We start from the raw sequence: 144,179 nt of genomic DNA on the forward strand, positions 1-144,179 counted from the left end.
AAGGTGGGACCCTAATCCTACAGGACTAGTGCCACCATAAGAAGAGGAGATTAGGACACAGGCATGCACAGAGGGAAGGCCATGGGAGGACACAGCAAGAAGGTGGCCATCTACACCGCAAGGAGAGAGGCCTGAGGAGGAACCAGCCCTGCCAACACCTTGATCTCGGACTTCCAGCCTCCAGAGCTGCAAGAAATGAAGGTCTGTTGTTGAAGCCGTCCGGGCCGTGGTCCAGTGTCACAGCGGCCCGAGCTGCTAATGGCCGTCCCCACCCGGATGCGAGGTCCGGAGCAGGGCTGGGAGGGGTTCAGGTGTGTGGCTCTGGCAGTGGGGGGACAAGGCTGTGGCTGAGGGGACTAAGAGGCCAGGTGCCTTCGGTGTTAGTCAGCTCAGGCCGCCGTAACGGAACGCCTCGGACGGGGCAGCTTAAACAAGGGGGTTTTACTGCGCGCGGTTCTGGAAGCTGGAAGTTTGACACCAAGGTACCAGTACAGTCAGGACCCGGTGAGGGCCCTGTCGCTGACTTGCAGACGGCCGGCTTCTGTCCTCACCTGGCTGAGAGAGGGAGCTCTGCGATCTCTTCCTCTGCTGATAAGGATTCTAATCCCATCGTGGAGGCCCCGTCCTCAGGACCTCATCGAAACCTGGCCACCTTCCAAAGGTCCCACCTCCCAATACCCATCCCACTGGGGCCGGGGCTTCAGCCTTTAAATGTTGATGGCGCACAAGCATTGAGTCCACAGCACCAAGCCAGGCGTGAATGGGAAGGAGACTGCGGAGGGTGAAGCCGTGTAGATGGCTCAGGGGTACAGGGAGGGAGCTGCTTGCATGCGGGGCAGGGGGTGCCACACGTTCCGGGGCGGGTCATCACTGACACGGCAGCCGGAGCTGGAAGGTGGTGACGTCGGCCTCAGGCAGGGCTTCCATCCAGGGAGAGAGTGAGGGAAGAGCCAGGCCCCCTGCTGAAGTGAGACCCAGGGAGAGCCAGGGAGAAGAGGCCCAAGGGCCCTCCTGCTTGTCACCGAGGATGCTGACACCCGTTTGGGGCCTTCCTCTCCCCCGGGACCCCTGCCCTCCCGGCCCCTCGGAGGTGAGGTCCCTCCACCTCTGCCTCTCCCAGCTGCGCTCCTCCGATGGCACCGGGATGTCCTTGTGGCTCTGCACGACCTCTTGCCCGTCTGCCCCGCCTCCACCAGGCCGCTGAACTCCCGGGAGATGACACCCCGTTGCTCCCATTCCCGGGCCTGCCTCTTCCACAACTCACCTCCCGCACCCAGCAGGGGCCCGTCACGGGGGTCACCCTTCCTCACCCTCCCCAGCAGAGCCTGGCGCCCCCTCCTCACCCATGTCCAGTTGGTCCCTCCTCCGGCCACCCAGACCCTCAGGCAGTAACAGAACTCGGGGTCTCCTCCATCCCCCCCAAACCATCCCCACTGGGGTAAATGCCGCGACGGCTGTGTTCGTTCACAACCATCACTCTGCTTCTCCCCCTCCCCTCCCCCAAGATCCTGGATTCCTGGGGGCAGAGGTCAGGCCTGGATCACTTTGAACCCCGGCAGTCGGGGCATCTAGCAAGCCATCTGGTACATGAGAGAGGCTTGCCAGTTAGTTTTTAGGAAATAATGAATAAATCCCTGAGAGAAGCTACAATTCATTACTTCTAGACAAGTCTGAAAACTGTACGTGAGCATTACGTTTAATACTAACATTTTAATGGTTACGTAAATAAAATATTTAATGCTTTGTGTCTGGGACACTTTCAAATTGTCCAAGAAAACTCATTTCTAAGTGAGCCTTTTCACATTTCATGGCGTCCCTACTCAATTCTTTGTTCTGTGCCAGGAGGAATATAAGAAAGGATGATCAAGACTGACTCTCCTTCCTGTTCTAGAACTTTCCAGCCGCTCCTGCAGCCCCTCCCAGCTCAGTCTGGAGGCCGAGGACCGTGGTGGCCACCTCTCCTGGGAGCACACCAGAGGCTGGGGGTGGAAGGGGCCACTGCTCAGGGGAGCCTGCCTGGACCACACGCGCCTCCCCGCAGTTCTGCAGGCAGTTGACCACGGGCTCAAGGCCATGCGGCGGAGACCTGTCCCAGCTGTGAGTCGGCCTTCCACCCACAGGTGGCCCTCTGCCCACGGGTGGCCCTCGGACAGCAAAAGTGGGGCCTCTTGTCCCAACCCTGCAAACAGCCTCACTGAGGTAGCTCTGCGTCTTGCTTGGGACATTGTGGAAGGCCTCAGGAATGGGTCAGCCCCAGAAAGAGGGAATGGGGTCTTGTGGGCAAAGCTCCTTCCCCACTTCCCTGCAGGCCAAAGCGAAGCAGCCTCCCACTGGGGCCTTCCCTGCAGGGTCACAGAGTGACCTCAGCTGAGTGCAGCACAGGGCAGCAGACCCCAGGACCCACTCCCGCCTTCTCTGCTGTCTGTCTCCCAGCCCCACAGAATGACCTTTTCCTACTCGTGCCCCTTCCTTGAGGAGCCAGCCTCCAGACCCTGGGGGCTCCTGGAAATGCCGGTTCTGGCTGAACCCGAAATAAGCCTCCGTGTCCAGAAGCTTCCCATTAACGTCGGGGGTCAGACCTCTCTCCTGCTGAGCCAGTGTCCAGCAGAGATGGATGCAGGGCACCACCTCTCTGGAGAAGAGGCAGCCCACCAGGACGCCCTTCCTGCCTGGGAAGCTTTGGGGTGAATCAGTACCGAGGGCAGCTCCCTGATCCAAAGCTCTCTGCCACCTCCTTGGTTCTGTTTGATGCAGGTCCTGCATCTTGGCAACCCAGGAGTCTAGATGACGGGGCTCTGGCCAAGAAGAGCTGTTTTTCTAAAAGAGCTTGTGACATTCTTGGCAAAGATGAAAGAGAACGGCCTTCCTGCCGCCCAGCCTGGCTGGTAACGCTCTGAAGGGCGATGGGTGCTGAAACTCACTTGCAAGGTCTCCCTCCAGCAAAGCCTTCGGATGCGCGGTTTCCCTGGGACTCATGCCTTGGCTCACAGCCCAAGATGGCAACAATACGAGGAGGTGAAACCCGACCAGATGCCAGACTCCCGCAGGGACCCCGTCACCTCCCTCCACGAATGGTGGATGCGAATATTGGCAGAGGGACTGCTGCCTCGGCCCTGGGCTGAAACCCCTGCCAGCTGAGAGCTCGGGCCCGACATCTGGTGGCACTTGGTGAAGGAATCCAGGGGGCCTCGCTTCTTCTCCCCGGGGCTGTGCATGGGGTGGTCACATCCCTCCCACCTTAGCTGAAAGGGGCTCTGGAAACCGATTTTTTTCAATGGATATAATGTTGTCTTGGATGACATGGGGTTTCCCTTGGTAAGGAAGGCAGAGGTGAACACGGGACGGGCAAACAGCAGCTCTGCCCCAAACACAGAGAAGGCCCTTCAGAAGGAAATGGGGGCCCAGTGACCCTGCTGCAGGGGTGGGGCAGTGGATCCCGGGAAGGGTGGGCAGTGGGTCAGGCCATGTCCTCAGGTCGCAAACAGAGAATAGGAGAGAAAGAGCAGTAGCTCGAGGGCCAGGAAGGGCTGTTTGCCTCCTTGGGACAGTAAGAGTGAGGGTCACACGGAGCTGGGGGAGGAGCTTGCTGGGGAAGGGGCCCCATAAGCCAGACATGCTCTTGCACAGGCATGAATTCCCCACCCAGGCACCCCGCTCGGAGGCCTCTCACTGGGGACCTTATCTAGGGCTGTGGTCTCCACTGCGACTCAACACCGCTCCATTCCTGGCCCTTCCGCCCTCCGTCCCACGGCCCCCCAGCCCTCTAGGTTTGGAGTTCTTGGCAGTGGGATGATGTTACCAGGCTGGGCTGATCTTCCTGACCCCCACGTGGTGCCATCTGTCCAGGGAGCACGTGAAACATGGGAGCCGATGCCTTCCCCTGCCCCTCACACTCCTCATGAGTCAATAACCAGACCTCGGTTGTCACTTTCAGGTTGGCACATTGATCTAACTGACCACCTGGACACCTGATTGTTCAACAATCTCTAGTTTCTAGCGTCGATCTGGGGCCCCAGCCTCCTAACAGGGGTGGAGATGCCAGGAGACCAGCTGAAGAGGAGCCAGCCTCAGAAGGCAGCACCGGGACCTCAGCTGACAGCCCTGCAGGCTGAGCCCCTGTCAAGGTCCCCCTGGAAAGGTTGGCCCCTGCCGCCAACCCCGGAGCCCGCTGCACACTTCTCCCAACAAGGATACGGGGATGCAGAAGTGTCCTCTCACTCACTGGCCACTGAGGGCCACAGGCCCAGCTCCCCGCTCCATCACCGCTGCTTTCTGACCCCGGCACAGGGCCTGGTGGACACGTTCACCAAATACTCCCCGAGGTGGGGAGGGAGGGAGGGAGGGAGTGGATGAATAATGAAAAAATGGCGCCCTAAACTCGCTGAAGAACTGAAGCCAGAACCACTTGCTGCGTGGCTCCTGTTTCCCCTCCCCAAGCACCAGGCCAGCATTCAAGTTACTCAGCAGGCAGAAGCAGGGTCTCCCTTTTACTGCTGACTTTGGAGCCCTTGGGCATCCCAGCCCCAGTGGACATGCCTCCAAGGACCACACCTGTCTCCTCACTCCTGGGTTCACGTCCTGTCCACAGAGCTGGCGTGACCCTAGTGCCTGTCTCCAGGGCCAGGCCTCAAGGGAGAGGAAGCTTCCACATCCTGTACCTTGGGGCTTGATGTCGCCCAGCCATCATGCTGGGAGGAAACCCAGGCCACATGGGCATGTCCTGGCCGACAGCCTCACTGAGGTCCCAGCTGACAACCAGCAATGGCCTCCGGACATGTATGAGGATTGTTTTGAGATGACGGCTGGATGCAATCCTGCAAGAGACCCTGGTCAGCTCCTTAAAGGAGGAGCCGGAGGAGCAATAATATGAATTTAAAAGTAATAAAATTATTGTCTTTGCTTTAAACCACTACATTTTAGGCTGATTGGAGATTCAGCAGTAAAAACTGGAAGAAATGGTCAACTAATAAGTGTTGCTAAAATTGAAATAATAGCTCCTTCCCTGCCCATCTTAGAATCAGCCTTCTGAGCTGTTATATTCCATACAAATGAGTCATAACTCTTCTTAGGAAAACTGCAGAACGCTCTTTTTATCACTTTGAATCTCTTTTGAGAAATATCACCTGCATTGTGGGCCAGATCTTTAAATTTTAAATGTCGATTTGCAACGCGGGCCCTAAAGGCTACTCATAAAAAAGGCCTCAGAGAAGCAACTCCCTTTGTTCATTAAGACAGTATTTTCTGCCTGGCTCTCTCTCTGAGCGGCATAAAACTGTTTGCTCAAGGAGCCAATATTTGAGCAGGAACAGGTTGCTTTAATAATTGATAATTAGATAACTTTAATATAGAATATAAGGTAGAATGAAACACAAGGTAAATGCATGAATAAAAGTGAATGGGGTTCCCAGCACTCCCAGCACAGCAGCAGCGGTGGTGGAGATGACGGCCCAGGCAGACAATGAACTTGCAAGCACACGGAGCCAAGGTGTTACCGTCCTCCTCTGAGCGTCTGCAGTTCTAATCTATTGAACTCGACCTTGAACCCATCCTACTTTACACCACGTTCTTTCTAGTTTTCCTGGGTGTGGTCCACTCATCCAGGCCCAGCGAGCCTCTCAGGGGTGAGGAGGCTGTCTGGGGACCCACTCAGTCATGAGAGACTGCCATTTGTTGAATTAATGCATCAAAAGCCATCTTGTCCGGAGATTGGTTCAAGATGGCAGAGTAGAAGGACATGCGCTCACTCCCTCTTGTGAGAACACCAGAATCACAACTAACAATCATCGACAGGAAGACACTGGAACTCACCAAAAAAGATACCCCACAACCAAAGACAAAGGAGAAGCCGCAATGAGATGGTGGGAGGGGCGCAATCACAATAAAATAATATCCCATAACCACTGGTTGGGTGACTCACAAACTGGAGAACAATTATACCACAGAAGTCCACCCACTGGAGTGAAGATTTTGACCCCCATGTCAGGCTTCCCAACCTGGGGGGTCCGGCAATGGGAAGTGGAATTCCCAGAGACTCAGACTTTGAAGGCTACTGGGATTTAATTGCAGGACTTCAACGGGACTGGGGGAAACAGAGACTCCACTCTTGGAGGGCACACACAAAGTAGTGTGTGCATCGGGACCCAGGGGAAGGAGCAGTGGCCCCAGGGGAGACTGAACCAGACCTACCTGCTAGTGTTGGAGGGTCTCCTGCAGAGGTGGGGGTGGCTGTGGCTCACCGCAGGGACAAGGACACTGGCAGCAGAAGTTCTGGGAAGTACTCCTTGGCGTGAGTCCTCCCAGAGTCCACCATTAGCCCCACCAAAGAGCCCGGGTAGGCTCCAGGGCTGGGTCACCTCAGGCCAAACAACCAACAGGGAGGGAACCCGGCCCCACCCATCAGCAGACAAGCAAATTAAAGTTTTACTGAGCTCTGCCCACCAGAGCAACACCCAGTTCTACCCACCACCAGTCCCTCCCAACAGGAAGCTTGCACAAGCCTCTTAGATAGCTTCATCCACCAGAGGGCAGACAGCAGAAGCAAGAAGAACTACAATCCTGCAGCCTCTGGAACGAAAACCACATTCACAGAAAGATAGACAAAATGAAAAGGCAGAGGACTATGTACCAGATGAAGGAACAAGATAAAACCCCAGAAAAACAACTAAATGAAGGGGAGATAGGCAACCTTCCAGAAAAAGAATTCAGAATAATGGTAGTGAAGATGATCCTGGACCTCGGAAAAAGAATGGAGGCAAAGATCGAGAAGATGCAAGAAATGTTTAACAAAGATCTAGAAGAATTAAAGAACAAACACCTAGAAGAATTAAAGATAAAACAGAGATGAACAGTACAATAACTGAAATGAAAAATACACTAGAAGGAATCAATAACAGAATAACTGAAGCAGAAGAACGGATAAATGACCTGGAAGACAGAATGGTAGAATTCACTGCTGTGGAACAGAATAAAGAAAAAAGAATGAAAAGAAATGAAGACAGCCTAAGAGACCTCTGGGACAACATTAAACACACCAACATTCACATAATAGGGGTCCCAGAAGGAGAAGAGAGAGAGCATGGACCCAAGAAAATATTTGAAGAGATTATAGTCGAAAACTTCCCTAACATGGGAAAGGAAATAGCCACCAAGTCCAGGAAGCGCAGAGAGTCCCACGCAGGATAAACCCATGGAGAAACATGCCGAGACACATAGTAATCACATTGACAAAACTGAAAGACAAAGAAAAATTATTAAAAGCAACAAAGGAGAAACGACAAATAACATACAAGGGAATTCCCATAAGGTTAACAGCTGATTTCTCAGCAGAAACTCTACAAGCAAGAAGAGAGTGGCATGATATATTTAAAGTGATGAAGGGAAGAACCTACAACCAAGATTACTCTACCCGGCAAGAATCTCATTCAGATTCGATGGAGAAATCAAAAGCTTTACAGACAAGCAAAAGCGAAGAGAATTCAGCACCACAAAACCATCTCTACAACAAATGCTAAAGGAACTTCTCTAAGTGGGAAACACAAGAGAAGAAAAGGATCTACAAAAACAAATCCAAAACAATTAAGAAAATGGTAATAGGAACATACATGTTGATAATTGCCTTAAATGTGGATAGATTAAATACTCCAACCAAAAGACACAGGCTTGCTGAATGGATACAAAAGCAAGACCCATATATATGCTGTCTACAAGAGACCCACTTCAGACCTAGGGACACATACAGACTGAAAGTGAGGGGACAGAAAAAGATATCCCATGCAAATGGAAATCAAAAGAAAGCTAGAGTAGCAATACTCATATCAGATAAAATAGACTTTAAAATAAAGAATGTTACAAGAGACAAGGAAGGACACTACATAATGATCAAGGGATCAATCCAAGAAGAAGATATAACAATTATAAATATATATGCACCCAACATAAGAGCACCTCAATACATAAGGCAAATGTTAATATCTGTAAGAGAGGAAATCGACAGTAACACAGTAATAGAGGGGGACTTTAACACCTTACTTACACAAATGGACAGATCATCCAGACAGAAAATTAATAAGGAAACACAAGCTTTAAATGACACTATAGACCAGATACATTTAATTGATATTTATAAGACATTCCATCTGAAAACAGCAGATAACACTTTCTTCTCAAGTGCACACGGAACATTCTCCAGGATAGATCACATCTTGGTCACAAATCAAGCCTCAGTAAATTTAAGAAAACTGAAATCATATCAAGCATTTTTTCCAACCACAATGCTATGAGATTAGAAATAAATTACAGGAAAAAATCTGTAAAAAATACAAACACATGGAGGCTAAACAATACGTTACTAAATAACCAAGAGATAACTGAAGAAATCAAAGAGGAGATCAAAAAATACCTAGAGACAAATGACAATGAAAACACGGTGATCCAAAACCTATGAGATGCAGCAAAAGCAGTTCTAAGAGAGAAGTTTATAACAATACAATCCTACCTCAAGAAATAAGAAAAATCTCAAATAAACAACCTAAACTTTCACCTAAAGGAACTAGAGAAAGAAGAACAAACAAAACCCAAAGTTAGCAGAAGGAAAGAAATCATAAAGATCAGAGCAGAAATAAATGAAACAGAAACAAAGAAAACAATAGCAAAGATCAATAAAACTAAAAGCTGGTTCTTTGAGAAGATAAACAAAATTGATAAACCTTTAGGCAGACTCATCAAAAAGAAGAGGGAGAGGACTCAAATCAATAAAATTAGAAATGAAAAAGGAGAAGTTACAACGGACACTGCAGAAATACAAAGCATTATAAGAGACTACTACAAGAAATTCTATGCCAATAAGGTGGACAAACTAGAAGAAATAGACAAATTCTTAGAAAAGTATAACCTTCCAAGACTGAATCAGGAAGAAATAGAAAATATGAACAGACCAATCACAAGTAATGAAATTGAAACTATGATTAAAAATCTTCCAACAAACAAAGGTCGAGGACCAGATGGCTTCACAGTTGAATTTTATCAAACACTTAGAGAAGAGCTAACACCTATCCTTCTCAAACTCTTCTAAAAATTTGCAGAGGAAGGAATAATCCCAGACTCATTCTACGAGGCCACAATCCCCCTGATACCAAAAACAAAGATACTACAAAAAAAGAAAATTACAGACCAATATCACTGATGAATATAGATGTAAAAATCCTCAACAAAATACTAGCAAACAGAATCCAACAACACATTAGAAGGATCATACACCATGATCAAGTGGGATTTATCCCAGGGATGCAAGGATTCTTCAATATACGCAAATCAATCAAGGTGATACACCGTATTAACAAACTGAAGAATAAAAACCATATGATCATCTCAGCAGATGCAGAAAAAGCTTCTGACAAAATTCAACAGCAATTTGCAATAAAATCTCTCCAGAAAGTGGGCATAGAGGGAACCTACCTCAACATAATAAAGGCCATATACAAAAAACCCACAGCAAACATCATTCTCAATGGTGAAAAACTGAAAGCATTTCCTCTAAGATCAGGAACAAGACAAGGATGTCCACTCTCACCAGTATTATTCAACATAGTTTTGGAAGTCCTAGCCACAGCAATCAGAGAAGAAAAAGAAATAAAAGGAATATAAATTGGAAAAGAAGAAGTAAAACTGCCACTGTTTACAGATGACATGATATTATACATAGAGAATCGTAAAGATGCCACCAGAAAACTACTAGAGATAATCAATGAATTTGGTAAAGTTGCAGGATACAAAATTAATGCACAGAAATCTCTTGCATTCCTATACACTAACAGCGACAGGTCAGAAAGAGAAATTAAGGAAACAATCCCATTCACCATTGCAACAAAAAGAATAAAATACCTAGGACTAAACCTACCTAAGGAGGTAAAAGACCTGTACTCAGAAAACTAAAAGACATTGATGAAAGAAATCAAAGATGACACAAATAGATGGAGAGATATACCATGTTCTTGGATTTGAAGAATCAATATTGTGAAGATGACTACACTACCCAAAGCAATCTACAGATTCAATGTAATCCCTATCAAATTACCAGTGTCATTTTTTACAGAACTAGAACAAAAAAGTCTTAAAATTTGTATGGAGACACAAAAGACCCCGAATAGCCAAAGCAATCTTGAGGGAGAAAAGCAGACCTGGAGGAACCAGACTCCATGACTTCAGACTATACTACAAAGCTACAGTAATCAAGACAATATGGTACTGGCACAAAAGCAGAAATACAGATCAATGGAACAGGATAGAAAGCCCAGAGATAAACCCATGCACCTATGGTCAACTAGTCTATGACAAAGGAGGCAAGGATATACAATGGAGAAACGACAGTCTCTTCAATAAGTGGTGCTGGGAAAACTGAACAGCTACATGTAAAAGAATGAAATTAGAACACTCCCTAACACCATACACAAAAATAAACTCCAAATGGATTAAAGACCTAAATGTGAGACTGTACACTACAGAACTCTTAGAGGAAGACATAGGAGGAGCACTCTTTGACATAAATCACAGCAAGATCTTTTTTGACCCACCTCCTAGAGTAATGGAAATAAAAACAAAAATAAGCAAATGGGACCTAATGAAACATAAAAGCTTTTGCACAGCAAAGGAATTATAAACAAGACAAAAAGACAACCCTCAGAGTGGGAGAAAATATTTGCAAATGAATCAATGGACAAAGGATTAATCTCCAAAATATATAAACAGCTCATGCAGCTCAATATTTAAAAAACTACCCAATTAAAAAATGGGCAGAAGACATAAATAGACATTTCTCCAAAGATACAGATGGCCAAGAGGCACATGAAAAGCTGCTCAACATCACTAATTATTAGAGAAATGCAAATTAAAACTACAATGAGGCATCACCTCACACCAGTTAGAATGGGCCTACAAGCAACAAATGCTGGAGAGGGTGTGGAGAAAAGGGAACCCTCTTGCACTGTTGGTGGGAATGTAAATTGATACAGCCACTATGGAGAACAGTATAGAGGTTCCTTAAAAAACTAAAAATAGAATTACCATATGACCCAGCAATCCCACTACTGGGCATATACCCAGAGAAAACCATAATTCAAAAAGAGTCATGTACCCCAATGTTCATTGCAGCTCTATTTACAATAGCCAGGACATGGAAGCAACCTAAGTGTCCATCAACAGATGAATGGATAAGGAAGATGTGGCACATATATACAATGGAATATTACTCAGGCATAAAAAAGAATGAAATTGTGTCATTTGTAGAGACGTGGTTGGACCTATAGTCTGTCATACATAGTGAAGTAAGTCAGAAAGAGAAAAACAAATATCATATATTAACGAATATGTGTGGAATCTAGAAAAATAGTACAGATGAACCAGTTTGCAAGGCAGAAATAAAGACACAGATGTAGAAAACAAACATATGGACACCAAAGGGGGAAAGCGATGGGGGTCGGGGTGACATATATACACTAATATGTATAAAATAGATAACTAATAAGAACCTGCTGTATAAAAAATAAATTTGAAAAAAAACATGTAAAGCGCAGGGAACACTACTCAATACTCTGTAATGACCTACATGGGAAAAGAATCTAAAAAAGAGTGGATATATGTATATGTATAACTGATTCACTTTACTGTACAGCAGAAACTAACACAACATTGTAAATCAGCTATACTCCATTAAAACTTAATTTTAAAAATAAAAGTGAATGGGATTAATAGCATCATTGTAGAAAATGCCTCTTACTGCCCAGCAGGTCAGTGTTTGCCTGACAAGAAAAATCAGTCACCTCAGACTCCTTCAAGAGGCTCAGAGAGGGCTTCCCTGGTGGCGCAGTGGTTGAGAATCTGCCTGCCAATGCAGGGGACACGGGTTCGAGCCCTGGTCTGGGAAGATCCCACATGCCGCGGAGCAACTGGGCCCGTGAGCCACAACTACTGAGCCTGCGCGTCTGGAGCCTGTGCTCCGCAACAAGAGAGGCCGCGATAGTGAGAGGCTCGCGCACCGCGATGAAGAGTGGCCCCCACTTGCCACAACTAGAGAAAGCCCTCGCACAGAAACGAAGACCCAACACAGCCAAAAATAAAATTAATTAATTAATTAATTAAAATACTTATAAAAAAAAAAAAAGAGGGTCAGAGAGTGTCAGCCAAGAGCAGGGAAGATTCAAGGGCAGTTTACTGCCTGGGAAGGAAGTTCTTTGCATGTCATCAGGGACTTGTTCAAACGGTGAGTCTTTACAGAGCACAGGCTTTGGCTTCATCTACAAGAAGCCTTGGGGACACAATGCTACTTTTTGGTGCTAGAAGGACCAAACCAAGACAGTTTCAAGGAAGTTGTTGACAGGCGCGTGATGGCTCCATGCAGACTCTACACCTGGGTTCTAGAGCAGCACGGAACAGAAGGTGCATTTGCTTGGGGTGGAGGTAATCAGGACCAACGGGAAGACTTTTGCAGCCTTACAGCCCCTTTCAATCTTTCCCAATACACCCCTGAGCCGAGAGTGTCTGTCAGTCTTGGAAGATGGATTTGGAAATTGAAGCCAAACCACAAGATTTATAAACAGTGCACTTGTTCCTGGTCTTCTTGACATGTGGTAGCTCAACTAAAGTAAGGTTTCTGTTCTCGTTTCCTCTCTTTTTTAAAAAAAAAATTGGACCTCAGAGGTGCAGAATTGGGGTCTGTGCATAATCCTAGATTCAGGTTATAATACAACCATTGGTCCATGTATGGCTGTCTTTGTTAGGTACGCATGTCTATCTGTCTGTATATGATAAACACCCTGAACTCACCAGCCAGCTCAAGCATGAGAACACTGCAGATAACTAATACCTTCATATGTGCTCTTTTCCCATCATCACTTTGCTTCTTTCCTCAGAGGCAACTACTGTCTTGAATTTGGGATTCATCATTACTTTGCTTTAAAGAAAACTATTATGACATACACATGTAGGCCTACATATTTTGTGTAGCTGTGCATTTTTAAAACTATATTAAAAGGCTCTCATACTATATGAAGTCTTCTGGGACTTGCTCTTTCATGCAACCTTATGATGCTAGGAAGCATTGTGTTTTTAATCTGGCTGTAGTTCGCTCACTATCACCCATGTATAGTAGTCTATGTGTGCGTGGACTCCGTTTATATAGGAAGCTGGGATTCTTCCAGTTTTTTCCAGTGCTATTGGAAACAGCACTGCTATGTGCATTCTTATTCGAGACTTCTTTTTTTTTTAATTTTTGAATTTTATTTTATTTATTTCTTATACAGCAGGTTCTTATTAGTTATTCATTTTATACATATTAGTGTATATATGTCAATCCCAATCTCCCAATTCATCCCACCACCACCCCCGCCGCTTTCCCCCCTTGGTGTCCATACGTTTGTTCTCTACATCTGTGTCTTGTTCGAGACTTCTTATACACGACTGTAAGCATCTCTCTTCATGGTTTCCAGGACTGGAATTGCCAGGTTGTTGGGTAGGCTAATGTTCTAATTTACAATGTTCAAAGATTGATTTCCAGAGTAGTTTTAATAACTTACGCTCCCACCAGCAATGTATAAAGTATACTCTTGATCTGCTTCCTCTCCAATACTTGGCACTGCCGGGCTTCATAATTTTGCCAGACATAGGTGTGCAATGGTATTTCATTATGTCATGGGCATGTCCCTGATTTCTAATGAAGTTTATTATAGTTTACCGGGCCCCTGTATTTCCTCTTCTCTGAAAGGCCTGTTCATATCTTTCACCCATTTTTCACATCAATTGTCTTTTTCTTATTAATTTCTAGAAGTTTGTTTTATAGTCTGTGTCAGTTACATGCGCTGCTAATACTGTCTTTATTCTAGCTTGCCAAATTCATCAGTTTCATAGTGCGGGCTTTTGGTGTATTGTTTAAGAAAGCTTTTTCTACCCCAAGGTCAGAAAAATAATCAATCACCTATATTTTCTCGTTAAAAATTTTAAAGTTTTGTTTTGATGTTCCTACGTGTAAAGTTGACCTTTGTGTCTGATGTGAGGCAGGGATTCCATTTTACTTTCTTCTGTATGGACGAAGAAAAAACACTTTTCTAGTTCCATTTACTGAACAATCTCCTTTCATCCAGCAATGTCCCATCATCACCTCAGTCGTGTATCAAGTGGTTCTGCTTGTGGGTTCCCACTGGCTGATTTCTTACCCTTAGCCCAACACCACACTGTCTTAATTGCTATAACTTCATGATAATACTTGACGTCTGCTAGGCAAATCCTCCTCCTCCTTATTTTTGTTTAGAATACACATGGCTCTTTCTCAGTCCTTTGATCTTCACTACACACGTTAGAAATCAGGTGTCAAGTTCATGAAAACCCTGTTGTGATTCTGAATGGAGCTGCCTTAAATCTAGAGATCTATTTAGAGAGAATTTGTACTTTTGAGCCGTTTTGTTTTCCTATTCACGAACATAGGATATCCAGCCATGTCTCTGGTCCTTCTTTAATGTCAAAGTCTGTACAGATTTTCTGTGTAAGGGTTTTACAAATAATTTCTTAGATTTGTTCTAAGAAACTTACAGATTTTTTTCTACTACAACGTTTTTTGCTATTCACTTTTCTTTTTTCTTTTTTTTTTTTTTTTTTTTTGGCTGCGTTGGGTCTTCGTTGCTGCGCGTGGGCCTTCTCTAGTTGCAACAAGCGGGGGCTACTCTTCGTTGCGGTGCACGGCCTTCTCAATGCGGCAGCTTCTCTCGTTGTGGAGCACAGGCTATAGGCACTCAGGCTTCAGTAGTTGTGGCGCATGGGCTCAGTAGTTGTGGCTCATGGGCTCTAGAGTGCAGGCTCAGTAGTTGTGGTGCACAGGCTCAGTTGTTCCGTGGCATGTGGGATCTTCCCGGACCAGGGATCGAACCCATGTGCCCTGCACTGGCAGGTGGATTCTTAACCACTGCGCCACCAGGGGAGTCCACTATTCACTTTTGAAAATCAATGTTTCATCTAGCCACCTTGCTGAACACCCAATTTTTCTAATAATTTATAGACTTTTGTGTTATCACTGTAGATAATCATATCTACAAATAATGATTTGTAGATATTAATATTTGCACATCTGCAAATAATGACAAGTGTTTCTCTTTTTCATCCTATGCTATTAATTCCTTTTTATATGTAATGTCAAAAAGAAGCATAGAGATATGGGAGAGCTTTGCCCTGTTGTTGATTTTAAAGTGGATGCTTCCATGTTTCATCATTAGAATGATTTTGTGTATATTTTAGGTACCCTTTATTAGGTGAAGAACATGTACTATTGCTCCTAGTTTAATAAGAAATATTTATTTTTCATCATGAATGGTTAATTTTATAAGAGGCTTTTTCAACTTCTACTGAGATGATTTTCTCTCTCAATACAATGACATTTTCAGATTTTCTAACATTAAATCTTCCTTGAACTTGTAGGCAATTCTTAGGTATTGGTTATTATCATTTTCATACACTCTGGGATTCAGTTGGCTAATATTTTGTTAGGGATACATCTTCGTAAGTGAGATGGGCCAACAATTTGGCTTTCTTATACTATCCTTGGTTTCAAGGTCATACCTCGCTTATAAAATGAGCAAAAGCCAGTTCTCTCAAATAAATTAATTTTCTGTCTCTCCTTGTTGACATTTTCAAGTTAACGGGGCCAGCTCAGTAAGCAAGATGGGAAGGAGTTCAAAAAGAGACAAGAGGGGCATTTTAACAAGTTATTAGGATATGAACAAGAACATGCTTTATAAAGACAGCCTATTTCAATGTTTCTCAACCCTGGCTGCAAAATAGGATCACCTGGAGGGCTTTTAAAAAAAATGCCTATGACAGGCACACCCAGGCCAATTAGACTAGACTTTCTGGGGTCGGGCCCAGACATTGCATTTTTTAAAAGCCCTCTTGAGTGGATCTAACCTGTAGCCAGGATTGGAAATATTGGCACATAAGAATCTGGATTTTCCTTTCCGTGAAGCAGTATCACAGATCTTCATCTTATTAATAGAGTGTTTGCTGGCATATTTCTGAGTGGTAACAATGGTGCTGATCACAGCACAAACAACAGAGACACTCATACTCGACAACTCGTGATTGAATAAACTATGGTTCTTTTATTCAATGAAATCTATGTAGCCACCCAAAGAAAGTTCTACAGAGACGTTAGTGATCTAGAGTTCATGCAGATTATAAACTAGTAGGTACTGACCATGACATTTCATAAAACATTTAGAGAGAGGAAAAATTGCATGGATAAGCAACAAATAACCTCGTTAATCACTCTGTGTTGAGAGTAGCAATTGTTTTAGCTTGCTTTTATGGGGTTTTTTTCCCCTAGCCTGTTTGAAATGCATAGGAAGTTCTTAGGCAAAAGGAAAAAGATAAATGTAAAATATAATGAGACAGTTACATAATATCTTACTTTATTTAAGACAGTTTTGTTACAAGGACAAATCCACTCATGTCAGCTCCAGCTTCCGTATGCAGCACACACACACTCAAGATGACGTCAAGCTGGCGTAGAACCAGGACCCGAAAGTTCAGGTGCAGCCTCTTCTCCGAACTCCTGTCTCTCCCTCTCTGAGAACCTGCTGCTGCTTCCGTCTCCCCGGACGTCCCGTTTGCCCAAGTCTGTAGCTTGCCGTGGAGGGCCTCGGACTGAGTCATAACCACACGATCTTTGAATCCAGTGCCATCCCTTTGGGCAAGTTGCTAAACCTCCTCAAGGCTTAGTTGGTCATTTATAAACAGAGACATAATGGGACAACCCCACATATTTCTAGCAAAGTACCTGTTGCCTTAAAAACATTCAGCCCATGTTCACTATAAAACATCAAGGGTGATCATAACTTGTTGAAGATGTGCGATTAAACCTCAGCATTGGGGCTTCCCTGGTGGCGCAGTGGCTGAGAGCCTGCCTGCCAATGCAGGGGACACGGGTTCGAGCCCTGGTCCGGGAAGATCCCACATGCCGCGGAGCAACTGGCCCCGTGAGCCACAATTACTGAGCCTGCGCGTCTGGAGCCTGTGCTCTGCAACGGGAGAGGCCGCAACAGTGAGAGGCCCGCGCACCGCGATGAAGAGTGGCCCCCGCTCGCCGCAACTAGAGAAAGCCTTCGCACAGAAACGAAGACCCAACGCAGCCATAAATAAATAAATAAATAAATAAATAAAAACACAAAGTTAAAAAAAAACCTCAGCATTGCCCAGGGGGACAGAGGGCAACAAGGACATTCTGGGGCTTGGGGGAACAACAGCATGGACCAACCTCAGCATCCAGCAGAGCCAGGAGGAGGGAGGCTGACGTGTGAAGGGGAGACGGTGCCTGGAAGGATGGGCTCCTGGCAAGTCAGATGGATGGCCTGCTCTGGAAGGACCAGGACCCAGAGCCCTTCCTGCTTCCGGAGCCTGAGGCTGGAAGGGGGGCAGCCTCCCCTGATCTTTGCCATCACCATGAGCCTGGACCTAACTGTCACGGCCAGCATGGCCCGAGGGGACAGAGAGGCTGGACACATCGACATAAACAAGGATGGGCGCCCACAGGAGAGACGAGATTTTCTCCAACTTTCTGCAGACTCTAATCCCACTAGTCTGTGCAGGCTGTTCACTGAGCGCTCGCCGGAGCCCAGGCACCAGGGCCGTGGCACTTGCTGACCTGCTAAGTTCTCTGACCCACCCAGGCCACTGCTGTGGCCTCAGATGCGGGGCGTGAGGCACAGAGGTTGGAGGCACCTATCAGCCCCCTCCCCAGGGCACAGCCCAGCCTCTCCCCTCAAGCCTGTGCTCCCCGGGATCCACAAGGGGTGTCACTACCCCCACTCCACTGCCTGCACCCCTTTCGATCTGTCCCCCTCCGAAGCCACCGCCCAGGTCTCTTCCAAATGACGGTGCTGACCTCTGAGATGCGGGGACTGCCTCAGGCCCACGTCGTCCGCACGACCGTGGAGAGCTTTCCCAACCGCCCACCTGACAGTGTGGGCCCTGCTCAGAGCCCCCCCCTTGCTCCCCATCACCAGCCACCAGGTGTCCCAGGGTCGTAGAACGTTATCCTAGGAGGTGCTCTTTGCCAAGTGCTTTGGGGGGAATGCATTTGGAGAGGGCAGCGCCCCATCTGCCCTTCCTGGGATCCACGGACACAGGAGCACGTTCAAGGCTCTGAACCGAGCCCAGAAAGAGGCAGAATTTACTGTCCTAGAGAGAGAAAGTGGAGCAAAGGTAACTGGGCAGCGGGAGGGAGGAATGGGGAGTTAGTGTTTAATGGGCACGGAGTTTCAGTGTGGGATGGCAAAAAATTTCTGGAAGTAGTGGTGATGGTAGCACAGCATTGTGAATGTACTTAATGCCACTGAACTGTATACTTAAAGATGATTAAAATGGTAAATTTTATATGATGTATATTTTACAATAAATAAACCTAAATAAACAAACAAAACCCCTAAATTTATCTCATGGTTTCCATGGCACTTGAGCACATGTCAGCTGGGTCCTCGATTTCCAGGCTGAAATCAAGCTGTCAGCCAACTGTGTCCTTATCTGGAGGCTCAGGTGAGAAATAATCACCTTCCATGGCCCTCGGGTTGGTGGTGGAACGTATTTCCTTGCAGTCGTAGGAGAAATGGGGTTCCCATTGTCCTGCTAGCTGTTAGCCGGGGATGACCCTCAGCTTCTAGAGGTCACCCTCAGCCCCTTGCCATGTGGCCTCCTCCATGGGCCCCTCAAACTTCCAACCTCTTGCTCCAGGAAGGGCTCAGTTCCTTGAAGGGCTCACCTGATTAGGCCAGGCCCCCCGGGATCATCTGCCTTTTGATTAACTCAAGGTCGACTGATGAGTAACCTGCTTACAGGCATGATATCCCATCAGAGTCACAGCTTCTGCCTGCAATCCAGGGGGCGGATTATAAAGGGCATGCCCACCAGGAGATGGGCATCTTAGGGTCATCTTAGAGTTCTGCTACCACACCTGCCCATGTATATTAGAAGTCCCACTAAATCGGATTTAACCTACAATAAACAGCTGGTTCCACTGAGGTTCTCCGCTTGGCTTGTAGAGCCTCCTGGGAAAGAAGGTTTTACTGTGAGACATAGAAGGAATGAAAAATTAGTCTTTACCCTTCTGCAGGGCCAGCCCGCTTTGAAGACCTCAGGAGCAGCATTTGCAAGACACAGGCAGCTGGAACAGTTAGTGTCAGTCGCTCCATCTCTCTGCAAAAGAGAACCCCTTGTGGTTGTCAATTAGCTGTGCTTGCTGGCTTAACAGTCTGTTGCCTGGACTTGAAGGTAAAAAAACTGGGTCAAACGAAATGATTTCAGGCCTGCGAAAGAGTTATGTCTGCTGACCATCCTGTCTGTGCTCTGGACACTGTCAGTGCTTGGAGGGGCGTGGACAATGGTCTCCAGCCAGGCTGCCCGTGAGAGCCCCTGGGGACCCTTAAGAAACGGGTGCCTGGGTCCTACCCACCCAGACTGATCACATCACGTTCTCCTGTGTATTCGCAGCTCTGCTCAGGTGGCGCTAACAGGAGGCCCAGGCAGAGAACCACTAGATTGGATAATCATTTGGGGAACAAGTCCTAATATGATAACAATTAGAAACCAAGCTGATTTCGTTGAAAGCGTATCCAGCTTATTAGAGCAAGAACTGGAGCCCTGTAGGGAGTGGGGATACAGCTTAGAAAGAACTTGGTTTCGTGCAATGGGGGAGGGATGGCTTGTTTCCAGGACATCCAGAGTCAGAGGAGGATTCACGGGGCCAGAGACGCAGCCCACTGCGCACAAGTTCAGCACGGCCCTCATGGAGCTGTGGTCTCCTGGACACGTACAGCAGCAACACGATGTGTCCCAAAAGCTTCTCAGATCCTGGCTGGTTTTGTGTGTGTGTGTGTTTAACTGGAGCACAACAGGATTCAACTCTGTGATCTTGCACTTTTTAGGTGAGATAATTGTATCATGGTGTGCTAAGAGAAGGCACATCTTTTTCTCCTGGAAATTTATGAATGAGATCATAGACTGTCTTGGATTTGCTTTAAAATCATCTAGGGCAGGTGTGTGTGTGTGTGTGTGTGTGTGTGTGTGTGTGTGTGTGTGTGTGTGCGTGCGTGTGTGTGTGCCAGGGGGCGGGGTCTGTAGACATAACAATATAAGCCCCAATGTGACTTGTCAGAGTTGAGCGATGGTTGCATAGGGAGGGTTCATTGTACCATTCTCCCCACTTCTGTGCATTTGAAATTTTCCATAATAAAAAGTTAACAAAATTAATCTGATGAACCAAGAGACAAAAGAATAACACATCAATTAAAACTTAAAAAGTTACCTTAAAAAGGAACAGCTGAGTTCAAAGCGGCACGGAGCTCTGCTGCTGCATGAGAAGATCCTCACAGCCCTGAACCTGGAAACCACGTGCATTATGACCTGACACAAACGTGAGATCCGGCGTTGGGCTGGGACCTGCCCCTGCCTTGGCCGTGGGCTCCTGACAGAGAGAGAGAGACAGCGCTCTGGCTAGGACCCCCTCCACCAAGATCTCCGGGACAGCAGGGCCAGGTCTGCATCTCTTTGCACCCTCAGAGCCTGGAACAGCCCGTGGTGCAGAGAAGTGCCTGAAAAATCGCTGGGCGTTTACAGAACCAAAATAAACCAACTGATTTCTTCTTCTCCTTCCAGGTCTGGTCAGGCCCTTGCAGAAGATGCCTCCATCTGGGGATCCCTGTTTCCCAAGGATGTAAACAATGGAGAGGGTGGAGATGTTGAGACAGAAGGGCCTTAGCAGGGGGAGCAAAGGCAAACAGCAGACATGCAAGGTCTGGACCAGGATGGGACTGGCCGTTTCTCCATGTGGCACCAAAGGAGACGAGAGGTTTCTATTCTGGATCAGGGGTGAGCCGCGTGAGAGACGCTGAAGAGCTTGCTGAGCCGTCATCCCACGGGGCAGAGGTCATGGCTATTCTCTCACCAGCCATCCTGAGCACACGTCATGGCGCTGGGCACGTAAGGGTGCACTGTGGAAGGAAGGAAGGAAGGAGGGGGAGGGAGGGAGGGAGGGAGGGTGGGAGAAGGGGATAGAGGGGAGGGGAGGGGGAGGGCAGGAGGGAGAAGCTCATTATATCAATAGGAAGTTACGGCATATTCCACACTGGAGACCTTTTAAAGGAGAAAGAAACCATTCGGGGATTTGGACTGCTGAATTGCAATACTGAAAATGCAGGGCTCAAACCAGTCCAGGAGAACTGAACCTTGAAGGGGGAGTGGAAGAAACACACAGGACTTATAAAAATAGAACTCTGGCCCACAGCCTGCAGTAACCAGCCCAGGACGCTGCCTGCAGTATTTAGTGACAATCTAGGAAGCAAAACAATAATCCCAGCCTCACGTGGACAGCACTTGATTAATAACTGATGACTTCCCTAATTTTTTTTTTTTTTTCCCCCTTCCTACTTATGAGCAGCCAGAGAAAGCGGATGTGGTCCCCTAATCAGTCACATAGGTTACCGGCCTCCAGCCCCCAGACCCACAGCCTCCATCGGGGCCACCTGAGCCATCCCTTTCCTCCACCAGGAAGTTCTCCCACTCCTAATCTCTGCCAGAATGCCTCACCACAGCCGGATCTGAGCAAACAGCCTCTGCTTTCCTCATGTGGTGGGTCTTCTTTTATTTCTACAGCCCTCACCCCCAGACCGTTTTCCTCCCGCTTCTGCCCCCGGCTGCCCGTGCTCCCTCCTGCTCCTCCTTCATTGCAGCTCTGCAGGTCACACTGTCAGTTGACCTTCTGCCCCTTACTCCTACCCCTGGGGCATCCCCTCAAGCACCTCTGCCCTCCCTCCCTCCCTGCCCTGCTCCCTCCATGGTCCTGTTCCCCTTTCTGCCTTTGCTGGTCTCTGGACTGGGGTTACTGGATAAAATACAAGATGAGAGTCAAATTTGAATTTCAGAGAAACAACAAATAAGTTTTTAGTATAAGTATATCCCAAATATTGCATGGGACATACTTATGCTTAAAAATATACAGTCATACCTCGTTTTATTGCACTCCTCAGATATTGCATTTTTTGCAAATTGAAGGTTTGTAACCCTGTGTTGAGCAAGTGTATTGGCACCATTTTTCCAACAGCATTATTTTTTAACTAAGGCATGTACATTTTTTAGACATAACTGCTACGGCACACTTAATAGACTACAGTATAATGTAAATATAAATTTATATGCACTGGGAAACCAAAACATTCCTGTGACTCACGTTATTGCCATATTCGCCTTATCATGGTGGTCTGGAACCAAACCACGATCTCTCTGAGGTCAGCTTGTACACATGTTGTTTATCTGCTAGTCAAATTTGACTGCGTGTCCCGTGTTCTTATTTTCGAAGGCTGATGACCCCACCCTGCGATTCCCCAGGTGGCCATTTACCCCCCCTTCCCCCAGCCCAGTGATGACTTGGGACAAGAAAGAATGGCCTCTGGCAGCAGGACCTCTACGCCCCCAAGATTTCAAAGAAGGCAGCAGAGACTCAGGACGCTGATGTGCACACAGGGAGGTGCAGGAGCTGCACTACCTCTGCGCTCCCCCGAAGCTGGGGAGGGGGCCCTGCCGGCTGCCTGAGTCACACAGTCACACACGTGTCATGAATGATCCTCTAATCGACACCGTGCGGTCGTGATTCCACCTATTTCAGATGGGGAAGCCGAGGTCACAGCAAGGCTGGACCTGCACTCTGGCCTCATTGTGTGGTGGGGTGCCCACCTTATCCAGGTGACCACAGGCAGCAAACACAGCTCCCCCTCTGCCCCCTGAGGCATCCAGGCTGTGAGCTGGGAAGAGGGCGAGGCGGGGGACACCCCGAGAAGAGATTCTCTGAGCCTGGAAATGCAAGAGCATCATTCAATTCACCTGCCAACGATTACCTCTGAGCCTGGAACGCACGTGCTTGTGTCTTGATTAGAGCCACACTCGGAGATGCTGGCTGTTAACTTGATAAACCTCAAGCGACATCTGTCGGGTAGAAAGGATGACCCCAGATGTTATGCCACAGCTGCCCCGTGGCCTAGTGCCCAATTTTGCATCTCTTATCAAGCTTATTCCAGCATCTCCTTTCCAGCTGACTGTACCTATCTCCGTTCCTCAAATGCTCATTAAACCAGCGTCACCTTCCTGCCGCTCCCCTCGTTGCCTTCTGAATCATCAATGAATCGTTGATCCACGGTCACTACACACTTGTCTCAGAATTGGTTTTTGAAATTTTCGAAATTATACCTGGACCCCATGACGGCACGCTTGTGCTTACTGGTTTTTTTTTTACATGCAGCAAATCAAGCCGTGCTTCCAAAAAACCATATACAGTAAAAGTCTGACGTTAAGATTAGCTACAGGCTAATATTTATCTTGTCCTCAAATACCAGCATTATTTTTAAAAGAAAAGAAAAGGCTTGCTGGGCTGTGGGGTCCATGGCAGCAGCCGGGACCTGAGAACTAGCCCTGACTGGAAGATTGTCACCCACTTTGGTTTCCACTTCGGACTGTCACCTCCAGGATGGGGGGGAGGGGCACGTGCTTTCGTATCTTGACGTCTGGTGATGGTGTTGTGTCCTTGTCTACAAAGCCCTAAGGAGCCAGAGCTACTCTGAACAGCAGTAATCATAAAAGGCCCTTCAGGTGAGCTAATTTGATGGGGCAAGCACGCAGCCCCCGGGTATGTATCTGGCGAGACCCCCTATCGAGATGGGAAAGTGAGGCAGTTATCTGATGCGACACGGATTGTGGAGGGGTCAGGAGACGAGGGCTCAGGCCCTAGCTGGACCCCGTGCGGTCCGCTCCCTCGCCCAACATCCAGGGGGTGGACAGGGGCCCTCAGTCCCAGCTGCAGGGAGAGGCGATTTCGGGCTTCCTGCTCTGGAGGAGGAGGCCTGCCAGTCTTGGGGCTCCTGTGCCTCCAGTTCTGTGACTTTGGGTGACGCCCTTCTCCATCCCGAAGGCCGTTTCCTCACCGATAAGCAAGCCGGGAGGGCTGAGTAAGCTCTGAAGTTCTGCATCTTGGTGGGTGATGATATTCCCGCCCCTGATTATGGAAGTTTGTAGTAATCATATTTTTGTTTGCATGACAACTTTTTTGGTCTTAGCGCTGACTTATTTGATGACAAGTCCTTGTTACGACAGCCAGCTCGCCACCATTTTATACCATCTCTTATCCTCATTGTTCCCTTGGGGAAATACTGCCTGCCTTCTAACTGTTTCTAGAAATGCACTCCGGCAAAACACCTGTGGTGCTTGTGCCGGGCCCTCCCAATCACGGGGTGAGAGAGCTTCTGCTACAGTCGGGGGTTCCCTGCTGCAAGTTCCCTGCTATGGCTGACCCACAGTGATGGTCCTGAAGGCGCAGAGCAATGGGGGCAGGGGGAGAAAGGCCGCAGGCACCTCTTGACGCCCTGTATGCCATGATGGGGAAGCAGGGCACTGAGGGGGTTCTCCAAAGGCCTGCAAGTACTTCTTAGAGCCACCGCGCTCTCTTCCAAAGAGATTGATCCCCGCGGGACATTCACACGTGTCTGGGAAGCTACTGAAACCTCAGCATGTATTCATCTTCAGAAGATGAATGATGCATCTTCAAAACAGAGGAGGATCTCCCTGATTCATAGTGGCTTCCAATCCTGGGACGAGGGAGGACCACACACGAGAGCCAGTGTCCGTCGTTGGTGTGAGGTTGATGGGCGTTGCTGATTCAGCTGATGCAGAGGTGATGTGGCAGTGGGTCAGCAGGGAGGGTAGGGCCCCAGCTCAGGGATTCTGATGACTCTTGCATGGCTTCCAGACACACTTTTCTTTGAGTCATTGCCGGGCTGTCTGGTGCCAGCCTGCAGCCTCAGAGGGCAGGGCCACCACCAGCTGGGCTGTGCTGGCCACAGACGAGCCTGATGCCTGAGTGGTCCAGGCAGCCCGTCCTGGGCCAGGATGTTGGAGAGGCACAGGGGTGGGGTGGCAGGCCACAGCTCCACCCACCGTGAGCTCACGAGCAGGCACCCAGCCTGAGCGCAGGGGAGGTGAGAAGGAGTCTAAATCCCCACGTGGGCATCAAACAGCTTGGGAGGTTATCCCAGGGTTTGAGGACGTGTTTTCTTAGTCCCAGATCATCTCCTTACCTGAGGCTCAGGTGAAGAAGGAGTGATCTGCTCCAGCAGGGGCACAAAAGCTTTGTCTACCTCCTACACGGCACCATGCATCACTCTGGTCACACGAAGTGGTTAACTCTTGTCTTGGTAACTCAAATGGCTTACACAGCAGAAATTTATTACTCACAGCTCTGGAGCCTGGAAGCGCAAGATCAGGTGCCAGCGAGGTCGGGTTCTGGTGAGGACTCTCTTCCTGGTTTGCAGATGCTGCTTTCTTGCTGTGTCCTCACGTGGCCGAGAGCAGAGAGATGGCAACTCTTCTGTCTCTTCTCATCAGGACACTAATGCCATCCTGGGAGCCCCACCCTCATGACCTAATCACCTCCCAAAGGCCCCACCTCCAAATACCATCACATTAGGGATTTGGGTTTCAACATGTAAATTCTGGGAGGACGTAAACATTCAGTCCAAAGCAACTGTATTACTTTTGTGTACCATTTATTTTTAACAAGTAATATATAAACACAGGACAAAATTTTAAAGTATACAAAGCATTCCCCTCTGATTCCCATTGCCCCAGATACCCGGTCTCCTCTCTGGAGACAAGCGCAGTGACAAGTTCCATGGGCATCCTCCAGAGATAGCCATATAAAAAGTGCAAAAGCTGGCAGGCCATATGGGCCATTCTGCACCTTGCTTTTCTGCACTTACTGACGTATGTTAGAGATACACATCAGTAAATATAGAGCTGCCTTATTCCTTGAGCAAGTCTTATTCCATTGTGGACATACAGCAATCTATTTCATTGATCCCTTATTAGCAGCTGGTTTCCAATCCTTTGCTCTGACCATGCCATGGTAATTAACCTGAATACACACCCTTTTCCCACTTACCAAAATATTTGTTGTATAAGTTCCTGGGAGTATAATTCCCAAGTCAAAACTTACAGGAATTTTAAATTTGACAGAGATTGTCCAACTGCCATCCAGAGGCTTAATCCGTGTGCACCCCACCAGCAATGTGCCAGGGCACCTTGCTCATAGTGTTACAGGGGAAAGACAAACTATCCCTTTGCTTAAATTTGCATCCTCTTATAAGACTGGGCATATTCCAGATGTTTACTGGCTATTAGTATCTATAGATTTTGCCTGTTTCTCTGGGTGTTGATCTTTTTCTTTTTGATTTGGAGGCACTCTATTTATTAAAGAAATTAGCCCTTCGATTTGGCATGTTTTTCAATTTATCTTTCATCTTGACTATTTTATAGGTTCTTTTTTCCATACAGGGGATTTTTATACAGTTGAATTTTTGAATCTTTTCTTTCATGTTTCTGGGTTTGGGGTCATATGTTTTAAAACCTTCCCCACCCCAAGGTTGTAAAAATCAGTTGAACTTTAGACGCCCCCTACACACACACACACACACACACACACACACTCACACTCACACACACTCACACTCACACACACACTGTATTAAATGTAAGTCTACGGCAGTCACACTGCTAAATGTCCACCCATAGAATCGCTGATCTTCTAAGCTGGAGGGAGATCAAAGGTCAACAGGTCTAGGGCTTCCCTAGCGGCACAGTGGTTAAGAATCTGCCTGCCAACGCAGGGGACATGGGTTCGAGCCCTGGTCCGGGAAGATCCCACATGCCGCGGAGCAACTAAGCCCGTGCGCCGCAACTACTGGGCCTGTGATCCAGAGCCCACGAGCCACAACTCCTGAAGCCTGCGTGCCACAACTATTGAAGCCCGCGTGCCACAACTACTGAAGCCCACGTGCCTAGAGCCCGTGCTCCTCAACAAGAGAAGCCACTGTAATGAGAAGCCCGCACACTGAAACAAAGAGTAGCCCCCGCTCATTGCAACTAGAGAAAGCCTGCATGCAGCCAAAAATAAATAAATAAATTTATTTATTAAAAAAAAAAAAAAAAAAGGTCAACAGGTCTGGCCCCCTTGTTTCAGCAGTGAGGGAACTGAGACCCGCTTGTGGTGACCATCACCACCTGCAGTCCCACTGGCAACTGGCCGTGTGGCTGTGAGCACTGGCCACAGGGAACCCACCCTCGGTCTCCCCTGGATTCTGCCCAGCCCTACCCCACGTCCAGGCCCAGTCTCTCTAGGGAACCAGGAGAAGAGCTGAGGCGTGGCTTCCTTTTATAAAATTCACAGTGTTTCTGGTTGAAATTCCATTGATATTTAAATCATGCAATGCCTTAGGCTGGGGGCTTTGGCAGGAATTTCAAGACACAGGTAGAATTCCAGGGAGCAAAGAGAAGAAATTCTTCTTCCTGCCAATCCTTTTTCTGGGGGGACAGAAAAACACGTTCCTGAAAATGCCCATCCTGACCGTGGCTTTCCCTGGAGAACGACACACCGAACAGTACAGGATGAGGAGCTCAGAAGGGGGACCACTCTGCCCATCCACGCGCAGCCCTTGGGGAGAACCCGGTGGAAGATGCCCGGGCACCTGACCAGAGGGCGGGGATGGAGGGAGAGTGGCCGCGAAAGCTCTTTTGGACACTGAGGGTTGACTGTTGCTGCTCGGTGGGACCCAGCCCACGGGTCACCTAAGAGAAGCTCCCCCACTGGGATTGGAAGTGGCTGATTTGCTTTTCTTCCTCGTCTATAAAATGAGTCATTTCTTACCCATCCCACATGGACGATTCCCTTCCCAATGGCTCTAAATCTAAGCAATTCTCTCTAACCATCTAATACATGATCTCAAATAGATGCCTGGTCTCCTGCTCCACTGTAAGTCCTGGGCGCCCAGGGCTCAGATGGGGGGCACAGCACCCCAACTCTAGTGAAGGGAGTGCAGATCCACCCCCAGAGAGAGCTGGGCTCTGTGAGCAGGTTGGGGAGCTCAGGGCTTTAGTGACTCCCCCTGGCGAGTCTGACATGCAAAGACCCACTGCCTCACCCCGCGGGTGAGCATGCCTGTGCAGCTGTAACTGGTGCATCTGCAAACCCCGGATCTCCGGGGACAAACGACGCACTGGCCCCAGGAGCTGCAGAGGCTGCCCGCACCGCACAGGCGAACGCGCTGCCGACTCTGGTCCCGCATGGCTTGGCTTTCCCAAGCTCTCAGCCAAGGGGACAGCAGGGGGCAGCTCTGAGTCAAGGGGACAGCAGGGGGCAGCAAAGGCGAAAATGCGATGGGAGGCTGGCGGGGCAGTGTGGCCCGGCGGGGGGAGGGCAGGGTTGTTCAGAGGCCGACATCCACCACTGGCCTGATCTTTATTATTCACAGATATCGGGGTGCCCGTGGCCTGTGGCTGGCCCTACTCCGCAGGAGTTAGCCCCTTATAAGAACTCGTGGAAATCACACCTGTGTGCCCCCCTAGACGAGGGCCGTGGCGTCCCCGCCAGCCCTGCGGATCCCAGGCACCGGAAGCTCACCCTCGTCCATCATCGCAGGAGCCTCGGAATGCACCCACCCACCCCTCCCCAGGCAAAGGGAACCAACATGCTCCTGGCGCATCCCTCTGTCCCCAGGAACAGCCCGAGGTATCTGGGCGCCCGGGTCCCTCCTCCAATCCAGCCCATCCACAGCGACTCAGAGCTGTCCCCTTGGCTGAGAGCCCGGGAGCCGAGCAAGCCTGGGAAAGCCAAGCCATGCGGGACCGGAGTCGGCAGCGCGTTCGCCTGTGCGGTGCGGGCAGCCTCTGCAGCTCCTGGGGCCAGTGCGTCGTTTGTCCCTGGAGATCCGGGGTTTGCAGATGCACCAGTTACAGCTGCACAGGCATGCTCACCCGCGGGGTGAGGCAGTGGGTCTTTGCATGTCAGTTACAGGAAGGACCCCCCCCGCCCCCCGCCAGGGCAGCACGTTTCACAGAAACGTGGAAGCGTTTGCCCTCCATGTATGCACCCCCGTCTGCCCCTTCCTGATGGCAAAGAGGGAGAGGAGAACAAGGGCTCAGGGACGTCTGAGACCTACCCGGCCTTCTGGTCCTGCAGCTCCAGGGGGAGCTTTTAAAATCCTGTGGCTGAAACTTGGCATCTCTCCTCTCACTCCCCCTCCTGGAGATTCTTGATACTGTGCCTGCATGGGGGGGAGGTGCTGGGAGGGCCCCAGGCTGGGAAGGGGGTCTTCTACATAGCTCCACCTGCCAAGATTCAGATGAGCTTAATTTTCTGCAGTTAATGATTTTTTAATGTTCTTAGTGTCATGTTCCAAGTGTAAAATTCATATCCATAATGCTGAATAGATATGCTTTTTAAGCTACATCCGCACAAGACTGCACGAGGAGTCTCTCCTCCCTCCGCAGGCTGCCCTTGCGAGGCAGGAGAGAAACCCCAGCTCTGCCCCTGGGTAGAGCCCTCTGAGAGCTTCCTCCCGTTTCCTCGTCCTGAAACGTGCCAGGCAACGATGCCCACCAGGCAGCGTGTCTCCACGTGGGAACGGGGCACAAGCATTCAGCAGGTGTTGGCTTAGGAGATGAATCGGAGATCACGTGGGAGTCGCCCGCCAGGTAGACGCTTCCCAAGCACCGGCTGGTTCAGGTTCGGCTCCTGGAATCTCACAATAGGCTGGTGTCCCAGGGGTGCGGGGCCTGGGGGCTTGTTTAGCCCCTTCCCTGAGTCCTGTGACCAGCTGGGCAAAGCAGACACACACACACACACACATACACACAGAGGTGACCAGAGAGCCAGTCTCACTTCTTTCCAAACCGTAAGCCTGAGGGAGGGACACAAAAGCCAGTGTCCCCTCGAGAGGCTGGCATCTGTCACGCAGGACACCTGCCGCTGGGATTTGCTCACCAACACCAGGCCCTGCGGAGAGAGGCAAACCTCCCCGTCCTGGTGGAGCTTGCTGTCTAGAGGGAGGGAAGCAGACAGAGAGTGAAGCACATAGCTGCTAGAGGGCATGTGGAAGCAAAGGTGCAAATGTGACCGCGAGGGTTTATGACAACAGGTGAGTACCTGGGCGGGGCCCCGCGGCTTCAGCTGGTGAGAGAGAGGGCTTGGGAGACATCTCAGCTCCCAGACTCTGGGTGACACCTGACACCACCGTTGTGGCTTTTATTTTGATTCCTTATGCACATCATGCTAGTGAAGACCTCTACTGGGACTGTCACCCCTAGAGGGTCACAGCCAGCCAGGCAGAGGTTAAACACCCCTACAAACACACCTGGCCACCGTTCAGCCCTGTGAGAGGATAGGGAAGAGCCTCATCTGTCCGACTCCTGGGACCCAAGTCCTAGAGCAACGGAGATCCACGGAGATCCCCGCACCTAACCCAGAGGTCACGTCAGAGGTGCCAGAAACACAGCCTCTCCTGAAATCTAACCGGAAGCACAGGGAAAGCCCACCTCCCAGGATGATGGCACTAACCTGAAGGCACCCATGTGCCCGCCACCTTCACCCCTTCAACTTTGGTCCCTTTGATGAGCGAATAATCAAAACTCCTTGATACTATCATTTCTCATTTCTTAAGTCTGCGTGGGGCTGTCTAGTGGTCACTTGCACACCTTTTTCTGCAAATTACCTGTGTCTCTCCTTTGCCTACTTTTCTCTCAAATTGTTCATCCTTTTCTTAGTGATTTGAAGAAGCTATTTACATAGCATGGAGGCGATGTGTTATCTGTTATACCTATGGCAAATATATTTTCTCTCAATGTGTCACTTTGTAAAAATCTTTGTTTATGATGTCTTTTGTCCTTATCAAATCACTGAACTATTTAAATAAAGGTTTTTTATATACCTTTCCAGTTCATTCTCTTGGATTTTCATACATAGATAATTATCTGACCTGCAGATGATGGCAGTGTTGATCCCTTCTTTCCCTCATTTCTTCTCTTGGTCTCACTGTACTGACCAGGTTGTCGATGTGGACTAACTGAGACAATAGTGAACAATATCTGTTAGTCGTTTCTGGTTTCTAATATTTTTACCGTTAAGTATGATGTTTGATACAGGATTTCTGATAAATACCCTTCATGAAGTTAAAAAAGTTCTCTTCTATTCTTAGCTTATTTTTACTTTTAAGGTAAGGAATGAGTCTTGAATTTCATTAAGTCAATATTTTAATTTTTCTCCTTTAACCACTGAATATTCCTTATGATTCCTTATGTAGCTGTATTCAATGTATACGTTCATATATAGTTTATTTTATAATGTAAATATATAATAAATAATATCTACAGTATATATAATAGAATATACAATTATATAGAGAATGTAATTCCTTATGCCCCGTGAATACATCATAGCGCATCCCTTGTTTTAATTCCCGGCTTGTCTTGTCTCACTAATGTTTTACTTAGGTCTTTTCACATCCATGGTAGTGATGTGTCAACAGCAGGCCTTCCTTCTTCGTATGTGTCCTTGACCACTTGGGGCCTCCTGGGTACGCCAACATAGAATGATGGGGGAAATGTCCTAACTTTTTCTATAAAGTGAATTTAACATAGGAAAGAGGTGTTCCCTGAAAATGTGGCAAAGCTCACCTGGAAACCCCCCTGGGCCTCGTGCCTGTTTGGGGCGAGGAGGTGGGTGCATCTCCAGCAGCCCTTTCCCTTTGTTTCTCTCCGTTTCTTGGAACAAATCTGGTGATTTCCTGTATGTTTTCATTTCACCCATGCCTTCAAGCCCATTGGCACGACGGCGGATGGGTGTGTCCTTGCACACTTACAAGTCTCTCCGGTACTGCAATTGCCTTCTCTCACTGCCTCTTTCTTCCTTGAGCGGTTTACCAGAGATGTGCCCACTTTACTGGTCTTTCCAAAAGCTTTTGAATGATCGGTCGCCCCTCATGTGTATGTGTTCTGTTTCATTGCTTTGTGTTTGCTCAGGCTTGTTAATTGATACTCAAATCCCTATATTCTACTTTGCTTGTCAATTTCTGATAGATGTTATTATTAAAATGTCTTAATATAACTGTGGATTTGTCAATTTCTTCTTCTATCGGTAATATTTTTTGCTTTTTTAGTATTTTGTTGTAAGGTGTTTTAAGGTTAAAGGCTGTTATATATTCTTGGTAGATGATTTCTTTTATAAATATAAAATATATTAAATATTCCTGTTTTTCCCATTTAATGTGCCTTACAATGAATTCTGTTTTATTTGATATTAATATCAACACACCTGATATCTGTCCTAATTTAAAATGCACATATTCCCTGACCAATAAATGTCACTGCTAGGAATTTATTCTAACCCACATGCCACGTGCAGTATTTGAAATGAAAGGTACAAGGTTATTCTTGCAGGCTTTTGGGGTAGTAACAAAGGACCGGAAACAACCCAAGTGCCTATTCACAAGGGTTTGGCTAAATGGGGGATCCTCTGCCCCCTAAGAAAGAACGAAGCTCCTGATGTACTGATATGAAATCATTTCCAAGCTGCATTATTAAATAAAAACAAACGCTAGGAGCAGAACATTCTGTATAGAAGTCATGTTTGTGTAAAAGGGAGAAAATGCCTGCATGGAATATCTCTGGAAGGATATACAGGAAATTACTGATGCTCGTGGCTGCCATGGAGGAGAAAGGGGGCCGGGCGAAGGTGGGGGGAGGCATCTTGCTGATCTGAACCTCTCAAATACTGAACGCTGTGAATGCTGGACTCTTCCAAATAATATTAAAGTAAAACACCCACACCTCCATCTTTCGTTAGTGTTTGCCTGTGTCCGTCTCGTTTCAATTGTTTGAGCTGTTTTGTGTTTCTTGTGTTTTCTTGTTATTTCTATCCTTTTTCCCCATTCTTTGCTCCCCTTAGACTGACAAAATTTTGTTACCTTTTTCCTCTAGTGGATGGGAAGTCATAATTCCTATTTTTATGTCTCTACCATGTTGACAAACACGTGTCAATTGTGTAGGGGATGCACCACGCTTGGGCACACAGCCCAGCCCTGCTTCCTTCCCTGGGCCTAGCGTTCCGATCCAAACTTCCTGCGTGCAGATCTCCAGCCCGGGGCTGTTTCCCAGGGAACCTAACTAAAACATGCATTGCTGAATCAGCCTTAGAGAACCGTCACCTCCCTCCCAAGCAGGACAGGCCCTCAGCACACCTCGACCTTCCCTCACCCACCGGAGTTGACTTGCTGATTATCACTGGGAAGCAGAGCCCTGCCCACTTCTATATTTATATGTACTTTATGTCTCTGCCTTTCCAAAGATTGCGCCACGCAAATGGTCCAACGCTAATAATGAGATCAGTTATTAAAAGGCAAATCTGAATGTTGGCGCTGGTTGCATCCCATTTAGTGCATGCTCTGGACCCTTTATACTGTTTGTACTTGTCATTGTTTAAAACTGGCTTAAATATTTACACATTTTGTTACTGGGAAATGCTATCTGTTGCAACCAAAATCCACCTGGAAAAACAAACCACAGATATTTATTTTTATTTTAAAAAGTGTAGCCATTCTCCCGACACCAATGACAATCTTATAAATAATCTAATTAGAACACAAATTTGCATAATTTCCCAGGTGCTTGGATACTTTTAATGCAAGGCCTATGTTTTCCAGGTTTTATGAGTTTCTCATCGTTACTTTAAAACTATCTTCAATACTGAAGTTTGACTTTAAGGATGGAAGGAGCTGGTGATGGAAACTGGTGCTTGAAAATCAAAGAATGGGGTCCATTACACAGTTCCGTATTTCCTGCCGAGACCAGTTCCTGAGCTGCTACCGCTGGCATGAATAACCCCCTCCCCGAGCCCATGAAAAGAAGTGACAGGAGGAGCATATGACCCAGGCGGTGCTGTGCGGTTCCCGGGCTTTCCCTCCGTGTCTGCCTGCCTTAGTCACTCCTGAGACTGAGGACCTCTGCAGCAACAGAGCCTGTGAGCAAGACCACAGTTTAAGCTGCGTGCACTTCACCCAGCTGATCTCTGTCTGCCTGATCAAAAGGTTTTATCCAAGAGGGAAAAGAAACAAGGGCTATGGACGTCCCTGGTGGTGCAGTGGATAAGAATCCGCCTGCCAGTGCAGGGGACACGGGTTCCATCCCTGATCCGGGAAGATCCCACATGCCGCGGAGCAACTAAGCCCGTGTGCCACAGCTACTGAGCCTGCGCTTTAGAGCTCACGCACCACAGCTACTGAAGCCCACATGTCACAACTACTGAAGCCCACACGCCTAGAGCCCATGCTCCGCAACAAGAGAAGCCACTGCAATGAGCAAGCCAGCGCACCACAGCAAAGAGTAGCCCCCGCTCACCACAACTAGGGAAAGCCCGCGCACAGCAACGAAGAACCAGTGCAGCCAAAAATAAAATTAAATCTTTAAAAAAAAAAAAGAAAAGAAACAAGGGCTTAGCAGTGAATGCCTTGTCCTAGCAGCCTAAAAAAATCAGCCTCCACCTTGAAACACTTGCTGTCAAGTGCTGTCCCCAGTGTGTCCCACTCTGTCACAACTTCAGCCCTATCAGGTGGGTGCCGTCCTGATGCCCATTTCACAGATGAGGAAATGGAGGCCCAGAGATGTTAAGAAACTTGCCCGGGCTCACACAGGCAGTCAATCAGTCAGTAAGTGACTATATCAGTTATCTATGGCTGCGTAACAAATCACCCCAGGATTTAGTGGCTTGAAACATGTATCGTCTCGTGGTTTCTGTGGATGAGGAATTTGGGTCTTTTCTGGGTCTCCGTCTTCAAGGTGTCTCAAGAGGCTCAGTCATCTCAAGGCTTGACTAAGGACAGACCCGCTTCCAGGCCCGCCTGCACAGCTGTTGGCAGGATTCAGTGCCATGTGAGTTGCTGCCCGAGGGCCCTCAGCTCTTTGCTCCTTCCACACAGCACTCACGTCATCAAAGTGAGTGAGCCAGGGCAGAGGTGTGCCGGGAAGAGCTAACACAGCAGGGCTGAGACCACTGTCCTCAGAAAGGCCTGAATGCAAGGCTGGCCTCTGGGAACTTGGATTTTGGGAGTGTTCCTCCCACCCTAACTGATTGGGAGGGTTTCTGTGCCTCGACTGTTTATGCAATGTCCTGAACACCTGCTTTCCTCGTGGAAGGCTGGGATTTTGAATGTGCCAGGCAGCGGGTGCCTACATGACCAGCCCCAGTACAAACCTTGGGCTCTGAGTCTCTGATGAGCTTCCTGGTGGACAGCACTTCACACGTATGTCACAACTGGCTGGATGGTTCTCCCAGCCCACTGGGAGAGGACTCTTGGTTTCCTCCCGCCTTTTTGATGGTGGGAGTGTTCCTCTGCATGGTTAGGCATCATTAATCTCACCAGTGCCCTTGCCATGGGCTTCGCAGGTCTTGCCAGTTTTCTGTTACCATAAATGATGTTGCATTGCATGATGTAGACACGTCATTTTGCTCACTTGCAAGTGCAGGAAGTGGACTTGCTGGGTCTGAGTTATGTATATTTGTCATTCTTTTTTAGGCACTTTATTTTATCATCTTCTCTAAGGTGGTATTCTAAAGCTCAAAGGAAACAGAGGATTTTAAGTGAAAAATTTGTCTCCCAGGTTGCCCCACCTGCAACCAACCCACCGCTATTTCTGGACGCGTGGGTCTCCTTCAGAGACGCCCTCTAGACAAATACGGGCGTATCTGTGTCCTGGAGAGGAAACGTTTGTTCTTCAGCCAGATCGGTCTTCTCTCCTGCAACGCCGTCTTTTCAGAGCAGAAACCCCTCACCAAAATGTTGATTAGAACTGGAGAGAAACCTTCAGTGTAAGTGTTCATGTTAAGAACATCCTTGTCAGTTTTTATTTTTGGTTTTTAAACGGTCTCATGAGGCTTAGCCATATGCCATCATCCTCTAGCTTATTTTTTAATAAAAGGGATTTTTTTTAGGAAGCTTTCTTCTCCCTGTAGCGTCTGTGCTTCTTCTTAGCTGCTTTGTCCTGTTTGCTTTGATCCCTACATTCAATGACAGAGGCTGTTTCCAGACGTCTGGGGAATCCTTGGTTGTCTACTCCTGACTACGCGAGGGCTCCAAGGCGTCTCAGCTGCACTGCTGGGGAGAATGCCACCTGAGGGTGACTCTAGGGGGCCAGCTCTGGGAACCCTGAGGCCACACCTTAGATCTTTCCCCTGGAGCTGGACAGGTTCCAGAGAAGTGTCTTCCAATAATCTCCCACGGGGAGACTGGCCGCCGCAAACATTCGGGAGCCCAGGGAAGGGCCGCCTGTGGACGGTTGCACACCGGACTGCTTCTCAGCTGTGCTCACCACTGACTTAGGGGTTCACTCTCTCGGTTCTCTTATTACTACCTCTGTTTGCTTCCCAGCTTCTGAAATTGTGTTGCTTCTGTACTGCCCTCTCTTTGTTTTTGTTTGTTAAAATATGGTTACTGTAGTTTTACTAGGGCTTGGGGGGCAGTGAAATTAGATGCCTGGATTCAATCCATGTCTCGAACCAGACAATCCCTCCTAATTATCCTCTGCTTTGAGGAAAGTTCATAAATTTACATTTGACAAAAAAGCTTAGAGGTTTAAAATAGCCTTAATTTTAAAAGAAGCAAGAAAACATACACTCACATATCACATTTGTTCCTCTGGAAGTTCACTCCTTACTGGCAATTTTGAAAAGCCGCTGAAACCATGAAAATGTGATCACTAAAAAGCAGCCGTTGCAATGCAACTGTCCCTTTAAAAGGAAGGTGTCCTGCGATAGAGGCCCCACTCACAACTGAACTGCCGGCTCTGCTCCTGTAGGTCAAGACTTTTTAAAAAATTGGAATCCTGTTAATTCAGGGAAGGAGCTGGAGGTCTCAAGAAAAAAATTTGAATTTATTTTTTCAAAAGGTAATGAAGGCTTGGTTATGTTAATAATAATAATAATAATAATAAATGTTATATACCAATTGTTGTACCCCTAATTAGGGAATCAGGGGAAATCATTTACATTTAAATTTGAATTATTTTCATTATGTTTTGGTAACTAAAGTTCCCGTATTTATCAAAACAGCCTACCTGCAGGCTGCTCATAATGTGATAAAAAAATAAACTACTGTGTTTTAAAGAAAAAACAAACATACAAAAACAAAAAAATTGGAATCCTGGCTTTGTCACTTACTCTGTGTGATGTCTGGTATTACTTATTTTTGCTTCAATTTCCTTATCTGTGAGTAGGGGTGATACCCCCCTCCATTAGGTTGCTGTATAGTGAGTCACATATCAGTTGTCAATTTACTGTCTCATGGCTCCAAGTTCATCCATCATTGCCCTCTCTGCCAAAACGGATCTGGGTCCTTGAAATAGTTCTGCCAGCTCTGTCAGTAGAGGGCACTAGAGTGACACTGCAGGAAGAAGGGGTTTTGCCTCAAGATTCTGGTGTCCTTGCTCCCCAGCTGCCCCACTGTGTGCAGCTGCCCCGTGTCCAGCTCCTGCAGGGTGCAATGGCCAGCAGCGCCCAGCGGCCAGCAGCCTTCCCCGGCACCCTAGAGGGCAGACTTCCAGCAAGTTCCACCAATGCAGAGCCATAGCAATGTCCCTGCGGTCACACCCTCCTCAACAACTCCTGGGGTGAGGAGTGATGGGTTCTTCCTGAGGTGCTCTCGCTCAGGGCTAGCTGCTCCTTCTGTCATTCCCATACCCTTCACCATTCTCTTTACTTTTTACCAGCCAAGCCCTCATTACCCCGACCCCACTACCGTAAGCCATCCTTCCTACTAAATTTCCCATTCCCACAAATTACTATGTGGTTTCTCCTGGTCACACCTGACTGATATGAGTCAGTGTAAGTAACTTAAATATCATTGGCAAAGGCCCGACATTGTCCTGTTAAATGACTGTTATTACCTAGGCCTTGGTTTGCTTACATGTTAAATTGGGATGAGATCTAAATACTCAAGGGTGTTTTATCGACTGCCTGGGCCCACAGTAACTGTGATGCAGTGTGGACAGACCTGGGTTTGAATTATGGCTCTGTCATTTAATATTGGTCGTGACAACCTAACCATGCCTATATAGACTACAGCTATACAAAATGTTTGTAAAGTACCTCAACTGAACAAACGTTAGCCATCTTTACTGCAAAGAAAACAGCAAGCGTTCTAATTTGCCTTTACAGTATCACAGTCTTAGATGAGCTAAGGTTATATAAACCAACGGTCCTCAACCTGACCACAAGTTAGGCCATATTGGGTTTAGACTCCACTCCGGTCATAAGAAATAGTCTCTCCAATAATAGGGCCAGAAATCTGCATTTTAAAGAAGCTCTGGAGAAACTTGAACAGAACTAAGAGCTCCCCCTTCCCTTTGGTTGGTGAAGTTGGCCCTGGCACAGCCGGTGGGCATTGGAAGGGCCAGAGTCTGAGGCTTTCAGCTCCAGTGAAAGAGGGGATTAGTACCTTCAAATGTTGAACAAATAGAAATAGGAAAATCAGGGCTACGCTGCTTATGTGGGGAAAAAGGGAGGATAAATAGGGAAGGGGGACTACAATAGAACCCGGTGTTGGGTTGGAATCAGAGGTATTGATGTGACATGGTTTGAAACAATGTATAAGTAACACATACAGATGTACAAATGTAAGGTGTGTGCACACACACACATTCATTTCCTAGCTCTCTCTGAGAGGGTCTGTAAGAAACAACACCTCAGTAGCCGTGAGCACACCTAATACCAGACGTTGGTTTCTACCTACCAGGTTCCACTAAAAGGATCTGGGGATCCCGGGTGGCTCCAGGACTGGACCATCATTGTACCAGAAAGAAGCATGATGGGGACATGTGGAAGGATGTTAGAACCGACTAGAAGCAGCTCCCATCAGCAAATCCTGGGACAATGACAGTAACATATACCTTACTGAATAAAACAGGAATCCTTGAGTCCACATGATATAAATGAATAAAGTAGGGGAGAGGGGAAAAGTGTTTAGTGTAGAATGCAAACTAATAATGTAGAGGAGTGATAAAACTGCAAATTACCATTTTGCAGATCTCATGGTAAAAACTGGTTCAGGAAAAAATACCAAGAAATGCTAAAGCTGGTAAAGTTTGATAACAAAGAGGTACATAGTCAAAGTATCTCCCTGCAAAATACCTGTTAAGGTTTTAAGTGAAGAAATGTGGAGGCAGTTTTACTCAAGTAAAACTTAACTAGGAAGCGACAAATCCACATCACGAGCCTCTTGATATGCTCCTGGTGCCTTTGTTTTTAGCAAAGACATGCTGAAGTATTAAGGGATAATGAAACATGTCTGCAACTAACTCAATTGGTTCAGAAGAAAAATTAGTTACACACACACAGACACAGGAATTTAGGTGAAGGGTAAATAGGAACTCTTCACACTACTGAGCTGGAAAGTATTTCAAAATCAAGAGACTTAGGAGACAAATCAACCAAACACAGTGTGTGGTCTATTTGTCCAAACCAATTTAAAAAACAAACTGAGAGTAAGCAAATGTGAACATTAACTAAGCTATTTGTGGGGTTTTTTGGTCTTTATTTCTTCCCCATCTCCCAGCAACCACTTTTCTACTGCTTTTTTCTGAGTTCAACTTTTCTTTTTTAGATTCCACACATAAACGACACCATGTCGTATTTGTCTTTCTGTCTGCCTTATTTCACTCAACACAACGCCCGAGGTCCATCTATGTTGTCATTATGGCAGGACTGCCTTCTTTTTTACAGCTGAATAATATCCCGTTGTATATATATGCGCCACATCTTCTTTACCCATTCATCTGTTGACGAACTTAGGTTTACCCGTTTCCGTACCTTGGCTATTGTAAATAACATATGACTAACATGGGGGTGCAGGTATCTCTTGGAGATAAGTTTCATCCCCTTTGGATAAATACCCGGAAGACTGCTGAATCATCTGGTAGTTCTATTTTTAATTTCTTGAAGAACCTCCAGACTGTTTTCCACTCCCACCATCAGTGTACCAGGGTTCTCTCTTCCCCATGTCCTCACCAGCCTTTCTCCTTTTAGGTAATAGTCATCCTAACAAATTGTGAGGTGACATCTCATTGTGGTTTTGATTTGCATTTCCCTGATGACTGCTGATGTCGAGCACGTCTTCATGTATCTGTGGCCATTTGTCTTCTTTGGGAAAATGCCTACTTAAGTCCTTTGCCCCTTTTTTTAATTGGATTTTTTTTGAATTCAGTTGTATGGGTTCCCTGTATTTTTAGTATTAACAGGTTAAATTTTAGTATTAACCCCTTATCAGACATATGGTTTGCAAACATTTTCTTCCATCCCATAGATCACCTTTTCATTTTGTTGGTTTCCTTTGTAGTCCCACCTGTTTATTTTTGCTTTTGTTGTCATACCCAAAAGAATCATTGCCAGGAGCCATGTCATGGAGCTTACCCCTTATGTTTTCTTCTAGGAATTTTAGAGTTTCAGTCTACATTTAAGTCTTTAATCCATTTTGAGCTGACTTTTGTATATGTATAAGATAGGGGTCCAGTTTCATGCTTTGTGCATGTGGCAATCCTCTTTTCCCAGCACTATTTATTTAAGAGACTGTCCTGTTCTCATTGTACAGTCTCAGTTCCTTTGCCAAAAATTGACCATATATGCATGAGTTTATTCCTGGGCTTTCTATTCTGATCTACATGCCTGTTTTTCTACCAATAGCATACTGTTTTGCTATAGCTTTTTAATACAGTTTGAAATCAGGAATATGATGCCTATAGCTTTATCCTTTTTCTCAAGATTGCCTTGGCTATTCAGGGTCTCTTGTAGTTCCATACAAATCTTAGGATTCTTTTTTCTGTGAAGAATGCCGTTGGAATTTTTTAGGGCTTGCATCAAATCTGTAAGATCACTTTGGGCAGTATGGACATTTCAACAATATTAATTCTTCCAATCCATGAGCATGGAGTATCTTACCATTTATTTGTGCCTTCAATTTTTTCATCCATGTCTTAATTGTTTTCGGTGTACAGAATTTCCATGTAAGTTATTTGACGTTAAGGAATTGTTACTGCTTTTGGTGTGAAGTTATTGAGGTTATTTTTTATTTTTATTTTTTAAAAGATGTTTTTGATGTGGGCCATTTTTAAAGTCTCTATTGAATTTGTTACAATGTTGCTTCTGTTTTATGTTTTGGTTTTTTGGCCATGAGGCATGTGGAATCTTAGTTCCCAGACCAGGGATTGAACCCACGCCCCCTGCACAGGAAAGCGAAGTCTTAACCACTGGACCGCCAGGGAAGTCCCGAGGTTATTTTTTAAAAAGAAAAAGGGTTCTTATCTTTTGAAATGTTAGACACGATTTACTTCAAAATAATACAAAAAGGTGGGTATTAATGAGATTGTATTCACTGTGAAAGCCAGGTGACAGGGACGTGAAGGTTCACCACACCATACTCTTCTTTCCTGAAATTTTGAGGGTCTTGATAGGATGTGTCACCCAGAACCCCGCCTGACACAGAGCAGGGACCTGGTAAGCGACTAACTGAAACGGCCACGCAGCTCCTGCCTGGTCAGCACAGTGCCCGAGGGAGCCCATTCAGCACTGGAGACGGTTCCCAAACTGCTAAGCAACCCTCTACCCACCCACATCGGCCTCACTGTAGCTGCAGCGTCAGTACCGCCCTCTGGAAGATAAAAGGTTAACCCACAAGAAAGTCCTTCAAGCGCTTTCAGACCTAACTACTGACTTTATTCAAGAGCTGCCTTCACATTAAAATTCCTTCCACCAGCTAAGAAGGCTTTAATCCTAATGTTTCCATTTACCCCAAAATAAGTTAGTTCCTTCTGCCTCATGAACTGGAGTAAACACTAGAGTCATACACATACCCATTTTCATTAATGACTCTTTATTTAAACTTTCCAAGGATCCCAAACCCCATTTAAAAATTAAAATTGCAGGGTACTCCAATAAAAGCACATAAAACCCTCATGACTAGTATCACAATTCACGATACAGCTCTTACTGTGAGAAAGTTTATTTTACCTTTTATTACAAAGGCACAGAAGTCATCTGAGACCTCAGATATTAACCCCACTGCGTATTAATGTCACACTAATGGGCAACTTAACACAATTATTAAAGCTGATAGTACAGTTTTCCAACAATCCACACGTAGTTACAGATTCTCTCTTAAAAAAAATGCCTAAAAGAAGCACTAGGCCTTAAGACCAATACAGGCATAACAAAAGGGACCTGAAATTTTCTGCCAGGGCAGTTATATTTCTTGGTAGAATAAGACTTTAACAATGAAAGTCTATTACCGGCAACAGGCATACTGGACTCAACTTTGCCAAAGAAATGAGGAAATTCTAACAAGCTAAAAAAATACCTTCCATACGCTCCATGTGAAAGGCGTCCGGGGGTCATTCACAGACCTAAACTGCCGTCACCTCCCAGTCTTGACAGACGTGTGCCTCACCGGTCACAAGTAGTCCTGGGTTTCGCCTCAGTGGCGGCGCCGAGGCGGAGGCCCCTGCAGCCAGCGCACCGGGGCGGGCCGGCCGCCGGGCCCCTGCCTGTGGCGGCCTCCGGCCGGCCGGCTACCCTGCCCCTTGCTCGGCAGCCAGCTGGTCCTCCGGAGCCCCAGGGCTGGCTGCACTCTCGCTCGTCGGAACAGCCCTCTCTTTCCTCTTTTCTGCCGACACCTCCAGCCCCATCATCCTGAGATAGTGAAGCCGTTCATTCTTTGGCACAAAAGTTCGAATTGAGGCCTTTCCCCGCCATCCACACAGCACAATGGGGCACTGGAGCGTGTCCGGTTTCCTGTGAACAGAACGGCTCCGGGTAAGCATTAAGCATCCTCCTAACTGCACCGCAGGCAGTGCTAACACACAACCGCTCCCCAAAAGCACCCCGAAGCCACGGGGAAGGCATTTTAGTCTGTGATTCTACGGAGGCTTCTCTCAAAGGAAAACCAGCTTCCTTCCTCCTGTCCTGAAGAGTACCAACGCCCTTAGGTTGGCCAGGTTTTCCTTCTAAAAACTCACAGTGGAATAACCCCCAACTCTGCCGATTTCAAACACTTTCAGTGTTAGAATTTCCAAATACTTGCACCTTCGCCAATGTGAAGACCCATCTGTATGCCCCACCCTACCAACCGCCAGGAACTTGTCCTGTCCCTCGTGGCTCCTCGCAGCTCGCGGCCCACGTCTACAGATGAGCAAACTGAGGCCCCGCAGAGGCCGGATAACTGGGCCCAGGGTAACAGCGCCAGCCGGACGGGGCACCAGGACCGGGAGCCAGGACCACCATGCTTTCCGTACTCAATGCTTCCCGGAATTGGGTCTGGTCACCCACCCCCGTAACGGTACGATGCCCGGCACGCCGAGCCTGCCTGTGTCCAGCAAGCAGTGCCATCCAGGTCCAAACACCCTGCCTGCCCAACCGGCTTCCCAGGCGGCATCAACTCCCCTTTCTTAACTGGGAGGGTGGCTACTGTCTGTATTACGCATGTGCCCCTTACCAAGCACTGTGCGTATCAGCCTGTACCATGCATACTGTTATTTACTTTCTTTCAAACGTGACTCTGGTCTAGTTTTTAGGCTCCTAAAGCCCTCATTTAAGTAAACATGTGTCCCAAGCCTACCTGATGCCAGGCATCAGTGACACAGGCTGTGCATGGAACAAACAAGCGTTTCAGTCATATTTCTCAAAAAAACAAACAGAAAAAGAGAAGAGAAAGGCCTGAACCAGGAAGAGAGAAACCACTAAGAAAAGGAGATGGAAACACATCGGACCTTTCTATTTTTCTAGGACACTGAGTTGATAAAAAACGATGACAGGAAAATACCAGAAAATTCCCATACTCCCATTTTCTTCCTCTTTAAAATATCTAATTCCTGAAGCTGTCTTTTCACCTGTGTACTTCAACCAGTAGAAACCAGCATATGTGGAAAAGCGGACCCGCATCTTAAAACAGCCTACAGTTTTCTACGTGGGCCACACGAGCACTGTTACCTTACAACCCACCTGCCGTCTTACTCCTGGTCCCGCCCCCCCCAGGCTGCACCCCACAGACCATGCTGGGTGCCGGGACCTGGCCTCCCGTGCGAACTCCACCCAGGCTGCTGCCCAGCTGGTCCTGCCTTCCAGAGAAGCTGCCCAAACCCCTCTCCAGCCCAGACTCTGCTCTATCTCCTCCTTTGGAAATGGTGCTTTATTTGACAGAGGCAGCTGTTAAATGTAAACCAGTCTGGGGACGCGAACGCTGACTCTGCCACCCCCTTGCTGAGGACCCCTGGGCCCGACACCCAAGTCCTCTGTCTTGTTTCTGGCAAGCGCTGACCACGTGGGACCTGCTCCCCCTGCGAGGGGTGTCGCAGAGCAGTGGTCCCGTGGTCCCGAGGTGGCTGTCAGTCTAGCTAGGGGGGCCGGGCCCCCATGCCCCGGCCCAGAGCAACACTGCCTGGTACCTAACGGGTGATCCACAAACACCAGCCGAACCAACAGCCGAGGTGGAAGAACTCAACCTCTCTTGACTATCCTATCTGTACACTTTCTCTGTTTAAGGTAAAAATCAGAATTAGATTTCTAGGGCACAGAGAATAGGACTCTGCATTTTATCTTCTAAATAAAAATACACGTGGCTTGAAAGGAATGTTTTATCAAGATTATCTTCATGACATACGAGAATATTCCAGTTCTAAAATCTGCACAATACTATTTGAGAGGAACATCATAAAAGGCTTCTAAGACCACCCACCACCCCCCCACGGACAAGAACACGGAGGCTCCGAGGGCAGGAGCGTCTCACTTACGCGGGGTCCGGTTCGTACTTCAGGACGACACTGCCCTTGGCTGGAAGAGAAGCAGACACACACTGGTCGAGCTCTGCCAGCAGGGACACCTCCGCTGTGCACGTTTGTGTGCCCAGAGAACAGTAATCTAGACTCTTGGTCTCAGGGGTCTGGAGGCAGAAAAGAGGCCTTTCCGTCTAACTTCACAATGCCATCTGCAAGCCAGGCACCAAGTGGGGTCACGGGGACAGTGGGGAAGAGGCTCACGTCAGACCACTGAGAGACTGAAACACTCAGCAAGCCTCTCTCAGGAGCAGGGAGGTGGGGATTAACTACTGCTTGATTCTCAAAATTCAAGACTCAATAAATAACTGCTCCCACTCCCCGAAAGAGCACGGAACAACACATTAAAAAATGCCAAAAATTATGCTGCAGTCGTCCAAATGTAGGATTAAAAGAGAAAGAGAGCACACGTCCCCTCCTCCTTTAAAACAATCCCTACTTTGAACGCAGCCCTGCCTGGGGAGACGAGGAGGCCTCGGCCCGGCAAGCTCCTACTCCTCAGGCTTCAGGCCTGAACGTCAGGCATGAGACCACGTTAACTTCAATGACTGATTTGTGCCCTTTTCAGCCAACTGAGCCGGAAATAAGGAATAAGTTATAAAAAAGTAAGCAAGAAAGAAAAGAAAAACAGAACTAGAGTCCAAGTGGGATTATTTGTATTCTTAGGAGGAAACGTCACTCAGTGATTCGAGGTGGAAGTTTATGAAACAGAAAATCACGGATGTGACCGCCACCCGCAGAGCAGCAGGAACCTTGGGCAAGGACGCACATTCTACCGCAGGGCGCTGGTCAAGGTGCCAAACCAAGCCGACAGCCTGTGCTCGTCGGTCCCCTGGGCCTCGAGACGCAGACACACCCGAGCGCTGGGACCTGCCCTCTGCGTCCACGCGGGGCCCGGCCCTGGCTGCCGAGTGACAGTGGGCAGCCTGGGGCTCTGGCAGGCGGGCTGGCCGGGCCCCGACACCTGCACAGGTAACCGTGGAAGGCTGGCTCGGGGAAGAAGAGCAACCCCAGCAATGCCCTTGACCCTCAATGAAAGGGATTATCAGGTATGTCTCCAGAAATCCCTCCAAAAATCGACGCAAGCACTAAGAACAAAGTCACAACGTCCTGAAACATAGAAGTGAAAAAGCTCCATCAAGCAGGAACACCTACATCTTCACTATGTGTACGAGGACAAGCTGCGTCTCTACGCCAGCCAAACTGCTTACCCATGTCCTTGACTTGGCTGTATGCCTCACTGCTGAGTTTTCTAAAAAACGGATTTTCCTGGGTTAACAGAATTTTAACATCTTCCATGGAGACGATGATAATTCTTGAATTAATAAATGGATACAACGTATATATTCCCTGTGGGAATAAAGAGAGGTGGCCATTACGAATGGCAGCAATCACCACCCAGGCACGTTGAGGTGAGCCGCCGGCATCCGCGGGGTCTGGCCGGCCCCTCCCCTCACGGCAGCCCCTGGCAGGCGGGACGCCAGTGACACGTGGGACACACGCCAGCAAGCACAGCCCCACCCTAGCGCCCCGGGGAAGCTCAGTGTCCTCGAGAGCCCCCCTGGCAGAAGCCAGCCCGGCGCTCAGTGGTCCTGACCCGCCGGGCCGGCTCAGAAACACCCATCCACGCCTCCGCGGCCCCCACCGGCCGCGCTTACCTCCTGCGCCAACCGGAAAGCACAGTCGAACTCTTCACCGCTGTTGTTTCGACACCAGACTTTAACCCCAGTGTTAATAACCTGGGATGGAAAATATCAGATGAAACGCACGTAAGTGAAAGTCAGGATAATCGACTAAAATACTCCTTTCTACCACAAGGAGACAGAGCTCTAAGTAGCTGCTGAAAGAAGGAAAAAAGGAGTGGAAAATACTTCAAGAGTCATCTGACTAAAATAGACGTTCTCTTGGCCCAACCGATACTCTCACACGGCTTCGGTTTCTGTGGCTTATACGGACTGATAATTACAACAGACGTTAAAACCAAGAAACTCTGAGAACACAAGAATAGGTCAGCACACGTTCCACGGGCCATCAGGAGCAAGGATGCCGTCAGCCTGGAAACCCCAGCAGACACCCAGGAGAGGAAGGAAAGACGGCACCTGATGGCCCAGCCCTGTCCTGAGAACACTCTGACCTCGGGGACCTCCAGACCACACAGAGATGAGCAGCGTTAAACACGCAGGCAAGAGGGAACAAGCTGGGAAAACTGTAAAGCAAATGAGAAGAGGGCCCAGCAGTGGAAAAATTCTAAGGAAAATGGAAACAAACAAAGCCAAGCGCCCACAGGAGCAGCAGGCAGACGTCGGTCCCCCGTGACACAGACAGCGTGAGCCCAGTGGGGCGGACAGGACACGGCCAAGCAGCCTGTGTCTGGCAGCGGCTGACACCCCCGGGCAGCTCGGCTCCCCTCTGCCCACGACGCGCAGACTGGCAGGGCCGCGTCAGGACCGGCCCCTCCCACCCGAGTCCCAGCAGACGCGAAAGCACAGCGCCCTGAGCGCACGCGGGCCCCGGGGCTGCGTGAGCGGTACCTTCACCCTCTCGCTGTTGTTCAGCAGCACGTTTCTCAGCTCCTTGGACACCATGTAGAGCTGCCTTCTCTTCCCCTCCACGGTTCGAGTTAACAGATTCATCTTTGGGAAGGAAGGGCCCAAAGCATAAAATTTCCTGCGAAGAAGAAAGGGCTGCTTACAAGAGTTCCGTTCAGAATGTGACGAATGCCTCTTGGCAGCCTGCTCGCCCCGACAGGTCCCGCTCCTCAAAGCTGCTGTGGGTAAGGGTGCCGGCACTCTGCCGTGGACGCCCACCTTCACCCGCTTCACCTGGGCCTCCGGGAGCTTCGCCCGAGCGCAGCTAGATCTGGGACCTGCGTTAACAGATGTGACCTCCCCCCTCAACTGCTGCTCCAACACCACACCTGAGAGCACCCACCTGCTGCGTGGGCATTTGAGGAGGGATTTTTACAAACACAGGCAAAGGACCCGCTATCTACAAGACAATGAATGTAAGTGACCACTCTGGTTTAAAGATACCAAGTTCAACAAACAAGGAAGAGATGAACCCAAGACTGTTATCCTGAGCACCTTTCCCCTCTGTTCTACCTGGAAATCCCACCCAGACCCACTACTCTTCACTTCCTAACCAGGAACAAGGCGGGGAGCCCTGGCCGCAGCCCAGAGTTTTCCATCTCTCTATCATCTATACCTTTGGGCGGTTTAGGTTCTCTGATTACTGCTCACCTTAAATTGAAGGGTTCAGTAAACACCCTCTAAACCTTCATCCAGCTCTGACATGCGTCACAAAGGGGCTACATGAAAAACTACAGTTAAATGTGACCACACGTGCATTTCACCCTACGGTAAATTTAAAAGAAGAATTTAAAACGCTGAATTCATCCTTACTGGATAGGTGGGAATAATGGGTCGTCTTCAGGAATAAATACAAACGGATCTTCTTTAAATCCAAATAACTTCATTTTCTTAGATGGAGGAGGACTGAGAAGGGAATGGAGACGAGACGATCTGTCATCTGAGAAATGCCGCTAAATCCCAATAGCGCACGCCTCCGCCCGCCCAGCCCTCATCCCAGCTCCGTGCAGCGCGGGCTCTGTAGGGAAGTAGGTCTCTTCCCTCCAGAGGACAGCCCGCGGCATCCACCCTGGGGGTTCCTCAGCACTGAACCGTGTCCTATACAGCAAGGGCCTTCTCACCCCTGCAAAACCACCCCCGAGACAGCTCTGGGTTCCTGTTCAATCTACGAGGGCTGGGGAGACACGAGAACGTGAGCAACAAGACACGCCGTTTCTTACCCACACACACCATCTTTCTTATTTCCATTATTCTCTAAATTCTCAGCTCTTTCAGTTGCTTCTGTGTCACTAATCCCAGCGGCCGGTTTACTCTCCAGCTCCAAGGGGTGGGAGACGCTCTTTCCCATGGGGTCTGCTGGGCCCGGCTGCACAGGCCCCCGTGGCTCTGCAGACTCACCCTGCAGCTGGAACAGGGAGTAAGCTTGTTTAAACTCAGCCAACAACCTCCTCTGCCCTGATACAGGAAAAGACGGAACTCAAAACGTCGCAAAATCCATCCAAATGAATACAGCATCTCATGTACAAAAGAAAGACAACAGAATTTTTTTAAAACAAGTGTTTTAAATCTATCTGCTATTATAAGCAGAATTCATGGGCACTGATTCTAGTTTTAACTTCCCGTTTCCTAGCAAAGGCCAACAACGTCAGCTTGTCTTCACTCAGAAATGCTGCCGTGCATCTGCTCTGCGTGATGAGTCACATGCTGCCCCAAACACACTATCCGGGGCCGAGAAGACAAGGACATACATAAAGGACAGTGGAAACTCTCCCAGGACCCCTGGATAAACCGCTGTGGAGATTAGAAGAAAGATAGTAGAAAGATAAAGTGCACCTCCAGGGACCGAGAAACTACCTGTAGAAAAATGAACTTCTGATCCGGGATAACAGTATAAATTTGGCTTTAAGAATGTGTAAAACGTTTCACTTACATTAATTTTTTATGTATATTTTATATACGATCTTATATAAAAAAACTATTACATAACACATAGCACAGCGACTACAGGTAATAACACTGTTGCCTATTTCAAACTTCCTAAGAGGGCAGATCTCAAAAGTTCTCACCATGAGGAAAAGCATTCTGTAACTATGTATATACAAACAGAATCATTATGTCGTCCACCTGAACTAATATAGTGTTGTATGTCAATTACACCTCAACTTAATAAAACTCTTTAAAGCTACACGCCCTTTCTAACAGGTCACAAGATTGGTAAAAGTGGTAATTCTCAATCCCCATGAAGTGAGTTTATGAATTAGGACACTTGAACACAGAAAAGCTCAACGTGTCCCTCAATTCACAAAGCTATTAAGTGGACAAGTTGCTAAGGTCCTAAAGCTATTAACACTAGGCAACACTGCCTCCCAGAAAATGTACTCTATTTAATTGCTTAAAAAAAAAAAGGCGAAACAGAACAAACCCCCAAACCCTTTGACAAGGCTAGTGATGGTACGCATCCTTTCTATGCCCACCTGTGCCTGCCGTTCGGAGCCCGTCTCCCACGCCCCTCTGTGCAGGAGGCTTTTTCTGTTCCATCGCAATGGCCCAGATCTAATCCTGCCCCCTCACAAGGATACCAACAGCACTCTTGTCAGCATGGCTCTCCCTGGCTCCAATTCTGACTGTATTTACAAGCTCCATCACTTCAACTAGACAACGGCGTCCTGAAGACTGAGAATCTGAGTTATCAACGTGGCCCCAGCAGAGTCACGCTGGGCGAGCTCACAGGGCAGGCTGCCAAAACAGGTTTTCTCAGCTAAATGAATGAGGAACTGACACACTCAAAGGAGATAGAAGAAGTAGTAAGATTTAAATGAGCAAATGATACCAAGTTGTTCTAAAAAGTAAGATGCCACATCAGAGGTGGCACACTGAAGAAAAAGCTCAAAACCACTTAGGTGACAAAAATGTCAGCACAGCCCCAAGTGCAAGGGAATCTGACATACACGTATGCGACAGGCTCTGACCAGTACCCGTGTAGTGCAGCACCAGTCGTGCGCTTTGACCATGTCAGATGTGACCGGTGCCACGTAAGGTGCTTCTTAGAGTGAAAGTTCACTGTTTTTAAATCTCGGAACGAAAGCATGAAAAATATTTCACTAATAACTTACTTTAACTGCATGAAAATCACATTTTATTATACTGCGATAAATAAAATGTCATTAATCTCACTTTTTCGTTGACTTTTTAAAACGTGGCTGCAAGAAAATTTAAGTTACCGTGTGGCCGGCGTTCATGTGTTAGCGAGCACTGCTCCGAGCTCCAGGGCCCCATTCCCGACCGGGAGTGAGGGGCTGTGAGAGTCAGGGGCTCCGCCTCTGGGAAAACCTCTCCAACCTTACAAGCGCCGTGCCGACGGCCCGCAAATGCCACGTCGCTTCAGTGTGAGGCTGTGCCCCAAGCATTCGTCGGGATTAGCCATACCCCAGAGAACTGTTTCCTTTCTGTTTCTCCAGAGGCCAAGCATTACTTGTCCTCGTTTTCCAGCACGCACTGTGACCCCAGGCCATGTTCCACGGTCACGGAAGGAAGGCTGACGGACACGCTAACAAAGTTCCCCACGTTGATACACTGATAAAGGGGAGGAGAGCGCATCACACGGCAACCTTGTGTCAAGACTCAAGGCTGCCCTCTCCGAACCCCTCGGCTTCATGGCCTCCCTTACATAACCCAGGGGGCGGCTGAGGTTCGCTCAACAGGTCAGGCCCTATCTATGTCCACGTCAGCCAGGCCTGGACAGCTTGTCATGACCTCTCATGGCCAAGGCAAAGACAGGCTGGCCTGAGGTTGGCAGAGTTGTTCCGACTGAAAACTACCCACAGGAAGGCAGACAGACACTGGCCTGCAGGGCTTCTTTCTGATCCTAAACCACAGAGCAGTCGTCTTTATGACTTTCCAATTTTTATTAAAGAACTGGATTTAAGATATAGAAGAAATGCATTTCCCAACTCCGCCTTTTCCACCTCCCTTGTAAGACACTGCTGCTTTCTGGAAAACTCAAAATTTAAATTTAAGAACACCACCAGCACCGCCTCACACACAAAAACGCTCCACTGACCTCAGCCAGCTTCTGCCTCAACTGCACAAAAAGACCGCACGGTATGTTACGTTGTTTTGGAAGATGTTTACCTTTGGGGGACGTTTATTCCATGGCATTGAAGACTTTTTCACTAATACTGCCACGAAGAACCCTCCAGTGTTTTGATGATGTGGTAATATCCTAAGACTGAAACAAACAAAAAAAACACCCCACACAATTTACCGTTTTTAACTGATCCTAAGTACACTCTTTTGCTGTAAATATTCTCCCAGCCCTCACTGACAAAATCGTCAACGTGTAATGTGTAAAAAGTTAACGTACTGGCCAAAGTATTACCTAATTAAGTTCAAGCCATTTATTTTTTTGTTATTTACAAATGCTCAACGCCTGCAGCTCAGGCCCTGAGAACCTTACTTGCTGAAAAGCTCACACACGAGGGGTCGGCCACAGGCGCAGCCCAGACCACGCAGGACACGCCAGAGGTCCCACCTCCCCAGGAGCTCACCACCGCTCTAGGTGCATCGCCTGTGACTTCTCGGGGTCCTTTGGGGGGAACATGGTAGGCCGAATTTGGGTGTGTCTGCTGTGGAGAACATCATCCCACGCTGCAAACCACTGCCCATCCTTTGTCATCACCTGCAGGACGAGATGGGTGGGATTCTAGATTACCAGCCCCACCTAATAATAGGAAAAGTCAGAGTGGGCGATTCTCATTTCTCTCCAAAGCGAGGACTGTTTGCAAAGATAAAACTGAGACAACCTCTTATTCCATGAAACAGGACAATCGTTCTATAAAGCAGCATTTTCATTTTCCATGTGGGTTTTTATTTCTTTTTTAAAACAAGCCTCAGATTGTTCCTCGTTTAAAACTGAAAAGTGAATTGTTTCATATTGGAAACAAGGCTTGAATTCCAGCCAGTTAAAAGAAAAAAAGCAAAACTATACTTATGGGGATGAGAATAAACAAAGCTGACTTCTAATTGCAGAATAAAGACAGGAAAACTTTTCCAGGGCCAGAGAGAAATATTTGTGTAATCATACCATTTGTCATTAAACATAATTTTGAAATTGATTCTAAGCTGCATAACCAAATGTACTATTTATTCAAGTTACCCAACCGTGGGTGCTTTAAAACGTCCACAAGTCTAACAGGTCTATCGAGCTGATCTGCCCTTCTGAGTCAGAGACCTTGCAGAAAGACTACCTTCCACTGTGTGAGCCCAGGCATCCACTTTAGTCCTGGCAACTCAGAGGACACATCAGCAAGCTCCAAGGCACCTATGTATCAAACAAAAAACAAAAACAAAAATTCACATTATGCCCAGTGAAAGAAACTAATTATAAAAGATCACATATTGTATGATCCCATTTACAGGAAATGCCCAGGGAGGGCAGATCCACACAGGCAGAGAGCAGATTAGTGGTTCCTGGGGCGGGCGGGGGTGGGAACAGGGAGTGACTGCAAATGAGCTCTTCTCAAAAATGCAGTGAAGTCACTACAGATCACCGAACTGCACACTTAGAACAAGTGAATGTTACGTGCATAAATGACAACACAGTAAAGCTGCTGCGATAGGGAGCTGCAGAGTCCACACCGCGTCCGAGACAAACTCCACAGCAACAAGAGAAGCCACCACAATGAGAAGCCTGCACACCACAACAAAGAGTAGCCCCCATTCGCCACAACTAGAGAAAGCCCGCGCGCAGCAACAAAGACCCAACACAGCCAAAAATAAATAAATAAATTTATAAAAAGAAAAAAACAAAACAAAACACTGTGTCTACAGTAGCACTACTAAAAGAAGCTGTAAGTTGGGGCCATTACAGGAAACCTCTCAAATCAACTACCATCCACAGACCACAGACAGATCAGACAGTCTCAGGAAGAGGAAAATCCAACATAAGCTCCATGGAAGCTATGAAAAATGCAGGCAATCATGAAAACAGAGCGAAAGAATCCCCAAGGTGGAGGCCCAACAGTAAGAATAACCTTTGACAAAAGCATCACACTGACCTCCACTAGTACATCCAAATATTCTGGCTTTTAAAAAGCAAACACTAGATAATAGTGCAAGTGTACGAAAACTGGTTTTCTCAATCAAACACTGCCCTGGGCTCAGCAGTGACTTCCTGCCAGCATTTGGGTCAGAAGCTGCCAACGCTGGCCCAGCGCGTGTAGACTGAAAGCCTATCAGCCACCCTTCCCCCAGCTGAGTCTGAGGACTTCCAGGTGGGGACCACAGCCTCTCCAGTCGAAATCCCCAGCAACTGCAGAGTACAAGGCCCAGCCAAGGCCTACTGTCTGATGAAGCCACGTCCACACATGACGCCTCTACATGACGTCTACACATGACGGAGGACGGAGATGAGACATCTACAATGTGGTCTGGAGCAACCACGTGCAGAGATGGCTGTGAGAGCAAACCGGAGACTGGAAACCCACCTGCCTGGTAAGAAAGTAATTACAGAATAGGACACTAAGAGTTAAATGTACTGTCAAATTACATCGCCCACAGCCATCCTCTTCACATGCCTTTCGAAATAAAGTACCATCAAAAATGTAGAGCTCATAACCATGCAAGGAACACTGTTCAGAAATCACGTCTTTATGTAAGTATAGCAAAACAAAGTAAACACAACATAGTAAATTCAGGTCGAAAGGACCCCAAAGGTGCGAACAATCAGAGGGCTGACCACAAAGCACAGAGATCACTAGGCCACTAAGAATGGAACAGAAGCCTAGACGGTCTCGGATACCGCCTCAGGAAATGCACACCTGTTTCAACATCTGCATTTCAACTTGCTTCATACATAAGTAGAAAACTCGGTAGCATTCTATTCTGGAAATGTAGTTAGTTTGAAATTTCCAATTATTTCTGTTAAGGAGAAACTGACGGAAAGGTTAACATTTCAGCAAAAACATGAAAACATTATGAAATGTTCTTACAACCTGTCTGGTCCCTCAGTATAAAACAGTGTGATAAGACCTCACACCCATTAGGATGGTTACTATCAAAAAACAAAACAAAAAAAAACAACCACAACAACAAAAAAAACCCAGAAAATAAAAAGTGCTGGCGAGGATGTGGAGAAATTGGAACCCTTGTGCACTGTTGGTGGGAATATAAAATGGTGTAGCTGCTGTGGAAAACAGTATGGTGGGTCCTTAAAAATAAACACAGAATTACCATCTGGTGCAGCAATTCCACTTGTGTGTACGCACAAAAGAACTGAAGGCAGGGTCTAAAAGAGTTATTGGTACAGCCATGTTCAAAGCAGCGTTTATTCACAACAGCTAAAATGCAGAAGCAAAACCAAGTGTCCATCAACAGATTAATGGATAAACAAAATATGGTCTAAACATACAATGGAATATTTTCAGCCTTAAAAAGGAAGGAAATTCTGATATACTATATAACATGGGTAAACTTTGAGCACATTATCCGAAAAGAAGTAAGCCAGTCAGTCACAAAACAACAATACTGTAATGATTTCACTCAAAGGAGATATCTAGAGTGGTCAAAGTCACAGAGACAGAAAAATAATGGGGGGGCGGGTGGGCAGAGGGGATACTGGGGAGTCGTTTAATGGGTCCAGAATTTCAGTTTAGCACGGTGAAGAGCTCTGGAAATTGGCTACACAACAATGGGAATGTAGTTAACACTATCGAACTATATATTTTTAAATAGTTAAGATGGTACATTTCTAAGTTATGTAAGTTTTACCACAATTTTTTAAAAAATGCAACAGTGTGGTAAGGATCTGACATAACCTTTCAAACTTAGAGAAACAAAATGGGCAAACTGCATAATTCACGAAATACAACAAACCCATCATATAAGCATGTTTTTAATCAGGGATACCTCATTTTAGGGTTTATGGGCTAATCACACAAACGAATGTAGAAATACAGAAAAACACACTATAGCAATAAAGGTTTTGAAAAGTACATACATACTCTTATTGAAAGATCATCATGCACTTACCTTCACTCTTTTCCAGTAAAGATGCTATGACTGCTTCATCTTCAATGGGGTTTAGTGAACACGTAGAATACACCATCCTGCCGCCTTCCACTAGCTGTTCAGCGCCCCGAGTTGCAATCCGCAGCTGTAAACTAAGGGCCGGAGACTAGGTTACCCTAGGTTACCCTATGTGCCGAGCACATCCGCACGGCACATACGTCATAGGCACTGACTATAGCACATATTCATTACAAATTTTATGACAGACATAATAAAATATAAAATACTCTATGCAAGGTGAACAACTCCCATATAAAGAAAAAAATAACAACAAAAATTTTAAGATTTTAAGCGAAGTTAGAGTAACCCTATATAAGATGTTCCCTGTTTATCTAAAAAGCACCTATTTATAGATGTTGTTACTATATGTTGTTGTTACTGTTCTGTTAACCTTTCCCAACATGCCAACAAGCAAAGCATAAAGCTGATTAACAACTGAATTCAATACAGTAGCTAAATTTCACTATTAAAAAGTCTCCATACTTATAGAAATATTTGCTTTTTCTTTCCATGAGCAGTTTGCATCTCTTAGTACATTATAATCCCAATTGCCTGTTTCACAAAAACAGTAGTAAGTTTTTAACAGAGAAACAAAATTTCCTGAAGTTATTTATGGTAAATATTCATTAGTACCCTCTAGATCACCCATAGTTCTATTATTTGTATAATTTTAATGTTAAGTGAAAAAAAAAAGCAAAGCTCTGTAGACAGTACAATCAAAACAGCTATTTTAAAAATCCCTCTGCACGGAAAAACACTATAATACACCAGGCATGACAGAAATTATCTCTGAGTTATAAGAGTTTCTTTTTCCTTTCACTTCTAAGAACTTTCCAAATTTTCTTTAAAGACAACCAAAACATATTTCTGAGAGGTCAAAATGTTAAGCAAAATAATTCAACACAAAAGAACTGAAAACAGAGAGGAGAAATATTAGTAAGAAATGGTCATTTCATGGAAAACACATGTTTGAAATGTTAAAGGAAACTTTTATAAAAGGCATTCTCAATAAACGTGTACCTGAAATGTATACAACCTTCAGTTCCCTACTCTTGAGAGGTTTTAAAAACAACTACTTCTGACAAATAAGCAAACTCGCATGAAGGTGGCCATTAACATTCTGAGGCTTACAGTCAATCAGCTAAAGCTCTGGATGCCCAGGTAATTCAACCATAAACCTTCACTAATCTCTTAGTCACACAGGGCTACCAATTACACAGTTTATTTACCCATGCAGCTGCAAGCTGTTTAAGGTGCTCCACTTTTTCCAGACGTCAATGTTTTTTCTCATAGTGCCATCTCCACTGCAAAGAAAGATATTTAAGAACTTAAAACTCTGAACCGGTAAGATGATCACAGCTTAACAAATATGTCATATTCCAGTTAAATTACAAAACAGGTATCATTATGATTATTATAAACACCAATTAGCAAACAATCCAAATTCTCACAAGCTACAATAAACTTTCTATTTTTGTTTTGGGGACACTCTAGTACAATAAACTAATTGCACTTCAATTTCAATGCAATAAGGAAATAAAGATTTGAAAAGAACACCTCTCTCAACAAAGAGATAGTAATTTGTTTCCATTTGAGAAAAAATACTAGCAAAACTAATCTTCAGACCTAGGACACAGAACCTTTTGAGCCTGCTACTTAGAAAAGAAACTTGGCTATTCAACAGTAACATTTTAATCAGAATTACAAGAATAATGATAAACTTACACTCATAAAGGATTCCCACAGCAAATTCAATTAAGCCAATTTAATTTCTTTACCAAGATTTTTCTATATATCACACTTAAACATTTTTAAATTTCTGCTTTTACTTAATGGAAATCATTTACATGTAAATTCCATAATACAGAGTTGATCAATTAATCTTTCTGTCCACATCTAATTTTATCTACTCAGAATTTGAGTAATTCCTGTGTCTGCTGACTTTCTCTGTAAAATTTAATTTTCCTTGATGGTCTAGTCACATGTCCTTGAGGTGAAGGGTCTGCAGGATGGAAACGTCCTATACGATATAATTGCTTTCAAATAACATCCCTTGCTTGTATGGTGGTGGCTTAAATTCTAATTCCCTCAACTTACAACTCAGAGCTCATGAGGTCACGTCTTTCTCACAGTATGATATCTGTGATCGAAAGAACACAGGGGTGGGAAAAATCAGTTTTTCTGACCCAAAGGAAAACTAAAAAGCTGCCATCTAAAAAGAAAGGAACGTAGCTCATGACCTATTTCAATTTTTTGAAGGAGAATTCTTTCGGTATTTGACAGGCAGTCACACTCAGTGCTAATGAGTTCTGCCACCAGCAGTAATCTGCCCCGTGTTTAAATAAGACAGGATTTAATTCCGATGTGTCATATTTAAACACTGTGTTTAGTGCTAACAAAGTTCTGTGGCAGCATTTGTACTATGGTCTCAACAAAGTCAAGTGTTCAGAAGGTATTAAACATGTGTGACACCAGTGCCTATGTCACTGCCTCCAGGAAATTAACAGACATTTTAAGTTTTATTCTCTTCTTTTTGGAAAAACTCAGTTATTCAGCTATGCCATGAAATTCTTTTATAGGTAAACCCAAAAAATCTAAAATTAATTTGTAAAATTTCAAGAAAGCTATGTGTACAAATACAGATGAGTTTCCCAAAGGTTGGAACCCCTGAGTTTCTCTGTGCTACACAAGATTCACCATAGAAGCCCAATGTGATCACGTATTATCCTATGACAAGTATCCTACATACTCACCGGAAGTAAGCACAAGCAAATCGCTCCCGGCACTAACATCCTGAAATGCCTGTTAACGAGGCTTTATGATGACGCTGCTTGCCTCTCAGGTATCTTCTTTGTGTCCCTTTTTAAGACGATCAAAACCACCCCCTTGGGCTTCCCTGGTGGCGCAGTGGTTGAGAATCTGCCTGCCAATGCAGGGGACACGGGTTCGAGGCCTGGTCTGGAAAGATCCCACATGCCGCGGAGCAACTGGGCCAGTGAGCCACAACTACTGAGCCTGCGCGTCTGGAGCCTGTGCTCCGCAACAAGAGAGGCCGCGATAGTGAGAGGCCCGCGCACCGCGATGAAGAGTGGCCCCCGCCTGCCACAACTAGAGAAGGCCCTCGCACAGAAACGAAGACTCAACACAGCCAAAAATAAATAAATAAATAAAATTAAAAAAAAAAAAAAAAAAAAACCACCCCGTCTGATCTCTTCGTTCTGTTTATCACTAAAATTGAGTTTCTGTCTTCTGATTTACGCTCACAGTGTCTCTCTCTTCAAACCAGGTGCCACAAGCTTCATACCTGCAATTGCATGCGCGCCGTGTGCAGATTCACTTTAGACTATACCTGATCTGGTTTCGAGTGGACTCTGGGCTTTCTGGCCTCTGAATCATACCTGCAAGGGACGTCACATAAGATGCGGTCGTAGAAGAGAGCCTCCTTCTTCCCGTTCACATCCACCTGGAGCCGAGGGATGCAGGAGGCGTCGTGGTTGACCACCATGATGCAGGGGCTGCCCAGCCGCTTGGCCTGGTGCACAAGCAGGTAACAGCGCTTGTTGTCCACGTCATTCGCGATGACAAACCCCTCTGGGAACGCAAAGCTGTGCGTCAGGTGAAGGGTGGCGTAAGTGGAGCAATTTCCTGAAATGCGCAACCTCTAGGTGGGCAGGTGAGACGGGCAACTGAGCAAACTTAAGACCGAGCTTCAGATTTGCTAGAACTAGGGACGTGGTCCAGAAAAAGGAACCAGGTGGCTTGGCATGGATTTTACAGTCACTTAAAATGTCAAAACTTCAAAATTCATCTGTTCAACAATTATTCACTTTGTACCAATTACTGTGGCAAAAGTAACGTTTCCATTATTAACTATTAACTAAAAAGGAGGGTGAGGGGAGAAAGATGTAGAAAACAACAAAATCCCCCAACAAGTGTTTAAAATAGTGCACATGTGCTGGGCCTCCATTCTAGACTCTGCGAATCCACTTCCTGGGGAGGGGCCGAGGCCCCTGAGGGTCAACCCGCTCCCTGGGAGGCTCTGACCTTCGCAATCTTACATAATGTCCTCCAAGTTCAAGACAGATGTCCCATTTCGTATGTGATGTCTGGTAATGTCACAGAACTTACCTATTAAATGGCGGTGGGATTTGAACCTGGGGAGTCTGACAGCAGCTCTGAACAACTACACTCTCCTGCCTCTCACACAGGTAGTAAACAGTCAAAAGGAAACAAAAACCCCAATGTGAGACTGTTACTACTGAAAACTCAGAGGGCAATCTACCTACTGTGGCTTTAAAAAGAAACACCACTTGCTTTTATAGAAAATACACGGAATCCTAAAGTAAAGGCCCTCCCCACAGTGCCCGTGCGGGTCTGAGGACACGTGACAGGTGTGCACAGCGTCCAGCTCTACTTTCAGAGACACAAAACCCATCTGCCTGATGCCTCCTGTGTTACGCTCTTTTCCTTGGCTACAACCCACCAAAGTAGCACCCCTACCCTTCAAACACCAGCCCAGTGCATACCTGGGAAAGGCACGCTCATGTCGGCATGCAGCATCTCGATGAGCTGTGTGGTCTTTGATCCAGGTGCTGCGCACATATCTAAAATCTACTGAAAAGCAAGAAAGTGTCTGATGTTCTTCTTTTGATAAATCAATCATCCTACATTTAATTTAGAATGACTTAAAATTAGTTTTTCATTTCTATTTCACAACCCAAACACATATATTTATAGAATGAATCTATAGCATATTATATTGAACTTCCAGGAGTCTAATGTTATATAATGTCCCCAAACCACAGAAGGATAAAGATACTTACTCCACAGGGGATAGGAACAAAATGGCACTAGACACCAGCGAAAGCAATACATTTAGGGATGATGAGTAAAGATGCTAAGTGCGAGAAGCAGTATAACAAGATGCTACGAGGCAGGGCTAGCGGGGTTCAAGTCTCAGCTCAGTCACTGGTGACTAGTTTGTGACTTCAGGCTCCACTTTTCTTTGCCTCCTTCCCCTCATCTGGAAAAATGGGGACAGCGATAGCATCTACCCTCACAGGGATATGTGGATAATAAAGTGAATCGATCCACAAAAAGAACTAGAGCAATGCTCAGCATTCAACAAGTCCTCAATACACGTTCACTATGACTTTCAACCGATTTAGTCAATCAAGAACACTGAAGATGGTCTGAGTAGTAAGTAAAGAAACTGAGTTGTAAAAATTGCAAAAAGAACCTAAAATAAAATATATGTCATTCTCCACTTTACCCAAAGTGAAAAGGAAAACAGAAATGACTGACTATATAAAGAAAAAAAGGTCTCAACAAAACAGAGAGACACAAACACTGATAGTAGCCTACCCACCCGAATTTTCTATTCAATGCACGATACCTTATGGTGAGGGTGAGCATTAAGCAACAGTGGTGGAATCATGCTAACGGCTTCTTGACGACTGATGTTTCCCTTAGAAAATAAAATTTTTTAAAAATCAGCAATGGCATTAAGAAAGGCAGAAAAAAATTAATGTTGGGCGTTATTTCCAATGCAACAGGAAAATACCATATAATTATACACAGAACACAAAAGTTAGTACTATCACATAGACAGTAAGTAAAACAGATTTTTATACTAGTGGATAAATGGTTGATACCAAAAGACTAAGTAAGGATGACCGTTAGTATCAAAACAACATTAGAATATTAGAAATTCAAGTATAACACGAGCACAGGACAGGACAGAAAGTCCCCGTCAGAAGTTTCATAGCTGAAACTGTAAGTTCTATTTCTTAGTTCTCCTGTTTCCAGAACAGCCCACGCCTGCTTTGTATTCCTGAGAACTGTCCCCATCAACCACTGCCCCCATGTTTCCTGTGGAAGAGAGAGAATAATTAAAACTCCTCACTAAACCAACCATCCTCCAGATCTTCACTCGTGGGTCAGGACATCTGTTAAAATGTGCAGCTGTTCAGATTCGGACAAAGTTTCTCAGTGAAATCCAGCACTTGTGTCAATCACAACTCTATTTTAACAGCTTAGGACTAAACACTTAACAAAAAGCCAAAACAGCATCAGCTGCCAGGAGGCTTCTGCTTCTTTACAACCTGGGGCCCCTGCCCTGGAAAGGTCGCCCAAGCAGCCATCACTCATCTTACACCTGCGCCCCTGACTGTCAGAACCTAAACACAGGCCTCCACTCACACCTGTTCCTTTCACCTCATGGGTTTCCGGCAAGCACTGCACCTGAGAGGACTGAACCAGGACTGCCGCGCCAGGGGCACGGACCCCAAGTTCTGCGTTACACCTGTGATTCTGATGAGGCGGCCTTCTGTTTTCACCCGAGCTGTCAGAGCATTCACGTAGGACGAGGATGTCAGGCCCTTGGCTGGACACCCCAGCAGGTGGTCCCTGGATTCACGGACACTCTTTGCAGCCAACTTCGAACAACCCAGGGAGTATTGCACCCTGCTGACTCCTGATCAAAAATCTGGACTGGTTCCCGACAATACACGCCACCAACACTAAATAAACTACAGTGTCCTCTACCTTTCAAAGCTGCCCAAACCCAGCTCTTCATGACCTACCGGACTGTGTATCCCTCCATTCCCCACAAACCCTCTGCTCTGTTGAAGTTCGAGCCTAGATTGCTAACACATCCACGCAGATTAAAAGCCGAGCCAGAGAACCCCTCCTTGTATGAGCCCGAGCACAGAGCCGGGCCCGTGGTGGTGCTCAGCTCTGTTTACTTCTTACCAGGGTGGGGATGGGGGTGGGAAACCAGGCAAGCGGAGCCCAGGTTGCCAGGTTACCAAGCTGGACACAGAGCCCCAGGGGGGGACAGCTCTACCCTGGACTGAGTAGCTACTAGAACGGAGCGAGGTGAAAGGTTTCTAAATTGGTTATGGCTTCAAGGCAAGAAACATGGGAAGCACGATAGTCCTGTCAGCTGGATACAGAAGCTCAGAGGTGACACACAGAGGTTTCCTTGGCTAGAAAAAGGAGATTGGAAAATAGCAAGGGGCAGCTTCTGATTTTAAATGTGAGACTATTAAGAATGTCAAAAAAACTGAAAGTAAACTGCAAAGCTTACAACATCCAAATTTTATGGGCATTCACTCAATCATGTGTTACACGCGGGAACAGCTATTTTGTTGGGGAAGACGTGATGCTAAAGGTTAGAAGTTCAGTGACGGAACCGCAATCAGGGAACCTGGGATGGCTGTGGAGCCGAGAGGGCGAAGGCGAGGTCGCTTTACGAGAACCAAAGCTGTCGTATTTAGGTCTTGTTTGTCCGTCCGGCAAAGGTGGGGTAAAACACTTTAATAAAATACACACGGCCGTGAGAACATATGACTTTCTCCGCGGGAAAGACACGTGGCACGCGCACCTCGGAAGGACGTGAGAGCAGACAGGGCAGCTGCTCTGGAGTGAGGCCCATGGAGCAGGGCGCTGTGCCCACCCCGGGGCTGCGGCCGCCCCAACCCGGAGTGGCCAGAAACAAGGAGCCGCGCCGGCATCTGTGGCGGTGCCCGCCGGACGTTTCCCGGTCAGAGGAGCCACACAAGAGAGCAGCTGCGTAAGTTACCAGAAATTCAGGGGGCGACACACACTTCAGCGGGTCTTCTCCGGGCCTCGGCCACCTCACTACTCCCAGTGGCACGTATGGTTAAAATAAAACTACGGGACTGATACTGAGGCCCATTTAAAGTTTCAAGGGAACCAGCAAACGTAGAGGTATCTACTCACAGATTCAGTTTCGCTAACCAGAAACTGGTGAAACTTTTCCAATTGTGGAGACTTTCTCAAGATTTTTCGACTTAAGTTTGTGTGCCAGGCAAGTTCTTCAGGATACCTGACCGAAAAGAAAGCAAAACATTTATGGGTTATGTTAAAGCGGCCTCTTCACACTTCTTGCTTATACAGGTCATAAGCCAAACGAGACACCCAGCTGTGTTCCGGCCGCTCAGGCCCGCGCTCGCGTGACGGCCGGCAGCACCGTGAGAGCTCTGGGACACAGGGCGCACTCTCGCTGCCCCGTGGCCCCGGCACAGGCGGCCTGGGCGCTCTGAGAGACACACGCACACGACGCCACTGAGAAGTTATGGTGACGCACATCCACGATCTGATGAAATGGGAGACTCCCACCCCGCTGCTCTCCACTGTGGTGAGCTAACGTAACGGCACGGAGGCCAACAGAGGACATAAGGCGACGAATTACTTATAAAGTGCAGATCACACAGAATCAAAGTAATGCCGTAGGGCAGGTATTAGAATGTTTGACAAACGTTTGATTACCATCTTTTTAACTATATTTTTCACTATTTCCAAAACAAACCAGTCCAATAATGTACTGAAACGTTTTACATACCAAAAACCCTTGGACATCACCAATGCATTAACTTGAGCTCCTAGGCTGCTACTTATACAGACCTAAGAATGAAGCTTCTCCTGCCATTTCTGGGAATATATTTGAACCGTCTACAAATCACGCCATCACTGATTAGGAAGTGTGTGCTTTTTCATCGCAGCTTGCACCTGCCCACCCACTGAGCTCCAGCTGCACAGGTCAGTACACGGATAGGACACATGGGGCCACGCTCAGCATAACGTGGCACTCGGTGACAAATCAAACCGAACTCATTGTTAACTCTGAGGTACAATAATGAGCTCAACTTAACAATGCAGGGTCACAATGTTTCCACGTGTCAAACTGCAGCTAAGGTGACAGCCATGAAAATGAAGCCGGGACACCTGTAAAACAACACATCTGACTGCTTTGAAACTGATTATTTGACAGACGCAAACTCAGGCTTAAGATCTGAAGACACTGCTCAACTGTCATGTTATCATGAGATACATTTGAAAAATACTTTCCACCAAATAATGAAGATTAAACTGGCTGAATCTGTTCACAGCCACCCTCCAAATGTCCCGGTGCTTTGTTTCTATCTCATATGCCTGTTTCTCTCTTCAATATTTAACCTGTTTCAAATATACAGAACCAAAATGCAATCATACTTATCGGATAGTTTCAAAAAGTTTAGCTTTAAATACTCCCTTTGGCCTCACTAGAGGTGAATGGCAGCGATTCACTCAGGTTGGCTCCAGCTGTAGAACTGAAGAAAACCTGCTGCCCCACTGCTACCTTTGCTGATACCCAAACGTCTACTGGCAACCCTAAATTGTCTGTGACTGATGACGGCACACATGCCAGTTACTACTTTACCAAGCCACCAAACACCACTAATTTGAATGCTGCCTGCCACTATTTATTGTACGTTGCTGAAGTTTCATTTTCAAATAGAGACAGCAGTCTCTAGATATAACTTGAGGGAACATTTCCTTATGTGCCTTACAGGTTGAATTTCTAGTAGTTAAAATGTAAATTTATTATTATAAGAATAAAATTCGATTGTAAGTTATTATGATTGTGAAAGCTCTTACTCTTATGAGAAAAATATTTAAGAACTTTTAGACAATTAAATACAAAGACAGACAATTAAAATGAAAAAGTATGTTTCTTATATAGCTTTAGGAACAACTCTTTTGAGCTAACAAATGTTTATGAAAATCTTCACAGATTTCAACATCAAACAATCTTAAAAAACTGTATTTAATTTATAGTTATGTAATCCAGATTTAGCTCCTGAGTCTTTAAAGTCCTATTTGCAAACTTGTTGTATCTTTTAAGGATAAATTAAAAGCACCACTGTCCCCTTTGTCCCTAAAAAATTCTTAAGAGAAACAGTCTCTAAATATATACAACACCTATGATAAATCATCTTCAACCCAGACATTTAAAAAGAACACAAACAGCATGACAATAAGGTGTGTTCTCAACAACTGTCAAAACAAGGTCTCTTAAAAAATGCTTTAGGATAATTCCTTACAGCTCCTAGTCTATGAAAAGTAAGGATAAAAATGAAATCTGCCCAAACTATAAGTCCTATACATAACATTCCTTCTAGAAAACCTGGTTCCCAAAAACATTTCTCCTATATTATATCCCACTATGTACCAAAAGGTTAAAAGAATACATGATCTATTTCTGCATTTTGAACAATACAGAAAACCACCAGAAGTATTTTAAGTTTCTGCTTGACTTGCTTACTGATTTATGGGTTTCCCACACTTGACAAGTGAATTTGATTGATTAAATGTTTATACAATAAAACTATCACACAACTGTCACTGATAATGGGAAAAGGTTGAATATCAGGAACCCAAATCTTACAACATGCTGCTCCCACCCTTCAGCCATGCTCAGAAAATCAAAGCAAACAGTAACGTGCAGAGAAAGCCTGGCCGCTACTGGGGTGACTCACTGTCTTCTTCACCCACAGAGCACCTGCAGAGCCTTTCCTACAAGTCTGGGAACTCACTGGTCCTGTACCCATACCCAAAATTCAAAAATCGAGAGCGAAAAATAGCTGTTAAATGTTCAATGAGCTGATTAAACAAAAGTACGACCACAGTTTGCAGAGAACAATAAAAATAGCGAGACTAATTCCCGTATTTGTTGGAACTGTGGAGGAAAAGTCCACAAGGACAGGCCCAGATAAAAGGCACCTCTTTCCCACAGGAGCATACTGAATTTTCAGCTCCTCTTACTGCCCAGACACAGAGGACGGTCAGAGACCGCCGCATCTGAAAAGCCGCACCTCTGAACATAAGGTTGAAGGAATAAATGTTTTCAGGTGATTGCGAGAGGCAGCAAACGCAGGCAAGATTACTAGAAATAGAAACGTGCACAAAGACAACCTTAAACCTGCTTCTGGAAACATCAGATGATCCCTACTTAAGTGCCAGGACATCAGTCACATCTCCAAACCTCGGCACGGAAAGGTTAAGTCTGTAACCCAGGGCCTCTGAGAGGAGCAGCGGCTCACCGCGCAAAGGCTGCCTCACTCAGCAACGCTGCAGGCACAGCAACTGGAAAACATCTTCCTTGTCCGCTGGCCTCAGGACAGCAGACGTGCAGTGAGTGACCACCAACAGCCACCTAGCACCTGAGTCCTTTCCCTGTCCTCTAACAGTCAAGCTTTTAAACTCTGACTAATATCGTTTAACAAAAAAACCATCATGAAATTTTCTGGCTTAATACTGAAGGTTTAGTCCTGTGTCCCAGAAATGCATTCTATAATGGTGACATCTGGTTTTGATCTGATTTTAGCATCTGGCCATGCAGCATTCATTCTAAAGGTGGATGATGTGCACATCTGTGATACAGACACTGAAAATCCAAACGGCCAACAAAAGAATGGAAAGCAAGTAAATCCACAGCCCATGATTAATGAGAACCTGACCTTGGTTTGTGATCACTAAAGGGTATCACAAGGGCAAAAACAAAAGATAACATCAAATACTTGAAGAGTCAAAGTTTCAAAAGTTGCCAGGAAATGCTGGTTAAATTCAGCTTTTTATGGCAATCATTTAAAATGTGGTGTTGTTGTTTTGTGAGAACTCTCAATACCTCAAAGTTGATCATCTGAAATGTGGAACTACAGCAATTTAACGACTTTTCTGTTTATAAATTAGTCCAGGGCTTGGCATTCCTATGGTTTGTGCTCAAGTACTCCAGACATTTTACGAGACAGAAGGGTCTGCCTTCACACATCTGAGCCCTGAACTGGACCCTGAGAAACAAGTAAGCCACAGGACACCTACAGGACAGTAAGATAAAAGGGCGGTGAGCAGAGAGGGCAGGAGTGTGCTTGGGCCCTGGAGACAGCAGACACACAGGACGGCTGAAGCGGTCTTTCTGAGCCCTTGCCAGGTGAAGGGCTATGATGTGATTTCTAGTCATGTGATTCCTACTCTTTCATTTTTTTAAAATAAATTTATTTATTTTATTTATTTTATTTTTGGCTGCGTTGGGTCTTCGTTGCTGCGCGCGGGCTTTCTCTAGTTGTGGCGAGCAGGGGCTACTCTTCGATGCGGTGCGCAGGTTTCTCCTTGCGGTGGCTTCTCTTGTTGCGGAGCACGGGCTCTAGGCACACGGGCTTCAGTAGTTGTGGCTCACGGGCTCAGCAGCTGTGGCTCACGGGCTCTAGAGCATAGGCTCAGTAGTTGTGGCTCGCGGGCTCTAGAGCACAGGCTCAGTAGTTGTGCACATGGGCTTAGTTGCTCCACGGCATGTGGGATCTTCCCGGACCAGGGCTCGAACCCATGTCCCCCGCGCTGGCAGGCGGATTCTTAACCACTGCGCCACCAGGGAAGCCCCAATTCCTACTCTCTTGTATGACTTTCGGCGGCGTTGAGTAGTCCGAAATGAAGTCACAGGGACCAGTGTGAATCTCCGTGGTGACTGTTCGGAAACGTCCGGTATTTGGTAACGTCCTCAGAAAGACAGCATGGGAACAGAAGGGGCGACAGATAGAGAAGAGAACCCCGGGTGCATAACTCTTTAAAACACTGAGACAGTGGCTGGAAGGCTCATCATCCCGGGCCCTGATGCTCCGAGGCCGAGGAGCTGCTTCAGAAGGACAGAGACGCTGCTGGAGGCACCGTCAGAGCAGACGGGGACTTCCCGCTCGCTCACACCCCAGGAAAGGGGACCAACACTCATGCTGAGACGCCTCCTTTGTCACCCCCTTCCTTCCCTCAGGTGCATGACTACCTTCTCTTGCGTAGTGTGGTGTGTACAATAAACCGAGTGATTCACAAACTGAATATCGGCTACCCTCCGTGTTATCTCCCACGCCGTGATTCTTACCTGGCCTAACCGCTGGGCCCTGCAACAAAACATTAAGTCTGCAACGCTTCTGACATGAAGACAAGGGGTGTAAATGGAAATGGTGGAAATGGTAACGTCAAGGAAGGAAAAAGGCTGGACTGACTTGGAAAAATTAACTGAAATCAAGACTTCAATACACTACACTGCAAATCACATAGGAAAACTTGCACACCAGCGTGAAGTAACAGCGATAAAAAAAAGCACTGGGAAGAAGAACTGGAGAATGCCCGGAAAGTATATTCAGGTTCTTTCACGCCAACAGCAAACGCACTACCAAGAAATACATTCAAGTGAGAAAGATTAAAACCCCAGAGAAATACCCAACAGGATGAAGCCTCGTTATACCTACCAACTCAGGGGCTGTGGAACTTCAACTTTCTGCCCGTCCACCTCCAGGTCCTCCAGTTCCTTGAAATACTTGTTCTTTAAGCAATGGAGAATCTCTTTTGCGTGGCTGTTAAAAAGTAAGCAAGTTTCAAATCCATCTGGAAAGCTAATTTTATAAATTTTATCTCTTTGCAAATTCAAGATTATGTTTTAAAGCTAAAACTATCGTTGTGTGGAGAGAACACATTCTTTAATTACTGCCTTTTTACTCTATTCTTTCAAAGCTTAAACAATCCTCATTGTCTGACCACTAAAAGATGATAAACTAAACACAATACTACTGCACTCCTTCCCTCCTAAATATTCCTCGAGTTCCATTTTCACTTGCAGGTCATCTTCAAAAGGTATAACTGAAACCATACCCTGTAACTTACACACTCAAGGCCCATAAGGCAAAACACAGTGATTAACTGAGACCTCTAAGCTTGTTTTGCAAAACACCAGGGATGTGCAGACATGGAAACAACGTGCTAAAGGCCCCTTCACGTGGCACAAGCGCGTTTAGCGACTAAAATAACCCACGGTAAACTTTAGACATCACAGGCTGAAAATCCACCACATGTACCAGATGGAACGCCCCACCCTGAATTTGCACATGTGACCCATAAACAGTCAGGAAGGACAAAGAACCTGTAGGGAACTCTTGAAACTCACCCCAACTTTCCACCCATCATTTCCGAGCGCTCTCCTCCTCTTACTGCCCACCTCCAAGATAAATACCCCACTCAACAGCTGACGGGGAGAGCCGAGCACTGCCTCCTGTCTCCTTGCTTGGCTGCCCTTCAATAAAGCCTTTTCACTTTCTGCAAAAGCCCCTTGCCTCGGTATTTGGTCTCTGTGCAGCGGGCAATGGGCGCGCACTTGTTCACCTACACGACTACAAACAAATTTTTTTTTTTTTTAAGAAAGAGAACACTGTACGTTTCACTTAAAACTCGGTAATGTCACAAATTCTCATGTGTTCCAAAGGGTGGGCATCCTCAACTCACGAATTCCCGGGAGTCAACCCTTTGTCAGGCTGCATTTTCCCTTCTCATTCTGGCCTCCCAACTTGCAATCCCTCCTTTCCCTATGACGTAGGACACTTAGGCTCCCTCCTCTCAAGGCCTCCGGGGTCTCGAATCCGCTCCGCTGACATGCGCTTCTTGGGGGAAAAAATAACACCCGCGTTTTCAACCTTGGGCATGCTAACCCCAACTTTCCAGGAAATACGAAAAGCCTGACCCCCTACCTTTTGTAACCCGTAATTCTTAACGTGGCCGGGAGAGGCTCCCTGAGCGCGTCCATGAACTGGTCCCACTCGCCTTCGGGCACGATCTTGAGCTCCTGATAGTAGTGCTCGAACAGCTTGTTCTCCTTGACTATCTCGGGGTAGCCGCCTTCCCAGCCCTGAGAAATAAGAAGGACGTGTGCCCGGGGCCGGGGAGCCCCCCCTTCGCCGCCTCGCAGGCCTTGGGATCGGGAGGCCCCCGCGGGGCCCCGGCTCCTACCGCCCCACTGCGCTTCCCGCCGTCCTCGGCGCCGTCCTCCGCGCTCCCGGGTCGCTGCTGCTGCTGCTGCTGCTGCTGCTGCTGGAGCCGCCGGACCCGCGACCGCCGCCCCATGGCCCACGCGGCAGCGCACGCCGCCCGCACACAGCGAGCCGCCACCCTCAACCGCGAGCACTTCCGGGCTGCAGCTCGAGGACCCCGCGGGTCCGCGCCTGCGCCTCTCCCGGACCTGCAGGACCCTTCAGGAAACAAGCCAGAGCGCCGCGACCCGTGCTCCAGGAAAACGACGAGCAGGAGGAGCCGGGGACAGCCCTGAGTGGGAGAGTGGCTCTAGAGAGCAGGCCGAGAGACGCCTGCTGGCCGAGGGCCTGGGTTTCCGCGCGGGCTCAGGCGGCGATGCGGACAGCCCGAGGTCACGCGTGCGCACCACGGCGACGGGGGGGGGGGGGCGGGGCGGGCCCGGAGTGGGCGTGGCTCTAGCTTGTGGGCGGGGCGGGAGGCAGACCCGCCTCCCGCCCAGTGCGCGGCGGGCCCCCTGGACTGGTGAAACAGGCGGGGTTAGCGTATCCACTGCTTCCTGGCCATCAGGGCGGCGTGGATCCCGGCCCCGGGTTTTGACAGCGGGCCCCGACCTCAGGTAACCGCGCCTCCCGCCGCCCCCGCCGCCGCCCTATATGTGGCGCGTCGCGGCTGCCGGGTCATGGAGCACGCCTGCCGTCCCCCACAATGGAGCTGGCCGAGCGGTTCCTGCTGGACGCGCTCGCCTACCTGGAGTGCGCCCTGGGCTTCCTGTGCTACGTGCTGCTGAAGTTGGTGGGCTCGCCCTACGGGCGCTACGCGTCGCCGCGCTCCGCATTACGGCTGCCGGCGCGGGCCGCCTGGGCGGTGCAGGAGCTGCCCTCGCTGGCGGTGCCGCTCCTCGCGTGCGCAGGCGCGCCCGCCGAGCGCCTCAACCGCTGGCCCAACTGCATCCTCCTGACCATGTTCCTCGTCCACTACGCGCAAAGGTGAGGGTGGGCGGCCCCGCGCCTCTCCCTGCCACCCCTGGTGCGCTGCCCTCTCCCTGCCACCCCTGGTGCGCTGCCCTCTCCCTGCCACCCCTGGTGCGCTGCCCTCTCCCTGCCACCCCTGGTGCCCTGCTCTCTCCCTGCCACCCCTGGTGCGCTGCCCTCTGCCTGCCACCCCTGGTTCGCTCCCTTCTCCCTGCCACCCCTGGTGCCCTGCCCTCGCCCTGCCACCCCTGGTGCGCTGCCTTCTCCCTGCCACCCCTGGTTCGCTCCCTTCTCCCTGCCACCCCTGGTGCGCTGCCCTCTCCCTGCCACCCCTGGTGCGCTGCCCCCTCCCTGCCACCCCTGGTTCGCTCCCTTCTCCCTGCCACCCCTGGTGCTCTGCCCTCTCCCTGCCACCCCTGGTTCGCTCCCTTCTCCCTGCCACCCCTGGTGCGCTGCCCCCTCCCTGCCACCCCTGGTGCGCTGCCCCCTCCCTGCCACCCCCGGTGCCCTGTCCCCTCCCTGCCACCCCAGGCTGGCTCCCTCCGCCTGTGCAGCAGGGCCTGGCGCCCTCTCCTTGCGCCTCTGCTCCCTCTCCCAGCATCCTCTTTCTACTTTTCTAGTTCCACTTCGGGCTCTTTGCTGTGGGTGGAGGAGCTCTTTTCCCCCAGCCAAATGGTCACCTGCAACTTGGGAGCCTGGTTTTCTCAAACTCCTTGTGACTTCCGCTTTACAATGCACGGACTGTATGGGCTTGAATGGATTATGTTCAGAGACTTTCACCTCCACATTACGCAAGCGCCCCCGCGACTGTGGAGGTGGCTTTCCAAGAAATAACCTTAAACACACATAAGGTCTTTACACTGACTTCCAAATGTTTCGTTTTTGTGAAGAATGCTCAGTGGCTGTGTCTGAACTGTTCAGGTCTCGTAATAAGTTGGGACTTTCTCCAGCTCTTAGGTTTTGGCTTTTACACAGCTAAACCAAATGGCTGGACAAAAGTTTAAAATCAGAATTTGAAAATGTGTATTCCGACTTCAAAAGGCTGCCGAGTTAAAAAGGGCGTTCCCTGCATGCTAGAGACCTGGGCTGACCTGCTCTGTGAACGTGGGCAGGTTACTTGACCTCTGTAATCTTGGGTCCCACCCCACTACGCCCACTTCATAAAGTGGGACGGGAAGGAAGTGTGGGTGTCTCTAAGCCTCTCTTGAGTCCCTGGCACAGCTGTGTCCCCATCTGCTTTTAAGCAGGCACTGGAAGTGGGCAGAGTCAGTGTTCCACAAGGCTTTCTGGGTGCCCTGTTTCTGACACTCCTAGAGAATTCCAGTAAGCAAAGTTGTTACCAGGCCCATGGAGGTTCTGTAATGTGATTGAGCATTACTACAATTTGCATATCAATAGAATTCTCATGACTACATACATTTCTCCATAAATATGCCAGAATCTGTGTCTGTTTTTGTCACAACTAAAAGCAAGCTCTGGAGTCAGACTGCTAGGTGTTACCCCAGCCACGTCCCTGGTGACTGGTGAGGTAAGTTATTAAGCTGCTCTGCAGCAGATTGCCCCATCAATGAAACTGGCGCAGCCATGGTACCAGCTACCCACCAGTGGGATTGGCATGCCTTAAATACTAAAGGCAACTCCATAAAATGCTTGTGAGGTTCTGGGAAATCTGAATGCTCAATGGTGACAAATAACACCACTTTATATCACCATGCAAATGGGCGTATCCACATACACACTCTGTGTGACATTTGTGCATGCTGCTGCCGGCTTCAAGTGCCAAGTAAAAAATCTTCTGAAGACATTGAAGGCATTGGAAAGATGTGAAGGGAGCACTTTACAGAGCTTTGTCTGAAAGCCTGGAGTTGAAGCTTTTTGATGTAAGGTGTCATGTGTAATTGTATCGGGGCTCACTCTAGTGGGAGACTGGATGCAGCCTCCCAGAGGGCCGAAGTCGCTTCTACAGATAGAACTGGAATAGATCCTTTCGTACAGATGAGGCCACGGAGCCACAGAGTTCAGGTGTTTTACCCAAGGTTGTTGGATGAGCGATTGCCGGGACTAACACCCTGCTCCCCTCCTCGGTTTCTAGACCAGTGGCTTCAAAAACTCTGCTCCAAAGGATTTGCCGGGTCACGTGTAGTTTTTTAAACTGCTGGGCTACTTTTTTTTCCCCCAAGTCGTTCATGTTACTATATACGTAGCCCATGTGGTTTGGGGGCATTTAAGTTTTTCCAAATAGAAAAGATAAACATCTTCCATTCTACCCAAGCAACTAATTTATTCAACGGTCATTTGACCTAAGTCGGTGAGCCCTTGGACGAGAACAGAAGCGCAAACCACATTGAGCGCTTGTTCCAAACCACTGAACTCCTTGACCCAGAAGCTGTTTCCTCAGCCCCTCATTTGTCAGGGCTCTGTAGACCAGACCAGACAGTAAGAAGGGAGACAGGTGAATCCAAGCCTGAGTCAGGCTGGTGGCGGGAGAAACACGAACCACGGGACATGCGTGGGAGACGCAAGACCGAGTGGGCAGCGACTTCCAGAACTTGGCAGATGTGTGCCGAGGCCCTGTGCTAGGACGTGGGCTGACACAGGAGGGAGGCGGGGCCCCGCCCTAGGGGAGCTTGAGCCTCTTGAGGACTGAAGCCAGAAGGGGGCTTCCCATGGTCTGTGGGAAGGGGTGTTTGCCTGTGTGTTTTTAGGTCTTCATTCGGCACACGTTGACTACGGATTGTTTGACGTATTTGGCATTCTACTCATCGTTGGGCGTACAGAGTTGAGAGGTTCTCTTGAGTCAGTGAGTACAGGACAAACTCTGGAGAATCAACAGGATCTTTGGGGCACAAGAGCCAGGGATGGGAGGGAAGGCCTGCCTAGGAGGGCAAGAGGGGACAACTGTGGGCCAGAACACACCAGGGCCCTGACCAGCTCCCCCAAGGATGGTGAAGCATGTTTGTAGTAACCTTTTTTTTTTTAACTTTTTGGCTGCACCGCGTGGCATGTGGGATCTTAGTTCCCTGACCAGGGATCGAACCCATGCGCCCTGCAGTGGAAGCATGGAGTCTTAACCGCTGGACCACCAGGGAAGTCCCCGTAGGAAGGTTTTTTTAATCTATGGCAAACCACATGGTTGTCCGGCCGGCGGCCTTTGCATCCTGTCTGCACTGAGGTCGCCTCCTGTTGGTCATGGGCTTCTGAGTTCCCAAGGGCACCACCGCATCTTCTCACACCGCCCTTGGTTTCGTGTGTGTGGGGTGTGTCCGACCTCTCGCCCGCTCACCTGAGGCAAGTGTATGCCAGAGATGGGCAGTTGCCTGTTCTCACGTCCGCTCAGAGCTGCTGTGCATTTGTCAGAAGCCCAGGTGTGGCTCCCTCAACCCCGTCTCACCTCGTGTTCTGCTGCTTTCTGTCTAGCCAAGCGGGGATTCAGTATGACCCGAACCCAGGGTACCTGTGTCACAGATTTTCCCTTTCCATTCAGCAGGGAGTGAGTGAGTCACTGATTATTTCTTCACCGGCTCCTCTGTTTAACAATAGTTACAAACCAAAGTCCCACTTGAGCGCTGAGATGTTTATTTACCACTGGGGCCCCAGTCACCCCGAGGCCACAGAGGAAGGGTGCCAAACACCCCCCTCCCAAGTGTGCAGACTTTGAAACACCCACCCCGAGGTCTGTGCTCAGCCAGCTCTGTGACCTTGTGGGATCTTGATTCTGTTGTCATCCTTGATTGCAAGGCCTCAAAGCACCTCACCTACTTCAGGTTCATCGTTCCTCCTGCTGGGGCCTGTTAATGGTCTGGGGAGAGCCTGGCCCAGCCTGTCTTCTAACTGTGTCATAAAGCATGTATAACATTAAAACACAGCAGAGGACTGGAGAGGGTGAAGGGCACACCAAATCCTTGGCCCTTGCCTTGTGGATTCAAATAATTTGAGAAGGAAAACTTTTATGTCAAAGTATAGAATGACAGAAAGTAAAGTATTCATTGTGTCTGTAACCTTGCCTTGAAAGAGCAAAGTGCTTATTTAAGTATGTAGCTTTACTGCAGTTTAATCACTACAGGGAAAGAGTCTTTTACAGAAGGAAAGAAAAGCAAAGGGAACTGATCCAAATCTAGGAAGTGCTGTAGATTTCAATGATGTCAAATTGTTGAGAAAAAAGTAATACAGTCAAATATTAAAATCAACAACCACTCTCAGTTTTAAACATTTAAAAATGGTTAAATCTACCATTACCTAAATTACTGCCAGATCACCAAGTTGGTTACTTAGTGTTCCCAAACTTGGGTGGGCGACATTATAGGCTGTCCCAGGAGATGATGGCCAACTGCTTCCATTTCCAGAGTCAAATCATTTGCTGAATGATTGCGTTATTTCTCGTTGCAAGAAAACTGCAGTGTTGTTATTGCAGTTTATTGGGAAAACATTTTAAGAGAGAATTCTTATGCTTCACTATGTGAATTAAGCAGTCATGGAGCTTGTGTCTGGAAGCCCCAAAATTGAAATCTTAACTTTCAACGATTAAAGAATTGTCATTCCACGTGGTTGCCGGCATGTTGACCTTTGAAAGGAATGCTTTCGCTTGAGTCTTTCCAGCAGATGGGCGCAGTGGTTATTTGCCAGTTACTTGGGTTTCGTGTAGGCATTAACCCTACTGGCTTGAGTGGTTCAGGAAACCACATGAGAGCTGCTTGGGAGGATGAGAAGCTTGGGTCTCTGGGCGCTACTTTGCAGTGAGAGTAGAAGTGCAGGCTAGCTCTGGGGACTTTGTTCTTTTCTGTAATCCATTTTCCTTCATGGGTGCTAATAGGACACTTTCTTCCTTCCTTAAAATTCAGGACAAAACTTAAGGAAAAATTTGTGATTTGCTTTATTAATTTTGCCTGATTCTCTCTGAGCCTTTTGCAATAAGCAATTGCAGGTCTTCAGCCCAAGAAATCAGATTTCTCCCTCTCACTCATCAGGTCTGTTCTGAATGTATTAGCTTCCAGGATTTAAAATACATGTGTGCGTATTGCATGCAAACCTACAACTGAGGTACGTGCTCCTGTAGAAAACTTAGAAAATGTGGAGGAATTCAAGGAAGAAAATAAAAACCACCTGTAGTTCCATCACCCAGAGATAACACTGACGATATTTTGGCATATCTATTTCCCATCTCCTTCACTGTCTTTAATAAGTTTTTGATACTTTGTTTTCTAAGCAGTAAAGATAACACATATAAACACGCATAAAACCTTATATCCCACTTTTGTCACTTCACATAAGTATTATACTGGCTTAGTAGACATGCTTACTAAAGACGACTTCTAAACACTAATGTGCCACAGAGTGAATAGAGAGAGCCAGCCCTGCCTGGTCCTGCTTCTTGCCGCCACCTTGCGATGTGTTGGATGGCACACCTGGGACATTGCCTTGGAGCCTGCCTCTTCCTAGCCTACTGTCTCTCTCCATCACCCAGGGCACCATATTCCTCTGAGCCTCTGGGTCCTGATCTGTTAAACAGGGTAAATAGTAACAGCTCGGAAGTATAAAAAAAAAAAAAAGCATGTTGTGTAGGATTAGGAATTATTGGGAACATTTTTATCAGAAACTACGAGAAGCACTTTTATGCTTTCTAAGCTTGTAAACTCACCCAAAAAGTAAACAGATGGCAGACTGCCCTGAGCATCAAAGCCCCACGGAGTTTCCGGCATCTCAGGGCTTTTGGTTCAACCAGTCATCAAACATTCCCTACATTCCTGATTGTCCTACAAACACAAACTTTTGTAAGTTTCCCTGGGTAATAAAAACAATTTGATGGGAAGTACATATTCTTTCTTTACATGGAACAGAAAGAAAATAAAATAAGGAAACTGTAACACAATGAAGAACAAAGTGTCAAATTCAATCCCACATCCACTTCTGATGATGTAGGAAACAGAATTCCTTCCTAGCTCCTTGGGACCTGGCTACTGTGTATCCAGAAGAGGAAATGGCTTTATAACCCAGTACCTAAATAAAATACTTTTAAGTCCAAGTGCTTCATAGTTTCTCAAAAGATTATTTCTATTTTAAGGAATTTTCAACCTCTGACTTAATACCGTTATTTTAAAGAGGGGTGGTATTCATTTCCCATAGGTGATTGTGAGGGTGAGGCAATGTCTGAGAAGAGCTTTGGAAGACGAGTGTCTCTTGTAACCAAGGTGGCCTGGGTCCCAGACCCTGGCGTGTGACTGGTGCTGTGTCCATCCAGCCGGTGTGCCTGCCTTCCTTACTGTCTGAGCCTGGATCCTTCACCCTGATAAACGGCTGGGGTCCACCGCCATCCTTGAGATGCTGTTGTCCCTCCAAAGTCTAGATGAAGGCTCACATGAAAGCCGTGCCCAAAAGCCACCGCTCCTCGGTCCCGTTCTGGTTCCTAATTGGCCCAAGTCAAAGGAAAACACTGCTGACAACAGCTGCATGGATTTCCAAGGAAAAGATGTAAAGCTAAAGGGAATAACCCAAAACAGAGAACAATAATCGAAAAGGTGCCCAGAGGGAGCAGAGCACTCCCCTCTGGAAGGCCTGTTGCACTTGGACATCTGGCTCCTGGAGACCCTAGCCGGCATGTCCTCAGAGCCAGTCCTGGAGGTCTGCAGGCATAGGTGGCATTGCTCAGGATAGCTTGTTCTGACTTCGATGGTTTTATGGCCAGGCCCGTGGTCATCAGGGTCACTGCTGTCCCCTCCAAGGGCAGAGAGCAGAGAGCAACAGAATAGGCCTGTGTCAACCTATTATAAGGCCCTGTTTCCAGTCCTTGCCCCTTTACTGGCATTCACGTGAGACCAAAGAGAGGTAAATCCTCTCCCCAGGTCCTTTATGACTGTCTTCCCCACGTTCCCCCCAGGGCATGCATAGGAGCGGAAGTCAGTGCACCTCTCCTGCCTGGTCAGGTAACAGGACACAGGTGCGCAGTCCCCGCCAGCCACCAAGCCACAGTGAGCCCCGGAACGCAGCGGCTGCCCGGAATCCACAGCCGGGGCCACAGGCAGGAAACGTTTTCTAAGGAAATCAAAGTGATGGTTCTAGGTTAGATCTCCTGTTTTAATCTAGACCAAGGGCTGTGAACTTTTTGGGAAAGGGCCAGGTAGTGCATATGTTACACTTTCTGGGCCAAAGGCCAAAATAAGGTACATGGTGTAGGAATTTGTAACGAAAGAGAAAACAAGATTTCACAAAAGTTGTATTGACAAAATTTGAAATATGATACCTTAGTGCAATTTTGGTAATACAGGTGTAATGAGAAGAATGGGGTTCTTTTTTTTTTTGTTGGGGAATAACATTTAACTTAATTGGGCATCAGGGTTAGGGCACCTTCTTATCAAAATCTCTCGTAAGTGTCTACCTCCTACCGCGATGACATTTTATCTTTGAAAATGTCCTTTCGTGCATGTATGTCCTGCCAAATATTCATATCAGTCCACAAGTTTATGATTTTAATTTAGCACAACCCTAGCTTGAAAGCCTTTTATGAAATTTTTTTAAAACTTTATTCTATAAATTTATTTATTTATTTATTTATTTATTTATTTATTTATTTATGGCTGCGTTGGGCCTTCATTGCTGTGTGCGGCTTTCTCTAGTTGCGGCGAGCGGGGGCTACTCTTCGTTGTGGTGCACGGGCTTCTCATTGCGGTGGCTTATCTTGTTGTGGAGCACAGGCTCTAGGCATATGGGCTTCAGTAGTTGTGGCACGCAGGCTCAGTAGTTGTGGCTCGCGGGCTCTAGAGCGCAGGCTCAATAGTTGTGGCGCACGGGCTTAGTTGCTCCGCGGCATGTGGGATCCTCCCGGACCAGGGCTCGAACCCGTGTCCCCTGCATTGGCAGGCGGATTCTTAACCACTGAGCCACCAAGGAAGTCCCATGAAATTCTATTGCATTCTTCTCTCTTGATATCTGCCTTTTAGTGGGTCATGACATTGTAGATTAATATCTTCTGATTGAGTATCAGGTGGCAGCTCCTCGATTACACAGCTAAGTGGATTTTGAAGTATGGAAACCAAGGTTCCAGAAACACTGGTAGAACTAGTCTGGGCTTAGAAATTGTGTCCACTGCACATTGATGTGAGAAAGTAGATCTTGCTGCTGCTTTTAATTTTTAACAGCATGGAAAGTATTAATAAATAAAGCAGTCTGACATGACATGTTATTCAAACAGTGTCAGTTGTCGTTGAAATAACTAACACAGTGTAAATTTTGCACCTAAGTGATTTTTGTCCTACAGTTTTAGGTGGATTCACTAAGAAGGTGAATCGAGCCTGTAGCAAAAGCTAATTTCCAAACCCTTTAAAACTCAGTAAGAGTGGGCTTCCCCTGTGGCACAGTGGTTAAGAATCTGCCTGCCAATGCAGGGGACACGGGTTTGAGCCCTGGTCCGGGAGGATCCCACGTGCCGTGGAGCAAATAAGCCCCTGCGCCACAACTACTGAGCCTGCGCTCTAGAGCCCGCGCTCCGCAACAAGAGAAGCCACCGCAATGAGAAGCCCGTGCGCAGCAACAAAGACCCAACGCAGCCAAAAATAAATACATAAATAAATTTACTAAAAAAAAAAAAAAACTCAATAGTAGTGGTTGAGAGCAATTTTTCTCAATGAGAAAATTTGTCTTGAGCTCAAAATAGCGGTCAAGTCCATGGAGGTACTGTCACATGCACTGTTGACACTATTGATTCAGTCACACACAATAGATTTTGTTTGTTTGTTTTGCCGAGTACCTGATGGTATAGGAGATAGCTTTAAACACCTTACTTTTTTTTTTTTATTAATTAATTTATTTATTTTTGGCTGTGTTGGGTCTTCGTTTCTGTGCGAGGGCTTTCTCTAGTTGCGGCAAGCGGGGGCCACTCTTCATCGCGGTGCACGGACCTCTCTCTATCGCGGCCTCTCTTGTTGTGGAGCACAGGCTCCAGACGCGCAGGCTCAGTAGTTGTGGCTCACGGGCCTAGTTGCTCCGCGGCATGTGGGATCTTCCCAGACCAGGGCTCGAACCCGTGTCCCCTGCATTGGCAGGCGGATTCTCAACCACTGCACCACCAGGGAAGCCCTAAACACCTTACATTTTCACAAGCTTTGTAAATTTGTAATTCATCTGTGTGTCTGTCCCACACATTTTTACCACCATGAGTAATAACATCCTAGCTGATTCCACGTTAGGCTGTACTGAACTAGTGTTTCCTCAACCTCTTTGGAAGTATCCTCACCTTTAGTTGTTCCACGCAGACTGTTTAGAGAGCCTGGGCCTGCAGTCACTCCAGCCTCGGCCCTGAGCCCTAGAATAAACAGCTCAGCAATAGCAGCCGCTTCCGTGGACACACCAAGAGCCAAGGATGCTCACATGCTGCATCTTCTGCCTCGCTTTTTAACTACTGACGTCGCTCCTGGTGTCCTAACTCCTCCAGCGCTGTTCTCCCCAAAAGGCTAATAATAATGTATAACAAGTTTATATTCCCCCGACATGTTTCTGTGGCTGCTGCAGTTAATTGCCTCACCATTGGCATGTGGTTTCCTTTGCTTGGCTAACAAAATGAACTGCTTGGTAGCTTCCTGGGGGGGGCCGTAGCCTCATTTTCATTTCTTTTGTAAAGAAATTCTGTCATGGGGTGCTGTTTTAAATTCTCTGATTTTTTTGATCGTTGCTTTCCTGGGAGTTGGGGACACTGTGATGACGGCTCAGCCTGGTAGTGGGGACCTCTGTTATATTCTCCTGGCACAGCTATAGTGGCATTGCATCCCAAAGAATGCTTTGCCATCTGATGCAGTAACAAAATAGCCCACACTCCACTGTACCTTCAAAGCATGAAGAGGCCATCAGCTTTTCTTGTTCTGACAGGATGGGTATGCACTGGTCATACACAGCCCAGTGCTGTGCTTGGTACTCACGTCACTGCATCACGGTGATGGGCAGCGAGCGCACCAAACAGCGGTGCAAAGTGATGAGATGGCCACGTACAGGTTCTGTCACAGCTACTGAACTCTGCGCAGACAACGTGTAAACAGAGGGCCATGGTCACGTTCCACTACTGCTTTATTTATGGACCCTGAGATTTGAATTTCATATAATTTTCACGCGTCATGAAATATTCTTTTGATTCCCCCATCCCCGATATTTAAAAATGTAAAATGAATTCTTAGCTCACGGGCTGTAAAACACAGGTGGTAGACAGGATTTGTCCCAGGGGCTGTGTTTGCTGACACCTGATCCAGACTCACGTTGATATCACAGGCATAGAGCATTAGTGACAGATGAGGAACATGTGTGAAGGCAAAACAAAAGAGAGGTTGGGGTTTCACCTTTACAGTGTGCCAGCCAATGTTTGCCAGTTCAGAATTCAGCCCTGAACTTGAAACCGGATTGGGAGAAATCCATCAAAAGTTTGCTGTACAGAAACGTCTACCACCTTTGCAGAATGTTTCCTCAGAGTTGCTTCTTCAACACTTTGTACATCTATAATCTAGAAGTTTGTGACATCTAGCCTAGAAGTTTGCCTCCCACCATTTTTTAGTACCTGTTTTTCCTATTCCAAGCTTACTGTTTTTCCCTCCACTCTCTGACCCTGCGTTGCTATTAGCCTGTGTTGAACTCAGCATGTTCCATTCAGGTCAACGGTCCGTCTTTCAGTCTTTTTTATCAATGAATGTAATGTACATTTTCAAGTTGTACATTTTAACAGGCATCTTTCTAAACCAAGTCCAACCCCTGTGTCCCCCACAAGTCTTTATATCCTGCTCTCTCTTCTTTTTTTTCACTATTTCTCCAAACTTGGAATTCTAACACTTTCTCAGTTCAGTCCTGCAATTTGCCTCCTGGAAATTTCCTTGAGACCATAACTCCCCGAGAAGTTTTCTCCTAACTTTCTCACCATACTGTCCCCTTTCTACTTTCCCACGGCTAGAGAATCCCCTACGCTGACTGTGGAAATGAGGCTGCTCGCTCCTGGTACTTCTGAAGTCTGGGCACTCAGGGACAGGGTGAGAAGCATTTTGTATTCTGCCATCGACCGTTTCCTCTGGGTCTCACACAAAGGCCCCTACCCTGGCTGAGAAACAGGGAGAGGCAGAAAGGCACCTTGACAACAGTGCCCAATCACAACATGTCAGATTCCCCGCCTGTTTTTAAGGGAGGCTATGCTGGTCCAAGACACGCACACTTACCCCCAATCAAGACCAAGTCCTGGTCTTGCAGTGTGAGTGTTTGCAGTTAACCTGCATCCCCAGTGCCAGCCCACTGTACCAACTGTCTGCCAGATAGGAATCATGTTTTCCCGAGGCAGAGAGAAATGGCTGAGATTCCCTGTTCTTTTTGAGGGGCTTGTCAACACTGTAGTTTCCAGGCAAATCTCTGCTTCATTGATGATGTCATAACCAAATGGATGCTTTGCCCTAAATTTGAATAAGGTCTTCTTTGGGGGAAATGGCGTGAACAAGATGAGAACCTTGAAGGCTGCTTGTGATTCATGTGAAAGTTCTCCCAAGAAGCTGAGTGAGACTGTTGGGGAGAGAATCCCTTGAGGATGCATAGCCAACATTATAGTACTATTCTCGTGCTATTACTATTACTATTAACAATCAGTTACGTTTTTACTCTAGAGTAGATGGCCAAAATGGAAACAATAAGTGTTTACATTTTTCCTTGTTTTAAGCTATAATTTACATAACTAAAATTCACTCATTTTAAGTCTATAGTTTGATCAGTTTTGGTGATTGGATTAAGTTGTGTAGTCGTCGCCACAATCTGGATACAGAACTGTTGTACAACAATTCCTTTCACTGACAGAGGGATTCAAGTTGTCACTTTCTTCTTGGGTCAGTTTTGGTCACCTTTGTCTTTTAAGAATTTTGTCTGTTTCATCCACGTTGTCAAATGTATTGACATAAAGTTGTTGAAAATAGTTTCTTATTATCCTCTTAAGGGCTGTAGGTTACGTAGTGATGCCCCTTCTTTAAATTTATTACACACTGATTTTAAAGAGAAAATTCAAACACAGTATAAAATTTTGCATCCTGTTTTCTTCATACATTTCAAGTTTCTTGTCCTTGTATTTTCCCTCTTTAAATTTTTAGTAATGTGCCCCTACACCAGCGTGATATAACCGAAGAACATGATCTTCAAATTGCCCGGGTTTACACTGAAACTCAGCCACTCTCTAGCCCTGTGGCCTTGAGCAGATTACTTAACCACTCTGAGTCTTAATCTTGTCCTCTGTCAAATGCGCGTAACACTATCTCCTGTGCAGGTAGCTGGGAGGCCTTGCTGTGATGGGCACTCAGGGAACGAGAGCCATTGTGATGGTGATGGACAACGTGATGGTGGTCCCCAACTCGTAGTGCTCAGACTAGAACGAGTTACTGGTTTTAGGATGGTGGGAATTTTGAGAGCCTCTTGAAGCCTTCAGTCTCTCTCATTCAGTGTGTCTGTTTCACATTCTGTACAGTTGGAATCCTGAGTTTGTGCACAGTGGTGTCCATTATTGAAACACAGTTCATTCTTTAACTAGAAATGCTGCTTTTAACAGATGTAGTACTCTGGGCAAGTATTACTAAGAATGACTTTTGTACAAAAAGCAGGATTAAAAACCCAAGACACTTAAAGTAAAATTGCAGAAATTAGATTCTTTATCGTTGTTGCTTTTTAAAAAATATATATATATATGTATATGTTTCTTTTTTCCGAAGGGCCTTGATTTTCCCATTTCTCATCCGAGGAGGAAAGCCCATGCCATTGTACACCTTTATGCTGGCATTCATTTTCTGCACCTATAATGGCTACTTGCAGAGCAGATACCTGAGCCAGTATGCGGTATATGCTGACAGCTGGCTCACTGACCCCCGATTTCTAACAGGTGAGTGTCCTTAGTGATGCGCTCCATCCTCCTAATCATAACTTCGGTGCTCACCTTCCAGCAGTGTCCAGTTAGAAAGCGCACACTTCTTGAGAGAACAGAGAGTCTGCGTAGGTCCATGGCCTAGCAGGGGGCCAAGCACTGGCGGAAGGGAGGGTCAGGCTGTCCCAGCGCCGCATCAGTAGCTGCAGATGACGCAGGTGCCTGTCACCCTTGCCCACTCAAGCACTGAAAGCACAAATACCTGTTCTCAAGGTGAGCCTAAAAATAGCAACCAGCTCCGGCAGAGTGAGCAGTGGATGGGAGTGAGTTCATTTGGGCACTAATTGACTGTGTAATCCAAGACAGTCGTTAAACAGTCGTTAAACAGTCGTTAAACCTCCTACGGTTTCTTCCAGAAAGCGAGAGAAAGTCAGACTGGGTCATCTTCCAACAAGGCAATTAGACTTTTATGGTTATACTGACTTTAAACTTTGAGGTTTGTGAAGTTTTCAAAATTTTTTAAATTTTTATCAATGAATGTAATGTACATTTTCAAGTTCTAATTATAACCTTACAAGTTCTGAACAAAAATGATGATAGAACATTAGCCATCAGAAATATTTGCAAGGATGTTAAAACTACGTAATTGGGGAGCTCTTGTCTGTAAGGAAGTTTCTTCTATATGTTTACCCTCCTAACGTTTAGACATTCTAGCACATTCAGGTATAGCTTACCCCCAAGGTAGCATGTTAAGAATCTTGAGTTGGTCCATCAAATTCTCAAACTGCCCCAGAGCCCTTCACCCTAAAGTAAATAAAGTGACCTTACGTTTCATCTGGCTTTTTCTCCATGTGTATGAATTTGTCATAATAGAGAAAACGAACATTTGAGTAGTACTTTGTTGTCGACGAAGCAGTTTCACATTTCTCGGTCATATTCTTTTCTGTGAATTAAAATTTTGCTCCCAGGGCGGAGTCCTCATCAAACCTGAGAACTGTGACAGCAAGGGATCTGCTTCCTCATCTATCAAAGCGGGGACGAATGCGAAAATTTTCAAGAGCCTTTTCTAGCTCCACAAGTCTGTGCCTCCATGAAACACCAGACTAAATTGTTTTGTTCGCACCCTGCCCCCAAATGTCGTCTTGATTTATCTGCTCCCTGACTGTCTGATTTTCTTCTGCCCCAACTCTCAGAAGGAGACAGAACAGGCTTGGCCATCTGCCAGGAGCTGTACCCACGCCTCTGCCTCTCCGAGGTTCAGAAGAGGGCAAAAGTTAGGTCCTTTTCACAGGAGAAAGAAACGTCATATGGTTAAGCAGCTGGCCTCAGATCTAAATCGAGTAATAGCTGGTGGTTTAAACCAGACATCACACTGGCCCACAGTGAAGGCAATGAGGGACAGAGAAAGGGGATGCTTTTTAAACTCAAAGGTTTTAAATGTTTATTTGAGATTCCAATGGGAATCGTTTTTATGATGAATTGTTTGAGCTTTTGATGAACAACAAAACAAAAGAATTCTTTGGTCTGTGAATTTCAATGTCATTTAAAGGAGCTCTATAGATAGACCATGTTATCTGCAGGTGCCTTTGAAATTGGTCTAAAATTTAAGACATCAATAAATTGTATACAGACTTCTTGACTTCTCTATGATTGAACAGAAGTAATTGAAAATGAGGAAATATGCCAACTGAGAAACAAACTGGGTTACTTTTTTGGTATTATATTCATTTCATAAAGTTTATAGCTTTTGTAATTACATGGATAATTTTAGAAATCATATAATTAATTATACTTACAATAGTTATTATGAAAAGGTTAAGCAAGTATCAATAGTAATAAAATCCTAACAAAAAGTTTCCCAGAGAAGTAAGAGTGGTTAAGCTAAAAGAATTTATACAAAGATTTTAAGATCCCTAACGATGAAATTAAATGTTTAGTTCAGATAAGCACAAATATTAGTTTTCCTACGAATCTAGGCAATAGAGGGAGCTTGTCTCTTAGAAGACAAATAAAGGAAGCATGGAATTTTGAGAACGTGATGCTTTCTGGAACATCAAATTGGGGGCCAAATCACCTAGAAGTGACATACTGAAATTCAAAGAAGGTAGCGAGTCAGCCATAAATTGATGGATCCAGTAAGTGACTTACAAAACGTATTAGACAATTTGGTACAAACTGTTTAGAAAGGAAGCTGCCTAGTGAAGTCAATAGGAAGAAATCTTGAAAGCCTTGCTGTAGACCTGAACATGGTTTGTATGTCCCTGTTCTAACTGTGGAAAACTATCTAATGCCACTGGAACTGATGAATAACTCATAATGTTACTCCAAGTGTACGTTTCTTTGAAATTGACTTGAATGCCACCATTAAGCACCATCTGCCTTTCACATTTTTTTAAATATCTCAGAATAATCAAATTAACTCTTTTTGTGAAATCAAGTTATTCCTTTTATCAAACACTATTTTGACATTTTGCCTTTTCTTGTTGGAATTGATGGATACGATACTGATAAGTCTCCTTTAAGTGACGAGAAACCTCCGAAGGCTTTGAAGAATTGGAGAGAAAATGTTCAGACGCTGTGGAATATCTACTCAGAGCCGGGCGGCTGGCAGTTGAAGATTTAGTTGGGAGATGCGGTGGACGAACAGACCCAGGACCACCGACTGATGAATGAGCAGGAAATCAGGGGTGGGAGAGGCCATGGATGTGCATTAAATTGTTCAGATGAGGTTATAGAGACAGAAGAGAAGAGGACCAGCGATTAGCTCCTTGGAACCGCCCCCTCAAGGGGCCTGAACGCAGCCAGTCGTGGTAAAGCCCGCTCTGGGATTTCCCGTCTTCTCTTCTGCCAAACAGAGGGGCCAGAGGGGGCGTCGTGCATCAGACAGTGTTTGAGAAGACAAATAAACTCTGTGGGCTGACCCACTGACGATGATAATACCTCTTCCTAGAAAAGAGCCTTGTGCCTTAGTCATAAGTCAAATTTCTAATCATACCCGTCATCCTAAAAACATAGATTGTGGCCATCAGGTCAAGCTATTTTAAATAGATTAGATAATTGAATAGTATTATTAGAAAAGCAAAGCCCTTATCTAGCAGGCCTAGAGCAGTGCTTATAAGTCATCTTTCTAAATAAAGCACAATATTTATTATAACAATGATTTTTGCTATCAGTCATGGCTAATATGTTATACCAATAATGATAATATGAAGGACTATAATAATACCCTTCATTCAGGCTTGGGTTTGTAAACTTTGTAGTTTATTAACCATAATACTCTTGAATATTTTATTTTCTTTATATCTTATTTTCTTTAGGTTTTGTCTTGTGGTTGTTAGGCATGCTGATAAACATCCACTCAGATCATGTCCTAAGGAACCTCAGGAAACCAGGGGAGACTGGATATAAAATACCAAAGGGTATGTACCAAAAATGGGGAATTTATTCTAAAATTTTATTGAATGATGCTTTGCTGTTTTAGTTTTGCCAGATCTCGTAACTAAAGTGCAGTATTTGTTAGCTGCAGGTTTTCAGTGTGAGTCACCATTATTGTTCGTTACAGTGACTGATTACTGTTTTGTTAAAATGATAGAGGAAGCAATTCTGACTAACTGAACGCTTATTAAGCAAAAAGGAAGCTCTAGTTATATCTGTGTTTGGAAAGGGAGATTAGTAGGAATTTGTTGTCTACAAGGGGTGTCCAATACTTCATTTCTAGCCACAGAATAGAATCGATACCTTGATTGACCCTCCCTCCGAAAACAATTTAAAATGTTGGGTGAAAAATTTAAATGCATCAGTGTGGTATCAAGAAAGCAAGTAATCATCAGAGGGCAAAATCTAAGTGAGTGCTAGAGTCCAGAGTGCATCTTGTTTTAATCTGTGACCACTAGCTGACCCTCATGCTGGTTTTGTGGCCCAAATTCGGGCCACTTGCCTGCTTTGAGAAACGTCCAGCTGTGAATGAGGGTCCATGTATTCCTGGGGATGGTGCGCTCATGCCTGTGGCCAACGCAAGCCCAGATCCCCAAGGAACCTGCCTTCAACTCAGGCCTCCGAGAGCCCAGCAGACCACACACCACAGAATAAGGGCCACAGTCAAAAGTTGCAGAGCCCATGAGGAATAGGGCACCACGAACAAGAGCTTCATGAACGTGAGCGATCTCAGATCTTAGAATTCATAGACACAAGTTGTAAAGTGAATACTTAAATATTTAAAAAATAAAAAAGGGATTGAAATTATGAGCAAAGGAGCAATATACTCTAAAAAGGACGAAACGGATACAAGCTGGAAAACAATAGAGCTTCTGAAACTTTTCTTTAAAAATCAGTAGGTAGGGCTTCCCTGGTGGCGCAGTGGTTGAGAGTCTGCCTGCCAATGCAGGGGACACGGGTTCGAGCCCTGGTCTGGGAAGATCCCACATGCCGCGGAGCGACTGGGCCCGTGAGCCACAATTGCTGAGCCACAATTGCTGAGCCTGCGCGTCTGGAGCCTGTGCTCCGCAACAAGAGAGGCCGCGATAGTGGGAGGCCCGTGCACCGCTATGAAGAGTGGCCCCCACTTGCCGCAACTAGAGAAGGCCCTCGCACAGAAACGAGGACCCAGCACAGCCATAAATAAATAAATAAATTAAATTAAATAAAAATTTTAAAAAAATAAAATCAGTAGGTAAAACTAAAACTATAGCGAAAGTGAGAAGCACACAGCAGCACTTAGTTTGGTGTCCTTCACCTTATCTTCCTGGAAACCATATAGGAATAACAGCAGAACAAATGACCAAAAAACCCTGTAAACCTCAAATGACTTAAACTGTGGCCCTGGGGTTACCCTTGGAGTGTGCAGCTCTGCTCTCCGGCCCGATGACTCCCAGGCCCCCTCGCCCTGCTCTGCCCCTTGGGTTCCCCCCCACCTCCCTGGGGTGTAATGGCCCAGATGTTGGGGGAGGGGTCTGGTCCACACAACACCCCATGTGCTTCGAGAAATGTCTGGCCTGTCATGTAGACTTGATGAATCTGTGAAGATTTGAGGAGTGAATGAATGAGTCTGTCCTTGAAAATTTGTATTTTCTTCAACCCTTTGTCTAGGGGTCCCTATAGGTCCATTTTATCCTATAGGTCCATTTTATCAAGTTGGTTCATTAACTGTTAGTCTGTGTTCCCCATCCTTGTTTAAGTTTTGTCAGCTTGATTCATTAACCAGTGAAGTGATATATTGAAGTGCGTTAAAACCGTGGCATTTTATAGTCAGACAAACAGATAGGTATTGATACAGGCATGTACTTACTACCAGAAGCTGTGATATGAAACAGTAAAACCGGTCACGTTAGATGTGTCTCACTGATGAAAATTCTGTAAAGGTTGTATTTCCCCAGAGTTGATTTGTATGTTCTCCGAGGAAGTATCCACTGGTATCTCTTAAGTCCGGATTTCATTAGGCACTGTTTCACAGTAAACGCACTGCTGGGTCTCTGTTTTCTTCTAGGGGGCTTGTTTGAATACATCACTGCAGCCAACTACTTCGGAGAGGTCGTCGAGTGGTGCGGCTACGCCCTCGCCAGCTGGTCCATCCAAGGCTGGGCTTTTGCTGTGTTCACCTTCTGTGTCCTGCTCACCAGGGCTCAGCAGCACCACCAGTACGTTTGAAAACACTTTTGGTGTTTCTAATTTGTCCTCCGACCTTGGTAGAGCAACCTGCAGGTTAGATTTTTGAAACGTTCATATCAATTTGCCAAACCCCAGTTTAGACCAGGCTTTAGCTAAACGAGCACAGAACCACGCAGACGTCTGAAGAATAGCCCAGCTGTAATCGTCAGATACGCGTCGGCCACGTCATTTGCTCCGCCCTGCGCTGAGCCTCTTTGAATGTCTGCTGCTGGGCTCGGTGGTCAAGTGGAATGTCAGGCAGGGGGATTCAGGGTCTGACGTGGACTCGCCGATGACAACAGGGGACGCTGGCTGGGCAGCAGGCCCTCGGGCGGCTGCAGTTGGAGGCATCAGTGTCTGCCCCTTGCAGAGCCCCTTCCCACAAGGGCACCCCACTGTGCAGGGTCCCTGATGGACTCCTGGGATACCGCACCCCGAAGTCACATTGTCTTCCAGAGTGTGGGGCCTTTATCGGATCCCCAAAAGGGTCTGTGATCCACTTGACCAACAACGTAGAAAACAAAGTATGTTAAAGCTGAAGTGAGCTCGGGGGGCATCTTCCCCATCTAACAGGTGGGGAAACTGAGGCTCAGGCTCAGACAGGGTGGAAGTCACGTCTCGCTGAGACTGGAGAGCTCGCAGACCATCTGAGCATCGGGACAGTGCCCTGATGCCGCAGCAATGCTGGAAGCTTGGCGTGGCTGGCTCCCCAGTGCCCACATGGACAGCTCGTGTCCTCTGAGCTCGAGAGGACGCTGCTTTGCTTCCCTGGCCTCATTCACTCAGAAACATTCCATCCTAATCTCCAGGGCTGCTGACACAGAGGCATCCAAAAATGTATGTCATTGTCCTGCTTCACGGACTTTGCCATCTCTTTGGGGAACAGGACAGAGCTGGAAGGCCAGCAGGATAGATGATATCACAGTGCAGTGGGAAACACAGACTTCTTAGAGTCAGAAGTCCTGGGTTTATTTCCCAGACTTACCACGTATTTAAAGATGCAGAGGATTATTATTGGAGGTAATGAGGGAGAGCTAAAAATATCTGTGTAGCTAATAGTTGAAGACATTACAGCAAAAGCGTGAGAGTTATTGAGTTCCTGAGAGCAACACCTCTGCTCTTTGAAGTGCCCCCTGCGCTGGTGAGCTGGTGATCTTCCCTCCTGCCAGTGAGGGGAGCAGGGCCACAGGGCCAGGACCCGTGTATATCCCGGAGCTGCTGTGAAGACAGGGGTGGGAAGGAAGCCCATACCAGCGAGGGCTCAGGAAAGGGGTTACAGCGTCAAAAGTGGCACAAACGTTCAGGAATGATTCGCCGTCTAGGGTTGGATTGAGTCCTAACCCCAGGAACAGAGTCCGTGTAGACGGGCTTAGTTCAGATGAGGTCGCCCTGGAGTCAGGCCCTAGTCCAGTAGGACTGGTGTCCTTATGAAGAGGAGACACTTGGACACAGACATGCACGCAAAAGAAGCGACGGCTGCGTTCAGGCAGACACAGAGGGAAGCTGAAGGCCGAGAGTGTGGCAGTGATGGAGCCACAAACCAAGGAACCCCAGAGGCTGCCGGAAGCTGGGAAAGGCTGGAAGTGAAACCGCGCACCTCAGACTGGGACTTAAACCCACGTGCCGGGACTCAAACCCAGCCGAAACCCAGATTAGGACTTGAACCCGGCCAAAGCCCACAGTCTTCCAACTGAGGTCACACACCTGCTTTCAGGACTTAAATGAAGCTCAGATTCTTGATGTCTCATCGCAGAAAGAATTCAGTGAGAGACAAAGTGATAGGTAAGAAGTGGATTTATTTAGAGAGAAACACACTCCGTAGAGAGAGTGTGGGCCATCTCAGAAGGTGAGAAAGGCACCAGGGTTTGGGGGTTGTCAGTTTTTATAGGAGCGGGTAATTTCATAGGCTAATGAGTGGGAGGAGTATTCCAGCTATTTTAGGAAGGGGCGGGGATTTCCAGGAATTGGGCCACGGCCCACTTTTTGATCCTTATGGTCGGTCTTGGAACTGTCATGGCGCCTGTGGGTGTGTCATTTAGCGTGCTAACGTGAGCTTGCTGATACTGAGGCTCAAGGTCTAGTGGAAAAAGTCGACTTGTCCGCCAGCTAGGATCCATTTGGTTCTAATCAGTTTATGTCATGTCCTCGGGCTGTGTCATTCTTTCAAGGGTTGTGCCCTGCCTCTTTCCCTCCTATTTCAGAAGGACCCTCCCCTGGAGCCTGGGAGGGAGCAGTGGCCCAACCTCACCCGGACTGCAGGCTTCCGGCCGCCAGGCATAAATGCTGTTGTTTCAAGCCGCGGGTTTGTGGCTCTTTGTTATAGCAGCCCTGAGAAACCAACACCCCAGCCCTTCCAGGATTTACAGTCCATGGGGCCCTAAGCAAAGGCAGTGAGTCTGACTCCTCCTGGTCTGAGTTCGTCCTCTGCTAGATGATTTCCCCAGATCTCATGCCTATGAAGCACTTTTCTCAGAACCAGAAAGATTCATACTCTCAGCAGGCCTGGCTGAAATAATATGTTATTATCACTTTAGACTAAAAGTATCTAACAACGTCCTAGAAAATGAATAAAGCAAAACTAGATTCATGTAACAGCAGTGACAACAACTGCCAGCTATCTTCCCCCGCCCCCGCATCCCTTCCCCTCCTCCTCCTTCCCTCCCTCCCCCTCCTCCACCTTCCTCTCCTTCGCCTCTTCCTTCCCCTCCACCTCCCCTTTGTGTCCCCATCTCCCTCCCCCTCCCCCTTTCTTCTCCCCTTCCCCTCTCCCCCTCTCCTTCCCTCCCCCTTCCCTCTCTCCCTCCCCCTTTCTCCTCCCCCTCCCTCTTCCCCTCCCCCTCCCCCTCCTCCCTTCCCTCTTCCCCTCCCCCTCCTCCTCCTCCCCCCTCCCTCTTTCCCTCCCCCTCCCCCTCCTCCCCTCCCTCTTCCCCTCCCCTCCTCCCCCCTCCCTCTTCCCCTCCCCCTCCCCTCCCTCTTCCCCTCCCCCTCCCCCTCTCCCTCTTCCCCTCCCCCTCCTCCACTCCCCCACCTCAGCACCAGCACCTACCCCACACAGCCCAGTGCAGGGGCCTAAGACCACTTTCTCATGGCCATGGGGGAGGTGCTATTCCTGTCCATTTGTTATATTAGATATTAAAAAGTGAATATTGGTTGGTTTCTAATAATAAAACCAAAAGAGATAATCCTGACATTTTAAGAGCGTGGAACAGAGGAAGATTGAACAAGAGCACACTAGGTCAGTCATAAAGATGTTTTCTTAAATGAAAACAGGGCACAGGAAAATCCCTCTCAACGCTGCAGTGTGACACAGATAGAAATAGACAGTAATCCTATTTTCCAAATGAAAGTCTCTGTAAAGAAAACCCAAAGGTGTTCTTTGCAGATTCACGGGTTGAAAGGGCTCTTTTTCATTCATTTGCTGTTTAAATTGATGTCAGTGTGAAAGCAATTTTAATTGCTGAACAATTAATTCGGTTTAGTGGAAGTATGTTCAGAAATGTTAGATTTACAAGCTGAGGACAAAATAAAGCCTATCTTTTTTTTTTTTTTTTTTAAATCCAGTCAACCCAACTAATGAAACCATCAGATAAATTGCTTCCAAAGGGAAACAATCCCTAGGACTAGTCCTTGCACTATATTTGACTTACTGACAGTGTTCTTAAAGCAATATTTTATTACAATGAACTTCTTTCTGTAACAACTAGACGTGAAGTATTTAAATCCATAAATGATTGTTATATTGGTAATTAGATATGTAGATCAGAAGCTTAGGGTCACCTGTTCCGAGTAGCTAACAGATATTCAGGTCTGAGGGCCAAATTTCAAGGAATGGTTAAGGGGGGCACGTTTTCTCACCGTTTTCTTCCCTGCCAGCCTCCAGCCGCCATGCTTGTTGGATGGAGCCGGAGTGTGGCGGCACATGATTTCACAGCTGTGCGAGAATGAACTCAGACGTGTGCTTGTTCACACTCGGGCACTGGAGGTTGGGGCCGGCCTCAAGGGCAGTCTTTGAGGGCAGACTCCGTGGAAATAAATTACTGCATGCTTATCTATTTGTTAACTTTAATGTCATTTTTAAAAATGAACTCTATGTGTCGTCAAGACACTGGTTGATGACACAATGATTTTTTTTAAAAAGACCCGCATGAATATGACATGCTGCCGTCTTGTCACAGCCTATTTCATGAGACTTGGGTGCATAACCATGATTTGTGAATGCTTGGAAAGTGTTTACTCAACTCTCAGTGACCCATCCCTGTGTTCACAAACACAAAGCTGTTTCTGAGCCAGAAACACACAAATGGTTAGGGGTTATTTTGCATTCAACAGAAAGGCAATGAGATGTTAGTTCAGTCTCCACAGTAATAAAATCAAGACAAAAATTTGGTATCCAGCCCTGGTTAGTGTCACATAAGCTTTGATTCTAGGGGTAGAAAAATGAATGAGAAAAGTAATAGAAATATGCTGCTTGTCCTTTTAAAAGTATCTATACATACACACATACTTATAAACCTTAAAGTACTTTTTGCTTTTTGGCCGCGTGGCATGTGGGATCTTATTAGTTCCCTGACCAGGGATCAAACCCATGCCCCCTGCAGTGGAAGCACAGAGTCCTAACCACTGGACCACCGGGGAATTCCTTTAGAGTATATTTTCTTGAGGTGGGTTTGTGGTCTCAGTGATCACACAAATGAGAAGTTTCCTGGGTGGCTGCACAGCGCCTGTCCTGTTCTCGCTGTCTTCCGGCCGCCGCCTTCACTGTCGCCCATCTGAGGCCGGTGTCCCGGGTCCCCGGGCAGTTTCAGGACGGGGGCTCGCCTCCTGCTCTCCTAGCTGCTCTCCTAGCGTGCTGTCCACACTGCTGCCCCGTGGGAGGCTCTTAGGAACTGGCTGCTGGTCCGTGTCCTGGATCCCACGCGGGCTGTCTTAGTCTGTTCAGGCTGCTGTCACAAACATGCCATAACCCAGGGCCTTATAAACAACAAACGTTTATTTCTCAGAGTTCTGGAGGCTGGAAATCGGAGACCTGGGTGCCAGTACTGGCAGTTCTGGGAAAGGCCCTTTTCTGGGTTGCTTTCTCGCTGTAATCTCAAGGACAGAAAGAGCCGGGGGACCTCTTTAATCAGGGCACTAATTCCATCCTGGAGGCTCCACCCTCATGACCTCATCGCCCCCCAAAGGCCTCACCTCCTAATGCTATCATCATCGCCTCGGGCGTTAGGTCTTTCACATGACTTTTGCGGGGGTCACATTCAGACCATAGCACAGGCTGACGTGAGTAAATATGCGGCCTGTGCACATTCTTGGCGCCTCTGCTGCCCGTAGCCCTTCTTGTCTCCACACACATCACTGATCTGGAAAAGTCCGTTGTTACCGTGGCCTCATGTCAGGGGAGGTGCCGCTTGATCTGAGGTCCAGTGACCAGCTTCTGTGGGTGTTTCTCGTCACGTGTCTTTTGGGGAATACAGAACAGCGCATGAGAGCACCATGGCATCTGCTAGGTTGTAATTCTGTATTTGTGGATGGCAGTGTTGAGTTGATCTAAAATTGACAGGATTTTGTGGACTCACTTTCAGGTGGTTGTTTTCATATGTTTCTGCCATCTTGACAAATAAGCTAATTTATTTTTTTTAATTTTTGAATTTTATTTTATTTATTTTCTTAAACAGCAGGTTCTTATTAGTTATCCATTTTATACATATTAGCGTATATATGTTGATCCCAGTCTGCCAATTCATCCCACCCCCACACCCCCGCCATTTTACCCCCTTGGTGTCCGTGCGTTTGTTCTCTACAATAGCTAATTATTCTCCATCATTGTTTTTAGTCTGTTTAGCACGCTTTTGTACTTATGGAAAGGCTTTTTCTGCCTATTTCTCCATTTTGTCAAATTATTTTTAATCTTTTACTCCTTCCGCTTAGCTGCCACCCTTCCCAACGGGCTATTACCCCACAACAAATGAGTGTGCCTTTGTTGATTTAATTTATATCAAAACTGAAAATACCTGTTTGAGTGCAGGGCCGAATTATGAACAACCCGTGTCACGTGTTCCTGGGTTTGTTTGAGAGTCACCTGGCACATAGCTGCGTGCCCCTGCCACAGACCCTGGGTCTGGAGCAGTAGTTCTCTTCTGGGGACTGGAGAAAACTCTTGGGGTAACTAAGAGATACTCAGGATACACCTACTCGGTTCCTCTCCCCTCCCCCAGTCAGCCTGCTTCCCGGGATCTGCAAAGATAGCGCCCCAATATCCTGATCTGCGTGTTTATCACATGCCTGTAATTTTCCCTGCCAGTATAAAGGTGAATTATATGAGTCACATCTTCGTGAATCGTGCTGTACAGTCTGATATGTTTATTCATGATACAGACAAAGTCAAGCTATGTGTCTGAGATGCCAGAATTTGTATTACTACTTTTAAAAAGCTCAGTATCCCTTTATGATGAGAAATATCGTCCGTTTTGTTAGCAACTGTTAAATGTTTCAGTGAGAAAATTAACTTTTTTTTAATGCATTTTTTGTCTTATTTCAGGTGGTACCATGAGAAATTTGAAGACTATCCAAAATTCAGAAAAATTATGATTCCATTTTTGTTTTAAGTTCGTTGTCAATGGGGTTACCTTCAGCTTGAAGCTTTTCAATCATGTTTCTCTCAGGATGATATAAATGAATTTATGTCTCTGTAATTTTTCTGCTACTTCACCTTTTTCAAGATTTGCTCTAGGATTGTGTAAATGAGTAAACTATCTAATAACAGTAGCAAATGTGTAAGCTACCTAATCACAGTCTAGTCAAAACTGAAATGGGAGGTGGAAGTATGACGCTGCATACTAGGTCACGGATCTGGAACTCTGTAATTGCAGCTTGACCCTCCTCTGATTTGTTTGCCTCTATGGACCAAAACATTCTCTACCCCTTGCACAACTCCCTACAGCAATGGGTTTAAGGTCAAAGGTGATGTCCCCTCCCCCTATGGAGGCGTGTTCTGTCTTCATGTCCCTCTCATCCCCCTAGGTCGGAGAGGCCTGGGTCCCCACAGACTACCCACCACAGCCTCTCACTGTTGGGTGCTGGGCAGGCGGAGAAGTTGGGCGTAGGGAGAGGAGAGGCCCAGCGGAGGCCCGTGCAAAAGGCCTCTGGCACCTGCTCCAGCCTGGACCACCAGGTGACTTCACTGGCAGGACAGGGCACTGGGGGCATTCTTAAGGAGCAAGCTGCTGTGTCCCCCATGAAAGGGACTTACTTCCTGGAGGCCCTGAGCTGGGAGCACGAAGGTGCTGCGGGACAGCCTTCCCATCTCGGGTCACTCGCCATGAGCCATTAGGAGTCTCTGGCTTGGGATGATTTTTCTTCCTCCTTCTAGGTAGAATTAGAATTTTTTAAAGGCACTTTTTCTTTTTAAGTACCTCTCAATATTGCAAAACTATAATTTGAAGCAGAATTTATTTTAGATGCACTCAAAACCTCCACGGAGATGAATGACGGTAATAAAATGTACTACTTATTGCCAGATATGTAAAAGAAGTCTCCCCACTGGAAGGCTACCTACTGAGTCTCTTGCCCCCTCTGTGAAAATCCAACGAACACATGGTACAGACCCCTCCTCACCTGGAACAGCACTACCTCTATTGTTCCCGCATTTGCAGGGGTGGGAACCGAGGAAGGTGTAAGTGGAGAGAGTCCGTGTGCGCTTACGATCGCTAATGATGCTGGGTGGCAGAGGCCTCCAGGACACGCCTGACGTTGCGTCCTGTATGTTCTCTGACCGACTGCCACCTTTGGGCAGGGAGCAGGCCCTCCTGCCCCCTGCACCCCGGGCCCCTGGGCACCCCATCGGCTCCCTCCCCCTTCTTCTGGCTCACCTTCCCAACCAGGGGCTCCCTCCCCATGAGGTTTCATGTAGAAACTGTGTTCTTGGTGTTAGTGGTTTTTAGAGTCCCTTAGGGTTTTAGAATTACACGGAAAACTTTTCCTGATGTGGTTGGGCTTCATTTTTAACTAAAAATTGAATGCTTTTGTGGGGAAATTTTATGATCAAATAAGCTTTGGCCCTTTTTCTGACTGAATAATTACTTGAAACCATAAAACAAATATTTAGGATCTCCTCCAGAAAACTCAAAAATCTGAGCGAGTCTTGACTGATTTGGGCCCCTGGGCTCTGGAAGGTGTACCTGGCCAGAAAGATGCTTGTCTGAGAGCTAGAGATGCTCACTGTGATTTTTCCTTCTGTTGGTGCTTCTTTTTTATTTGAGTGACCAAAAGTTTGGGTTAAGTGGGGGTTTGAGGCATGGTGCTACTTCACTGTCATGCGCTGGGTGGATGATTGACAGCACGAAATCTTGTTCTATCTTGTCTGCCTGTCTTCCCTTTGCTAAAAACCGTAACTGGCAAATTATGACAATTTGTTATTGTGTTAGTTAACAATAATTAAGGAGATTAATAAAATTACTGGTAAAAGTTTGGTTGTTTTGTTACCCTTCTGTGTGGACAATTCTTCACGCTAGAAGTTCAGACAGCCCTGAAATCTCTTTCCCACCCATATTAATATTTCATAGTGCTAAATATTCTCTTCTATCTCTCGGTAGAGCTGTGTGACATTCTTCGTATAAATCTTGTGCATTTCTGCTAAGGTTATTTTTATTTTTATTTATTTTATTTTTTTAACATCTTTAGTGGAGTATAATTGCTTTACAATGGTGTGTTAGTTTCTGTGAATCAGCTATACGTGTACATATATCCCCATATCCCCTCCCTCTTGCGTTTCCCTCCCACCCTCCCTATCCCACCCCTCTAGGTGGTCACAAAGCACCGAGCTGATCTCCCTGTGCCATGCGGCTGCTTCCCACTAGCTATCTGTTTTACACTTGGTAGTGTATATATGTCCATGCCACTCTCTCACTTCGTCCCAGCTTAAGGTTATTTTTAGATATATGTGAATGAGAATATGTCCCCAAATACATTTTATAACCAGGATAAATCAAACCTATTGATGTTTGTATATTTGTCACATCCAGCCATGCTACTAAGATTATTTTATGAATTCCAGCCTTTTGTTGCTGTTATTCTTAGGTTCTCTAGCTTTACAGTCACACCATTCTCAATAAGTAGTTCTTATTTTGCAGTATTTGAAGCTGTTGCTATTGTCGTTTGCTGCTTATATTAGCAAGAAATTCAAAAGCAATATTAAATAATAGAGGTGATTGCTAGGATTCTTACATAATTTTAACAGGAATGCCTAATTTGAAATTATTATTTTGAGCACTCATTTTCTTGTGTAGTTATTGTTCTGTTTAAGCTTTAACCATTTGGATCTTGTCTTTGCTTTTTTTGTTAGTCTTCTTTTTATTGAGAATTTCAAATGCACTTCATACAGATCAGAAATGAAGGCAAGGGTTGGCCAGCAGGCGTAGAGGAGTTGGCAAACTAAGAACAGGCCCACTTGGACATTCTGATCTTGTAGGTTATTCATTAGATATTCTCAAAGTTTATCTTTTTCTGTTTTACTCTATGTTTTTTATGGTAATTTCCTCTGTATTGCCTAATTTGTTAATATTCACTTTGATCTTATTTTCACTGTTCTAATTTGGGGGAGATTTTTCCATTGTGTTCATAACTGCTGAGAAGGAGTGCTTCATTTCTTTTCTTCTGAGCATGTGTATTTTTGGCTTTTATTAAGGCTCTATGTTTCTGCTAAGTAACATTGACCACATTTCCTTAAGTTTAACCAAGTTCCTATAATTATGATCCTGAATAGTCCCAGCTATACTTCTTAGATTTGCTTTGATCCAAATATTTTTAGGAAACTAGTTTTTTGTTTGAAATGGTGCTTTTTACTTTTCAACCATTTGGGGGGATTTTATTTAAACCTTTTTTGTTCTTTTCACATGTGTGGGTATAATAGAGACCATTTTCTGTGAGATTTCTCCTTTGTGGATTTTGAGTTTTCCTTTGCAGCCTCAAACCTTTTTTATAAAATAACACCATTTTTAAAGTTGGTGCTGTTTGTTCTATAGTTAATTCAAACATATTAGTTATATTGTTAAAATTCCCTTTTTTTTTTTTTAGCACCTTAGGAATGATTTTATGTTTTTAGGAGTTCACTTAGAAGCTCCCAGTTAAATACAATGAGCTGAACATATGCTTTGACTTCCTCCTCCCCATCCTGACCCCATTACAATCGCTGTGAAGGGATTTAAGGGTTAAGGAGGGATGGCCCCATAAGGAGAATGAGAGCGGGTCACGGCAGCGTATCCACAGCACGTGTGGGAGTGGAGACAGGTAAAGCTGGGCAGAGGTGATGTGAGGACGCACGGAGCCCGCAGTGTGCCTGCCGAGATGGTCCTTCCTAGACGCCAGGGCGGGAGGGTGGGAGGGAAACGTGCACCTTAATATAAGGGCCAACTGCACAGAGCAGGCGACAGTGCCCCCTTCCCCACCCCATTCCTGCTCCCCACAAACAGCACGCAAAGCCCAGAAGTCAGCTGTATACTCATTCCCAGGGAAAAGCGTGGTGGGAGCAGGGGTGGGAGGCCTGCCATGAATAAAAATTAGCTCTCTGGGGAGAGCCCGAGCAACTAGATGTTGGCATCCCAGGACAAAATGTGTCCACGTTTTGGTCTTTAGGGACCCTCCAGTGTAGCGTGGTAGTTGGTCACCTTCTGCCTGGGGCTGCCCGGGAGCCTGAGGAGGCGTTGTCCCCTTCGCGATAAGCTCCTACTCTGCTTTTCTGGTGCTTTTTAAAAATGTGAACTGATGACCAAGAATCACCGGATACTTAGAGAAGTCTCTGTCGTGAAAATTAAAACAGCTGCCTCTGGAGAAAACATCATTCCAGGAGCAAAAAGGAAATGTTTTTAAAAAATTGTAACATCTGGGCGATTCGGCATCCATAGATGAGTGGACAGCTGTGGGACTTCGTGCGCTGGAATACGAACCAGCGACGTGAAGGGGTGGCCTGCTGACAGAGGTTTACAGACCACACCTGATAGAGATTTTGTATCCAAATATGTCAAGACCTCTCAAACTTCAGTAATAGATATTTTAAATATATTTTAATGGGCAGAAGATTTGAACAGACACTCATCAAAGAATACATTCGAATGGCAAGTAAGCGCATGCAAAGGTGCTTCCATCTTGAGTCACTAGGGAAACACCCATCAAACCACAACGGGATACCACTGCCCATCTCTTTGAATATCTAAAATTAAAAAGAATGACCAACCACGGTTTGGCAAGGATGTGGAGACCCTGGAACCCTCACATACTGCTAGAGGAAATGGGGAATGATCTAACCACTTTGGAAAACACTTTAACAGTTTCTTAAAAACTTAAACATACATTTAATATATGACCCAAACATTTCACTCCTATGTATTTACCCAAGAGAAATAAAAGCACATATCTATACAAAAACTTTTACACGAATGTTCATAGCAGTTTTATTTATAATAGCCAAAAACTGGAAACAATCCAGTTGTCCACCAAGGGGGGAATGACTTAAATATATTGTTGTGTATCCGTGCAATGGAATACTACCCTGCATAAAAAGGAATAAACTATGGATCTCAGCAACAACATGAATGTGTCTCAAAATCATTATGCTGGCTGAAAGAAGCCAGATAAAAAAAGAGTGCCTGCTGCATTGTGTGGAGATAAGCATTTACCTGGGAATGAGGGCAAGGGGCAGGGGTCTTACGAAAGGGCATGAGGAAACCTTTGGGGTTGATGTTTGTTATCTTGGTTATGTGAAGCTGTGTGCATCAAATTATACACTTTAAATATATGCAGTTCATTGTCCCTCACATCTCGAGCTTTTTTTTAAAAAAATCATGTTATTACACTTGCAAAACAATAGGATGCTATGAAAACGAAATTATCTGAGAACAATGAATCTAGGAACTCAGAAAACGAGAATTTGATAGAAGAGGTAGAAGGCAAAATCAAGGCTGTCCTAGAAAATATAACAAAAGACCCAGAACAAGGAAACACAGCACCATGTAGACGGTCCCACATTTGACTCATGGGCATAACAGGAAAGCCTTCTCCGCAATTCTTCCCTAACTGGGATGATGTCAAGAACCTCTGTCCACATAAGCTGATCTGAGGATGGCTTCAAGGTGACCTGTGAAACAAGGCGGACTCAGACTAGACCGGAAGCCCTGGGTGGCCTTCAGGTGAAGAAAGGAAGCAAGTGGCAGAACAATCACTGGAGAATGATACAGTGTTTGTGAGTTGAGAGGGAAACAAAACACTGTATCTGTGGAGAATGTGTGTGCACATGTAGTAAAAGTATAAAAACAGGGATTGGATACACAGAAGTCCTTGATCGTGGTTGTCTTTGAAGAGGGTGTTTCAGCAAAAATAGAAATGAAGTCTTCCCTCCCCTGAGAGCAAGGAAAACAAAGGGGCAGCGAACAGGCTAGAGAAGAAACATAACCTAGCCTGAAAGAGTTAATCACGCCTTGGTTTACTTTAACTGTCACTAATTTGGAGTAACTAGATTTGTACTTTACAAAGCTAACCTCACTCCCTGACACTATGTAATTTACACTGGGTACCTATCACCCCTAACTCTGTGTGAGTTACATCCCGGGGCGCTTACATTCTATACGCCCCTTGCAACAAATCACCCCCTATAGTCTTTGCATTTCAGAAACAAGGTCAGCGGGTCGATAAACCAGAGGCAAAGGGATGCAATTACCAGACTGCCGGACCCCAATTACGGGGCGGCCTGACGCCAGCTATGACTGTTTTGAAATAATGCAAAGGAAAGGAAGAATGCAAGACCTTCACTGCTTTGATCCTTATCACATACACCGGACTGCGAGCCCCACATATAAAATCTTCCCTGATTCCCGAGGAGAGCACAGCTCCGGAGGCGCTAGCCTGCTGTGTCTTCCCTTCTGCCTGGCAGAAAAATAAAGCCATCTCTCTCTCCCTCCAAAATCCCTGCTCCGTCTTTCTGTTCGGCCTCGGTGCACAGGGAAGCCAACATTTCGGCAGCAAGGAGAGGAGCCTGGAATTGAGGAGGGGAATCTGGGCTACTTCAGGCTTCCAGTCGTGTTTGTTTTAAAGATCTAAAGCAAATATATCAAATCTATGTTTCAAATATTAATATTTATGCTGGGGGGCTATGTTATACTTTGCAGTTCTATGTGTTTTTATTTTTTAATTAAAAAAAGAAAAGAATATGGAAGTGGACAGTGGAGTCTGGATGGTGAGGAAAGTGAAGCCAGGATGCTGTTCCTGTTCTTAGGGCAGAGGGTCTCACACCTTCCTTTGCTGTCGTTGTTGTTGTTGCGGAGATCAGAAGCAGCTCAAAGAGTTCATGAACACCGTTGAGATTTGATGACAGTTCCCACACACGGAATGAGGAAGTTTAACAGACGACAGATACTGTATCCCCGTATCCCAAAAGAAAAATGCACGGTGAGGTTACTCAGTACATTTCTGGAGAAACCTGTGGTCCACCGTGGCCAGGCATGGAATTAGACAAGGGGGCTAAAAGGCACAATGCAGTTGTGTCCCCAGTAGATCTGGGGTCTAGTGTAGAAGGAAAATACAACGGGATGTTTGCATTATGGGAAATGAAAAGGACAGAGGGCCCTCAATCTGCCCAGAAGCTACAGTATGTTTACAATTTGGGGAAAACAGTCTGGGCAGAGGCCATACCTGTAGAGGCCAGAGGAGTGGAAGGCCAAGAGGCTTCTGGGACCAAATGTAGCCCAATGTTGGTGAAAATAAGTGAGAAAGGGGGAATAGGAGGGGCTAAGATAAAACAGGTGAGGCACATGTGAGGAAGACACCGTGTGGCAGGCAAAGGACAGAAAGTCCCGTCGTTCAGAGCCCGCAGAGATGTCTGAGGGGGGCTATGACATCAGACCTGGGGGCTCCAGAGGTTTCTCCGGCAGCCGTGAGCGTGGTGCAGAGGAGCGGGCAGGACAGGGAGACTGGTGAGGAGTCAGGAGAAGAGCAGGTGCGGACCTGCCCCAGGCAGGTGCTGGGGGAGGGGTGGGCATGATCAATACCGAGGAGTAGAACTTGAAAGACTGTATTTTTTTTTTTTTTTTTTTTGGCCTCACCGCACAGCCTGTGGGATCTTAGTTCCCCGACCAGGGATCGAACCCCGACCCCCTGTAGTGGAAGCACCGAGCCCTAACCACTGGACTGCCAGGGAAGTCCCATGAAAGGCTGTATTTTTCAATGAGCCAAAGATCTGAACTTCACTAAGGAAAATACACCTGTGGCAAATAAGCACATGAAAAGATGTTCAACATTTTTAGTCATTAGGAAAATGCAAGTTGATACCACAGACATACTACCACACATGTGATAGAATGGCTCAAATGAAAAGCCTGAACATACTAAGTGTCGGTGAGGATGTGAAGCAACTCAAAGTCTCACCGACCTGGCTGGTGGGAATGGAAAATAGCAAGACCGATTTGGCAAACCAGAAATTTCCTTCCTCTCTTTTTTCTCTCTTTCTCTCTCTCTCTCCCTCCCTGTCTTTTCTTCATTTCTTCCTTATTTTCTTCTTTTCATTCTTATGTTCTTTCTCTTTCTCTCCCTTCCTTATTTTCCTTTTTGTTTTTTTGAATTGTCAAATATTTAATGCTAATTAAAGACCCAATGGTCTTACATTTTTATCACTATTTGATCATGAACAGCAAACATTGTTGGTCTACAACATACCATCTATCTATATACAAAAACACTGTAACATATTCTTAGGCTCTTAATTCTGAGTTTCAAAGTTAAGCTGAATTTCTATTGAATTTAAGGAAATGTTAACTGTAAAAGTGATTGAACTTTTTAAATGTATTGCTTGTTCTTTGAAGACCATTGACAGTGTGAATTTAATAAGCACACCGCTGGAAGCTTTAGGAGTTACGTTCCTAATATTTATCTTGCCTGGACTTAAAATTACTGAAAGCTTTCCTTCATTGTCAAAGCTCAGAAGTATTTGTTCCACGGCATACTGAACTGGAAATGTGCCATTAGAGGATTTGGAAACGGTTTATCACATACGAAGTAAAGACCGTAATACCATAAGAGACTCCAGTTCAAGTTGGCAGGCAAAATATAATTTAGACTTAAAATGCTGTATTTAAAAAGAAAATAAATTTTCAATTTGGATAAATAAAAATAATTTCATTTTCAAAGGCTTGGCACCACAAAGGATGGCGTGCACAGTAAGGATCCTTACTTCACAGTGTCCTCTGCTCTTTCTAGAGACTTGAAGCTGGTCAAGTAGTGAATAAGAATGAACATTTTCCTCAGTAAGATTCATAAGTCATAACTTATTTACTTCCCCCCATTAAATACTGTTACATTTACTTCAGATCATTTAATAACTTTATTTATTTATTTTTGGCTGTGTTGGGTCTTCGTTTCTGTGCGAGGGCTTTCTCCAGTTGCGGCAAGCGGGAGCCACTCTTCATCGCAGTGCGCAGGCCTCTCACTGTCGCGGCCTCTCTTGTTGCGGAGCACAGGCTCCAGACGCGCAGGCTCAGTAGTTGTGGCTCACGGGCTTAGTTGCTCCGCGGCATGTGGGATCTTCCCAGACCAGGGCTCGAACCCGTGTCCCCTGCATTGGCAGGCAGATTCTTAACCACTGCGCCACCAGGGAAGCCCTACTTCAGATCATTTAAAAACTAGGTCTGTTCAAAGTGGAGGTTCTCCAAGTACAATGCAAATTTGTTTGACTGGAGAAAAGCAAACCTTATTAAGAATATAATCTTTATTGACAACATTTTAACCCTCTTTTTTAAAATTTAATTTAAAAAGCTAGTCCAAAAATGGCCTCTTCCTATAAAGATGCATCTCTTCCAAACCACAGTGAAAGAGATGTAAGTAATTTTCTATTTTATCTTCTACCACATGCCTTAGAATTCCTCGTGAAAGCACTCTCGGACACACCAGAAGAGCATTTGCAGGATGAGTTATGGGGATGACAGTGTATGAGGCTGTTGGACGTGTACGCAACAAAACCAGGAGGCTGATTGTTAACCCGTTAAAATTATTGAGACGTCAAATGGTTGGTTATATGCTAATTATTTACATAGAACATGGATTCACCAACATAAAAAATAAGTAACAGCTGCCAGGAGACTACTTCTTTTCATGTGCAGAGGGTTAAAACTCTTCTTCCCACTTTCTGCAGGCAAATCCTCTTCTGATAGACATCTTATGCCTTCCTATGATAGAAATCTCTGGCATTTTCCCAAGTGATTGTCTGAACAGCAGGCTAGCAGCCATCATAAACAGAGATGTCAACCTCAAGTGTGCCGTTCACCCAGGCTGATCAGTGCCCAGGAGGCTGGGTTCCAAGGATTAGATATGAGCACAGCGTGGCCTCCGCAGCTTACGTTTTATCCACCCCTGGACAGCACTGTCCCAGGGCCCGTCCATCAAGGTCCACCTGAAGACCTGGTAGGGAACCTGGGGCATAGTCAGGGCTCAAAACACACTTGTTAAATGAAACAATGACTCCCACACTGCTTCTCACTCAACAGGAAAACCAAGGTAGAAAAGCTCCATGCTTTAGGACGGGACAACCTGGGCTGAGGGTCTGGATCCTGAAATAAGTGTCCCGTAGGGAGTTGGTGGCTTTCACACAGACAGTCTGGACAAGTGTGCCTGTCGCTGCCTCTGGCTGGAGGTCATTCAAGTCTACTGCCAAACACAGCTGGCCTGTGTATTTTTAGACCTGTAATCGTCTTGGAATCCTGTATGCTTGGACACGAGTGAGTGGGTGCACATGATTGATGGCTCTTGGGGGTGTCCCCTGGAGACCCCTCTTGCACAGAAGCAACTTCCAGAAGCTAAAACCCCTCCCTGGGCCAGCTTGGGGCCCTCACGTCTTCCTCTTTGCTCTGTTATTGGATCTTGTTCTCAAAGCGCAGACTCAGCCTTGACTAGCATCACTAAGGATGAGATTTGGGCTATCCTTGTGCTATGATGAAGTCCAAGATTGCCAAATAAGTCGCAACTTAACAGCCTGTAGCTGCAGCGTGATTCAGGGGCCCCTGGTTCCTCCAGCCTTCTGCTATGCCCCTGGGGAGGACCCGCTGTCTTTGTTTTTCCCATCGGAACATGTGACCCCACCCCCACTGGGACCAACTCTTAGCTGAGATTCAACGTGGGACCCCGGCACTGTCCACCCATCCCAGGCAGGAGGCTGGTCTGCAGGGAAACTGCCCTGCTACTGCTGAGGCTGTAGCCTCTCCTCGGGGACCAGCGTCCCAGCCTCTCTCTAGCGGCCAGGGCAGTCTTCCCTCATCGTTCAGGTTCCTTGGGGAACCGGGTGCATCCAGGGGTCCAACCCACAGCTCTTCATTCAGCATGGAAAGGCACTGGCCGCCCTGCCCACGGACCTGCTGCCTTCTGAGCTGCCTCTCAGCATCTGCAGTCTCCTATGAGCCGCCTGCTTTCCCATACCTGGCCTCCCTCTGCCAAAATCACTCTGCTGTGGCAGCCCTGGGGCTGGAGCAGGGGCCCACGCCCTTTCCCACAGCTTGTCCGCCCCTCTCCCCTGGGGGGCAGTTTCAGAGAGCTCCTCTTTCCTCCCCTCACTGTGCCCAGGGCTGGAAGGGGCAGGCTTCCCATGCTGTCCTCGCTTGCCTAGCTGGGCTTTCTTTCTGCCCTTCAACTTTGTGGCTAAGCCTTGCTGTTGCACAAGGTGCAGGACAGAACGTGGGACTTGTTTAGCACGAAGGGGCTGAAGTCAAGGGATATTGCAGAAGTTGTTATCTTTTACAATTGCCAGCTGCCTTATTTGTTTTAACCCCAAGTGATTTTTCCCTCAGCCCCAAAAGACAGTCCCTTTCCTTCACTGACTCAGAATCCCTCCAGCAACCCCCAGGGCTCAGTGCCAAGCTTCTCCTCACTTGACCTGGCAGCAGTTGGCACTCTGCCTGGCAGGGACTTCTCTCTCTACCTTTTACCTGCTTCTCATCCAAACCACCTGAGTCCCAGTCTCCCCCCTCCCATGACTGTGCAAAGCCTCAGTCATCCGCTATCTGCTACCCACTCAGTCTGCTGCTATTTATGGGAAAACAATCCACTGGCTGTCTTGGCTAAATCTGAAATCCAACAAGGCAGAGAGCTTACTATACCTGCCCTCCTCAGAGGATGCTTCTCAAGGGCCAGGCTTCCTCCTGTGACTTCCATTTCTGCTGGATCCAGGAGGGAATGTCTGCCCCGGGTTCCACAGCACAGCAGTTTGAATCACTCTACCCACTGATTCCATTTCTAGAAACCTCTGTTTTATTGGGTAGGACCCTCTTGATATTACATCTCGGTGAGAAGAGAAATGCCAAAGGGGATGAATACCCAATGGGTCAGCTCATGGAGAAGCCATCTCCAGCAGGCTACCTCACCTTCCCCTGGTAAGCCCAGCATCAGGGACAGTGCCTGCAGATCAAGCCCACTTCTGATACATACTTTCAGCTCTAAAAAACTCATTCGAATCAAGCTTCCACAAAATTTAGAGTCGAATCCATAGTTTTATGTCAATACCATAATCACTATAGCTTTGTAATATAGTTTAAAATCAGGGAGCATGATACCTCCAACTTTGTTCTTTCTCAAGGCTTCTTTGGCTATTTGGGGTGCCATACAAATTTTAAGATTATTTGTCCAATTTCTGTGAAAATGCCATTGAAATTTTCATAAGGATTGCGTTTATTTGTAGATTGCTTTGGGTAGTATGGACATTTTAATATTGATTCTTCCAATCCATGAGCACAAAATATCTTTCCATTTATTTGCGTTCTTCCTCAATTTCTTTCACTGATATCTTGTAGTTTTCAATATACAGGTCTTTCATCTCCTTGGTTAAATTTCTTCCTAGGTTTTTTATTCTTTTTGATGCAATTGTAAATGGGATTATTTTCTAAATTTCTCTTTCTGATAGCTTGTTATTAGTGTATAGAAACACAACAGACTTTTGTGTATTGATTTTATATCCTGCAATTTTACTGAATTTGTTTATTAATTCTAACAGTTTTTTGATGGAGTCTTAGGGGTTTCCTATATTTATGTTATGTCATCTGCAAATAATGACAGTTTTACTTCTTCCTTTCCAATTTTGATTCCTTTTATTTCTTTTTCTTGCCTAATTGCTCTGGCTAGGACTTCCAATAGTATGTTAAATAAAAGTGGTGAGAGTAGGATTTCTTGTCTTGTTCCTGACCTTAGAGGAAAAGATTGTCACCACTGAGTATGATGTTAGCCGTAGGCTTGTCAAATATGGCTTTTATTATGTTGCGGCATGTTCCCTCTATACCTGCTTTGTCGAAAGTTTTTATCATAAAGGATGTTTACTTCTGTCAAATACTTTCTCTGCATCTATTGAAATGACTGTATGATTTTTATCCTTCATTTTGTTTAATGTGGTATATCACATTGACTGACTTGAAGATATTGAGCCATTTTTGCATCTCTGGAATAAACCCCAATTGTTCATGGTGTATGATCATTTTTTAAAAGATTTTTTTTTAATTAATTAATTTATTTATTTTTGGCTGCATTGGGCCTTCGTTGTTGCGCGCTGGCTTTTCTCTAGTTGCGGTGAGCGAGGGCTACTCTTTGTTGCGGTGCTCAGTCTTCTCATTGCAGTGGCTTCTCTTGTTGCAGAGCACGGGATCTAGGTGCGTGGGCTTCAGCAGTTGTGGCATGTGGGCTCAGTAGTTGCAGTGCACGGGCTTAGTTGCTCCGTGGAGTGTGGAATCTTCCCAGACCAGGGCTCGAACCCATGTCCCCTGCATTGGCAGGCGGATTCTTAACCACTGCACCACTAGGGAAGTCCATGTATGATCCTTTTAATGCATTGTTGAATTTGTTTTTTGAATATTTTGTTGAGAATTTTTCCATCTGTGTTTATCAGGGAAATTGGCCTGTAATTTTCTTTTTTTGTGGCATCTTTGCCTGGTTTTGGTATCAGAGTAATTCTGGCCCCATAAATGAGTTTGAAAGATTACTTTCCTTTTCTGTTTTTTTAAAGAGTTTAGGAAGGATCGGTATTAATTCTACTTCAAATGTTTGGTAGAATTCATCAGTGAGGTTGTCTGGTCCTGGACTTTTTTTTTTTTTTATAAATTTATTTATTTTATTTTTATTTATTTTTGGCTGCATAGGGTCTTCACTGCTGCGCACGGGCTTTCTCTAGTTGTGGCAGGTGGGGGCTACTCTGCGTTGTGGTGGGCGGGCTTCTCATTGCGGTGGCTTCTCTTGTTGCGGAGCACAGACTCTAGGCATGTGGGCTTCAGTAGTTGTGGCTCGTGGGCTCTAGAGCGCAGGCTCAGTAGTTGTGACGTATGGGCTTAGTTGCTCTGCAGCATGTTGGATTTTCCCAGACCAGTGCTCAAACCCGCATCCCCTGCACTGGTAGGTAGATTCTTAACCACTGCGCCACTAGGGAAGCCCTGGGCTTTTGTTTCTCGGGAGGCTTTGATTACTGATTCAATTTCTTTTATGTGTAATTATGACATATAGGACTGTAACACCCATCTTGTGAGATGCTCTCTCTGCTTTGAAGAAGCCAGCTGCCATGGTGGAGTCTGCCCCATGGAGAGGTCCACATGACAAGGAGCTAAAAATGGCCTCCAGATGACTCACAGCAAGACGCTGAAGCCCTCAGCCCTACAACCACAGGAACTGAAGGCTGTCAACAACCACACCAGCTTGGAAGCAGATTCTTTCCAATTAGAATCTCTGATGGGATCCCAACCCAGTTGACACCTTGACTGCAGCTTGGTGAGACCCTGTGCAGAGGACCCTGCTAAGCTGTGCCCCCGAGTCCCAACCCTCAGAAACTCTGCGGTCATAAACATGTGTTGTTTTACACCTTAAAGTTTGTGGTACAATTGTTATGCAGCAATAGATAACTAATACAATTATAAAGAGTATGATGGTTTGCTTTTTTTTTTTGAAAACCACAATGGACTGAGGATGGAAAACTTTTCAGAACAGCTAAGACAAATATACACATATCAGGACATCCTCTTAACCTCACAAAGAACCAGAACATTTTGTAAAACTGTCTTTTGTCTGTTTGTTCTAGCCCCAGCTCTAACATCAGGTTTGGTCAAAATGTCCTTCCTGCTTTAAGTCATTTCAAAACCAAACTTGTCAGAAGATAGTAAATGGAACTGCTAAGTCAGTAAAATAGTCTTTCTGAACTTCTAGGACCTTGTCCACAGAATGATGGAATCTAATTAACACTATCATTCAACTATGAACCAGTTTAAAAACTGCTGAAAGCAGACCACTTCCTCAGGTTTTTTTTTAATGACATTCTCCACTTTTCCCTGAAGAAAATGGGGCTGGAAAATCATATTTATATTGCCACTGACTAACGGAACTCAAAGGTAATATTTCAGAATGTTCACCTTCATTTATAAAAACCTCACCTTTGTCAAATACAATACGAATGGAATACTAGATTGTTACCTCATCAATTCCTGGGTCTCCTAAAGCAGTCAGTTTTTACATAAAATGAAGATATGTTTAAAGAAGCAATATAAAAATCCCTCAGCATTTAGTGGTCTATCTAGACATCTGTTGGCAAATGGACAGGTGTCTATCTATAGGGAAGAACAGGAAGGATTAAATACTATTCTCCTGCTTTCAGGAAGGATGATGGGACTCTCTATCCCACCAGAAATGAAACAAGATGGATTCAACAGGACTGGAGCCTGGAGAGCTGATGGGGTGCTGGGGAGGGCTGCCTTAGCATTAGGCAGAGGACTAGGGGTTTGCATTACCCATGCAGCTAGTCTCCCGGTGAGCATTTGTTCTGCTGCAAATGGAAAAGGGGAGGTGGTATCTCTTTTTTTTTTTTTTTTTTCCTAAATAACCCATTAACTTTAATTAATTAATTTATTTATTTTTGGCTGTGTTGGGTCTTCGTTTCTGTGCTAGGGCTTTCTCTAGTCGCAGCAAGCGGGGACCACTCTTCATCACGGTGCGCGGGCCTCTCACTATCGTGGCCTCTCTTGTTGCGGGGCACAGGCTCAGTAGTTGTGGCTCACGGGCCTAGTTGCTCCGCGGCATGTGGGATCTTCCCAGACCAGGGCTCAAACCCGTGTCCCCTGCATTAGCAGGCAGATTCTCAACCACTGCGCCACCAGGGAAGCCCAGGAGGTGGTATCTCTTGAAGACTGTATATATGAAGCCCTCTGGTCAAAGAGATCTGCCCTTTGCCAGGGTACCTCCCTAAGTTTGCATTTCCTCTAGGAAGATACTGGAAACCCAGCTGCTTTATATAGATTACACTGGAAGAGTGGGTTCTTCAGTATCTATGAATGAGTTGGTTGAGGAAGAAGGAATGAATGAGATTGTTAAAACTCTATATTTTGGAGGGAATATTTGGAAAAGTTTTATGTAGTACCCAGAGCGGAGTGAAAACCATGGGAAATGAAGGGCCGCTGGGCTAAAGACAAAGCCCAAGGATGTGAAAGACGTCTCACTTCCCGTCTTCCTTCACAGAGTGACGCCCATCAGAGCTTGGCCAGGATGAGGATGAGTAGCAACGAAGCTCAGAGTCGAGCCCCACAGTTTGGGTGCATTTGGGAAGAGTCTGGCCTGGATTCCTGGAAACACTGACTTAGACATTCCAGAGAACTGACAGTTCGTTATTCCCCAAAGCTTAAGGAGGAAAGCTCAAGCTGTGAGTAGGGGGCCTCTAGGAACCATGGTGCCCACACACGGACCATTGCCAGGACACACTGAGGATCTCAGACAGACAGCCACTGGGCTCTGTCACTCAGTCCCACCAAGAGAAGTTCCTTCTGTGGGGTGGCACGCTTCAGGACAGACAGCTCCAATTGTCAATGTCAAACTAGAGATAGAAAGAGCTCAAGCATCATGGTCAAGCTGGACACTGAAACTCCTGGCAGTTGCATTCCTGTTTCTAGATGTTTGCTGTCTGGGCTGTTGTCTGTGTATTAATCCCGTCTTCCCATCAAGGTGACGAGTGAGCCACCACTCTTTGCTCTTTGCGTCTCTCACTGTAGCTGACAGGGTGGTCCTTAAGAGATAATGTTAATGTCTTAATAAATATTGGCTCATGGAGAATTTGCTGGAGCAAGCACAGACACTAAATTTAAATTCTTCAGTTTGATAGAATTGAAAACAAGCCAATTCTCTCAATGAGGTGACAATTGCCTTTCTCTTTCTAAAAATCTAGCTTGCATGACCTAAAATACACAAGTGGGAGGCAGTATTGTAGAGCTATCTCAAGTTAATTAGTGTCTAGCTCTTTGCAAAGTATTCAACAGTCTAGATTGGTTGCTTCCGCACATCGCAACTCAGCGAGATTTGGTCTCAAAGGCTCCACGTGGCTGAGAAAACTCCATTCCCAGCTAGGATCCTCTGGAGAGGGCAGCAATTATTCCCCATTGTTTTAACATTGATTGTACTGTCTAATTTGAAAGCATGTAAAAAAGAAAATGTTACTTGGCATTAGTATCATTTCCCATCACTTTTGAAAGATGTGTTAAGGGAGTGTTTGGCCCAATCAGTCTAAAAAAGTATTTCTCCCATAATGACAAGCCAATTATTTCTGCTTTGAATTACAAATATCTCCCTTAGGCCCATAGGGAAAAAATGAGTGACAAGCATATGAAAAAATGCTTGATATCATATGTCAGTAGGGAATTGCAAATTAAAACAACGAGATACTACTGCACACCTATTCAAATGGCCAAAGTCCAAAACACTGACAAAACCAAATGCTGGTGAGGACGTGAAGCAAAAGGAACTCATCATTGCTGGAGGGGATGCAAAATGGTGCAGCCGCTTTGGAAGACAGTTCGGTGGTTTCTCACAAAACTGAACACACTCTTACTATACTATCCAGCAACTATGCTCCTAGATGATTGCCAACCTAGCTGAAATGAGTTGAAAATTTATGTCCACACAAAAACCTGAACATGAATGTTTATAACAGCTTTACTTACAATTGCCTAAACATGGAAGCAACCAAGATTTTTTTGAAAAATTTATTTATTTATTTATCTTTGGCTGCGTTGGGTCTCCGTTGCTGTGCACGGGCTTTCTCTAGTTGCAGCGAGCGGGAGCTACTCTTTGTTGTGGTCTCACTGCAGTGGCTTCTCTTGTTGCACAGCATGGGCTCTAGGTGTGTGGGCTTCAGTAGTTGTGGCATGTGGGCTCAGTAGTTGTGGCACACAGGCTTAGTTGCCCCGCAGCATGTGGGATCTTTCCGGACCAGGGCTTGAACCTGTGTCCCCTGCATTGGCAGGCGGATTCTTAACCACTGCGCCACCAGGGAAGTCCCCAAGATGTTTTTCAAAAGGTAAATGAATGAGGAAATTATGGTACATCCATGCAATGGAATATTATTCAGAGATAAAAAGCTCTCAAACTACAAAAAGACGTGGAGGAAACGTAAGTGCATATTGCTAAGTGAGGCCAATCTGAAAAGTCTACATACTGTATGATTCCAACTATATGATATTTTGAAGAAGGCAAACTATGGAGACAGTAAAAAGATCAGTGCTCACCAGGGGAGCATTGAGTAGGCAGAGCACAGAGGATTTTTAGGGCCGTCGAACTATTCTGTATGACACTATACTAACGGACACATGTCATTACGCATTTGTCCAAACCCATGGAATGTACAACATCAAGTGAACCCTAATGTAAACTATGGACTTTAGTTAATAATAATGTATTATTTTTATTATAATTATTTATTTTAATTCATCATTTAAATAATAATTTAATTGTTAAATGTAAATGCTATTTAGGTTTTACTTTATTTAAATTCCATTTTTAATATCATTAATTGTAACAAACGCACCACACTAATGCAGGATGTTAATAATAGGGGAAACTGTGTGTGGAGAGAGGGAAGGATACAGAAACTCCATTTTCCGCTCCATTTTTTTCTGTAAACAGAAAACTGCTCTAAAAAAGTAAAGTCAATTAATTAAAGAAACAATAGCTAAGTGGAAAGAGAGGGCATTTTGCGCATTCGGACAGACCGTTCAGACGTGTGATGTGTGACGCCCTGGGGCGGAGCCCGCGGTAGGTAAGAGAGGCTGCCCGCACCCTGAGCTTCTGATGCTCTGGTTCTCCCAGGGCTGAGCTCCACTGCCCGCTGCTGAAGGTGCCCGGGGAAAATGGACAGGTGACTCATGAGCTGCTTCGCAGAGCTTTCTGCTGGATGAATTTCTCAAAGGCAGGTGCCTAACTCCAGCCAGGGAGTGCCTTCTCCAGAGCTGGACACATGTGCCCCGATCTGCACAGCTAATCCCCTTCCCAAGCTGGGCTCAGGGGAGGGAGGGCTGGTGGGGATGGCCAGGGCTGGGCAAGTTATAAAAATGTGCCCTTCCTCAAGACACTTCACGTCTACCTGTCAGAACATTGTCACAATGTTCTGATTATTTATTTATTTATTATAATTTATATACCAATAATAGTCACTTATTTTTTTAAGTGTAGTCTATCTACTCAACACATTTTTTATTTACTTATTTAGTTGTCTATTTAGCCATTCTGTGGGCATGCGGCATCTTAGTTCCCTGACCAGGGATGGAACCTGCACCCTCTGCAGTGGAAGTGCGAAGTCTTAACCACTGGACCGCCAGTCTTGTTCTTATTTTAGAACAAGACACTTGCATCTGCTAGAAAACTGTCAAGATAAATACAAACCTGCACTGTCCACACCTCTGACGGCACCTCCTAGATGTGGTGCCCCCCTCCGCACTCCCCAACCACCCGACAGCTCCTGGAATATCCATCCTGGTGGCTGGTCCCCTCTGTCCCCCAGGAGGCATCCTCTTCCACACTCACTCGCCCCTGCTTAGGGGCCAGGAGACCTCACAGATGGTGTTCAGAATCCCTTCGTGCAGCTTCCTCAGGAGTCCTTTGTTTCTTAGGTTAATAGCACAAAAATGGGCTACTGTTCCACATTTCTATTTATTTCCATCAGTTAATTGGACCTGGCTCTGCCTGAATAAGAAGGTTTTCTCTCTTGGGCTCCTTGAGAAGAGAAGCCTGGGGTGCCATCCTAAATCTTCAGGGCACAGACTCCCCGTATATCACCTTCCCAGTACTGAGTGCAGCGTGCGTCCTGAGAATGTCCAGTGCCCATAATTTACAGCTTTTTTTTCTATTATAAGTAGCAATTTAATTCAGGACAAGAGATGTTATTCAAAGACATATAAATAATAGTCTCTACTAAGAATGTTCATTGTGTTGAGAATAAAGCACTGGGAGATGCAAGATTGGCAAGTGAATGCCAAGGCTGGTGGGGCTCGGGGACAATTTTCCCTCTTGAATAAATGGAAAGGAGCATACTGCTGCTTTCATTTTTTTTTAAGAAGTTGAATATTTTATTATTAAACCGTTTCTTGTTTTCCTGCAGGGCTGTTGCTTCACTGTATAAAAATAGCACCAGCAAACACAGTATATTGCAAAATTAAGATAGTAAGGCTCTTCATTGGACACTATGCAACTAACAAACTTTTCTCCACTGCCATTTATTTCCAGTGGGAATATCATTGAGTATTTTGACCCAAATCCAGGGATGGCTGTAAGCAAGTTACAATGTTATATAAGGTTAAGATAACAATCTTATCCTTGAATTACATAATTTTTATAACTAGTTTTACCACAGATAATTTCAGGAATTCTGAATGTTATAACTGGAGACTAGCCTAAAAATCATAGGGTGTTGTGAAAAAGATGCATAGGGTTTATCTGACGTCATTAGGAAGTTAAGGGGTATTTTCTTCAGGCAACATTGTTGCAAGTAGTTTCTTTTGCTAAAAGTTGCTTTTAAAAAATCTATCCACTACTAATTTAAGACAACTATGCTAGATTAAGTTGTTTCAAACTACTTTATTTAGGGGTTCCATTTTCACTCCTCAATAGATTTTATGTATTTTTCATATGCTTCTTCACTCATTAGTTCATCTAGTTCTGAAGGGTTACTCTGTGTCATCTTGATCAGCCAACCATCTTCATAACAAGATTTGTTGACAAGTCCTGGATTTTCTGCTAGAGCCTCGTTAATTTCAGTTACTTCTCCTGATAGAGGAGAATGGAGTTCATTAGCAGCTTTCACATTTTCCAAAGCACCAAATTCCTCTTGTTTGTTCAATTTTGTCCCAGCTTCAGGCAGCCTACAGTAAACAACATCTCCCAAAGCTTCCTGTGCAAAATTGCTGATTCCCACTGTTCCAGCACCGTTTTCTGTTGTTACCCATTCATGTTTGTCAGTGAATTTACTCACCGACAGCAGAGCAGGGCTGGCGCGCAGCGCCCCGACGGCGCCCGCCCGCAGTCCCCAGGGCCACTGCGGGCAGGACACGTTGGGCACAGAGATGGCGCGCAGGCTGCAGACCACGGCTGCCACACTCCGCGCCGCTCGCAGCTCCATGTTCGCAGGGGTCACTACTTTCATTTTTATTAGAAAATATGCCTTATAATAGCTCCCAAGTTTTCTCTTTCAAACTGTCAACTGAAAAAAATGCACAACCTAAAAGTTGAAAGTTGTTTTATCCGGTGGACAAAAATGAGGACTTAAGCCGGGTACAAAGAATCTCAGATCACTCTGAAGAGACAAGGTGGGGAGCCAGGTTATATAGGAGTTTTTGCAACAAAGACTGGGTAGTGGGAATGTCAAAAGATTATTGTTAATTAAAGAAAACCAGACATCTCAAGTTAAGGAATTTGGTGCTTTTCTCTGTATGGGAAGTTGCAAGAGTCTGGACTCACTGAAATCATTCCTTCGATAAGCACCTCAGCTGTCTGGGGCCAGTATCCTGTGCTTTCTCATCCTGAGTCTCCTCAGGGTGCATCTTTGTGGGGTAGCTGCAGTGACTGAGGGCTTGATGGCGGGCATCCTGTTTCTATCCTGAGTTCCCTCAGGGCTCACCATCAGGAGACTGTAATGTGATGGCTTAATGGCTGCTACATCCTTTGTTTACTGATATGGCAGGCAGCATTTTTAGTTCACATAATAGAGAACACCCATCCTACCCTGCAGAGAGGACAGATTCAATGTCCACTCTCCTCCACTCGCCTCCCTCCCCTCTCAACATCCTCCTGACAAGCATTCATTCAGCTTTTGCCAAGTGGCAGGCAGAGCTCAGGCTCAGGTGATACAGAGATGAAAACAGGACAGTTCTCAACCTTGAGGCACTCATTACCTGATGAGTCAATAAAATAAAATTTTAACACAAGGTGGCAGGTATGTGATACAAATTATGTTCAAGACACGTGTAAGTGGAGGGGGAAATGTTTGATTCTGCAAAGACATCAGGTAACATTTCAGACTAGTCTTTGGCAGAAACAATTCTCATTGTTATCAACCATTTAATTCTCTTCCTGTGCAACCAGGAGGATGATATTTACCAGCTCCATTTACACAAGTGGGGCCCTGAAACTAATTCCAGCCGGTGGGAGGTAGGCAGATATGACAGATGATACTTCTAGGCTGGCCCATAAAATACCTTGCACACCTGATCCTTTCTCCTCTTCTCCTGTAGCAAATCTAGAGCCACAAGTTAGAAATGGCAGCATCTCAAGACAGAGGAGCCAGGATTGCTGAGTCACTGCCTGAGGGAGGTGCCCCAAATGGAAAATCTGCATTGGATATCAAGTGCATGAGAAATTTTGCTTTGTTGAGCCACTGAAATTTGGGTGTTGTTTACAACAACTAGCGTAATTTATTTAACACCATGGAAATTGCTGTTTTGCAGTGGGCTGTTTGGGTGACAAAAAATAGGTGGCTATTTTCTTAGCAGTTGGGCAAGAGAGGGTGAAGAAACAGCATGCTGGGTGACTGGACATCTACGTGATGTAGTGACAAATCATTCGACCAAAGGGTCACCTGCAGAGACTTGGAAGGCAGACCCCATCACGATAGGGGGTGTACTGGAAAATGGAATGTTAGAAACGTGTTTTAATTGGACTTGGCTCTGTTTGGGAAGGCAATTCAAGGAAGAGATGAGCTCAGGAAATAGTTGGCTGTTTTTAAGCAGAAAATGAAAGGTAATAGAGAGTCCAGAAATTCAGGAACTTGTAAGGCTGCAAAAGGTAACTGTTTCTAGTCCCCAAACAGTAAAATATGGGAATAAAATGCAATTGAGCTGACTTTTCAGTTTTGGTGAACTTTCTGAGTGAAATAACATGACTCGGGACAAAGGTGTGAGTGAGCGGGTAGACTGCCCCCCCAAGCCCAACGGCCTCCAAGAGGCTGCCTCTTTGTTGAGAGAGAGTCACAGGAGTGAGGAGGCCAGAAAACAAAGGAGATTCCAGAACAGTGCTTAGAAGAAGTCTTTGGGTGCAGTTATAGGTACCTGAGAGTGACTGGAGGCAAATACATCAGCAGTCACTAAGTTTTTGAGATGATTGCTTTGCCAAGAATACCACGAGGCAGTGAAGTAAACAGGGAAAAGGGGTCTGTCTTTAGGTAAAAAGAAGGTTGAGAGATGGTCAAGATTCAGTGTTCTGGACACCTAGGATCTGATCCTGTCAAACTGGAAGATAGATACACAAGCCTTGACCTTTTCAGAAGGTAATTGGGCTATGCATCACCACAAACTTAATTACATGGTGACTCCAATATTAGCTGTTCTTTCAGACATGGTACCTTTACTGGAAAATATGAACAGAGCTCCTGGCATTTGATATGCAGCTATTGATCTGACAAATGCTTTCATTTATTATTTTCCAACTTGCAGGTACCAGAAGAAGTTTGCTTTTACTTGGCAGGGCCAACAATATACCTTCACAATCTTGCCTCAGAGTTGTATTCACTTGTCTTCTCTGCCATAATCTAGTCTCTGGAGAACTTGATTATTTTGATATCCTTCAGAATATCACACTGACCCTGTATGTGCCTGGAATTATGTAGATTGGATTTGATCAAGAAATAACAAGTACCTTCAATGCTATCTCAGTCAACTCAGGCTGCCATAACAAAACACCACACTGGACAGTTTAAACATCAGAAATTTATTTTCTCACTTCTGCAAGCTACAAGTCCAAGATCAAGGGGCCAGCAGGGTTGGTTTCTGGCAAGATCTCTTTTTCTGGTTTGCAGATGGCTGCCTTTTGCTTGTATCCTCACCCAGCCTCTCCTTTGTGCACAGAGAGAGAGAGTGAGCCCTAATGTCTCTTCCTTTTATAAGGACACCAGTCATATAGGATTAGACCCAACCCTTACAACCTCATTTAACCTCAATGACCTCTTCAAAGACCTCATATCCAACTATAGTAATATTGGGGGTTAGGACTTCAATATATGAATCTGGGGGACATAATTCAGTGTATAGCAGATGTCATGTAAGAACCATGACAGTTAGAGCAGGTGAGATAAATACAAGGAAAATTCATGGGCCCATTAACTTGATAATGTCCGTAGGCCTCTATAGTCTATAGCCCATCAGGATACTTTTTGAAGGCTAAAGAAAAGTTGCTGCACACAACTTCTACATAAAACTAAAAATAGATTCCATACTTAGGGGCACTTTAGGATTTTGGAGGCAACACATACCACGTTTGTGTGTGCTATTCCAACCTATCTACAGAATAACCAGAAAGACCACCAGTTTTCAGTGAGGTTTCAGAGCAAGAGAAGATTCCGTAGCAGGTGCAGATTACAATCCAAACTGCCCTGCCACCTGAGCCTCAGGATAGAGCGGATGAGTGGTGTTCCCTGTGTGTGGCCTCTCTGGGGAGCCCCAACAAGAGGATCATGGGACAGAACCATACACTTTTGGAGCAAAGACCTCTCTTCTGCAGAGCAACAGACTTCTCTTTGAATAAAAACACCTGGCTTGATAATAGGCTTTGGAGACTATGGAACTTTGACCACAGGATCGGTGTCCTTGAGACCTGAATGCCTCATTCTGGACTAGGTGCTATCTAAGCCACCAAGTGTGGGTGGGTGCATGAGTATTTCATTACCACGTAGATGTTGTGTCTAAGTGCTTGGCCTCTGGCTGGTATAGAAGGCACAAGGAAGTTGCATAAGTATGTGGTTCAGACTTTGACCTCTGTCCCTGCTGAGTTGCCTCATTTTCCTCGTGGGAGATTTGTTATGTCTAGTTGACTGGGGAGAAGCCCTCATGCATGCTTTATAGTTGGTTCTACACAACGTGGAGAAACCCTTGATGTGGACGCCAGCCCAGCCAGGGGAGTCCCAGCCACAACTGCTCAGCTCTGATGTCCTAATACAAAAGCAGCCAGAGACAATATGGCCCCAATACACATGGCTATGTCCCAATAAAGCTATATTTATAAAGACAGGCAGCAGGCTGGAACTGGCCCACAGTCCATAATTCTTGACCCCCTATCCATGGGAGACAGACAGTGAAATGATTGATGAATAAGATGAGTCACTGGCCATCAAAGACTCTCCATAACCTCTCCGAGAATATTAAAAACCACTTTGAGATTTGACATATGCCTGAGGCATCCATTTGCTATGAATTATTTCTTACCTGCATTTAAAAGGAAATCTTAAATTTACTCTCATTTCTAAGAGGATTTAAAAATACTCTTAACGGACTTCTCTGGTGTTGCAGTGGTTAAGAATCTGCCTGCCAATGCAGGGGACACGGGTTTGAGCCCTGGTCCGGGAAGATCCCACATGCTGTGGAGCAACTAAGCCTGTGCAACACAACTACTGAGCCCGTGAGCCACAGCTACTGAAGCCCACGTGCAGCAACAAAGACCCAACACAGCCAAAAATAAATAAATAAATAATAAGATTTTAAAAGGAAATAGGTTTTCTTAAAAAAATAAATAAAAATACCCTTAAGACATATTTTATTATAAAATAACTTTATCTGTGACCCCCATAATAAATGCAGTAGTGATCATTCTTAAGGAGTAATTATTTGCTTTTCAAAGACATTGCTTTTGAATTTCTTTAAATATTTATATCCCTGCCTGAATTCACTGTGCTGGATCTGGCAGCTGTAATTTCCAATAGAGGGGGTAAGTAGGTAGGTGAACATTTTTAACCTGATGCATTATAGTTAATTTATTTCAAAATGGTGAAGGAGAGAACCAACGGAACAGCGGGGCTTCTCTGGGCCTTGAGCTGCTCGGTGTGTGTGCGTGTGTGTGTGCGTGTTCGAGGGCCCACTCTCTTTTCCTCCCTCTATCGACTGTGTAGCCACCACCGTCCTGGAGCTGGCCTTGGCCACTGCTGCAGGCCCTGCAGTGGGCAAGGACGTCAGAGGCCCTGGGGAGGGGTGCACCCCTGCCGTAGCATCTCCCCTCAAGGCCAGGTTGGAATCCCTTTCTCACATCTTGCCCTCCACTGGTGGAGGCCAGTGTGGTGTTACAGTAACAGCCAGGAGCTCTGCACAGACCCCCAGCCCCACGCCTCACCAGCTACGGGATTCCTCACATCCCTTACTGCTCTGCACCTCGGTTTCCTCGTCTGTAAAGTGGGAACGATAGTAGTTCCCTTGCAGAGTTGTTGTTATGATTAAATGAAACAGTATCTGAGCAGCCAAAACAGGGACACCCCGCAAGCAAGGTGGCTCTTGGCCCAGTTCAGGGTCTGCTTCTGATATTTATTAAGCCTTCTTCAGTGAACTTGACCTCTCCTCACTCACCTTCTTCAAAGTAACACTTGTCATTTGCACAGAGTGGTTCAGTGGGTTCTTCCATGGTTGTTTCTCATGTTCTCCCCCTAAGGGAAAAGTGACTGTAAGGGCTGTGCCACGCACTTCTGTGTTTTCACCAGTAACACGCACAGAACAGCTGTCAGTTTCATATTCAATATTGGTAATAAATATTGATACTTATTTTTATTTCAGGGAGGTGAGCAATTATTTGCCTTCCTTCCTTTCTCCCTTCCATCCTTCCTTCCTTCTTTCCTTCCTTCCATCCTTTCTCCCTTCCATCCTTCCTTCCTTCCTATCTTCCTCCCTTCCTTCCTTCTTTCCATCCTTCCTTTCTTCCTTCCTTCCTCCCTCCCTCCTTCCCTTCCTTCTTTCTTTTCTTCCTTCCTTCCATCCTTCCTCCCTTCCATCCTTCCTTCCTTCCTTCCTTCCTTCCTTCCTCCCTCCCTCCTTTCCTTCCTTCCATCCTTCCTTCCTTCCTCTCTTCCTCCCTTCCTTCTTTCTTTCCTTCCTTCCTTCCTCCCTCCCTCCTTTCCTTCCTTCTTTCTTTTCTTCCTTCCATCCTTCCTTCCTTCCATCCTTCCATCCTTCCTTCCTTCCTATCTTCCTCCCTTCTTTCCTTCTTTCCATCCTTCCTTCCTTCCTTCCATCCTTCCTCCCTTCCATCCTTCCTTCCTCCCTCCCTCCTTTCCTTCCTTCTTTCTTTTCTTCCTTCCTTCCATCCTTCCTCCCTTCCTTCCTTCTTTCCATCCTTTCTTTCTTCTTTCCTTCCTTCCCTCCTTCCCTCCTTCCCTCTTTCCTTCCTTCCACCTTTTTGGACACAGGGCAGTGGCACAGTGGGCTCTGGCTTTAGCTGTGACAGCTCAGGATGCCCACTTCAGGTCTGGTGCTGCCCTCCATCCACACAAACAGCTGTCTGCATCTCTGCGGGGACCACATTTGGCCCAAGGACGGAACGGCTCTTCGAAATCTCTGGAGCTGGGGACTGGACTGTCCTCTCTTCCTGCAGTGAACCTAGCATGCAGGCCGATGCTGGGCTCTGTGGTTGCTTCCCTTTGTACTTCGTTGACCCAAGGGGCTCAGGGGGTCAGTGTTAGAGCCTTGGGCTCAAGAACTGCTTTCCCAAAGTGTCTGTTCTTCCCCGACCACCGGGCACTGTGGAGAGGAGGCCACAGGCTTTTGGGCAGGCAGAGGGTGGGGTGCAATATTTCACAACCACAGGTCTGCTTAGGGGAAGTGCAGGACCAGCCACGGGGACAATGTACCAGTCAGAGCGCCACGGGGCGATATCCAACTTGGGATCTTTCTGTCCATCAGCCAAAATAACTAGGCCTCCTGTCCCAGCACCCCTTCTGGTACCCAAAAGCCTCTGCTAGTGGTCAGAGCTCCCTTGGTTGAATGTGAAGTAAGCGCAAAGGGGAGCAGGTGTTCTCCAAGGAGACACCGCTTGGCCTTCGAGAGGCTGGTTGCCAGGGAACTTCCTTTTCCCTTGGTTAGTGCCAACTTCTTCATCTCATGGAGCCATCCTTTCTTGCTGTTGGCTCCTGGACTGGTTGACCAGTGCGTCCTTGATGATCCATCACACGTGGTTGTAGGAACAGACCCTGTTTGCCCCAGGCCCATGCCAAGTACAAAGTACTCTTACTCACCCTTCACTTATTCCCTCAACCAGTAGTTAATGAAGACCCACTGTGTGTGTGTTCCGGGCACTGTGCAAACATCAGTGAACAAAGCTCACATCTGTGGAAGAAGACAGAACAGAAACAATAAACACAGTAAAGAAGTGAATTCTACAGCACGCTGGGAGTGGCACAGTGCTGTAGGGAAAAGAATGACAGACTAGGGCAGGATTGGGGGCATCAGGAGCGTGGAGGAGAGAAGGGCGTACTGATCAGGGCTACCAAGGCAGGCTTGGCTGAGAAGGAGGGGAGGGAAGGAGCCAAGGGAATATATGGAGGAGGGTTGTGGGCAGAGGGAGGGGCAAAGATCTAAGGTGGGAGCCTGGAGGGCTTGGGAAGAGCAAGGAAGCCAATGTGGCCAGAGCCTTCAGAGCTGGGGAGAGGAGTGGGGGAGGGCAGAGGGAGCTGGGCCAGCTGCTGTACTAACATGCCACCACTGGGATGGCTTATAAACGCAGAAATTTACTGCTCACAGTCTGGAGGCTGGAAGTCCGAGACCAGGGTACCAACGTGGTCGGCTGACAGTCCTCTTCTGTGTCATAGACTTCCTCCATCCTCCAATGGCAGAAAGGGCCAGGGAGCTCTCCGGCACCTCTTTTAAGGGCCCTGGCCCCATTCATGAAGGCTCCACCCTTATGACTTAATCATCTCCAAAGGTCCCACCTCCTAATAGGATCACTTTGGGCATCAGGTTTTCAACATATGAGTTTGGGGGGATGCACAGATTCAGTCTGTATGTAACAAAGCTGTTATAGCTGAACTCAAGGCAGAGGTGATGGTGGCTGGGACTGAGGTGCTCGCAGCAGGGATGCTGAAAGGGGGTGGGTCCTGGGTGCACAGGGAAGGAAGAGCCAGAGTGAAACAGAAGGAGAGGAAGAAAGGATGACTCCAAGGTTTTTGATCTGAGCAACTGGAAAGATGGAGGGCTTTCTGGGGAGGAGCAGCGCTTCAGATTTTTTTTTGAAGTATAGTTAATTTACAATGTTATGTTTCAAGTGTACAGCAAAGTGATTCAGTTATACATGTATTCTTTTTCAGATTCTTTTCCATTATAAGTTATCATAAGATATTGAGTGTAGTTCCCTGTGCTACACAGTAGGTCCTGGTGTATAGCACAGTGATTCATATATATGTATATGTATGTATATATATATTTTTTCAGATTCATTTCCATTATAGTTCATTACAAGATATTGAATATAGTTCCCTGTGCTATACAGCAGGACCTTGTTGTTATCTATTTTATATGTAGTAGTTTGTATCTGCTAATCCCAAACTCCTAATTTATCCCTCCCCCCTCCTCCTTTCGTCACCATAAATTTGTTTTCTATGTCTGTGAGTCTGTTTCTGTTTTGTAAATAAGTTCATTTGTATCAATTTTTTTTAGATTCCACATATAAGTGATATCATATGATATTTGTCTTCCTCTGTCTGACTTACTTCACTTAATGTGATAATCTCTAAGTCCACCCATGTTGCTGCAAACGGCAGTATTTCATTCTTTTTTATGGCTGAGTAATATTCCACTGTATATATGTGCCACATCTTCTTTATCCACTCCTCTGTCGATGGACACTTAGGTTGTGTCCGTGTCCTGGCTGTTGTGAACAGTACTGCAGCTTCAGATTTAAGCATGTTGGATCTGAAGTATCTACTCACAGCTGGTCCCCTCTGCTTTTCATGACTCTGCCTAGATTGCCTCTCAGAGAGTGACTTTATCCCCAGGTCTGCAGACCCCTCTCCAATAACAGTGGAAGGATATTACTTTTCCCCATAAAACTACAGGATTTAGTAATGAAAGTTGTAGCCACGATGTCATATGCATAAGCAATAAAAAGTTAAAAGTCATAGCTTAATACTGTCTGTCAAAACTTTTTATAACATGTAGCCAAGAAGCATCAGTTACCTACTAGCAACTTGATTTAATCTCAGCTAGGTTTCTGAGGTATAAGAAAAGCAGAAAGTAAAGCAATTTTCCAGTACATTTTATTCAATTGAGAGAGAAAGTCAACCAGACAGCTCCACCGGAACGTCTGTGCCTTGTACAGGTGCACTTGTTTGGAAACCTGCATTATATTTTAAATATGCACCTGTATCAGTCAGGGTTTTGCAGAGAAATAGAACCACTAGGATGGTTGGATGGATAGACAGACAGACAGACGGACAGACACACACTCACAGAGAAATAGATACAAAAAGATTTATTTGAACAAATAAGCTTATGCAATCGCGGGGCTGAGAAGTCTGAGCTCCGTCGGGCAGGCCAGCAGGCAGGACAGGCTAGAAACGCAGACAGGAGCTGGTGCTGCTGCCTTGAGGCAGGCTTCCTTATTCTCTGGAGAACCAGTTTTTGCTCTTAAGACCTTCAACTGATTGGATGAGGCCCACCCACATTACCAAGAGGAATGTTTATTTCAAGTCAACTGATTGTAAATGTTAATGACACCTACAAAATACCTTCCCAGGAGCACCTAGATTCAAGTTTGACCAAACAACTGGGCACCATGGCCTTGCCAAGTTGACACATAAAATTAACCATCCCAGCAACCTTCACAAGCAAGGGTCCTACTCTTCTTAGAGAATTCAGATCTTTTTTTTGTTTTTTTTTTTTTTACTCAGGGCTTTTATTAATGAGAGAACTGCTAAGACGTTACAATGAGCTCAAAGGAGAATCTGCAGAATAGATATATATAGATGAATTTGCCAATTGATGCCCTAGGATATTTGGAATCATCCTTTCTACAGGATAGAAAGCCCTTGAATCTTGACAGGACAAAATTCACCTGCATGTTTAATAAGGGGACTCCTCAGTTCTGCGCATGTTAACTCCTATCTCTATAGAGTTTCAAAATGGCCCAGCCAGAGACAAGGGTGCTGTCCCTATGGATCAGATAAGCCATACATGTCCCCTAGACACACCAGAGTTCCACTGGAGAATTCAGATCTTGAAAAGATGACATATACGCAAAAAAAAAAAAAAAAAAAAAAATACTAAGCTTACTTTTTTTCTGGCCACGCTGCACAGCATGCAGGATCTTAGTTCCCCAACCAGGGATCGAACCCATGCCCCCTACAGTGGAAGCACAGAGTCTTAACCACTGGACCGCCAGGGAAGTCCTTAAAATAACACCAAACTTTAATGGAGAGTAATTCATAATAAGAGTTTATAACAGTCCTGGGCAGATCTGAGGCTTCGGGAATTGTGCAGAGGCTGAGCTAAGGGTGGTGCAGGCGGCCCGGAGAAGCAGGGGCGCTTCGGAGGGAAGAGCCAGGGGCACAGGGCACAGGGCCTGCACCTGCTCTGCTTCCTTCACCCCCCATCCCCACTGGGGGGCTGTCATCAATCACACAGGCTTACTGGGTTTCCGCCTGCTGCCACGTACTTGGGGTCGGACCAGAGGGGCGCCAACAGTTAGGATGGCAGATTCCTGCTCTCAAAACCCCACCTGTGTCACTCTTCCTTTCACGGTGGATTATTCCATCCTTCATATTCATCGAGCACCTGCTGGGGCCGGGCCTGCAGTGGGCCCTGGGGATGTGAGGACCAGGAAGCCTGAACCCACAGTCAGAAGGGGGAGGCTGCCAGGTGGTGATGGTGGAGTTAAGGTAGCCTCAGGGTGCTGTGGGAGCTCCAGAGTTAGGGGGGGAGGGATGTTCCTACACCCCAGGAAGTTCAGGGAAGTCTTCTCGGAGGAGGTGACCCCTGGACAGTCTTGAGAATCCTCCAGCAATTTTGTAAAGATCAAACCACAAATGACCTGCGCCTGTTTGCTAAGGTTCAAAATGATTGCAGGAAAGACCTAAGAATTTTTCTATAACATGGTTATATAAATAGTCCCAGCTGAGTGCCACAATTTCCAATCCCAGTTGCTTACCCTTTTCCCATTCCTGTGTTTTATTTTTTGGGGGGCCATACAGCTTGTGGGATCTTAGTTCCCCAATCAGTGATCGAACCCGGGCCACAGCAGTGAAAGTGCCAAGTCCTAACCACTGAACTGCCAGGGAATTTCCCCATTCTTGTGTTTTTGACTTGGGGTTATCAGAAATTATCTTTAGGAAGGTCATAGAAATCTCTTCAGAAGAATTTAAACTCATTTCATGGTAGTACTATGAGGCCGCTTAAAATTGAACAAGTTGGGGGAAGTGATTAAAAATCAAGCAACATGGCATTTAACATTTCCAAAAAGGATGAAAATCACCGTTACAGATGTAAAGCGGGCCAATGCCACCTGAATTCGCTGAGTATCTTTTAAAAAATCAATTGAGACATGTTTGGGAATCAGAGAACTGAAGAACCCACCGGGATTTCTTTGTTTATTTCAGGTTTGAGCCTTTATACTTGAGGGAGAATTAATGAGTCCTCACTATGTAACTGTCATCTGTTGAGAGCCTTCTTTGCTGAGTCAGCGGAGGCCTCATTCACAGGGAGTTGTTAACGAGTCAGTACACACGTAAACAGATGTGTGGTTTGCACAAATGTCTGATTCAGGCAGGACTGAAGCTCCTGGGACCAGCGGTGGGATAACAGGTAGGACTCACTCTCTTAGTCAGCTGGGGCTGCCCTTGCAAAATACCACATACGGGGCAGCTTGAATAGCAGAAATTCATGCTCTCACAATTCTGGAGCCTGGAAGTCTGAGATCAAAGTGTTTGAGGTTTGAGAACCCGCTGCCTCAGGGCCTTGTTGGTATCTTTTTTTTCCTGCGGAAGGCCAATATTTCATCTTTTTCTCAGGTTTTTGAAATATCACTTCTTTTCATTTCCTAGATTCCGAATCTACCAGGGTCTGTTTTGGTGTTCTCTACTTTGCTTATTAATTTACTAGATACAAGATTCTTGGAAGACTATACTCTTACAGTGTTGTTTGATGTCTGGAAGGACAAGTCCCCCGTAATTATTTTTCTTTAAAAATGTTTTTCTTTAAAATTAAAAACAATGCGTCCATAAATTTATTCTTTCTATTATTTCATGTCATTTTAAGTTGGTCCCACTTTAATTTTTAGCCAATGGAAGAGCCAAAACCACCCCATAATGCACTTTACCAGTGTGTAGTAAATACTCAGGCTTTCTCAGTGCAGGACACGGAAGTGAGTTACAGGAAGATGGGCTCCCGCTGGTTGGGACATACAGCCAAAGCTGGGGCCTGAGAACGAGAAAATTGCAGACGTGATGTACTGAGCACAGGACTCTTGGAATGTAAATAATGAGTTTATTCTCAATAGAGAAGTTTTAGAAAGTGAAAAATGGTGAAAGTAAATGAGTGGATATAAGACGCCAGATTATATTTAAAATGTGGAGACATGGACGGGAGAAGATAGGATGAAAATCAGTGTGGTGTGTGTTTGTGTATGTGTATGTGTGTGCAGGATGAAAATCAGTGTGGTGTGTGTTTGTGTATGTGTATGTGTGTGCAAAGGTGTGCATGTGTCCGTGTGTGTATGTGTGCATGTGTGTACTTGGGGGATCGGGTGGGATGGAGCAATAGAAAGTAAATCAAAAAGTAACATTTAGATCTTTACTCTGAGAATTAGGGAAGGCTAGCTCATGAGTTTATATTAAAAAGCAACAATATAACCACTTCCAGAATTAAAAGTCAGGATATCTAACTTCAAAATATAAAGCCCCTCCTCCATACCATCAAGAAAAAAAAAATTTTAAGGTAAGGAGGAAGAACAAAGACGTAGAAGATAAATCCAAAGAACAAGAAGACAGAAGCAAGCAATTATTTATCAACTAGAATAAAAAATATAAATGGTGTAACAACCCAGAATCAGAAAGAAAACTTTCAGAAAGTTCTGAAAATGTAAGTGAGTACTATCCATGAGAGTCATGCCCACAAAATCTGATATTAGCAGATTGAAAGTTAAAGGAAGAAACTAAGCGGAGAAGGACTCCAGCTTTGTTCTGAGTCAAGATTTTCTTGCTGCTTCAGCGTTATGCATTTCCATATGCATTTAGGAATCAGCTCGCCCAGTTTCACAATAGTAGACATGCTGGAATTTTACTTAGGGTTGGATTCAACCCGCAGATCAATTTGAGATGACTGGCATCCTTAGCATACTGGTTTTCCCCGTCTATGGAAATGATGTTACCTTTCCGCTCACATTGGTCTGCTTTAGTTTCCCCCCAAAAAGCCTTCATCATTTTCAATGTAAAATTCCTGCACATATTCTGATACATCTACTCCTAGGTATTTTATTTTTATGTTATTGTCAATGATACATTTTTAAAACTTCTTATTCTGCTTCTTTATCGCTGGTGTATAGAAATACAATTGATTTTTTTTTTTTTTTTTAAACCTCAGTATAAGAGCAAGGACGTTCAGTTCTGCAGACTCTCTTTTTTTTTTTTTTTTTTAAACTTTTGGGTTTATTTTATTTATGTATTATTTATTTTTGGCTGTGTTGGGTCTTCGTTTCTGTGCGAGGGCTTTCTCTAGTTGCGGCGAGCGGGGGCCACTCTTCATCGCGGTGCGCGGGCCTCTCACTATCGCGGCCTCTCTTGTTGCGGAGCACAGGCTCCAGACGCGCAGGCTCAGTAGTTGTGGCTCATGGGCCTAGTTGCTCCGCGGGCACGTGGGATCATCCCAGACCAGGGCTTGAACCCCTCTCCCCTGCACTAGCAGGTGGATTTTAACCACTGCACCACCAGGGAAGTCCTTGTTCTATAATTCTTGAATGAATAAATAGGTCAAAGTAGAAAGGCTTTACGATTTTTTGATAAATATAAAAAAGGTGTTTGATAATATTCACTTCTGAATTTAAAAAAAAGCTTCTAGAACTAGAAATAGAATGTCATTTTCTTAAAAATCTAACAACCTATTGGAAATAAGCAGGTAAATTTATTTAGCAGTGAAAAAATATGGGCACTCCCATTAAAATCAAGAACAAGAAAAATGCCTACAATCACTGTTATGGTTAATCATTGATTTGAAAATGTTAGACAATGAAATAAGATGAAAAAAACAGGAAGCTGCAAATTGCAAAGTAGGAGACAATGTTATCTCTTTTTACAGGCAATTTGACTGTCTGCCTGAAAAGCCCAAGGGAATCAACTTATTAAAACTATTCTAATTAATGACAAACTCAAACTGAGTGGTTGGTTAACAATCCAATACACAGAGATCAATATCTTTCTGACATAGCAGCAACAGCAGTAAAGTTAAAAAATCATCTACATATTTTCAATTAAAAAAATAAAGATACTAGCAATAAACAGAATGTGCAGAGTCCCTGTCAAGTCACTACTAGCACTTTACTTCAAGACATAAAATTCTTTTTTTTTTTTTTTGGCCCACCTCGCGTCATGCGGGATCTTAGTTCCCCAACCAGGGATAGAACCTGCACCTCCTGTGTTGGAACATTGGAAACATGGAGTCTTAACCACTGGACCGCCAGGGAAGTCCCAAGATATAAAATTCTTGAATAAGTGAAGAGACATAACATTCTTCGGGGTGGGAAGACTTACATTAATCCTTATATATATTTAATACAATGTAATAGAATTAATTTATAGGATCTAAAAATGTAATATAATTTAATACATTTGAATTTATAGAACTCTATTGGGTCTTTTTTTGACCTTGACGAAATTATTCTAGGATTTACCTGGAACGTATAATACCTTTACTGAAACATACAAGATAATTTGTTTCTTGTAAAGTAACATAAAACTTTGGAGAGGAACTGCCCCCCTTACCAGACATTAGACATACCAATGTACAATCTAATAATTAAAATGGTATTTTTCTGGTTGAAGAATGGACAGACTAATTATAAATACAGAAAGAAACTTTAGAAACGTACTCAAGCGTTTGTAAAAATGTAGTATGTCACAATCACAGTAGTCAGAGAAATATTGGATTGAATGACTAATTATTTGGAAAAACTAAATCAGATTTCCTATCTCACAGTTTACACACAAATCAATTCAAATGCATTAAAGTTTTAAATGTGAAATATAAATGCATATATTTATTTCCATTGTGTATGCATAATATAAACGCATACATATATGGTGGAAATAAATGTATGTATTTGAATGGGTGAAGAAATTCTAAGTGTGACTCACAGTCAGAAAAAGTATTCTATGAATAGTTCATCCCTTCACTGTGGTTGATCATTATTCCCAAAATATTATACTAACCCATTGAACCCATGTTTTATTTTCATGATCCACCAGTTGAAAACAGTATACACGTTCTTCTCTTGAATTATTTTCTCATAAAAAATTCACAAATGTAGAAGATATTTTTCAGTATTGGGCTTAACTTTACCATAAGTATTTTTTCTCCCATGAAATTATATGTCACATTTTAGACGTCAGGAGATTGGGTCCTAAGGGGTCACAATTTGGATTTAAACATGTTTAGCTTTCAAAAATTTTAACTAGCAGCTCTAAGTAATGTGCCAGTGTTGGCAATAATTCTTCACAGCAATTTAAAATTTTTGAATTCCAGAAATGTCTTTGTCTCCACAGCATGTTTGTTTTGCTTTAGACATGTTGCAAACAAGATGCTTTTGGAATAAAACTTTCTCACTCCCCCGGAAAAAAAATTGATTTGTCATTTTATTGTTTAGACATGAAATGCATTCACCTGTCTGTTACTAGACAGGCTTTTATTAAGTAATGACCTAATTACAGGATTCGTGCATATATTTTCTCTGACACTTTAAATTTTCACATTTTCTCTGACACTTTAAATTTTCACAAACTCATTCTTAGAAATTAGTGGTAAAAAAACGAGGTGAAAGTTTCTCCCATCTCCCTCCAATAGCTGTGTGCCTAGTGGAAGACACATGCTCTGGTTTGTGTCTCTAAAACATGCTGAGTGCATTGTCCTGAAAAAGAGCCAGCTTCTTTGGGAAAAAACTTAGCCAAGATCACTTGCTAACTTTATGATAAAATGTAGTGTTTCATTATAAAGCACATATTCCGTTTCAAAAGGATGGGAAGTGAATTTTTTAAAAGAATTTTATTGTTGTATAGTTGCTTTACAATATCGTGTTAGTTTCAGGTGTACAGCACAATGATTCAGTTATACATATAGATATATATTCTTTTTCGGATTCTTTTCCCTTTGTGGCCGAGAAAGACACGGCCACAAAGACAAAGCAAAGCTTTGACAGTTGAAATGGTTTCTTTCTTGTTCAAATATTAAGTATAGTTCCCTGTGCTATACAGTAGGTCCTTGTTGGTTATCTATTTTATATATAATAGTGTGTATCTGTTAATCCCAACCTCCTAATTTATCCCTCCCCCACCCCCCTTTGCCCTTCGGTAACCATAAATTTGCTTTCTATGTCTGTGTGTCTCTTCCTGCTTTGGAAATAAGTTCATTTGTATCTTTTTTGGGGTTTTTTTTGTTTTGTTTTTTTAGATTCCACATATAAGTGATATCATATATTTATCTTTGTCTGGCTTCTGGAAGTGAATTTTAGAAATATTATTTGATTGAGCTAAGGATGAAAACAAAATAAATTGAGTATCTCCTTTTACTCTGAGACAATTTTTTGAAATTTTAGCACCCAGATAATCCATGTCAGCAATTGCGTTGAGTTCACTGAATACTACAAGCGACCCGTTTCAATCTTTTGATTTTTGCTCAATAAGAGCTTATGTTTTCAAACCAGTGTGGAAAAACTTCTCTCTTGTCCACTAAGTTGAGGTCTTCTGGATAGTGGGCAGCTCAGAGCCTGGCACCCTGATGTGGGGTGGTTACTCCTTAAATACTTACAGATTCAAGTGTGTTTCTGTCCTCAGATTCCCCCTTTTGCTGCCTGGAGCACTTGGAGATGAATGGTGTCTGTCTTCTGTTAATTTGAAACTTTTGTAGTTCTTTTAAAAGATCTGTACCCAATTGCGGTTAAGGACATTTCCTCCCCTGTGATACTGGGTTGTCCCAGGCAGTGTCAGAAGGACCCGTGCCTGTCCCGTGAATTACAAAGGAGCAGAGAGGCAGCTGGAAACACGTCACACCTGCGTGGATTGAGCGCCTCCTGCCGGCCAGCTGAGGGACTGGGGCCGGTGCAGGGCTCAGATGATCAGGAGGTAAGACTCCTGCTGTGATGAAGCCTATGGTCCACCTGGGACACCGAGTAAAAGGGTGAAAAATCAAGGGATCCCACAGTTACCAAATTCCAGGCAGTGGGAGAAGCCCATCACTCCTTTTCAAAATCACTACAGTAACGTTCAGAATGACTGTAAATCTCCAGTTCCTAATTCCATCACTTTAGGTTAATGTGGCCAGGAAAGCCTTGCAAAGGTTTTGGCTGGACCTGGGTCTGGGAGGTTTGAGTTGTACCGGGAGAGGCAAAGATGAGGTTGAGAGAAACTTCCAGAAAATTGGTGCCCCCTGAACGCAGGTCAGAGACAAGAAAGACTGCGGCTCGCTAAGCTCAGGGGCTGTGAGCAAAGAACTCTGAGACCCTGGGCACCAGCAAGTGGCGGAGTGGTTGGAGGGAAGGCTGGTCTGGAGATTGAGGTCCAGTTGGGAGGATCCTGAATGTCGGTTGCTTTATTCAGTTGGCAACTGTGTATGGGACACCCCGCTGAGCTGTGCCAAAGGGTGTGCAGGTTGGCACTCTCCCTGTCCCCAGCCGGAGCAGCAGTAGGGGACGTCACCAAGCTCACCTCACTCTGAGATGGCTCATGGCCCATCCCCTGCGCACATGGTTGGTCACACTGAGATTTTCCACCCAGAACTTTTAGCTCCTGCTCCCAAGCATTTGCCTTTTGCTCAGGGGTGGGGCTGGGGGTGGGACCTTCCCCGGGGCTGAGGAAGGTGTTTGACCCCGAGTCCTCATTCTGACTTTCTGATGGGAAGATGATCCTTGAGTTATTCTCTGCTGTCCATCCTGTACCCATCACATGGGGGCAAAAGGACTCCACATAGGTCTGTTCAGTCATTGCATAATGAATGCACAAGTGGATGAATTTATCTACAGAAGAACCGAGAAAGACACGGCCACAAAGACAAAGCAAAGCTTTGACAGTTGAAATGGTTTCTTTCTTGTTTCCAAACATCTTGAGGTCAGAACATCCACTAGTCTTAAATATTTTTAAGATAAAAAGAAATGGACTTGTTAACGGCTGTTTTTAAACTAGCCAGACTGAGGCAATAAACAGCCCTGCGTTTATTAGCCCAGAGTCTGCAAACCCCAGCGCCACCTTGGACCACAGAAGCATTGTCTCTGAGTGGGGTGGACCGCCGGTGAGATGTGGCACGTGCAAGGTGGCATCCTTTGTCCAGAGGTGGTATTGGATCTGCATTATCCCTGATTGTTCTCTGTCCTCTGTCAGAGGATCATGCATCCCATCCTCTCCCTCGGGCGTGGCTTCAGCCAGCAGGGTGTGACTTGCTGTGGCATCGCCACATTCCAGCAGAACCCTGAGAGCCAAGGTGTGGCTTGGCTATGTCTTCCTTTTCCCTCGCCGTGTGACTGAGCTGGGGACTGATCCTCCGGCCAGGGGTCCCTGAACGAAGAAAGTATGATGTGGAACAGCGCCGGGAGGGGCTGCCGACGTGTGCCGTGTTATTCCTAGAGGCCACTGAGATGGGGGCCAGGGGGTGTTACTGCAGCATAAACGAGCAGAGCTGACTAATCAAGTGAGTTTTCTTTTCTTTTATTTCATTTTATGGCATTTTATGGCCACGCTGCTCGGCTTGCGGGATCTTAGTTCCCCGACCAGGGATCCGGCAGTGAGAGCGCTGAGTCCTGACCACTGGACCAACAGGGAACTCCCGCGATTTATATTTTAAAACGTTAAACAACATACTGTAGGCCAAAGGAAGCGTGTGTCAGGCCAGCGTGTTCTTTGCAACTCGACGCCCACACCCTCCCCTCCAGGAAGGCTAAAGTGACATCCGGCGCTGCTGGCCCATCTCTACCTTAGGGCACGGTCCTCTTTCACAGTGTCTGTGCCAGGACAGGCACATGCATCACGCAGAGCCCCCCAGGCTGGAGCAACCTCCTTCCAGCCCCCTTGTGTAGGGGTATTTGCTCACCCTGCCCACTCCCTTCAAATCCCAAACTCTTGAAATGCAACTGTAAGTCCAGAGCAGGAGTCCGGCCCCAAAATACTTCCCATAGAATGACCATGTTCTCTCTGAGCTGCACTAAGGCACCTCATGGCTAAAATTAAACACTCCTCCAATTCAAGAGACTTAATAAACGGAAAACGGCAGTGATTAGCATCCTGTCCTACACATTTTTTAAACCACGGTACTTGTCATCATTTCTTTGCTGGTGGTGAAACCCATGTCTTTTTCACAACTTGTGGTCTGTTAAGGAAGCACTGTGGCATCGTGTACCGGTTTGAAACTTCAGAAATGGATTCCTTTGATTGCTCCCGCATTTTCGGGCAGGAGGGTGCCCTGTGCTTCAGAGAAGGTGACCGTCCTGTGTCCTGTGACCATCCACCTACCATTTTCTTTCATGAAGGGCTGTGGCCCTTCGTGATGGGGGGGCTCTAGCCATGGTCCTGTCATGGCTCAAGTTCAGAAGGAAGGCGACATTAGGATGAGAACGCTTTCTCAACAAACAGCGGGTTGGTGGACTAGGAGATCCCAGGCACCGCCTGTATCCGCCCTTCTGGCAGCATGGAATTCACTAGAAACGCCTCTGCCGACAAGTCTCCAGGCCCAGCTCTGCCTTCCACCTCCAGGGCTGCTTGGCTGGGCCTGCGAAGCCTCACAGTCAGGAGAAAAGAACCCGCAGGTCTGTAAACATGCTATTTTTAGGCCTCGGTGGACCTAAGCCAGTTACCCGAGTGTATGTAGTAATTGCTGAAATATTTTATTGAATAGGGCCTTGAAAAATGACAACACACATCTTAAATCTACTCAGAAATTTGAACAGGTTTAAAATGCCATGCAGCGAATTCGCACGGCGACGAGCCGCCTTGCCCTGTGCCATCAGGCTGGTCCCACCCCGGCTCGGCTGCCCTGTCACCCACGCCCACCGTGCTGAGCTCACCCATCGGCACTACAGGCCAGCAGTGAAGGGTTCCCTCCCAGACACGCCTCTTCAGACCAGCTTCTCTTCCAAACACAGCACTTATGTGGTCAACCGCCTCCTGGGTATCCCCCGAGGATGTCAGGCAGGGACATCGCAAACCTAACGTTTCCAAAAGGAATGCTTCTTGCTTTCCCTGTGTCTCCATCTGGGAAAGGAAGGCTCTCAGTTGCTCAGGCCACCAACCCGGGTGGACCCTTTACTCTTCCCTCTGCCTCACTCCTCAGTCAATCCTAATAATTCTACCTTCAGACTCCGTGCTGGACCTGCCCCCTGGTCCCCGTCAGCCCCCAACATCCTGGGACCAGCGCCCGTATCTCTTCCGTGGAACTGCCGTGGCCCCAGACTGGTTCCCTGCCTGGATTCCTCCCTCCGCTCGGTTACCCTTCGCAGAGCACACGGGGCGACCTGCTGGGGGTATAGGCGCCGTCTCCATCGCTCGGCTCAGAATCCTCTCGCCCTGGCCTGTGAGGAAGGACACGTGTCTGTGGGTCTTGAGGCCCCTCTTGTGTCTGGTTATTAAACGTCATATACAGAAGATCTTGACTCAAGTGATGGTTTAGCAATGATTGGAAATAGAGGTGCTTCCAGTCTACCCGCCCAAGTCCTGGTTTGCACAATAGAACAAAACAGACATCCAGAGGGTTTGTCTGGGACTGAAGAGAAATAGAAAAATGAATTAGTTCTTCAGACCTGCAGGGCAATAAACTATTCTCTTCCATCACCAGGGAAGTTGGATCCTGACCAAGAGCCGAAAGCAGGGAGCATGGCCTTTGACTGCACCTTCCCCTCAGTTAGAGGAGGAGATAACTAGGAAACTAAGGATGCCAGGAAAGTTCTAGCTTCTTTAAGAATCTCCGCGAAATAACATTGCGAACACGCATGTAGGACACGTGCTCTGTGCCAGTCACTCCGGTAAGCACTTCACATGTATGACTCTTTTAATCTGCACACAATCCTACGCGTAGGTTACAACTATTGTCCCCATTCTGCAGATGAGGAAATCAGGGCCACCGAGGTTAATCAGCTTGCCCAAGGCCTCACCGTCAGGAAATGGCAGAGTGTTTGCAAAGTGAGCTGGCTCCACAGCCCCTGTTCTTAACCAGAGAAACAGATCTGGGTTTAAGAATGGGCCGTATGCCCCGTTGCAGTCCTAAAGCACAGGGAAGTTTCAGCAAACTCCGTGAGACAGAGCGTCTGGGTTTACTTACCTATGACTGCTTCTCTGTATAGAGCTTACGAACGCCAGGGGCTGTGGCAGTAACCTCTGGACCTGGCTGCCAGTGACCTCTGTCAGGGGCGGGGACAGAGCCCCCGGCGACTTCAGCTGCAGGAAGTGTCTGAGACTCTGGTGTGTAAAGTAAACACTCAGTAGGTGCTTCTGGTTGTAAAGGCTTCTCCAGGGAGTGGGAGAAACAAGAAAGCCAAGGGGCCTCTACTAGGTAAGAATGAGAACTGGAAAACGAGAATTTTCCTGTTTCACATGCAGGCTGTCTTTTACATCGTAGATTTACATGCATTTATATCTACATTTCTCCTATAATGGGATGCAAGGCACACACACAGTAAAACAGGTGGTGCCTGTTAAGTGCTCTGCGGTGCTTTTAGGACAGCCCCGGTCAGACTCGTTGTTAAGGCCGGGCTCCCGCGTTCTCTGTCAGCGGGTCTGTCCTCAGGCTCCTCGCTGGAAACCTGGAAGCTCTCCGGCTCCTCCCCCTTCCCTTCCTCCAGGTGGAATCAATTACAGGGCCGAGGGTTTTACCTCCAAAACATATTCTATGGCAGAGTCAGTGCCGTGTGTTTACCAGACCCGTTTCCTTTCTGTTTGGGGCTCTCGGCTCGACTACACTTTCTAGACCCCCTCCAATTAGGTGGGTCCATGAGCCTGAGTTCTGGCCACCGGGATGTGGGCCGAAGATGCGTCGGCCACCCCAGGCCTGGCTCCAAACCTTCTGCAGGACCCGCCATCCTGCTCCTTCCCTCTCCTGCCGGCCCTCTGCCGAGAACCAGCAGAGCCTGCCAGGCCCCAGGGAACCACTGGACTCCTGAATTAGACAGCCTGCATCCTTGAGGGACCCCGTGAAGTCCCTTCCCTCCAGACACCCAGGCCCCATCGGGCCCAGCTGGATGGGGGTGTGAATGAGAGAGAAACTCACTACGTCCTGCCGCTGCGATCTGAGGGTGTTTCTTACACCATCTACAGCTACTGACCCGAACTAGTTTATCTTCTCCTAAATATTCCTTTGCAAACCTAATACTGTGCCCATTACTGACTTTCTAGTTCTCTCCCCAGGCCATGTTCTCCTCACCTCTGTCCCTCGTGCATCACAATTCCATCTCCTAAGGCAGAGTGAGCCTCTTAAAACACAGCTCAGACCCTGTCACTCCTCAGTGCAAATCTTTCCATGGGGACTCCGATAGCCTCCAAAGTGCTGCAGGGTGGAATATGGTCTTCCCAGGCCTGGCCTTGGTCTGCAGCGCCAGCCTCGTGTTAGATTTCTGTGGCCATCCCCTGGGCCCGGATGCAGGGAGGGCAGGCGTGTCTGTCCTCAGGGCCGTTTCTCTCCCCAGGCCTGGACCATCCTTCATCTGCCTGCCTCTACCTCCCTCTGCTGGCTTACTTCTCTGCATCCCGCAGGATCGTCTAGCAACAACCCCTCCAGGCTCCCTTTTTCTGTATCCCCCTCAACAACCAGCACGCCATGCACATCACTGTGTTTTCTCCACCCAGAGCGTGTGGTTCAGAGACTGGGTTGGTCATCTTTGTGCCTGACACACAGCAGAGGCTCAGCAGCTACCCCTGAGACCTGACAATCACAAGTGCCTGCAGACGTTGCCAGATGTCTCCCGGGAGGCCAAATCCGCCCCACTTGAGAAGCCCTGCCTCTGAGTCAGGCGGGAGAAGGGACCATCCGCTGATCCTGACAAGAAACCAGAGGGCACGTTATCTCGGTGGGGTCACCCTGGTCAATGTCGACCTGAACCTGGATTTTATCAAAACAAGCTCTCAGGGGACCAAATTCAGAAGAGACTGGGCTGGCAGACACTGGGCTTACACAGTACCCACTGCCTGCTTCTTCTGAGCTAACAGACCCCGGTCTTTGTCAACATGGCCATACGCCCAGCACCAGCAATGTCTCACGATTGGTCTAGGCCTTTCTTGATCATTCTGTGTCTCAATATAATTTCCCAGCCTTTCTTGCAGTTAGGGTTGGCCTTGTAACTGGTTCTAGTCAACGAGATATAAGGTGAAATCTAGTTTCTTTTTAGAAATTTCTGTTTTTCTGATAAAAAAGGGCCGCAAGCAGGAGACACCTCCCTGCCTCACCTCCCTCCATCCTTGACTGTGGACATGACGAGTGGGCCTGGGGCAGCCCTGGAGCAAAGGCCAGGGGAGCCACGGGCGGGTCAGCTCGGACATCCTCGGATGCTGGACCACCCTGCCAGGGGTGCTTTTTCTCCTGACTCTTAGTTACGGGAGAAAAAGAACTCTTGGCTTTTGTGTAAGCCCCTGCAGTGGGTTGAATAGTATCTTTCCCCCGACCCCCAAATTAATGTCCACCTAGATTCTCAGAATATGACCTCATTTGGAAATAGGGTCTTTGCAGATGTAATTAGTTAAGGATCTTGAGATGAAATGATGCTGAATTTAGCGTGGGCCCTAAATCCAGTGACTGGTGTCCTTATAAGAAGAGGAGAGGGCACAGGGAGACTCACAGGAAGAGGGCTACGTGGAAAGACAGAGGCAGAGGAGGAAACAATGCAGCCACAAGCCACGGGACACCAGGAGCCACAGGAGCTAGAGGAAGCAGGGAGCGCGGCCCTGCCGACACCTTGATTTTGGGCCTCTGGCCTCCTCAACTATGAGGGAGTGGATTACACTTGTTTTAAACCTCCATGTTTGTGGTGATTTGTTACAGGAAGACCCAGGAAACAAATACAGCCACTGTTAGTGAAGTTTTCCGCTGCTTTAAATGAAACTATTCTTTAAAAAATTTTTTTTTAATTTTATTTTATTGAAGTATAGTTGATGCACAATGTTGTGTTAATTTCTGCTGTACAGCAAAGTGACTCAGTTATATATATATATACATACACACACGTTCTTTTTCATATTTTTTTCCATTATGGTTTATCACAGGATATTGAATATAGTTCCCTGTGCTATACAGTAAGACCTTGTTGTCCATCCATTGTATACATAATAGTTTGCATCTGCTGGCCCCAAACTCCCACTCCATCCCTCCCCCCACCATTGGCAACCACAAGTCTGTTCCCTATGCCTGTGAGTTTGTTTCTGTTTCATAGATAAGTTCATTTGTGTCATATTTTAGGTTCCACATATAAGTGATATCCCATGATATTTGTCTTTCTTTGTCTGGCTTATTTCACTTAGTATGACAATCTCTAGGTCCATCCATGTTGCTGCAAATGGCATCGTTCTTTTTTTATGGCTAAGTAGTATTCCATTGTCTATATGTACCACATCATCTTTATCCATTTAGATGAAACTATTCTCAATGAATACACTAAGACACGGATGGAAAAACCAACTTTAAACTCACATTGGGAGATTTAATTCCAGGGCCCTTGTTTGAAGACAAGGGAAGGAGAGGAGAAGGTCAGCTGTTGTTCTAGGGAAGATGAAGCTGGTTTCTTTCATGTCTAGGTGGAGCCTTTAAAAAAAATTGGCTCCAAATATTTACCACTGATCTATTTTTTATTATTTATCATAGAGACTTTAAAATGGTGGAGAACAACATTCATGGAATACACTTCATTTATCTTACATTGTGAGGAAGTTAAATTTTCCACATAAAATTATTTTGCAGAAAACTGAGGCTTACCTTTTTTATGCTCACACACTTCTAATATTGTCAATTATACATTTATTTAGTGTTAATTTTGAAGCATTTTGAAACATATATTTTCTGTTTTCTCAAAACCAAAATATTTTCAATATGCTTGAACGTACGTATAAAGTTTTAAAAATTCAACCTCATTACTTTCTTTTACTTTTAAGGAAAAATTGTGCATATTTAAGGTGTACAGCGTGCTGACTGGACACACCTGTACATAGTAAAATAATTACTACAGCCAAGCTGACATATCCATCTCGTCACATGGTTACCTTAGGCTTTTTAGGTGGAGCCTTTTGAAAATCTCCCTGACCCCCTCAAAGCTCATGGTGAAGGACCACGTGTGTCCACCAGGGTCAAGGTGTCCATCCTGGGACAAGAGAGAGTCAAAGCATGATTACGGGGCTCCCTGTTTATAGATTCCCTACAGACCATTTCCCAAATTCTGTTACATATGCCTTCCACAGGAATACTCCTTCCGTATTCCGTTATGTCATATTTGCGTGACATATTGAAGTTAATTCGTATGGGGTCTAACTGACGGGACTTGCTTAGCTGAGCCCCCCACTCCAGTCGACCCGATTGGGCCAGAATATTAGAAGTCTGGGTTTCAGGAAAGCCTCAGAGTCCTCACCCGGGGTTGTGAGGAGTTAGACCGGACGATCTGCACGGCATCTTCTGCGTCTCAGGTGGGAAGGGGCGTCTTGAGACGGCTGTGCTGTTGAAATGTGGTGACCCCGCCCTGGTGGAATAATGGACAGAGGGTTTTAGGCGATGCTCATCAAAGGCGCTTGAGGGACACAGATCCACCTCCGCCGTTGTCACGCTTGCCAAAAAAGACCGAAGCCGAATGTGATCAAGACTCTAGATCCAACAGACCAATTTACAGAAAAGAGAGATGACAGGGAACACGTTAGATGTTACCACAGGGAGATATAACTGCAAGATCCAGACCGTGGGACAAAGGAACCAAATTCTTCAACAACAGACTGTAAGCCCCTCAACCCTTGCAGCAGAAAAGAGAAAAAGATGAGGGAGAAATCATAGATTAAAAACCTGAGAAGATACAAATCAACCATTGCAATATATAGAACTTTGGGGAAAAAACAACCTATTAAAATTTTTGTAAGATAATCAAAGATATTCATTATATTATGGATCAGACGTTTGATGATATCAAGACATTATTATTACTACCTTGATGGGATAATATCATAGTTTTGTTCTAAAGCAAGTGTGCTTATAACTTAGAAATACCTACTGAAATATTATGGATGAAATGATATATTAGCTGGGATTTGCTTCAATGTATTTGGAAGGGAAGAAAGTGGGTGAGGATATGAGTGAACACAGTTGACCACAAGTTGATAATTACTGAATCCAGGTAATGGGTATACAGGGGTTCATTATATAGATTCTCTCCTACTGTTGTATAAATTTGAAAATTTCCATAATTAATGATAAGAGGAAGGCCATTCATTATACCGAAATGCTCACTTCCAAGATTTCCGTTTTTAGAAAAAAAATTGAAGCATAGTTGACTTCCAATGTTGTGTTAGTTTCTGCTGTACAGCAAAGTGATTCCGTTATACATATATATATTCTAGATTTCCTTTAAGGAGTGGCCCCAGTGCTTGCAACTTTCAAAAAGTCCAGCACCCACCTTTGCAGGAATATAGCTCTTTGAAGGAAACCTCTGATCATGAACACAGAATCACAGGGCACAGCACAGGTGGGTCGCTCTCTCGCTTTCCCTCATCTCTTTTTTCTCCATCATATTATTTGCCTGCCAGGGACCAGAGATTACCCATAAGCTACATGTAACCCACTGACTATTCTAGTCTGGCTCTCACTGTATGGTAGCATTTTCTGAATTAAATTGCCGTATCAAGGTGATTTCTGCAGCAAAGTGTGACCCGTCCAGAAAATGCCTCAACTAGTGAGGGTGGTCATCACCTCAGATGCCAAGGGGTCTGCAGAGGGAGGAGGTGCTGTGGCTGATTCTGTTGCTCAGTGAGGCAACCAAGGGCATCTTCTTTCCATCATTCTGCTCGGCCCCCAGAGCGTTGGTCCCCTCTCTTTTCTGGCCTCAGCATGGCTGCAGCAGTGCCAGGCATCCTATATAACTGTGTCCAGCGGTGAAGAGGGGAGTTTCCTCTTGGATGTCTCGTTTATGTTCACCTTGAAGACTTTCCCAGGGGTGTCCGGCAGCCTTTCCTGCAGGTCCTGTCCTCTAGGACAGAGTCGTGTGCCGTGCTTATATTGGTGCTGGCAGGGAGAATGAGACCCCCAGGAGGGACGTAGACGCGGCATGATTCAGCCTCTGATCCAAGGAAGGTGGGCCCTTCCTGTGTACCTGGCCATGCTGACACCTGGGCAGAAAGGGGGCTCTGCCTGCTACAACAGAGGGGGGCAGCAGGGCCAAACGACTTGAGTGGGCAACCAGCAGCACCTGCCTACAGGTTGACATTTCAAAACAGGACATTTCAGGCTCATTTCT

At 46.0% G+C, this 144,179-nt stretch overlaps 3 protein-coding genes across 4 annotated transcripts; 1 reads left to right on the top strand and 2 right to left on the bottom strand.

The window, feature by feature from the left end:
* Positions 1-41,917: 41,917 nt before the first annotated feature.
* Positions 41,918-70,288, bottom strand: NSUN2 (NOP2/Sun RNA methyltransferase 2). Of its 2 annotated transcripts, XM_068535130.1 has the most exons (19): positions 70,026-70,288; positions 69,767-69,924; positions 68,498-68,602; positions 63,159-63,264; positions 60,808-60,879; positions 59,939-60,023; positions 58,811-59,003; positions 56,642-56,716; positions 55,374-55,504; positions 52,592-52,665; positions 51,893-52,023; positions 51,477-51,573; positions 48,566-48,750; positions 48,159-48,251; positions 47,289-47,424; positions 46,416-46,496; positions 45,969-46,107; positions 44,716-44,755; positions 41,918-42,721 (listed from the first exon to the last, which is right to left on the bottom strand). In XM_068535130.1, exons 1-19 carry the CDS (start codon positions 70,137-70,139, stop codon positions 42,499-42,501), a joined length of 2,238 nt encoding a protein of 745 aa, XP_068391231.1. In that variant the 5' UTR covers positions 70,140-70,288; the 3' UTR covers positions 41,918-42,498. The 2 variants fall into 2 exon arrangements, with proteins under 2 accessions (XP_068391231.1, XP_068391230.1); XM_068535129.1 differs by lacking the exon at positions 60,808-60,879 and having other exon boundaries at positions 70,026-70,213.
* Positions 70,289-70,501: 213 nt separating this feature from the next.
* On the top strand, positions 70,502-97,964 carry SRD5A1 (steroid 5 alpha-reductase 1). The gene is made up of 5 exons (XM_068535131.1): positions 70,502-71,032; positions 83,713-83,879; positions 87,179-87,280; positions 89,344-89,494; positions 96,037-97,964. Exons 1-5 carry the CDS (start codon positions 70,752-70,754, stop codon positions 96,101-96,103), a joined length of 768 nt encoding a protein of 255 aa, XP_068391232.1. The 5' UTR covers positions 70,502-70,751; the 3' UTR covers positions 96,104-97,964.
* An 18,430-nt stretch (positions 97,965-116,394) lies between these two features.
* On the bottom strand, positions 116,395-116,916 carry LOC137755645 (glycine cleavage system H protein, mitochondrial-like). The gene has a single exon (XM_068531873.1). It carries the CDS (start codon positions 116,914-116,916, stop codon positions 116,395-116,397), a length of 522 nt encoding a protein of 173 aa, XP_068387974.1.
* Positions 116,917-144,179: the final 27,263 nt, after the last annotated feature.

Source organism: Eschrichtius robustus, chromosome 2, assembly GCF_028021215.1.
Source record: "Eschrichtius robustus isolate mEscRob2 chromosome 2, mEscRob2.pri, whole genome shotgun sequence".
NCBI lineage: Eukaryota > Metazoa > Chordata > Mammalia > Artiodactyla > Eschrichtiidae > Eschrichtius > Eschrichtius robustus.

What these genes read in the sequence shown, in the direction of transcription:
- LOC137755645 (XM_068531873.1), bottom strand. Translation starts at nt 116,916, where the DNA reads ATGGAGCTGCGAGCGGCGCGGAGTGTGGCAGCCGTGGTCTGCAGCCTG.
- SRD5A1 (XM_068535131.1), top strand. Translation starts at nt 70,752, where the DNA reads ATGGAGCTGGCCGAGCGGTTCCTGCTGGACGCGCTCGCCTACCTGGAG. An exon ending in TGACCCCCGATTTCTAACAG is followed by an intron (nt 83,880 to 87,178) that starts GTGAGTGTCCTT and finishes TATTTTCTTTAG; the next exon opens with GTTTTGTCTTGTGGTTGTTA. An exon ending in TGGATATAAAATACCAAAGG is followed by an intron (nt 87,281 to 89,343) that starts GTATGTACCAAA and finishes GTTTTCTTCTAG; the next exon opens with GGGGCTTGTTTGAATACATC.
- NSUN2 (XM_068535130.1), bottom strand. Translation starts at nt 70,139, where the DNA reads ATGGGGCGGCGGTCGCGGGTCCGGCGGCTCCAGCAGCAGCAGCAGCAG. An exon ending in TTTACTGGAAAAGAGTGAAG is followed by an intron (nt 52,666 to 55,373) that starts GTAAGTGCATGA and finishes TTTGATACATAG; the next exon opens with GTGCCTTGGAGCTTGCTGAT. An exon ending in CAGCCAAGTCAAGGACATGG is followed by an intron (nt 44,756 to 45,968) that starts GTAAGCAGTTTG and finishes CTTCTCTTCCAG; the next exon opens with CCAAGGGCAGTGTCGTCCTG.